The 144,179-nt window shown below is 37.0% G+C and overlaps 1 protein-coding gene across 8 annotated transcripts; it reads left to right on the top strand.

Moving 5' to 3' along the window:
* Positions 1 to 49,348: 49,348 nt before the first annotated feature.
* On the top strand, positions 49,349 to 143,883 carry TANK (TRAF family member associated NFKB activator). 8 transcript variants are annotated; one of them, XM_077883309.1, is made up of 9 exons: positions 67,214 to 67,361; positions 67,718 to 67,838; positions 86,319 to 86,466; positions 108,541 to 108,652; positions 109,934 to 110,052; positions 132,684 to 132,760; positions 133,402 to 133,517; positions 138,664 to 139,244; positions 143,063 to 143,883. In XM_077883309.1, the coding sequence occupies exons 3-9, from the start codon at positions 86,368 to 86,370 to the stop codon at positions 143,240 to 143,242; spliced, it is 1,284 nt and encodes a 427-aa protein (XP_077739435.1). In that variant the 5' UTR covers positions 67,214 to 67,361; positions 67,718 to 67,838; positions 86,319 to 86,367; the 3' UTR covers positions 143,243 to 143,883. The 8 variants fall into 8 exon arrangements, 7 of the variants coding, with proteins under 7 accessions (XP_077739433.1, XP_077739434.1, XP_077739432.1 ...); XR_013371726.1 differs by lacking the exons at positions 67,214 to 67,361; positions 67,718 to 67,838 and adding exons at positions 68,009 to 68,302; positions 140,437 to 140,605 and having other exon boundaries at positions 143,063 to 143,200; XM_077883307.1 differs by lacking the exons at positions 67,214 to 67,361; positions 67,718 to 67,838 and adding an exon at positions 49,349 to 49,504.
* The last annotated feature ends 296 nt before the right edge of the window (positions 143,884 to 144,179 follow it).

Here is a 144,179-nt window from a genome sequence, read left to right as displayed (position 1 = left end):
CTAGTTTCAAAGTTCTTAAATTCCTATAACCCTATCATACATTTTTTGGTGAGCTCTTCTCCACTCCAGGCTCTACACGCCCCCACCCCACTCCCATTATTACTCTTGTTTTACAATTTTCCTGGTTCCTTCTATACCCCTACCTACTCCAAGACAATCTTTAATATCATTTTGCATGATGTCTGACCTCAGGAATGCAGTGAGAAATGGAAAATGAAGAGCTAGTGCCTGCTAGTGAGGCCATACAGACTATAGACCTTGACTATAGACTATAGACTCTAGTTTTCTTTATTTTTATAGTTTCTGTAGAACAGCAAGGCTGGCACTCAAAACTGAACCTGGCCAATTATTCACTGGCCTGTCCAAGCATGTGATATAATTGTTCCTCCAATTACTAGCAAGCAAGGAGGCTATATTGAGATCAGCTGTTAGCCAACTCACAGGCAGTGGGGAAATCTGGGTATATTGCTCCTGCCACTGCAATATTGATGGATAGTACAATTGGATGAGAGAGGGAACAGGTAATGATGACTATATTCACCATTCAAAAACATAAGGCTAATTACATTCCAGAAACTACATTCCTGTTCTTACATCCAGTGCAAGAAACCAAGGTCATTGCCTTGGTCATTGCCTTGCTTTCTACAGCAAAATGCAAATAGATGGGCTAGCCTATGGATTCAGAATGGTGTAAACCAAGCTGGAGTGGAGGATGTGGAGAATTTGACTTTCACACTATCTAGATCTGGTGTACATTTCACAGGGCTTGCAACCCTGCTAAGAAGTTACCTCCTTTCTTGCAATGGATAGCATTTACAGTAATTGGAATAATACAGTCTTACTAACAAGAACTTCTGTTAGAGAAAAATAAGAATGTAAAAATTCAGAGCAAGTGGCACATCTGTAATGGAAGCAGTTATGCCTTCCCTGGGCTTAGGTTTCATCTGTAAAATTGAAGCCTCCAAACAGTCACTAATGTTGTATGAGCTACCAGAACTAGGGTTGATTCCCCCACTGACCCAAGTTTTATTAGGCTTTCTCATCAGTGAAATAATTTTAAGCCAAGTCCTTCTATTCTTCCTTTATTCCCTAACACAATACTAAGCAGCATTCAAATAATATCACACAACTTCTAAGCCTCTATTGAAGGTGGGATACTTGGAGTCTAAGACCTCCCTCTGGACCTCTACTCTTGGTCTCAGAAATGGCTACCAGGAAATCATTTGATATCAGACCACAGTCAAGCGCCAAGATAGTAAATGGACAATTGCTTCAAATGGGGGAAAGATTCTTTCCAAAAGCCATGGTGATATCAATCTCAAATTCCTTCACTTATTTATTCAATGCGTTGAAAGGCAAGTCCCACTCTATTCTCTAATAGAAACATTAGAGAGTAAACAAGCATAATTTCTTAATAATGAGGGACTTTTTATGATCTTTGTACACACATTACATGATTTCTTCCCTTGATGCCATATGTATAATTTATTTTTTAGGAAGAGACTCACAGGTCCATCCCAGTACCCCACAGTTGTGGTCACAGTTTATTAACCCCCAAAAATGTCAAGAGTCCTTAAAGTGTATATGCCTTTAGACCTAGTAATTCTACTTCTAGCATTTTATACAAAGTATGAAATTAGTAAGTGAAAGTAAAAAGGTTATATATCAAAAATTATCTCTAGTAATAAACAATTAAAACAATTAAAATGTCCAATAACTGTTTATCCTTATGATAAATTATCATATTAATGTTAAAGAGCATATTTTCAAAGAATAATGAAATAGAGATATATAGCAATACCAATGTGAAGAATTTATGAAGATATTTAGAGTATTTATAAATGTATAGAATACTTATAAAAATATTTATAAATCCAAATTTCCCCTAGGTCCCATCAACTTGTTTCTAAGGAAGGCCAGTAAATCCAAGTGATCATTAGCTCTAAACTTCAAAGTTACAAACTCCCAGTCTTCCTTCTGCTAAGTACCCCTTCAGAAGTCCCCAAAGGGCACATGGGTACTCTAAGATGAAGGGCACGAGCAGGACTCAAGCTGGGGGGAGTGCACGTGTCATTTCCTGCTCAGCTGGGAACTCCTGATTTCTCTTAACAATCAGGCCCTGTGAGTGGGAAGGAAACAGGAGCAGATTCCCTGCAATTATCTTAGAAAAAATTACCAGAAATTGCACATATAACTTCTGTTTGTGTGTTATTGGTGAGAAACCTGTCATTTGGCCACACTCAGCCTCAAAGGAACCTGGGAAGTGTGGATTTTAGTTGAATGGCAATGTATCCAGGAAGCAGAGCAAAATAAAGTTTGAGGTCAACCAATAGCATACCATTTAATATTATATACTGTTTCAAAGTTTTTTTTAGATCCAGGATTGAAATATACCCAAAAGCTCATAGTGGCCATTTCTAACTAGTAGCGTTTATGGTGATTTTTCTCTTTACACCTTCTCAATTGTCTAAAGTTTCTGCAATGACTATTTCCTTCATAAGATAATAAGAAGCATTATTAATTTAAAAGGAAAAGGCTAGAAATATATATTCTAAAATATATCAGTTGTATTTGGAAGATGAAACTATATGTATTTTTTTCTTTATATTTACTGAATTTTTATAATTTATTTTATGTTTTAGAGAGTAGTTCACCAAATGTCTTAGCTCCTGCAGGGCAGGTAGAAATGTTGTTTTGGCCTATATTTGGGTTTCACACATGGTCACAATCACAGTGTGCTTCTGTCACAACCCTCTGTTGTCTTTATTTTAAAATAGAAAGTAAGCCTGTTTGTATATGACTCTCAGTAAGACAATGAACAACATGAAATTTTTCAACCTGCCCCCCCAAAGCAGTCATTTTAAGCAGTTTGTCCAATTCTAGAATGGAAGCTATATTGAACTGCTAACTAGTTCTTTAGACAGCAAGTTACAACTCTCCCTGTCTACGTAACTTCTCACCTTCCTAATCAATGATCCTCTTGGAACACTGTTGTCCCTTCCATCCTCACACTTAGGCTATATGACATTTAGATAGGTTTTATCTCACTGAAGTAGTCCACCCCCACCCACCCTGGTTTCCATTGTTAGAAGCTCAAGATGTTATCTTCCCCAGTATATTTACATTTCAATGGGACATTTTTGATGACCTGAAGAAATCAATTCTGAATAGTTTAACCATAGACACTGATAGAATAAGAAACTAAAATATTTTGGAAGAGATAGGACTTTCCCAGTAATACTTACACCCTACTATAAGGTAAAACCTCATTCATAGGGATTAACTCTGTTTAGGAACATATACAACAGAAAAACCAATTAGACCAAACTTAAAAAAAAAAACACACTGTAGGTCAGTTGCATTTTTTTTTTGTCAGTTGCATTTTTATATAGTAATAACAAGATATCAGAAAGAGAAATTAAGAAAACAATCCCATTTACAGCTGCATCAAAAAAGAAAACCTAGGAATACATTTAATCAAGGAGATAAGACTTGAACTCTGAAAATTATAAGACATTGATGAAAGAAATTGAAGATGACATAAATAAATGGAAAAACATAACATGCTCAAGGATTAAAAGAATTCACATTGTTAAAATGTCCAAACCACCCAAAGTAATCTACAGATTCTACACAATTCCCATCAAAATACAATGATTTTTTTTTTCATAGAACTAGAACAGATAGTCCTAAAGTATGTGGGGAACCACAAAAGATCTCAAATAGTCAAAGCAATCTTGAGAAAGAACAAAAAACCTGGAGGTATCACCCTCCCTGATTTCAAACTATACTACAAAGTTAAAGGAGTCAAAGCTGTATGGTACTGGCACAAAAACAGACATAGATCAATAGACTAGACTAGACTAGACTAGACAGCCCAGAAATACACTCACATATTTGTGGGCAACTAATCTATGACAAAGGAGGCAAGAAAATACAATAGGAAAGGCAGTCTTTTCAATATATGGTGTTGGGCAAACTAGACAGCTACATGCAAAAGAATGAAACTCCTTAAAGAAAACTCTTCAAAGAAAACATAGGCAGTAACCTCTTTGACATCAGTCTTAGCAATATTTTTTTGGCCCAGTCTCCATAGGCAAGAGCAACAAAAGCTGAGATAAACAAATGGAATTATGTCAAACTAAAAAGCCTCTGCACAGCCAAAGAAGCCATTAGTTAAATGAAACAGCAACCCAATCTGCTGAATGGGAGAAGATATTTTCAAATCATATATCCAATATGGGGTGAGTATCCAAAATATATGAAGAATTTACACAACTTAATAACAAAAAAGCAAACATGCTGATTTTTTTAAATGGACACTTTTCAAAGAAGAAAATACAAATAACCAATAATCGCATGAAAAGATGCTCAAGTTCAGGGAAATGTAAACCAAAACCCCAATGGGATACCACCTCACAGCTATTAGATTGTTAACAGAAAGAAAAAATAATAAGTAGTGTTGACAAGGGTGTGGAGAAAAGGGAACCCTTATGGACTTATGGACTGTTAGTGGTAATAGAAATTGGTGTAGCCACTGTGAAAAATGGTGGATCCACCAAAAATAAAAATTACAACTACCATATAATCTAGCAATTCCACTCCTGGGTATTTATCCAAACAAAACAAAACAAAAGACCAGTTTGAAGAAATAAATGAACTCTTATGTTCAATGCAGCACTATTCACAATAGCCAAAATATGGGAGCACCCTAACTATCCATTGACAGATGAATGGATAAAGAAGTTTCTATATATACAGTAGAATACTGCTCAGCCATTAAAAAAAAATGAAATCTTGCCCTTTGCAACAACATGGATGCAACAACAACTAGAGGATGTTAGGCTACCTGAAATGAGTCAGAAAAAGACCAATAGTATATTATTTCACTTATATGTGGACTCTTAAGAAACAAAACAAGAAATTGAACAAACTAAATGAAACAGAAGCAAACTCAGATACAGGAAACAAACTCTCAATTACCAGAGAAGGGAGAGCTTAGGGGAGGCAAAAGAGGGGAAGGGAATTAGGAAGTACAAATTTCCAGGGGTGCCTGAGTGGCTCAGTGGTTGAGCATCTGCCTTCAGCTCAGGGTGTGATCCCTGAGTTCCAGGATCAAGTCCCATATTGGGCTCCCCACAGGGAACCTGCTTCTCCCTCTTCCTATGTCTCTGCCTCTCTCTCTCTGTGTCTCTCATGAATAAATAAATAAATTTTTTTAAAGGTACAGACTTCCACTTATAAAAGAAATAAGTTATGGAATGACTTACATGCAGCATAACGTGCAACATAAGGAATATAGTTAATAACATTGTAATAGCTTTGCATGGCCACAGATAGTAATTAAACTTACAGGTTTTTTGTTTATGTGTTTCCAGTGGGGTTTTTTGTTTTTGTTTTTGAGAGTGAGAGAGAGAGTGTGAGTGGAGAGAGCAGCAGAAGATGAGGGAGAGAGAATCTCAAGCAGGCTCCATGCGCTTGAGTCCAACATAGAGCTCGATCTCATGACCCAGAGATTATGACCTGAGCTGAAATCAAGAGTTGACCGCTTAGCCAGCTGAGCTACCCAAGCACCCCAGTGGGGATTATTTCATAATATATAAAACTATCAAACTACTGTGAAGTATACCTGAAAATAATAGTTTATATTTGTTCATTATACTTCAATAAAAAATAAACAGAAGACACAATAAATATAAATATAAACATATTCTAGATTATCTAGGTAACCAAGCATCATGTGTTCCATGCTGAGTTTGTGTTTTCCATCTTGGGGCTGTCAAAGCACAATCTTCTAATCATCAAAGATGAAAAGTGTAGGGGTGGAAGCAGAGTGAATGTGCCCTGGGGCTGAGAGAAAGTGAAATACAAGTGTAGAATTCTGTTCATGGAAGTGTAAGCCCTGAGTTGCCCCAGCCTCAGAGTAGGGAGAGGGGGCATGTACCCTAAAAAACTGATTTGGGACCCATCAGAAGGATGTAGAGAAAAGCACGTAGTATGTCTATCTTTTCTCCATTGAATCACTTGCAGTCCAAAGTCCACCAGATAGACTCCCGGGATCTTGGCCATCTAGTCTTCTCTCTTTTCTCTTAACAGCTTTTGGACTCTTTCTAGCACTTCTGTCTGGATCTATGCCCCACACCAGAGGAGCAGGGTTAGATCTTTCAGATCCTGCATTACTTTGAGGTTTTAGATAGGTCACGTTCTTCAGACTGTATCAGTGACCTTTTCTTACTACTATTAATAGGATTTAGAGCATAAATTTCATGTGTTGTTATACTAGTAAATTATCTTCTCATTATTGGTTCTTCAGCAAGGAATGAGATAAATAAGGGGCCAATAAAAGACAATATCCATGTGCTGTTACCAGTGATGATTCAAATAGAAGAAAAGTAGTGGAAATTTTAAGTTAACAAAGCCCCCAGACTACCCCCCCACCCCCGCCAAGATATGTAATCTTACCCATCTGGAAAGAACCTGGGTCATAATTGTCAGTTCCAGATTCATGTTGTAAGCTGTGATTTAGTGTCAGCAAAACAACATCCTTTCCATTAAACAAATGTTACTATTTAAATTTAAAAAAAAGAAGAAGTAGGCACAAGTTCTCTGGAAAAGTTACCAAATTATGTTCTTCTCTTATGTTTCCCTCTTCTTGCCTGCCTTCTCATCTATCTTTCTACCTCTGGAATACTGGTACCTGAACATCACACAGAATGTAAATATCATTGTAAAACACAAAAACAAAAAACCCCAAAAACAGAAATACCATTTATCAGTATATATAAGTACACAAAAATTCTACTATCACTTTTTCAGGGGAGAAGTGATATGGTTCATAATGTAGTTCTCACCAAATGATTTAGTTGAAATGGGAATATTTATTTCTTTAAGCACATTTATCGAAATCACTCTGAATGAGGGATATTGACATTCTGGATGACTAGTGTACACCTTCATGAGAAACCAACCCAAAGTGATTGGTTTCATTGGCCTTCAACATGGGTGATTTGGTGGAAAGGAAAGAAGCAAAAAGAGAATGACAGAAAGGAATATTTCTATTTCACTTTGCATCTTGCATTAAGGTCCCCAAATGTCTTCTTTTTTTGTCATCTCCCCACTTCCAAAACCTACCACATGCTTTACTCTCAATAATTTATTCTCTTATTCAATTGTCCTCATAGACTACAGTTCTAAACACAATGTTGTACTTTCTTAATCGTGTGTCCTGGCTTAGTCCGTAATTTCCTTTCGTTTTTCTTCTTTCTCCTCTGAGAATCATAGGGTGCACTGATTCCTGGCAGCTGTTCTGCATCTCTTCTTGTAAAGACTAGGACGAAGAATTAGCTAGGTCTAATACATTTGTCAATCAAATTATCCTAGGATTGTGTACTTAATAAATACTATTTTATTAATGATATAAAAAGAGCAAGCTGGGATCCCTGGGTGGCGCAGCGGTTTGGCGCCTGCCTTTGGCCCAGGGCGCGATCCTGGAGACCCGGGATCGAATCCCACGTCGGGCTTCCGGTGCATGGAGCCTGCTTCTCCCTCTGCCTGTATCTCTGCCTCTCTCTCTCTCTCTGTGACTATCATAAGTAAATAAAAATTTAAAAAAAATTTAAAAAAAGAGCAAGCTTTATTTCCCTACTTCCAGCTTCCATTTTCCTGACCTAGATTCTTGTTTATGAAAATTCTTGTTTATGAAATACAATAGACAACTAAGAAATAGGTAAATAATGCACTTATTTTTTAAAAAGAAAGAGGAGGAAGAAGAAGAGGAGGAGGAATTTACTTGAAATCTCCAATGACTCAGGACTTTGTAGAATAATCCAAAGATCGTGCATGTCTTTGTAGACATAGCTCTGCATAAGCCCCAACCAATTAGGTCTTAGAACTTTTTTGATTTTTCTGAATTAGGTATTACTACAATGTTTGCATCCACATCACTAAATTCCCTTTAAAACATTAGTCTAGGTAGCTATAGTAAAGTTATCATTGTCTAGAAAATGTTTTTTAAAAAGCATTCATTACAGTCTATTTTTATTGTTAGCTACCATAGTAGGTCACTGTCAGTTTTCGACTGAACTAAGAACCCTTTCTAGCAAATGGGTCTTCCAGAAGAGAATGGCACATCCAGAGTAAAGTGTTGGCTACTAATGAAACATATTTCTTTGTTTCAATAGAGCCCACTTCATTGTCTCCCCAAAAGGAGAGCAGTGCCCACAGGTTCCAGAAGAACACAATGACAGAATGAAGATGGAGAATAAAGCTAAGTCATTTAAGTGGAAGTCTCCTTTCTAAAATACAAACCATCATTGTTTTTTGTTTTGTAATAAGGATGAAAAGCATTATTATTGTAAAGTTTGCAAATCTGTGAATTGATAATAAATTGTTGATCGGGGCTAAGGGATTTTTTTGTTTGTTTGTTTGTTTTTGAAGGATAAGCTCTATGAAATCATGAATACAGAACATGTAGAGAAAATTTAGTTGCTGTTGCCATCTGGAAGGCAAACACATCTAAGGGAGGTCAAAGACATCTAAGGCCTGGAGAAATGTAGATAAGCTGATAGGATGAATAGCTGCTCCTTTTGCAATAGCTGCTGATTTTCTTAACAACTAGCAACTCTAGACTTGTTATTGGATGCTTTATTGATTATTGTTTATAGCAGCATACGATGAAAGAATATAAATATGCAGACGGGTTCTAAACAGTGAATTGCAGGAGGAAAATGTCAAATTTTTAAAATAAATCTGAACAGGGAACATAAATGGGATAACTCACTTTGACATTCAAAGCTAATTCCATATTTTAAAATAAAACAAAATTCACGCTTGCCTCCACGTAATAAGTGCGGCCCAGATTTTCATGGCCCTAATAATAAGATTAAGAATATTCTATCATTGTTTATCCTTTGTGATCAGTTGTTTATCCTGTGTTAAACAAATATTGTGGGAAGAATAGATGGGAACAGGCTCCAAAACTATTCCTTGGATTCTCATCAACAGAAACACAGAGAGACAGCAGAACTCAGAACTTGGACAGATAAAATCCAACAGGAAAACCAAAAGAAAACTGACTAGAATTTTAAATCTTTAACAATGAATAGAGTCATGGGTATAAATGCAAACCTGATGCTGCAGAAAATAACTTTGGATTTTTTATTCCAAAAAATAAATATATCAACTTGCCTTTCCAAGGAGATCCTTAATGATACATGTGCCAGGGTAATGTATGCATGTATATATATAATGTGTGTATTTTATATATAGTCTTTTTTGAAAAAAGCAAGAGGAAAAAAAAAGCATGAAGAACATATAACATATGGCATTCCCTATCGCCTCAGCTGGTGTTTGCCATTTCCTGCTTGTAACTTTCTTAATTTTACATCTTCTCCTCAATTTCAGTATACTAGACATTTTAATCAGATTTAAAGTTGGTCTTCCCAGTTTTTTTCATTTGCTGCCCGTGCTCATATTAATCTTTTCAGTTCTATGACTAGGCCTATTTGATTTGAAGAAAAGCTAATAATTACCATGTCTAGGGTATCTTCATAAATAATCAATAATGGGCTTGTTGTGATGCAGCTGTCTGGATAAGCTCTGATCAAAAGCAAGAGGAAGTAAAATAAATACATATTCTAATATTTTCATCAAATTTATGGACTTCATATATATGATGTCAGTGAGAGTACAAATCAGTGAGTGGTGGGGAGGCAGCCTATGAGACAAAAAAAGTAACTTACTTCAAGCAGCTCTGGCTTGGACCTCAGTTTCATTAACTGGTCCTAGTCAAAGCCAAGTTACCTAATAAAGCAGTTCTCTTTAAGAAAGATAGGAAAACAAAAGTGGTCATTTGGCCTGAGGCAAACAGATTGAAGATCTGCCTGCCCTAGAGCAGCTAAGAAAGTTTCTGGGGTTGGGATCTTCTCCAGGGCTGTATCACCTTCCACATCAATTCCAGAGTCAAAAGTGAAAGCAAACCAAACCAAACAGAAGACAAAAGCCATTCCACAGATTCTAAAACAAATGCTCAGTTGTTCTCAACTGGAAATTAGATCTGTTGGGAAAAGCTAACACCTGAGGGTGATCCCCCATTCCAAGCCTCTCACTGCAGCCAGGAGAACATGGTAGTCCTCAAGAATTCTTGCAGTTTGCTCCAGCAATTAACTCTGCCTCTATACACCCCCAGGGGGATTGCTGGCAAATGCAAGGCGTAAGTCACACAAAGCACATTCTGGCAGCAATGACTAAGATCAGGCAATATCAGTAAAGGAATTAATATGACCAACTAAGGCTCAATGTTGACATATCAGATATTAAGGTATTTCGGAGGGATCCTGAGCTTATTTCCTAAAAGTGTATATACATATGCAGGAATTCCATCACATTCTCAGCTTCATTAATCAAGGTGGTTCTTAGAGAGCTGGGACTTCACATTACCCTAAATTTCTCACCACATGTAATTGCAAACTCACTCTTCCCTGTGTACCTCCCCACAAGGTTATCTAATGGAGAGGATTATTGGTTACCTCTTCACAAGTCCCATGTACCAAATAACATAGGCATACTTTCTCAGCTATAGAAATTAAAACTCTTTTTTTAAAAATCATAAATACCTAGTTTAGAATTTTTTAAGTTGGGGGAGCCTGGGTGGCTCAGGTCGTGTTTTTAGGGTCCTGGGATCGAGTTCCACATCAGGCTCCCGGCAGGGAATCTTCTTCTCCCTTGCCTGTGTCTCTGCCTTTCTCTCTCTCTCTCTCTTTGTGTGTGTGTGTGTGTGTCTCATGAATAAATAAATAATTTTTTTAAAAAGAATTTTTAAAATTTATTCGTAAAAATATCCTTCATTATCTTATGTCGATGTAAAATTAATTTTTCTACAAAACAAAATCACCAGACAATTTCAAAATTAAAGCATCTCAGGCTCTCACATGGATTGGAGTTCCAAAATCAGTAGCTATAATTATGACTAGGTGTCAGAATGGAATTTTAAGGCAAGGGAATCTTCAAATCTGCAAGAATCATGACTGAATAATGCGAGATATAAAAATTTACATTATATTATATAGGCACGAGGATAAAAATTACACAGCCAAAGAAGGCCAAAACTTAGCCAGTCCTCACATCAATTTTGACCTTTCTATTCCTTGCCTTCGTGCCTTATTGTAACCCAAAATTCATAGGAAACCAAGAGCTAAGGCAGTTAGGTACAACTGTCTGTAAATCACCCAGAAAATGACTGAAAGTGTAGTATCAGAAGACTGACAAGAAGGAAATTCTTATGATGAGGATTTACAGCATTCAAGAAAAAAAAAAAAGCAGTGAAGCCAGATGTCAAAATATGTATTTAGTGACTCATAAAATTTCATTGCCCCAAAGTGAAAAAACGGATACCACAGTAAGGCAACATTTTCAGCAGATGCCCCTAAAATACTCCTAACTTCAAAATCGTTTTTTAAATCTTCTCAAAGTACTTCCTATTCATTTATATTTCTCTTATTTTATTGACGCTTCCTTACCACTGTCCTACAAGACCAGGAATGAACCCAGGAGCAGAAGAAATCAAGATAACCTGGATGTCAAGTTCCCATATTCTGCTTCTCTATATTTGATCAAACTTGCTCTGATATGTAGTCAGATGGGATAGACTGGGCCGTGAAATGAGGGAAGGACATGGATCCATTTTGGTCATATTCCTCTCCTCCATCTTTGTAAAAGGCAATCTGTGAGATATGCCTCTTACATTTCATGTCTTAACATTGTTGCTAAAACCTCAAAAAGGAAACAGTACTGAGTTACTCTGCACTGGAGAAGCTGAAGAAAACTCCAGGCATGAGAAGAATCTCCCCAACTCCCTCAACCCCTAGAAGATTTATACTCAGTTAAAATGGCAGACTCCAGGTCTACATCTGCCCACAGATATGTTTAGTCACCCAGAGTACCTTTCAGGCGAGTTTCACTCTCCATTTAGACACAGTCCCCACCACTGCCTATTTTATTTCACAGAGCCACTTCCCACAGTCACCTTACCTATTGGTCCCTGTATACAATTCTGATTTTGACCCCTGCAAAGGAAGATTTGCATACACTCAGATAAACTCAGCTTTGGCAGGAGATTTAGTCTAGAGCAATCATCCATTTAGAAAATTGGATTCTCTAATACATTTCTGCCTAGCTTTTTGCACGTCAGAGTTACCAGAACATCTTTCATATATAGATGCCTGAGCCCGCTCCCTGATCTACTGAATTAAAGTATCCAAGGGTGGTGCTGGAGGGAGAGGAGGAGGCTCCTGACCATCAATGCGGGCGAATCTGGTGAGCAGCTAGGGTTACAAACCATTTCTTTATCATATCCAGTAATAAAGAACCCACTGCCTCCCAACAGCATTGTGGATAAGAACAGAAGAAAGTTCTTTCCTCAGGCAAATCTTAGTGTTCAGACTAGAAACAGAGAAGTTACCTGCCTCTCAGCCCTGGGATGGTTTGACAGTGTATCAGAGAGCCTTGTCAAAACTTGCAGGGGTTTGTTGTAGAAGCTAGTCTTTACTTCTTCCACTTCCTGCCATATGTTTCATTCCCTGCTGGCTCCTTTCTGAGAAAATTTTCCATCTCTGTGTCCATGTGAAAGCTAAAGCTACCTATTCAGGTGTCGCAGCTGTCACCAACGATATCCTGGTGATGGGATGAAATAGATTTTGCTTCAGAAACTATGAAAAGAAAGTCAGTGCGCAGAAATGACACATTATGAAATGATGAAGTACAACATCTGGCTGAGGAGTGAGTCATACAGGTGCCATTAACAAGACAAACAGGAAGCTTCTTTATTAAATCGCAAAGTTAAATTTCCAGGCTATTTTGGACTTTCTCTACACAGGCCTATTCATCAATTCAGTCAAAACAACATTACAATGGATTTGACCAGATGTTTGGATGAATTAACTGAGACGGCTGATTATTATAATATAACAAAGATTCATCCACGTAACTGCTAACAGAAATTTGATAACTAAAGGTCCAAAAATACATCATTATATCACCAAGTAAAAAATACACTGTACAATGCTTCATACCTTTCAAAGCATTTGCTCACAAAGAATCTCTTTGAGACTTTAAAAAAAAATCCTTTTGTCAAGTGTTAATAAACCCATGTGATAGATAAAGGAACAGAGTCTTTGGTCAAATGACTTACCCAAATTTACCCAATGAAGGTCAGAAACTGCGCAGTTCACAGATTCCCCAAATCTAAGGCCATGTTCAAGTTCTGGGGATTTTCAGATTTTACATTATAAAAGGAAGCTTTTAAAAATATATATATTAACTAACATAAACCTAACCATGATTCTGGAAAACATGTGACCTAACAAAAAGAAAGGCAGTTAAAAAAAAAAAAAAAAAAGATAGGTTGTAAAAAAACCTCTATCCCCGACTGCCAAGGAGACATGTCAGTTTTCCAACTGAGCCCTAAGGAACTGCTGGTGACATAAACATCTGCAGCTAATTCCCAGGCCCATCAGGAGCCAGCTGCCAAAGGCAGAGACTTTGGGCAGAGAACAGAAGAATGACACCCCCTTTATGGTTGTGTAGCACTTTCTACAGTTACACAGAAGAGATGAGACACATCTCCCTGCCAGGTAAATACTGGCTGAGGAACACTGAGGCACAGGGGCATTTGGGGAAAGAAGACATAAGGTGCTGCTGGAAGGGCTTTTTGAAACTCAGGCACGACAATGCTTCCTGATGGTCAACACGATGGGGCATGGAGCTGAGGTCCCAGACACACAGTTGGAAAGCACGGTACGTGGTGCATTCTTTGGTTCCCTCATATCTGGTTCAGCAAGCAAGTGAAGTCGTGGTAAAATGAGGAAGAATGTCTCTTAAATATCAAGATCTTAATGCCCTAAATGATTAAACCCCTGGATCATTAATCTGAAACAAGAGGAAAATGGCAGTGAAAACAGCAGCGCCTTCCATTAAAATGTATGAGAAATAAAATTAGATGTGGAATGAGTCCCTCTTCCTACGTAATTCCTTGCTATTTAGGATATTTTATTAGAACTCTGCTATGAAATTTTTAACAGATTAGAAATTTCTTGTGGTATGCTGTCATTCCTCTTTACTCTTCAAATTTTATTAATTTTCAGTGTTGATTTTTAGGATGGCAGAACTAACTCAAAATGTTATGTATCCCTGTATTAATATTTCATATTTATGTATATATATATATACATAAATTCTAGCTCCAGCTTAAGGAAAAGCCAATGTAATAAAATTCAAAATAATAAAATGGATAATTATGATTATTTGCCTTCATTAATTAAATATATGTTTATCAAGTACCTATCCAGTATCAGACACTATGTAAGACATAAGGATTCAAAGATGAGTAATACCGTACGTACCCTGCCCTTGAGAGATTTATTACAGGAGCAGAAGCAATTCCATGCTAGGAGAAAAAAGGCGTTCAGGGTATGGTAGAGACACAAATTCCAATAACCAAAATTCAGATGATAAATAACCTTATTATATTCTGAACTAAGGAATCTAGACATTTCACTGCAGGCAAGGAGGGCTATTGAAAAGTTTTAAACAGTAAGTAGTTGTCAAAAGAATGTTTTGTAAATAGCAGCACTCCAGTAACGAGGAACAGGTTACACTGAAAGGATCAAGACCAGAGATAAGGAAACCAAATAGAAGGCTATTGCAGAGCTCACATAAAATATGATTGGGACTTGAACCAGAATCATAGCAGGGAAGATGGAAGTTAATTAGGGGTAGAGTGGAGAGCAGGAAATGTGTGCCATTAAGGCACCCTATTCAACATTTTTTTTACAACAACCGTATTTTAGAGAAGACTATTAGCTATGGGAATTTCCTTACCCATAAAAGATGGAAGGAGATGTCAGGAAAAAGAAGAGAAGAAAAATGGGCAAAGCACTTGAGTAGACACTTCTCCAAAGAAGATAAATGAATGGCCAACATGCACATGAAAAGATGTGCAGCATCACGAATCATCAGAGAAATGCAAACCAAGACCACAATGAGGTATCACCTCACACCCATTAGGATGGCCACTACCAAAAACAAAAACAGAAAATACAAGTGTTGGCAAGAATATGGAGAAATTGGAACCCTCACACACTGTTAGTGGGATTGACGGCAACTGCTATGGAAGACAGTATAGAGGTTTCTCAAAAAACTAAAAATAGAACTACCGTATAATTCAGCAATCTCACTCCTGGGTATGTATCCAAAAGAGTTGAAAGCAGGACCTCAAAGACGTTTGTACTCCCATGTTCATAGCAACACTATTCACAAGAGCCGAAAAGTGAAAGCAACCCAAATGTCCAACAATGGGTGAACGGATAAACAAAACATGATCTATGCATATAATGGAGTATTATTCAACTTTTTTTTTTTTTTAATTCAACTTTAAAGCAGAAAGAGATCCTGTCATGGCAGCCTGGGTGGCTCGGCGGTTTGTCACCTGCCTTCGGCACAGGGCGTGATCCTGGGGTCCTGGGATCAAGTCCCCTGCATGGAGCCTGCTTAGCCCTCTGCCTGTGTCTCTGCCTCTCTTTGTCTCTCATGAATAAATAAATAAAATCTTTAAAAAAAAAAAAGAAGAAAGAAAGAAGAAAGAAAGAAAGAAAGAAAGAAAGAAAGAAAGAAAGAAAGAAAGAGAAAGAAAGAAAGAAAGAGAAAGAAAGGGAGGGAGGGAGGGAGGAAGGAAGGAAGGAAGGAAGAAGGAAGGAAGGAAGGAAGGAAGGAAGGAAGGAAGGAAGGAAGGAAGGAAGGAAAGAAGGGATCCTGTCACATGCTACAACATGGATGAACCTTGAGAACATTACACTAAAATAAGTCCATCAAGGAAGGATGCAGGCTGTGTCTGGTAGCTAGGATGGTCAGGTTTATAGACAGAATATAGAATGGTGTTTGTGAAGGATCTGGGAGGGTGAGAAAGGGAAGTTGTTTGTGGGTAGAGAGTTTCAGATTTGTGACTGTTTACACTACTGAACCATACATTTAAAAATGATTAAGATGATAACAAAGCGGAAGGAGAAGGAGGGGGAAGGGGAGATGAAGAAAGAACAAGGGATCATGGCAAACGCTCTCATTTCCCCTCACCTCCTCAGGGGCAAACTTTGGATGGGCTGAGTGACAGACACACTCAGGTTGGTCGAGGAGAGCCGGCTCCCGGAGCAGGAGCATTGCTCCTGGGCAGGCCCAAAGTCTCTCAGAGAAGCCCCACAGTCCCGTGGAGCCCTGACTGACATGACACCTGAGCAAGAGAGAAGTTACTAAGCCAGGTGCCTGCCCAGATGAGCCCAGGAGAGCACCTCTGCAAGAGCACAAGGGGAGACGGCCCTCTCCCTCCCTCTGCATAAAAGGATGATTAGCATCCCCCTCACAGGTGCCTTCTTGAGAAGATGGAAAGGGAAGGAAAGAAACTTGAGAAGGGGAAAGGAAGAGCAAATCCAGGTTTTGCAGGGCCTGAGGCTTATACAATGTAATAAGGACTTATCTTTGGGAAAAAGAATACAAAATCATAAATGAAGAATTGCTAGGGCCCCTCCTAGGGACTTGTGAGACAGGTGAGGAGCCCTGAAGCATAAGCTTCCCCTTAAATACACTTCGGGGGGATCCCTGGGTGGCGCAGCGGTTTGGCGCCTGCCTTTGGCCCAAGGCGCGATCCTGGAGACCCGGGATCGAATCCCACGTCGGGCTCCCGGTGCATGGAGCCTGCTTCTCCCTCTGCGTATGTCTCTGCCTCTCTCTCTCTCTCTGTGTGTGTGACTATCATAAATAAATAAAAATTTAAAAAAAATACACCTCGGGGAAGAAACCCTAAAAAGACTGAGTAATTGCCTACAAGAGACTGTTTTGAACCTGCAACGATGAAGGTTTATGCTGCAGGCATAGCCAATGCGCTCTGACATCAGTGGGAAGGAGGTCTCCAGAGTACGATAAAATCAGTTGTAGAAAATAAAGTGAAAATATGAGTCCTAGTGTATAAATTTCTACCACCTGCTACATTTTCTACGTTCGGAGATTTAAAAGTCACTTTGTAAATTGCTCTAAAAGGAATAAGCTGCTGGAAGTCGGATTTGAGTTTTATTACTATCTGAGTTTAACCCGATGCATGCCCATAACGACGAGAGATGTAAACCATTTGAAAGTAATAAATGTGAGGATGATTAAGATCACCAGCTATCTACTTCCCATGAATATTTTTCACTTTTCCTGGAATTGCAGTGTAGATATCCTGAGCTATACTGAGATATACTCTATGGCAGCAGGTTCTCAGAGGGTACATGAGGTCCTCTCTTTCCAACTACAAAGCTGTCTAAGACTGTTTTTTTTTTTTTTTTTTAATATACGCTTCAACCAAAACAGCATTTCACAACAGATTGAATGCAGGAGCAGACATGCGAATCCAGCTGTCTTCTATTAAGCCAAAAAAAGATGGAGATTTGCAAAACTGTAAAACAAAGCTACTCTCCTCGCTGATCTTTTTTTGTTTTTAAAAATAATTTACATATGAATTATAATATATAATACAAACTATGTTACTTATGTGAACAGCAATAAACCTATCATGTTACTTTAAAATAAATGAATAAATATGTTTAAATTTCTGATTACCAATACTGAAAATATTAATATAACCCACATTAATCACAGTTCTTTGGGATCCTCAGCAACTGTTAAGAGTGTAAAGGGATCCTGAGAATCACTGGTCTATGAGAACCAAGGTGTATGTTAGGTAACAAGCTTTATTCCAAAGGAATCGATAATGAAATGTTCTACTTTTATAGAACGGAGAATCCAGGTGAGATTAAGGAACGCATAAATAGCACAGATGCTACGTCAACCGTGGCTTTAGGCCTCAACTTCAATGTCACCCTCTTAGGAAATTCTTCCTTGACCACCCTGCCTATAGAGACCTCTCCCAGTTTCTTTCTCTCTCTCTCTCTCTCTCACTCTCTCTCTCAATCTATCTCTCTCCATGTCCTTACCCTATGTCCTTCAGAGCACTTTTTAAAAATCTCTAATTATCTTATTCCCTTGTTTGGTTTTCTATGTTTATTTTCTGTCATTCCCACTTTTTTCTTTCTTATCTATCTCTCCCTTCAAATATCAGCCCCATGCACACCCTGGATGTTTTGTTCCTCTGTCCCAGCACCTACATAAAGATCTGACACATAGTAGGAGACTATGTGATGAGGAGCTAAAAAAATATTTGTTGATTGACTCAATGAACTGAAGAAATCTATGAAGTACTTGCTTCCAGAGCTATAAAATGAGAAAAACAGAAATCTAGAGAATATTTTTTCATGGGATATTTGCCCTCCTTTTCTGAAATAGTAAATGCTTCTTAAATATTAAATGAGCTACCGTTCTCCTTCTATTTTTCTTGTGAAGAAGCAATGTGGTCTTGCCCACAGCCAAGTCTACTTGGACTTCCAACTACGAATATTTTCTGATAGTGGAAGATGGCACCCAACTGCCTACCCCTAGGGAACCTGCCAGTGTCTCTGAGACTGACAGAACTTTCGTTATATATTTATCTCTGACCAGATTTACTGCTACTTTTTGCCTAATTTGTTCTAAGAACAGTAGCTCAGATTTGACCAGCATATCAAAAAGCTCCACACCTAAACACACACACACACACAGAGAGAGAGAGAGAGAGAGAGAGAAAGAAAAAAGAGGGAGGGAGGGGAGAACTGTGATAAACATGTATTTCTATCAAAAGAACAGATTGGTGCTAAAGGACTTTAAGTGTTTTCACTCCGGCTATAAGGACATTTGTTACGCATTAGAAAGAACGTATAGCACCATTATGCAACCAGCTTTCCCTTAGGCAGAGAATCTGATCTTTGCCCACAATGAGTTAACAAACAATACTGTTCCTGTCGTTATATTACATCTGGGCCAGGCTCTACCAACATCTGGACAGTGTAGCTGCTGCAAAGGTGCACCATTGTTAAGCACTTGGTACACATCCTGTATCTGCACCGCCCCCCCCAACAGTGTGACCTTGCTTGAATCACTAGACCCTGGGCTGTGGTGTTTCCTATTTGTAAAACATTGAAAATAATACCTGTTCCAGGCACTCACTCCATAAGGATATTGTAAAGACGGGTGAGATTAGTGATGGCAAAGCTCTTTGTTGGGAAGGTGCTATTTCAATCACATGTACTATTATTAGGGCTCCCTGCAATTTCTCAGCCTAATGGACTACGCAACAGATGGGGCCTAGAAGACGTTTGATATTATTGATATTTCCCTTGAATTTTTTTCCTTTTCCCACCTCTTTTATTCATTATTTATTAAAATTCTAGCTCTGATCTACATAACCAGAAAAAAAAAAAAAAACAGAAGGCTTCTGTGTTTGGACTGAATGTGTGAAGATCACCCTATCCGGACACTCTCAGATATATCAATCCCATGCATCTGTAAATGCACCGGGGTCTCACCAGCAGGACAACTGACACAGCTGGATGAAGCAGTTACAGAGGTGCTAGGATTTAGTGCAGTTGAGTGGATGGATTGTGAGTTACTTTTCCTTCTTTTAAAACATTTTGTTTTGGTGCTTGATGTTTGTGAAATAAAAACTGAAGGAAAACAATTTAAAGCCCTACCTAAACTAAAAATGCTTACCTGGAAAGTCTAACAAGAACCCTTTCAACCAAACTAATAAAGTAGCATGGGGATCCCTGGGTGGCTCAGCGGTTAAGCCTCTGCCTTTGGCCCAGGGTGTGATCCTGGAGTCCCGGGATGGAGTCCCATGTCAGGCTCCCTGCATGGAGCCTGCTTCTCCCTCTGCCTGTGTCTCTGCCTCTCTCTCTCTGTGTCTCCCATGAATAAATAAATAAAATCAGAAAAAGGAAAATCACACTTAAGCTTTGGGAGGGAGATGCCCAACAAGACACTTTACTTGGCCTCAGTTTGGTTTAACCCAGCCACGTAAAGGATGCTCCTGCTGGTACAGAAAGTCTCCAGTGAAGAGGCTGCTGCTGGGCAAAATTGAGAAAAAGGAACAGGCTGTGCCTGTTTATTGCTGCTTGGTGTTGTTCCCAAATAAATAGATGCTAATTGAGAGGGAGTGTGGCTTCATAATGCATGACACCCTGGGTATATATGCTAGGTAGTCTCAGGAGGGCTGCTTTAAATTAAAGCTAATGTTAAACTCTGCTCAATTAGCATTGCTGTAACGGATTTCACTTTTCCCTGTTAGGAGAAGAATGTGCTATGTTACAGTTTTCCTACCGCAAAATACGAAGCTATATGATGGAGGTGAAGAAGTGATTTGAGAACTGAATGGCTTGCTGGCAAGGCACAGCAGACGGGATGGCATTTCACTAATTGAGATGAGTGGTATACTAACCAGATGGGAGGAATACAGAATGGAACAATGGAAAGAAATCCTCAGAATGACACCACTATTGTGGAAATTATTTTAAATCAGACGGGGCTGGGGACCTAAAAGCAATTCCTGATAAAAAATGACTCGGTCACTCTTGAACAGCCTGTGGTAAGGTTGCTGAACACGGAAACTCCCGAATCCCACGTAATTCATCCGTACCTGATGGGAGTATAATAGGAATAGCAGAGGTGCCAATAGCCCCTACTTTTGCCAGGTATCCCTACCAATCAGCACACCATCGGCTCTAACTTTGACCTCCTTCATTTCATCTCTGATACTGGCTGTTGCTTTGCTCTCATTTACACATAAGCTGTGCAGCCTTTATGCATTAAAGTTCTTTCCCCAAACGCCGGAGTAAGAGGTGTCACACTGGCTGCCCATTCCCAACCTGTTGGTGACTTCGGCTGCAGCAGACGTGGAAGTACAAGATTGATTGTTTCCAGACTGGCCACCGGACACTGAGCTCTGGCCATTGCATGAGTACCACCAAGCCAGAGGGGCTTCCACCGATTGATAGAGCAACAAGTTGCTCAGAGAGAGAGATGTCCATGCTTATGGCTATACCTACACTGGCTTACTAAGTGAACTGCCCAGCTCACAGTCTCAGGAGAAAATCTCTGAGAATGACCACTACTCAGCTGCCTACCTCTGCCAAAGAGGCCTGTTGTTATCCCAGAATAAAGAGATGATTATTCAGTTCTCTGATGCAAGTCAAAACACTCACATCTCCTGCTCACAAGGAGCCAGCACAAAATGGGTACTGTGCTGGGAGAACAGGTGTGTTTGCGCTTGGAGGAAGCAGCTAGGGATATGAAAATGACTTAGCAGCTGGTGAAAAAGAAGATTGAAATTGTGCCAGGCAAAGGGTGTTTTTTCCTAATTATGCAAAAGCCTTAATTCCATTGATCATGTTGTTCTCTTCTTTCTCCATCTAAATAATATAAAATCTATGTAACAACCCTTTTGGGAAGTCAAAAACATTGCCAGGGATGCCTATTAAGGGAATGAGGGTCAAGAAACACTCTTTAGTGGATAACCTTGCTATTTTCTCAGGGTTTGTGAACCATGGTAAGCTTAATTAGAAAAAAATCAAAGATGTAATAAAATGAGATGTAGTCATTAGAGCTTAAAAAAATGGCATAGAAAGAGTAACCTCAGGAAACAAGACCCAGGAAACCTCAAAGGCTCTTTTTTCATTTGCGCTGTTACTTAATTGTTGGCATTCATTCCTTCGCTCACTTGACAGAAATTTATCAAATATGTATTTTGTGCCAGTCACTGAGCTACACTTTTAGAACACAAGGATGAAAAATGTATTTTCTGCCTTCCGGACTGGCTTGCAATCCAAGGGTGGAAAAGTACTTCACCCCTCATTCAGGTGAGGTGGTGGTGGGGGTAGCTACTTAGAACTTTGTTCTAACTGTGAAGGTTAGTCTGATCTTTCTTTTCAGGTGCAAATTCCGTTTTTAAAAGTGGAACCTTAATTGAATTCTTCTGATGACTTGTGAGAAACTTAGCAAATATTTGAATTGAGGGCAAGGACCTTGCTCACTTCTGACTGTGAGACCCAGAAGGCCCACATCTCCCCTTGGCCTGCTTTGTGAGTCTGTAGGTGACCCCACGTGAGCATGGAACCCAGCCATGCTCATCACTTCCAAACCCAAATAAAGTAAGAGGCCAAAAGTAACAACGTAAGAAACCACCCCCCTCCCCAAACCAGTTTTCACACAAAAGAGAACAACCACTTGAAAGTGTGTTAGTGGCATCACTGCTTCTTGTCTCGGCTCTCTCCCACCCAAGAAGGCAGCATGTGCCAAGCCACCAAGGAGCGGAGGCTACCTTTTGACTCTACAGCTTGTGGGTGTGAACCAGCATTACACATCTCTCCACACTGTCAGAAACTGTATCAGCAGACCTCAGAGCTGGAAACAGCAGTCGCAGTATGAGGCTCCATGTCTCTCTGTTTGACTTATAAAGTGTCAATCATTGTGTGGTCTCAGATACATTGACTTGCTCACTGTTTGGTAACATTGCAATGACAATGTGTTTTAAATATATGCTGGAAGGACAATTTAAACACTTGACAGCAGTGAGAGTCAAGACAGACCATATTTTCCTTTCTGAATCTTGTATGCAAGAGAATCTGCACATCCTGCCAGTGTTTTATTGTCATTTACATAGTCTTCAAATGTAAAAGTGTTGCTTAAGCAGGCATTTTGCTGGTGGGTTTCACCTTGGGAGCCTGAGAGAGGGAGAAAAAGCTACTAGCTGAAGAGAACCAAGAGAGCAGGAGCCAAAGGCACCAATCTGCAGGTTTCCATTGTTTTTGCTTGCTCTCTGTATGTGCCATCGATTTTCTTAAATCCCACTTCTACCACTAGACTACCATCCTGGAGCTTACAGTCTCAAATGGTCCACGCCATACAGTATAAATGGTCATCTAATTTTATTAGGGAAAAGGATCCCAGGAGAATGTAAAGAAAGAAAAGATAAAAATACTTAGTGGCAGGAGAATTCATTAAGATATTAAAACATGCTTTTTTCTAAAATTATTTTTCCCAGGACACCTGGGTGGCTCAGCGGTTGAACATCAGCCTTTGGCTCAGGCAGGGCCTGATAGAGTCAGGGGATCAAGTACCACATTGGGCTCCCTGCATGGAGTCTGCTTCTCTCTCTGCCTGTGTCTCTGCCTCTCTCTGTGTCTCTCATGAATAAATTATTTTTAAAAAATAAAAAATTAAAATTACTTTTCCCTCATCATCCCTTTTGAAAAAAAATGTCATGCCCTTTGGACTCCTTTGCTCCATAAATCCAAATGTTTCCTTCCATACTCATTTTTCAAAAATTGTGAATTCTTTGAAGGTATTATGTTATGAGAATGATAGGGGGAAAGTTGGCCTGACAGAAAAGCTTTCCCCACATCCAGAAAGAAAGTGAGGAGCATAAAGCCTGAACCTTCCTCCCTAGATAGAGCTTTAGCAGAAATGTCTATGCCAAGTGTAGCAGAAGAAACAGAGTAGGCTACTTCAAGGGGACCTCACTGGCTTTAACAGAGAACATATCACTAGAGACCATAATGGGCCATACTGGCTTTGCCCATTTTCCGGACCAAAACATTTTTTTCAGATCTTATTTATTTGTTTGTTTGAAAGAACAAGTGAGAGTGAGGGTGGAAGAAGAGGAAGAGGAAGAGAGAGAATCTCAAGCAGACTCCAAGCTGAGTGCAGAGCCAGGTGGGGCTCAATCCCAACACCCTAAGATCATGACCTGAGCTGAAATCAAGAGCAGGCCGCTCAACCAACTGAACCGCACAGGTACCCCTTTTCTGAGTAAAAATTTAAACCTCTGGGAAGAAGAAAAAGGAGCACAATGATGACAGAGATTTTGGTTTCCTAACTTCTCAGTAACTTACAGAGAATAAAGTAATATGCCATTTGTTGGGTCACAAGTTTGTGATTCCAAACTCCACAGTTTCAAATACAAGCAAAATAAACTAACCACATTTGTTAGCAGTTCATTCTACTTAGGTGTCTTTTTCTCCCAGGGAATGCATGGTTGCTGGTATTTCCTCCTCAACTACAGTATGTAGGGCAATGCTGACTCTCCAAGTGCCATGAATTTGTGGTCAGAAGACCTAGAGGCTATTATTTGGGTCTTCATTCCCTTCCACAAACATTAACTGAACACTGTTTTGTGGTTATCAAGAACTGTGAAAGTTGTGAGATTTTACTCTATTGATTAAATAACAAGTTAGCCTGTCACAGTTTCCTGATTGTTGGCTGATGACGTGAGACTCTTGGATCAGGGACAAAGGACTTTATTGCTCATGACACAGCAAGCAAGCCCAAGTAGCATATTTTTATCATTCTTCCTTGTCTTTAAGTCCCACAGAAGCTACACTGATGGGCCTAGATTGGTGGTTGTGCATGGAGTGGGTTGCATTTCATTGAAGGAAACTTGAGCTTAGGGAACTTGGAGTTTTCATCCTGGACAGCAAGCATGCCTGCCTTTCACTTTAGAGGAAGCGCTATCTCTATCTATCTTCAAAGGCTGTCTGCTAGACAAACCTCCCTGAAAAGACATTCCAGAGCAAAGGGCAGTCCATGTCTCTGGTCCCAAGACATGCAGAAATGTGACAGACACATGGCAAATTGTCTCTCAGTGGTGCTAAGCCTGCTGTAGCACTTATGAAGGCTGAAGAAACGTGACCTCAACTGTCAAAGAATCTGGGAAAAGAGATCACATTAGCTGGTATGGGACTATAAGCAAAGAACTTCACTTTTCAGTGTTTCTCTTTCTGTGATTATAAAATAGGAGTGATATCTGCCCACTCACTGCTTATTTTGAGAAATAAAGGAAAAAAGAACAGTCTGACAAATGCTTTGAGTTTCATGATGGACACTCTAAAATAGAAAAACATCATATAAAAAACATACTGGTTTCTAATCACATTTTATTCCCTGATGCCTTCAGAGGAAGTGTGATAAACATATAGATATTTCATTCTGATAAGATAGAGTAAAAATAAAATAAAATTTAAAAAATAAATAAAATAAAAAAGATAGAGTTACTGTCTTTTTTTTAATGCTGGACCTGCATAAAAGCCATTAGTGTCATCAAACTACAAAGCTGACCAGATATGTTTAAATGCTCTGTTCCATATGAAATCACTGTTCAGATTTCTTGAAAAACATTACATACCTTTGCTATCTCTTTATCACATCACTTTACAGCTGGAAAAGACTACTGATCTATGACCCCCGAGCCCTTCTCATGTCTTCTCACACCCTTCATCATCTACACACGCAGTTGGCAGGGCTGCCTCCCTGTCAGTCTTCTGCTTGGGAGGTAGCCGATCTCTTCCTCATTCCCCCAGTCTTGACTTCCTCTCTGCCGCCTACCTAGTTTTCACATTAAGTCAAAACTAGATTTTCTGCTGATACATACAAGAATAATCAGACTGCACAGACTATCTTTAGAAGTTTACCTAAATTCAGACAGAGTCTCCAGCATTCTATGGTCAATTCTAATACCACACGTGTTAAAAGATGCCCTGAAGTCAGTGTTCACACATGTGCTCTAGAACTCCTGCACGAGAACGCCTAGGCCCACACCCCAGATCTAGTTAATCAGAACATCTGAAGATAGAGCCAGAAATATGCATTTTAACACGCACCCCAGGGTTCTGACAGCCACTAAGTTTGAGAATTGCTCCTTTAAAATAATCACCATAACTTCAATAGTTATATTTAGTTTAAGTTATAGAATACAAGACAGAAGCATAAGCCATTCACTGAAAGGGAAAAAGCAAAGACAAGAGGCAGGGACGCCTGGGTGGCTCAGTGGTTGAGCATCTGCCTTTGGCTCAGGTCATGATCCTGGGGTTCTGGGATCAAGTCCCATGTTGGGCTCCCCGCAGGGAGCCTGCTTCTGCCTCTGCCTGTGTCTCTGCCTCTCTCTGTGTGTCTCTCATGAATAAATAAATAAAATCTTTATTAAGAAAAGGCAAGAGGCAAAAATTTTTTAATTAAGTAGAATGATTTCTAAAGACCAAATGTATCTTAATAATATATATACATAAATAGCCTGATTACCTTTACCAAAAGGCAGGGTCTGCAAAGATTAAATATCCAACCACAGGAAAATATTAACTAAAATTTAGTACACTCAATGGAATATTTTGCTCTTGTTACAAATGATCATTATGAAAACTACTAAATAATATGAAAATATCTATGAGAAAATAAACAAAAAATGTAGAGCACGAATTGCATGCACATTATACCACAACTAAACATAGTATGTATTAGAAAAAAGAAACTAAGAAAAGGTCAGAGTTATAAAAATTGTAAGTGAATTGCCCCTTCCATCTGTTTTTGTAAATATAGTAATATTATAGTTTTCCTAGAATTTAAGCTAAAGAAAGAGATTGTGATAGAATTTGGGAATCCAAATTGCAATTTAAATCTTCTGACAAGTCTACCAAATAGATTAACAGCACTATTTTGCAGGTATTATGAAACAAGACAGTAGGTGACTATGACTAACTCCACTTACCTTGATTTCTGATGGAGCCAGATTTCAGTCTAACGTATCACAATCATTTAATTTCTCATTATCTTCTCACTGTAATATCCAACCACATACCATCAAGACTTCTCAAACTAGAAATCAAAATTCTCTCCCTCTTCTCCCTCCCCTAATGACCTCAAGTACCTTTATCTATTCACTATATCTCAAGGAAGAGCATAAAGATGCACTCTCCAGAACGCACCTACATTTCTCCTCTCTAGAAACCTACAGGTCATCTAGCCAAACTTACAATTCACCATGAATTTTGCCCTGCAGTGCAAAAGCCACTGATTGGCCTATCAAGATTGGGCATATTTGGTTTTTGTAGTTGTTCTTAGAGTTTCAACTTAAGAAGAGAGAATTTTGTCCTCTACTTTTAAGTTGAAAACATACAATATTGAAAATCTCAAGATGAAATACTCTTCTTAAACCATCCCTTTATTTTATAAGCAGTAAAATAATACAAATAAAATTAAATCCTATGTCAGGCTGCCGTGAAAGTTTGTTCCGAAGTTGCGATATGCAAGAGCTCAGGCAAGAGGTTGAATGGCAGCCAACATCCAGCCAGAACTCTGCTCACCAGATCTGTTCTTTTGTTGAGGTAACACCTGGAAGGGAGTGTACATTCTCTGTTGGGAGAAGAAATCTGCTATATGTTTGTCTATTTTTAAAGCTCTTTGATTGCATGATTTTCACTCCATCAAAAATGCCTGCCCAGGAAGAGCTTTAATATAACAGACAACCTGTGAATACAGAATTGTTCCCTTTCCTAGCACTCCCCCCACTCCCCCGCTCCCGCTCTTCTAACTGTACTGGGAAATAAAAGTGTTGGATCAGATCCTGCCAAAACTACTCTTAGTGCTCAACTTCTTCAGGCCACACAGACTCTGGAATGGAGTAAGACTTGGATTCCCCTGACTAAAGGGAAATAATCCTCAATTTTAGTGTCTGTCCCATCCAAACACAATTCCAGGGAAACTCAGTAATAATGATGCTGGTGTCTCTAAAAATGGCATTGCACCTTCAGGATATAGAGTGTAAGATGTAAGCTGGCACTATGTACCTATGATAAGTCTATTTATGAACTTTTAATTTCATAAGCTGTAGATTTCAGGGCTACAGTATACATGTGCCTAACACACTGCCAAGACAGTCATCTACATAAAGAATCATAAATATTATCATGATCATTATTGTACCTCTCATCTAAACTCTCAATAAAGAGGAAACCAGTCAAACATTAAACTGGAGGTGGGGTTATCCCAAAGTAATGCACTTTGCTAAGCTTCAGATGAGTTTCAATACTGTATTTTCTGCTTAGCTAACCCTTACCAAGATTAATGAATGTTCACACCCATGCCTAGTATTGAAACCATAACTTGTGACAATCATGCGCCCATACAGCTGTCCCAAACCACCACAAGACTGCTTCTACAGCCAAACCCACCCTGCAGGTATTTTTAAGTTTTTAATGACTGATTTTTTTTTATAAAATTGCTCATTTTTAGCACTTCCTCTAGTTCAAATCCAGCAAAAACTATAGCTTTCAAGCAAGTAGTCTTAAATAGATTATAGTGAAGAGACAGCCCCAGAATTAACCTTTGAGAAGAGTCAGTCCCAGGAATTTTCAGAAATATACAGGGTCTCACAAACTCATAACACATTGAGAATTAAATCTGAACTAATTTCTGGATTAGAGTGTTTGAGGCTACAACTCTATTCTAATTCCCCCTGGATCTAACTCAAATCAAGGTTCAAACACCATGTAGTTCACTGAATTCTCTTGGGTGTCTTCACGTAAGAGATCTGGTGGAGATCTGCCCTCCACTTAAATTTGCAAAGACTGCCAGGCCAGAATCGGTGGCTACAGAATTTAGAGACTCTGAGTCAAGCCAACACTTGACTCTTTAGCTCCACAGGCAGAGAAGGAGCATATCATAGGATGGGAAAAGTCAAAGATTTACCAGAAAGAGGATGATGGGAGTGTTGTGAAGTGAGGGAAATTGGATCACAGCTGTACACATCTACCGTGTTTCACGTGCAATTCAGTTGCAGATTCTTAAAGAAACAATTGTCAGCCATGTATCATATGTAGGAAATATCGTGACAGACATAAAAACATATGATCTCACAGTAGGGGTCACAGCATGTGTGCCACAGAAAAACCATAGGCCCTGGAGACATACCTGACTTCAAATCCCAATCTGCCATTTACTATCTGTGTCCAAGTTACTTAGTCTCTTTGAGCCTCCTTGGAAAAATACTTAATTCACGAAATAGTTGTGAAAACAAAATGATTAAGTTTAGCTCAGCACAGAACGGGTACCCAATACAAGTGAGTTTTTTGCTTCTTTCCTTCCTAGGAATTTGCCAACTAGGTGTTAATGAAAAGAATTTCCTCATTTCCAAGATTAGCCTTTTGTGGAGCTGCTCCTTTTCAAGGCGGTCTAATTAACACCCATTCCCCACCTTCACCCATGCATTCATCAAGTTAATCACTAGCATGAGGTCGCAGAGCACATCCAGGCCTCCCAATTCTTAATCCCAATTTGTACTTTGAGTATCTGTTTGTGACAGTAAATTTAAATAAAATGAAAACACAATAGCTTATTTGTAGCTTAAAAAAATAGGTAGATCTTCAAACTTGCTCCCTTCCCCACCTCATCATTCTAGGTTCTAACACAATAAGAAGAAATTTCTAATCAAATGTTTACTCTAGTTTTCATATTAATTTATATAGTATACATTTATGCTGAGGTACAGTTGCTTTTTTATGGAATGTAAATACTTATTATTTTTCCCCTGCAGGTCTTTATTTTAAAAGTCTTTAAAGAAATAAAATATTACAGACTTTGCAATGCTCTTTGCACATAACAATAAACTAGGGAAATTTTTAAAATACTGACATTTGGGACAGACCTCAAACCAATTAAATCAGAATCTCTGGAGATGGTACCCTGGCACAGGAGAGTTTCTGAGGCTCCCCAGATGATTTTAATGAGCAGCCTGAGGGAAGTGGGATGGAGGGACATGACTACTTCTCTCCCCTTTTGTTTATTGTACCTCAGAGCCCTGCTCCCTACTGATTAGTCTTTGAGTCCCAACTCCAGCCAAAACACTGGCTGGGAACTTAGAAGAGTTACATCATCTCTTCCCAGATAGAAGCCCTATGAGTTTGCAGTGACTTTCCAGGCTCAGCCTGGCAACGTTTCCAATGATGCAGCTGTTCCTTTCAACCCTCCTGATGACTTGGCCTGCCCCGTGTCCCAGCTGTACCTGGCTCCACTCCTCACCTTGTACTCAGAATGCCCCCATCTCGTGGTCATTATAGACTTTCTTCTGTCTGTGAGTCCTCCGGATCCTGGTTTCTTCAAAAGCGTAAGAATCACAGAGGATATTGTCCAAATGCAGATTCTCGTTGAGAAATACAGAGGCAGGGCCCTGAAATTCTGCATTTTGAATAGTCTAACGCTGTTGCTGCTGCTGCTCAGCCAGGCACACTAAGGTAGCAAAGACATAGACGGTATTTTTCACCTCGAAATTCTAGAGCAGAACACAATTCTCTTGTTTCAAGACTATTTTTCTTTTGCGGGACATTCTTTGTTTGCCATTCTGGTATATTTGATGTGGAGTCTTTGGGTGGAATGCATCCCACAATTAAAGCATTGCTCCTATGGAAAAGTACAATCCATTTTATGAAAACCTACTTTTATATTCGGTTCACAGGAAGCACCACAATGGAAAACAGTTTTCTGTATGAATAAGCTGGTGAATACAATCTGGAGCAGTATATGGTAAATATCAAATGAGAGTGTTGACCTGAAATGGTAAATACACGGCCACCACAAATAAGTCCCACTTCTCTTCTGGAGCCCTTGGCAGATATCAATGACCATTCATACCATTGTTTGTCTTTGAGCCCATATTTCACCTTAGAATGCTTCCCAGCACAGGGCCCCACCCAATACCCAATATTGGCTTCCCTGAGAAGGATATAATGGGAGTTCAGAGGAGGAAACCATTAGCTCCAAGTAGGGGCATTTCCCAAAGGGGGGTGATTTGGTTCAGCCTGGAGAGACAATTCAATAGCATCTCTTTCTTTGTGACACCAACCTGCCAGTGATAATAACTAGTGTATTTAAGTATTGACACACTTAGGATAACATTAAATATTCCTTTTATTTTGTAACTATATAATCCTGATTTGTGCTTTGTCAATATTTCTCATAGAATTTTCGATTGTTGTCTGCCTGGTTTACTATGAATAATAAGAAAACAACAATTTCAAATGGTACTCAGAAGTAGCTTTGATAGAAAACTCCCGAGTGACGTTTATAATGGGCTCAGCTCCTGCTGTTGACTTAGGGAACTGGATCTGGAATTTGATGTATTTTTGTCCACACTCTGCCACCATTCAAAAAACAACAGGGTCTCTTCATGATTAGGTTTCTTGTTTCTTTGTCAATGGTATTGCACTGGATAGTGTTGTGGCTTATTAGCTCAAAACTTCCAAAATGTTTAGATTTTTATAAACTAATAATATTTTCAAAAACATTTTGGGGACCAATAATAAGGTTGCTAATCTTTAATTTGCTAAGCAAAGATATAAAAACAGATAACAACTATCCACTAACACGCTGTTTAATTTTTTTAAACCATGTATTGATACCAAAAAATAATGTAGGAGGGAACAAATCTCAGAATGAAAAGCAGTTCCTTAAAATGAATAAATCTGGCTAAAAAAGGAAAAATCACCACATTATCCTTCTCATTTCACATGGTCTGATCAAAGTTTTATGATAGACAACTGTCCTTTAGCTACTACAGGCTTACGTAACTGGAGCTTTGGACATCAGGTAATGTTTTTCTTGCCAATGACAAAGACTGGGGTCTTTGCTCAAAGAATAAACTGGCTCTTTTTGAGCCAGGCTTGAAAACCAATACCTGCCTAAACCAATCCTGTGCATATCATGCTTTTGTGCTCTGTTAGGTAGACATCCAGCTGGTCCTGGAGGGCCGGTTTCTATATCTGTTTGTCCCATCTCAACTTTCTTCTCCTACCTGCTTGTCCATGTAGATGGGTTTTATCAGGTCCAAGTTATGGCAATCTCCTATCTATTGATAGAAGAAACAGAGCTTTTTCCTTTTTTTTCAGTTTTTCCAGAAGTAGAATCTCTGATTTCCATCAAGTTGCCACAGACTGTTTTACACTGTGTGGGCTGCATTTATGAGCCATTTATGAGCAGCCCACACAGTACAAGTACCTAGAAGAGGAACAACATTCTGAGTCTCTGTCGGGATCTAATTCTGCCATCATTTTTAAGAATTTGTGTTGGCTTTGAAGAGAAGGCAAATCTATTTTCTTCCATTTTTTTTTAAAGATTTATTTATTTATTTTAGAGGAAGAGAGTATGGGGGGTGGGGGTGGGGCAGAGACTCTCAAGCAAAGCCTGTGCCAAGCCTGGGGCCAGAATGGGGACTTGACCCCACAACCCTGAGATCAGGATTCGCCAAAACCAAGAGTCAACAATCAACTACACCACCCAGGCTCCCCTTCCATTTTTAAAATGACTTCAATAATAGCAAAGATGAAATCAAAGCAAAGACTTTTAGAATTAGATATATTAACTTTTGAAATCTTTGTTAGCAAATTGTGAAAGCAGTGGCAGGATCCTTCCTTCTGAGTCATGACAATGGGATGAATCACAGTGAAGCAAACTCAAGGCCACAGATACCAGAACCCAAGCAAAGAAGGAGCAGGAATCAGGCCCAGATTGTAATTAAGAGTAAAGCAGAAATAGCACAGGAATGCAGGCTGTTCAAGTCTGGTGATTATGACAAAATTAAGAATACACTAGATCAGAATTAGGTCATGATTTGAGGATAAAGAATACAAAAGACCAGGCATAGATGGATGCTGAGTGGAGCCTCTTCATTCTGGCTTTCTGGGAAAGAAGGCCTAAGAAACCTCAAATAGAGCTTTTGGAAATGTTTTCCTCTATGGGCTGTAACCTACAAAATGACTCCCACTTGCTCTGTCTTTCTCTTTGCCTGTCTATAGGCAACCATCCTGAAAGAATGATGAAAGTCTCTGAGGCTAATTCTACACACCAAACTGGTCCAACTCTATTGGCTGAAGCAATACTTTGAGAAAAAAAAGTCTGTAAATTAAGCCATCTCAGTCTGTTTTTAGATATATTCTGCATCTAAACTTTGAGTCTAAATTATCTCAATAGTAAAATTACTGATGTATGCAACAGTATAAGTCGACTTGTTCCTGTTGTCTCCAATTCTCACCTGAAGCTCCAGAGCAGAGAACAGTTAAGAATCATATTACCTGTAAGTTTGCTCCAGAGTCACCCAAAAAGGTCATCTAGAAACTCAACCCTGAAAATAAAAGGAGGCAAGATAATGAGTAGTGGGGGAGTTGTTCAGAGAGATGTCATAGTCAGCGTGTAGTCGTTTCCTCTATGCATCTCTGATAGAATTCAGAAAGGTATTTACAAACACACAACCCTTAAAACCAGATAAAGGAGAGCTTCCAAAGAATCTCTCAGGGAGCCTGGCTTGTGTCCACCAAAGTTAATGGGGTACAAAGACTCTTACTTGGAAAAGTTTAGAGGCAAGGAGCCAACCTGGACCTGGCCTTGAAAACGGAGCTAGGAGAGGGGGTGCCTTGAAAACGGAGCTAGGAGAGGGGGTCATTGTGGAAGTGGCCCATACTTCTAGAGTTGAGCAATGACTCAGGTGTTCTGGTGGCCCAAGTGGATACTGTGGGAGGTAACCAGGTTTAAGTCAAGGTTCCAAAACAAAGGGACTGAGAAGCAATAGTAAGAAGCCAGATAGAGATTGTATAGTTCACACCAGGGACATGACAAATGTCTCAAAACAACTGGGATCTGCCTTGCAAGAGGTCTCCAAAGTGAGGTTATCACTCCAGCCAACCAGTAGTACATCTTCTGTCCCATACCCTCCCCCCTCCTCACAACCCCACACCATGTCTGGAAGACGTAGAGGCAACACAGTGAGACAGGAGTCTGGGAAACGAAAGAGCAAGACAGGAAAAGACTGAGGAGGTTTACCAGGCCCTCTTTTGCCTCTGTTCTTACTACAGGTTCCTGAATCAAAACTGGAAAAAAAGTATTTTTTATTTATATAGAACAAGACCTTTTAAAACCTGAAAGAAGATGGCACATTAAAACAGCAAGGTGGGTGGGACAACTGGGTGGCTCAGTCGGTGAAGTGTCAGACTCTTGGTTTCAGCTCAGGTCATGATCTCAGAGTCTTGATATCAAGCCCAGTATTGGGTTCCATGCACAGTGGGAAGTCTGCTTCTCTCTCTCTCTCTCTCTCTTCTCTCTCTCCCTTTTCCTCACACATGCGTGCAGATGTTTGCGCGCACGCTTGCTCTCTCTCAAATAAATAAATAAATAAATAAATAAATAAATAAATAAATAAGTCTTTTAAAAAATAATAAAAAATAAATGAAAACAGCAAAGGGACTAGAGACGTTTTGGAATTTACCCAGACTTTATCAAGTGTCAGGGAAAAACGCAAATAGTACAGATGAAAGGTAGTGGTGAAAAAAGAAATTAAGTTCCATTCATATGTCATGGACTACACTATGTCCCATCAAATTCATATGTTGAAGCCCTAACACCCCCCCTCTGTCCCACACTTGTACCTCAGAATTTAATTGTGTTGGGAACAAGGCCTTAAAAGAAGTAAGTCAAAATGAGGCTATTAAGTAAGCCCTAATCCAACTTGATTGATGTCCTTATAAAAAGAGGATATTTGGACACACAAAGAGACCCCAGGGGCATGCCTGCACAGAGAGACCGCCACGGGAAGAGGCAACAAGAGGGCAGACATCTGCAAGCCAAGGAGAGACATCTAGAACAGTTTCCTCCTTTATGGCCCTCTTTTCCTGTCTTACTCTTTCATTCCACAAACCTCTATCTCACTATGTTGCCTCTGCATCTTTCAGATATGGTTTGGGATTGTGAGGAGGTAGGAGAGGTTTGGGACAGAAGTTGTACTATGGTTGGCTGGAGTGATAACCTGACTTTGGGAGTCTCTCACAGGGCAGGTGCCCAATTGTCTCCATTCCCCAGGATTTCTCCAGAACCATGAGAAAATAATTTGCCATTTAAGCCACCTAGTCTCTGGTATTTTGTTTTGGCAGACTTAACAAACTAAAATATATCTTTTAAAAAAAAGCCAGCTATTGGAGGGAAAAATTATTTTGTTTATTTATTTATTTATTATTTATTAATTTATTAATTTATTTATGTTTAACGTAAGCTCTACACCCAATGTGGGGCTTGAGCTCATAATCCCAAGATCAACAGTTGTTGGCTCTACCAACTGAGCCAGCCAGGCACCCCAAAATTCGTCTGCATATTAACTTAAATGCTATGTGTCTTATAGCTACACAAAACTTCTGAACCACACCTCTGTCCAATTTAAAATTAAACATTCACGTCAGTACTTTTTTTTCTCAGTTCAATATCTTTTCAGAAATTTTACCACCACACGAGAAAAAGGAAATAAAACTGCATCTTCAAATCTTGACATTCCATAATGTCTGAAATACTGCAGCCTCATATTACTTCTTATCATTTGTCAGAAAAATAAACAATTTCCCCCCACATAAAATAAGTGACCTCGATGCCTAGGTGGCTCAGCAGTTGAACGTCTGCCTTTGGCTCAGGGCATGATCCCGGGGTCCTGGGTTCAAGTCCTGCGTGGAGCTCACCACAGGGAGTCTGCTTCTCCCTCTGCTGGTGTCTCTGCCTCTCTGTGTGTCTCATGAATAAATAAAATCCTTAAAAAAGAAAGAAAGACAGGAAAAAAGAAAGAAAAACAAGAAAGAAAAAAAGTGACCTTTCTCATTAACATAAATGTATGTTTAGACAGGAATGCTACCTTTGTGGCTTTGGTCATATTTCAGTAGCTAGAGAATAAGTGAGAATATTGAGAGCTCAGTTTCATATCATTTGTAGAAGAGTTGCAAAAAGGAATGGCGACTAAAGATACAAAGCCTCAGATGAAGTCTCCTCCTCAGCCTCTTGGTAGGACTTCCTGCCTCAATAGTCTATGGGTAAATGGAAATCCTGATAGACCTCATGCCCAGCTACTTACTGGGTATCTCCACATTAATGCTTTACTCGCTGCTAAATAGAAATGTCTATATAAAGCTGAACATCTCTTCTCTGCCATCATGATCCTGTTCTTCTCTCTACTTCCTTTTATCTAGGTTCTAGTGTGCTTGAGAAGATTCTATGAAATAACCTATTTGTGCGTAGCTGCTAGAATGGTGTCTGGCATGGAGCCGCTACCCTCACAGTCACCTCGTTAGAAATCCAGTAGCCTCATCAACAACTCCCTTTCCCCAGCTTCTCACATTTAGTCAGGCCCCATACCCTGCCAACTTTACAATCAAACAGTTATTCCTCACTGATCTTGCCTCCAATCTTTTTTCTCTCCACTAGATTATATTATAATATATCATTCTTCTCTGTGTCCCACACAGTAGCACAAAATGATTTATTCTATTCAATTGGAGCTTTTAGCTATTAAATAATCATTTCCTCCAAAGCCTCAGAAAGAGCGTTGTATACCAAAGATTTCTCCTCAGTTGACAAAAGTCAAATATAAAAATGTAATGAGAAATTCTAAGAAATATTTGTTACTTTTATCTTCAAAAACGTACAAGTCTTCAAAGCTAGACCAGTTGTGCACCACCCCCCATTTCCAGACCATACCCCTCCCTCTAGCAAGGAGTACCCCACTGAGAAAGTCTTTACCTGTTCACCCCCTCCACTGGGTCAGCAACTGGACTAAAACTGTAGTTCTTATCCAGGCAGCTTCCTTGACAAGCCCCTATTCCACTCCAGCCAATCCCCATGGAAATGTTCCCTACTTTTAGAGAATATCCATGTCATGGGCCTAAACTAAATAAGTGAATTTTCTACTGATTCTGATTATTATAGATTCTCTTCTTAAGAGAGACTGTGTCATGTGGTAGTAACAGCATAGGCTCCAGAGTTGGACTGGCCTTGCTTCAAATCCCACTTCCATATGAGTAGCTATGTGACTCTTCTACCTCTTTTTTCTCATTTGTAGAATAGAATAAAATTTACTTCATAGTGTGTTTGAGATGATTCAGTAAGATAATGTATTTGTATATAGCCATTAATGTGATACCTGGCACAGTGAAGTTAATAAATATAGTTTATTTATCTTCTTTATTAATTTATTTTTGGCTCTCTCATCTTGCACTTTAAATTACTTTGAAGATCTTGGAAGAAAGCCTGGAGTCCTGCTAGCAATGACTTCAGCTTGTACTAAGTATGTTATAAATTTGTTTAATATCTTGTATACTATAATTCTTACAAGTGTATTGGGCCTAAGTATTCAACTGGGTAGTTTCCTCAAGTTTCTGGGTGAAAATCAATTCAAAAGAAGAGCGAATGAAATCCTTTAACTTCTTATTTCTTTGAATAAGAATCCTGCTACCATAAAAAGTTTTTCTTAATGTATAATGCCAAAGAGGACATTCTTCCTTCAGTCATATAAACTCATCTTGTGTGACTACCTATTGAGCAGTAATAGAAAATGTCAGGTGTCAAACCCAATCCTATATTTCTTTATGTACCAGATATATCGCGAACTATTAAGTGCCTAGCAGAGCCATAGTACTTCTTGTTTGTGAGGGTACAAATTACATGCAAGTCATGGCCTCTGCCCTCAAAATACAATTACAGAACAATGAAAGAATGTGTAAGGTAAACTAAACTATATGTCTCCGAGTCTCAGTGCTAGAAATGTTCAGAAGAGACAGGAAAGTCTTCTGACAAATGATAGGGGAAAGTTTCAGCTTGGGGCAAAAGGAACATCTAATCCAAGAATAGGATGTCCAGGAATGTCTGGGTGGCTCAATGGTTAAGTGTCTGACTCTTGATCACAGGGTTATGAGTTTAAGCCCTGCATTGGGCTCCTGGCTGGGTGTAGCGCCTACTTGGAAAAAAAAAAAAAAAAAAAGACAAGAAAATCCAAAACAAATAGAACACTAAACATACTGCATTTGTCCCTGTTTGGATAGCTTCATTTCTCTTCCTAAAGACCCCAATCTCACCCTTCCTTGCACACTGGGCCAGAGCCTTCTCTGTGTAGCTGACCTAAATGCACCCATCCTTTTTCACATTTTTCCTTCTCCTGCCTTAACCTTCCCTCCACCTGCTTTTCTTCTCAATTTTCTCCTGTGTCTTCTCCCCTTACAAACAAGCTCTGTGTGAGAAATTCAAACATGCCTGGGAACAGAATCAGAAAGTATTGGTATGTTAGAGCTGGGGGACATTTGAGACACCATAGAGTTACTCTTCCCTTCATTTGCTGTGTGCAGTCGAGGACTTTCCACCTTCTGATATCATTCAGTCATTTATTACTTCCCCTGAAAGGATGTGAGCCATCCTATTATATACAAAGTTCCCAGTAACTGTATTTCTGCCCAATTTCCCAGACTCTTTAAGAATTTCATTCCCTGCCTCTTTCCATGTAATCAGTTTATTTTTTTAAGATTTTAAAAAATTTATTCACGAGAGACACAGAGAGAGAGGCAAAGACATAGGCAGAGGGAGAAGCAGTCTCCGTTCAGGGAGCCCGATGCGGGACTCAATCCCAGAACCCCGGGATCACATCCTGGGCTGAAGGTAGACACTCAACCACTGAGCCACCTAGGCATCCCTCCATGTAATCAGTTTGGACAAAATTGAGAAATAGGCAAAACTGCCTTTTGTCCTTGTAGTCTTTTCATTCTTCACCCATGTTCCTCTTCAGAGACCACCTCCATCCTAGTGTCTCAAAAACTCCTCATTCCCCTTGTCAATAGTTAGCATTAGAGTCTCAGCCACCTTGAGGTTTAATGGCCTACAACAGTATAATGGTTGTCCTTAATGAGATAGATTTGATTGGATTCAAGGTCTTCTGTTACAAATAAAATTCAAACCTATTTCAGACCTCAGTCAAGGAGGATTTGGGAAGCCCCAAGATTTTGATGGGGATCATGCCTGAAAAGACATTTTATAGTTAACACTGGTTTACCTCCCTTTGAGTAATATAGATAATATGCTTACATAAAAGCTACTGTTAAATACTGACATACCAGAATATATGAAAAAGAATCCCCTACATCCAGAAGTGCACCAGCTAAAATATATATTGCCTCCCAGTTCCAAAGCTACCCTTTATTGTCTACCCTGAAAAACTGGAGCTAGAATGTTGAAATAGTTCTCCTTTTCAGTGAGAATAACCTTTGTCAGTATGGGGACTTGGAGAAACACTATGAAAGAAATTGGGGTTCTCTTACTGAGTCTGGTGTTTTCCTTTTGCTTCTTCTGTTTCCTGTCTCATTGTTGCCAACTTCATGTGTAGGGTTCATCCAGTGACACACATATGGATGACTTCCCATCAAATTTCAGTGGCATCCCTATTTACAGTTTCCCAATGAGTCACAGGGGTGTCCCAGAAGTCGGCCTCTCAGCCTTGACCCACCTGCATTTAGAAGTGTTTCCTGCTTGCCCCAGCATCTAGGGATCAGTTCTGGCCTGGCAATCCAGCAAAATTCTTCCAATCCAATGATCTGAAGCCACACTTTTTCCAACGTGGCCTGAATTCCAGCCTTGGAGAGGAGGGTTCTTTTCCACATTGCTCCTTCCTTGGGTACCTCTCTGAGTCCTAGGTTATTTTTTGTTGTTGTTATCTTTACTCCTTTTTGGTCACCAGCTGTTATAGTTAATAACTTTTTATATTAAACCTTCCCTATTCAAACTACTAAATGGGGTCTGTTTTCTGATTGGACCATGACTGATATTAAGAGGAGGGATCTTCATCCCTAAAGAATAAATCTTCAAAGCATTTGTTTAAAAACCCAGGAAAGGGATCCCTGGGTGGCACAGCGGTTTGGCGCCTGCCTTTGACCCAGGGTGCGATCCTGGAGACCTGGGATCGAGTCCCACATCGGGCTCCCGGTGCATGGAGCCTGCTTCTCCCTCTGCCAATGTCTCTGCCTCTCTCTCTCTCTCTCTCTCTGTGTGACTATCATAAATTTAAAAAAATAAATAAATAAAAATAAAAACCCAGGAAATGCAAACAACCAGAGAGATAGTTTGGCTTTCCGCCAGAGTAATCTATTGCAAATGAGCCTTATATCTTGGTTATAATAAACAAGACGGGCGGGGGAGGGAAGGCAGTAAGCATTTAAATCCTAGAACAATAGATTCTCATATTAAACCTACAACAAAAACTAAAATAAAATAAAAATTCAAACCTAGATATACAAGAACCTTAATCAGCTGTCAAGTTTCAGTATTATTGTGCTCAAATGAATATCTTCTGTATTTAGTTTTAAAAATTACCTAGGGGAAAAATTGTCTAGGGGAAAAAATTGTCTAGAGGAACAGGGACGAGGGACTTGCCTAATTAGGCTTTCTAAATTGAGATATAATTGGCATATAACATCATATTAGATTCAGGTGTACAACATAATGATTTAATATTTGTATATATTGCAAAATGATCACCATAATAAGTCTAGTTAATACCCATCACCATACATAGTTACAATTTTTTTCTTATATTGAGAACTTGCAGGATCTACTCTTTCAACTTTCAAATATACAATACAGTATTATTAACTATAGTTACCATATTCTACATTAACTCTCAATGACTTATTTATTTTATAACTAGAAGTTTGTATTTTTTTACCTCATTCACTCACTTCACACACCCTTGAACCTCACTTCTGGCAACCACTAATCTGTTCTCTATATCAATAAGCTCAATTTTTTTTTGTTTGTTGTTTCTTTGGGTTTGGTTTTTGTTTTTGTTTTTAGGTTCCACATACAAGTGAGATCATACAGAATTTGCCTCTGTCTGACTTATTTCACTTAGCATAATGTCCTGGTGGTCCATCCATGTCACTGCAAATGGCAAGATGTCATTCATTTTTATGGCTCAACAATATTCTATTGTATATATACACTACATCTTCTTTATCTATTTATCTATTGATGAAAGTTAGGTTGTTTCCATATCTTGGCTATTGTAAATAATGCTGCAATGAATATGGAGATGCAGATATCTTTTTGAGTTAGTGCTTTTTGTAAAAAAATAAATAGGGCAGCCCCGGTGGCCCAGCGGTTTAGCGCCAACTTCAGCCCAGGGCGTGATCCTGGAGACCTGGGATCGAGTCCCATGTCAGGCTCCCTGCATGGAGCCTGCTTCTCCCTCTGCCAGTGTCTCTGCCTCCCTCTCTCTCTGTGTCTCTCATGAATAAATAAATAAAATCTTTAAAAAATAAAAAATAAATACCCAGAAGTGGATTTGTTGATCACATGGTAGTTTTATTTTTAACTTTTGGGGGAAATTCTCCATAGTGGCTCCACCAATTTAAATCCCCACTAACTATGTGCAAGGGTTCCCTTGTCTCCACATCCTCACCAACACTTATTATTTCTTGTCTTTTGATAACAGCCATTCTAAGCCTTTCTACGGTATGAAGTGGTTCTCATGGTGGCTTTGATTTGCATTTCCCTAATGATTAGTAGTGCTGAGCTTTTTTTTTTTTTTCATGTGTCTATTGGCTATCTGTATGTCTTCTTTGGAAGAATGACTATTCAAATGGTCTGCTCTTTTTTTTATCAGACTGTTTTTGGTTTTTTGTTTTGTTTTTGTCATTGAATTTTATATATGTTGGATATTAACCCCTTCTCAGATATTGGATGTGCAAACACTTTCTCCCATTCAGTAAATTGTCTTTTCATTTTGTTGATGGTTTCCTTTGTTGTGCAGAAACTTTTTGGTTTAATGTAGTTCCCCTTGTTTATTTTTGCGTTTGTTTCTTTTGCTTTTGGTATCAAATCCAAAAAATCATCAAGACCTATATCAAGGAACTTACCACCTATGTTTTCTTCTGGGAGTTTTGTTATTTAATTAGATTTTATGTGTTACTTTCTGCAAACATAATAGCACAAAACAGGCCATGTTGGAAATACAGGATCTGTAGTCGTGTTATTTTGCATACGGCATTCAGAGTTCCAAACTTTGAGTAACAGAGAAAGAGAATCATAATATCTATCTCAAGAAGTTGTTGTAAAGATCAGTACCTAGGACAGTGTTCACAAAGTAGCAACTTCTCCAAAAGGCTATTTTTCTGTGGTCATTACTGTTATTCGTGACTCCTTTTTTACTGTATTGAGTAGTATGGCAAGAAAATTTCACTTGCTAATAACAGAAAATCCAACTCAAACTAGCTTAAACAATGAAAGAGGACTTTGGGAATTACACAATTGCAAAGTCAGGAAGTAAAGGGAGCTTCAAAATTGATTGTTTCAGTGACTCCGCAGTATTATTAAAGACTCCTTTTTGTCTATCACTCTTTCTGGCTACCCCCTTTCTGCTTTTCCTAAGGCTGAAGCTTTTGGTAGAGTTAGGCTGGCCTCCAGACATAGTAAGGGTAGTGTGTCCTTGTTTACTCTCAGTGAAAAACAGAACTCTGTATTCTAAACAAGAGTACTGGGGTTCACTCAGATCTTAGCTTACTCACATTATCAGGAATGGAGTTAACTTCACAAACAGCGTATAAGTTGTAAGAGGGAATATGGGAAAAAGGCAATATGGATGTTGCATAGATGAACCAAAATATCTTGCTTAAATAATTTAATTTCCTTCTGTCAAATTTTCCTGCAATCCTTGTACATATTCACATTATGATTTTATAGAGACAGTGAGTAAAAATATAGCAAGGAATAATAAAGACTATAACAGAAAACCTCTTATACAGTCTTGCCATGTGCTCAGTGCTTTAAATGCTTTACATATACTCACCCATTTGATTCTCAAAACTACCATAAGATTTCGACAAGGAGCTATTCAAGAATGGAATCAGGATTTGGAACTTAGACAATATAGCTTGGATACCTATGCGCTTAACCCTTCTGCCATGTTGCCTCTCAACAAAGAGATAATTCTCCCTTCCTCTGATGTGCTAAACAAAGAGCTTGGTTCTGTGGTGCCCTCTCCCAAAGGTGATCAGCGTAAAGCAATGGATGAATGAAGGACTAATGAATAAATGAAAGATATGGAAAAGAGGTGTTCCTAGAAGGTTTTTTTTCCTTATTCAAATAATATTTTAAAACCCAAAACCCAATGACAAGAGACAATGCACACACCAATAGAGTGATTCGAAGAAGTTCTCTAATTACACCCCACTTGGTTTTCAGGCCTTTATAGCATCCTCGAATTATAGTCAGAGGTGATCAAGTACTTTGGAGCTAGGTTCTCTAATGCCAGTGGGAATCTGTCAACACCATCAATCAGCTGTTTGATATTGAGAAAACCTCTTTCAGTCTCAGTTTCTTCCTCTTTGAAGTGAAGGGGTTCAACCAGATTATCTAAAGAATAGCATGTACACACACAAACACACACAGGCGATTATTTCTATACTTCTAGCTCTACTTCAATCTTTCCTCCTCAAACAGTAGTTTATGATTTTACTTAGAACCATGTTTATTGACTCTTTCATCATGGCTCTGGCATCCCTCCAAATACGGTCAAATTAAAAGGTAATTGGTAAACCAAAGAATAAATAACACACAAGGAACTTTGAAATCTCTCTGTGAGCTTCAACTAGTTAAGACTCCAGTGTGTCCCCCTGGAGTCAAGCCAAACAGTTTCCAAAGGGCAGCTATCTTTGAAAGTCTGACTTACAAAAGCCACAAAAAAAAAATGCGGAGTTTATGCATTATCCTTTTTGTCTCTCCCTCTCTTCTCTTCTCTCTAATTTCTATCCTCTTGTCATTGTGTCTTAGAGTTTATAGATGGGCTAACATGGTTTTTTTAATCTTCTCATTTGTAGAGAATTACAAGTATGAACTATTAATCTTGCTAATATTAGAAACAGTATCAGGACAAAATTACTGTACTGTGTGTGTTTGCACAGAAAATTATTGATGACCTTAAGCATCTCACAGCAATTTCAATTTCATAAATTCATAAATCCAAAAGAAATATGTTTCTGGTAATGCAAATTTATTTTCTACCATTTACAAATTCTGGATCTCTGTGAAGGAGCCAAGTTATTTTTATTTTCTTTATTCTTATATCTAAACCATTTTTCTGAGTTTCTCAGGTAAGAGAAAAAAAAAAGCCTGTGAGACTCTTTCTTTTGGTCGGTGGTTCTCATTAACCTTGGAGGAGGAATCCCAGGACATAGATCAAAATAAAAAGGCCATTTGGCAATAAACTGAATGTATTGTTACCTTGGCCACTAAAAGAGAAAGTAGAATACATAATGCCTGAAACAGACCTTTCTATGGTGAGGTGCCTTTACTCCCTGATGAAATTTTGTCAACTTACAGAGATTTTTAGTGGAGAATTAGAGACTTCACCCTGTACCCTGTAGAAAGTACCGTGGAGTTTGTTTGTGTGTGCAACTCACTACACTCTACATAACAGATTAGAAAGGAAAGAAATTGAAGGATAAGTAAATCACAAACAAAATGTGCACTGTCATCTTCTTTAACTAATGACATTGAATCTGCTCCAAGTCTGCCCTATTTTCCTAAATTGGCACTTATGAAATTATCACGTCTAATTTACGCCTCCACCTCTCAGCAAGAACCCCCTCCCACATTGTTTTCCTTTTCTTTTCACATCATCTTGTTGTCTCTGATTATACTGTTCTTAGAAGCCCACCCTAAAGCCAAACTAGTGCATGTTGAACAGGGAGTAGAGGTGGTATATTCTCAGTTCATTAATTTCTCATCAACTGGAAGCTTGCAAAACTGGGCATAAGAAGAAATAAAAATTGGGAGGGAAAACATCTGAACTTCTTATCACCTCCTCTAAAATTCCATGTTTTCAGTGAATGAGAGGATCTGTATTACGTAAAGTTATAATGGGCATGCTTACTGCACTACAGTAAAGTTGTTAAAAGCATGGACTTTGAAGACAGATGCCTGCATTTCCATTTACTAAGCTACATGCACTTGGTTAAACTAGCTAACTGCCTTATGCTTCTTTGTGTCTATAAAAGAGCATTCTCTTCATAGCATACTTATAAGAATTTAATGAAATAATACATGTAAAGTACTTAGAATGGAGACAAGCCCACAGTAAATGCTACAAAGGTATTAGCCATTACTATCTCATCTGAGATTTCAATGCCCTTACAAGATTCCCAAGCAGTGATCATTCATCTTATCCTTGATTTTTCCCAGAAATTGGGAACTCATTACCTCCCAAGGTTATCTATCTCATCTTCTTACTAGTGGAATGTTGATCTTTCTATAATGAGCCAAAATTTGTCCCTTGTAGTTCCTACCTAACTAGTCTGAGGCCTACCTTTGAGCTACATAGGAGAATTTAATTGACATTTGAACACTGTAATTTCCTTCTCATTTCCTGTAAGCTAAACATTCTCCATTCCTGCAGTCATACACATGTAATATGGATGAGTATTTTACAACTAGCTCATCTATGGTCATCTTAAAGAGTGGTACCCAGAAATTTAGATCTGAAAGCAAGACTAGCATTTCCCTTATTCCAGAGGACATCTTAAGGTCCTATTCATTTTGGAGCTTTTTAGCATCCCCAGATTACTACCTTAAATAAAACTCTTAAGTTGTGTTTGTATGACTTCTACAAAAGTGCATGTCATTATCCCCTTTCTGGGCTTAGGCCATTTTCCCCTGTTTGTTTGTTTGTTTGTTTGTTTGTTTGTTTGTTTGTTTCTAGGATGAAACAAACAAAGGATGGTGGTAGGAATGGCATTAGTAATTAGACAACTTTATAATTACTGTTAAGGTTCATGTGGGAAGCACCTGGGTGGCTCAGTGGTTGAGCATCTGCCTTTGGCTCAGGTCATGATCTCAAGGGTCCCAGGATTGAGTCCTACATCAGATTCACGGGGAGCCTGCTTCTCCCTCTCTGTGTGTCTTTCATGAATAAATAAATAAAATATTTTTTTTAAATCTCTGTGTCTTTAAAAAAATATTTTATTTTTATTTATTCATGAGAGACACAGAGAGAGAGAGAGAGAGGCAGAGACATAGGCAGGGGGAGAAGCAGGCTCCATACAGGGAGCCCGATGTGGGACTCGATCCTGGGACTCCAGGATCATACCCTGGGCTGAAGGTGGCACTAAACCGGTGAGCCACCCAGGAGCCCCTAAAAATAAAATCTTTTTTTTTTTTAAGATTTTATTTATTTCTTCATGAGAGACACACACAGAGACAGAGAGAGGCAGAGACACAGGCAGAGGGAGAAGCAGGCTCCACGCAGGGAGCCAGATGTGGGACTCAATCCCAGGACCCCAGGATCACGCCCTAAGCTGAAGGCAGACGCTCAACCACTGAGCCACCCAGGTGCCCCAATAAAATATTTTTTTTAAAAAGTTCACATTGGCTTTGGCCTATAATTTGAGTTTGTCAAGTTTGGATTTTTGGATTTTAGTTCTATCAAATTTTTTTATCATACATCACTAAGTATCCTCTTTTGTTTTGATAATCAAAAATGTGTAGCCATCATAAGATGAAGAAGACAGAGTACTAGGAAACCATGGCCCTACTTTTATTCCTATTCTCAAAAATAACAGGTCTGAGGTACTTCTTAACCGCTCAGTCTATCTGTGTTCCTCACACATTTATTTTTTAAGGAAAAATACCAAGAACATTAAAACAGTGTCTATCATCAAGACTATAAATAATCCTCTACAATGTTAAAAAGCAAATTAAGATTTTTTTTTTGAGAAATTTTACTTATAAAGCTTTGGAAACAAGCAAAAAGTCACAAGTTTAGCCCCAAAGAAATCAAAATGGAAAGGCATAAAATACATTTTTAACACTTGGTCCTTTTGCTTGTTTAGTCCCTGGATATTTAAAGCAACTCTCTTCATGAGTTGCTCAAGCTCTGGGGACTGCCTCTCGGTCCACATAGGACCTTGCATCTCTGCTCTTGCCCTTGGCAGTGGGCACAGGAAAATATCGTTTGCCTATCTGTTCCTTCCTGAAGATCATGAACCCCTCATGGGCAAGAAAAAGCCTTTTAATAATCCCTCGACCAAACACAGAAACACTAACACGTAGTAAATAATAGATGTTTATCGAATAAATAATTGAGCAAGCCTGCTACACATTCCTACTAAGACCAGTCATTAGCTTAGGTTACAGCTTAATATAAGAACTGTAAAGAGTAAGGCTACATCCCCTTCCCCATCTCTTCCTACTTCGACCACATCTCCTTTCCCCATTCATTATGGCTAGAAATTCCATTAAATGGGACACCTTTAACTAACTCTACAACTCTCCAAGATATAAAATGCAAATATCCCCACCAGAGAAGCAGTACTTTGACATAAATTTATATTAAGTTGCAAATTAGTGATACAAACTACTCCCTCCAGTGCAGTTTATAGAGATTGGAGTGTTAGCAGAAAAAGAGTATCTATTATCCCTGCAGGTTCCAGCCCTGCTTTGGCCCTGCGTCAATAAAATCCTAGAGCATCAGTCCGCCAGCCAGTAGAGGCCAGAAAATTCTGCTGCTTCCACAAATACCATGCCTGGAACAAGGATCTACCCTGAAGTTTCCCATGTGATCATCTGAACCAAGTTCCTCAAGAGGACACCTATCACATGCAGCCCAGCTGCTGAACTAGCTTCTAGGCCAGAGTTGCAGGTGCCTGAGTCCCCTCATGGAGCAGAGAGCCTATCCCTGAATCCCAGTCAGCACTGAAGAGCCCTGGCCTTCTTGCCTTCCACTTTCCCCAGGGAAGATGCTGCTTTCCCAGAATTCTTAGCTAACCTTTCACCCAAATCTGCCCCAAGATGGTGATATCTCTGTTATTTGATTAAAAACTCCTTGGCCATTCACCTCTGCCTAAATGAGAACTTGACTTTGGCCTCTCATTCTCTAATAAGGGCTTGGAGCACTTTCCCATCTCCTCCTACCTTGGTCATTGTACTCTAACCTTTGCCATCCTGGCTTGGTGCCAGCATGCTCCTTCCTCCCCCAAAGTAAGCTCCATATTTCTGTCTGCCTGGTCACATGGTTTATGACTCTGGGAGGAAAAAAGGAGGGGGAGGGAATAGGAAAAGAAACTGCTAGAGAATACAAAGATAAAAACTTCCATCTGTCTCACATGTTTTGCCTAGAGCCAGAACTGCTTGGTGGCACAGGTTTTAAATTCCATGCTCTCGGGCAGAATTTCCTTAAAAAGGATCTCTAACTACAGCTTCTCTGTCTTGCCTTAAGACCCTCTCATGAACAGCGCCCCACCAGCTTGAGACCAAATTACCCAGGACTAGCCAGTTTTGCTGTAGCTTGGGCATCAGCCAAACTCACATGCCAAAGCAAATAAGCAAATAGAAGAGGGAAAGGAGAGACCAAAGGGGCATTTCCCAGTGAAGACATCAGCACTGCTTTAAAAAAAAAAAAAAAAAAAAAAAAGAAAGAAAAAAAAAAGCTGTGTTTTTAAAATTCTGCTCATGCAAAAAAAAAAAAAAAAAAAAAAAAAAAAAGATAAATTCTTTGAGAAGAAAATTGTCCTTCCACTTTTTTGTCTTATTTTGCTATATTTACAGTATGAGATAGGTTTTATTTTTCCATTGCATACAAGCAGTAAGATAGTTGTGAAACACAAGGTGCCGAAAGAACTTCATACTTCATTATATGTTAGATAAGTAGATGGAATGCTTTTCATTACAAGCTTATTATGCCTTGAAAGTATTTCCTTTTCATAGAATAATTTCATCGTGAGCAGAAATAGCTCAGGTTTACTTAACATCTACTTTAAGGAGGGCAGTGGGTTAAAGTAGAAAAGAAAACAGACTGAGAGTTAGAAGTTGTAAATTCTAGTCCCTCTAACAGTGGAACTATGAGTAAAGTCCCAAACTCCTCATTTGCAAAATGCAGGAATTGAACAGAGACTCTCTGTCTTTTGTCGTTGTTGTTACAGTCATTTTCCTGTTCGGTAACCTGGTATGCCAAGAGTTTAATACAGTAAAAAGAAATGCACTTGGATTCAAAAGACTCAGCTGCCTCTTTCTTTATGACTTTGAGCATTTCCCCTCTTCTGTTTCCTCATCTGTAATAAAAAGGAAACAGAACATATGGTGTCTCAGGACATTTCCAGCTCTAAAATTCTATAACAAAGAAAAATGTCTGTGGTGCATATGCTGCCTTCCATTTGTATATAAAACTTGATGTTTTGCTCCAAGTAACCTGGGAAGAATAGATGCATTGGTGAAGCATTTCATGGAACATATATGCACTGCTTCGTGTGAACAGGACACCTTAGATCCCAAGGAGAAAGCTTTTCTTAAGAGACTTTTTCCCTTCATCTTTCTTCTCAGTCTCTGAGACGATGCTCTAGAATCCACCACAAACTTCGTTATTATTAGGCATCATCTTCGTGATCTCTGTACGACTGGAAGCAAAGGCAACCACACTGAAATCTAGCCTTTGCCTGCTGTTTATAAATATACTGCTGACGTTAAGAAAAAAAAAAAAAAGTACCTTCTTCAAAGCTATTAAAAAAGCCATTTATCAAACAGACTTTAACATTTTCTTATAGGAAAATGTGGTTAATCCAAAAATATTTTTGGTGTTTATAATTTTTGGACTTTTGTTAAAATACTTAACTCTTTAAGCTTTGATTCTAAAGGAAGTCAGAGCTATAGTCACGGGTGGTTTACAGAACATTTTCTGGTAGTCTTTACTTCATTTCAATATCTCGCCACGATTGGCTGTTGAGAGCTACAAATAAGGAAGTCTTCAATTTAGGGGATTTCTCAGTGGAAGTTCCCAGTTCAACACAAGGGAGACCTCAGGACAGCTTGAGCAGTGTGGCTAGAGCCTGCAGATTAAGCTTCAAGGCTCTGTAACGGACTATTATCTTTGAAGAGCACTAGTCTGAAGAAAGACCTAGAACCTGGAGAAGAGGTAACCAAAATTTTAGTTGTTCCTACCAATTCTCAACCTAGCATGTTGGCCTGGATGTCTTAGACTGAAGTGTTGAAAATTTGTTCTACTCTTGCTTCTGCAAAGTGAGTAATTTATGACATGATTCAATAATATCTTTATATTTATTGTTATAATTGGAAATTTTGGCCTTTAAAAGATGGAGTCCCTAACCAAGGCTAAAGAATATTTTTAAATACTGTGATCTCTTTATATTCTTCTCAACTTTTAAGGTCAAATTTGTGTCTCTACTTGAAATGATTTCTTTAAGATTGTATCTGGAATATATAAGCCTTCTCCAATAAGCGTTTTTTATAACATAATGGTATATAGCTTACTAGATTGAAAAGTAAACTAATACTTTATATAATTGTACTTTGGGGGGGGGTTACATTTTTAAAGATCAGTTCTGGCCTGATCCAGTGTGTAATTCAAAAATTCAAAAATTAATTCAAAGTATTTTTTCAACTCCTAAGAAACACACATTTATGAATATTTGTTTACAGTGGAATATTAACCTTATAGACAGCTTTGCATTTCCAATCCTAGAATGTTTAAACTTTCACCATTGTAGTAATCCAGCCTTATTAGAACCAATTGGCCTTTATTTTCACAATCGAAAGTGAATATTAAAGATTATGTAGTATTTTCTTAAGAATAATCCTAAGAAAAGTTGATAGTTTGAAAAGATTAAACATCAAAAATCATTATCAACATCAATAGCTGTCATTTATTGAATATCTGCTGGAGAAAAACCAATCACAGGATCTTCCAGCTAGTAAGTGGCAGAGCCAGGGCTCAAACCTGAATTTATAGTGCTTCTTTTTTTTATGACTCTCTGTTACCAGCTCTGACCTCTTACAATTTAAATCATATTTTGAGATGTCTTTTCCAAAGTGCAAGATGATGGGGGGAAAAGGCAATGACTTGGCCAAGGTCACAGAGCAGCCGAGTCATTCATAGGAGCTTAGAAGCCATTCCTAGATCTCTTGCTCACTCCCCCACCCTTCTCCTGACTCCTTCCATGATGCCCAGGTGCACACATTAGTCTACTTCCATGCAGCAGTGGACATGGGGCTGTATGCTAGGTCCAATCTGACAGGTTCCTGCAAGCAGTTAGTTAGGGCCCCAAAGCAACATCCAGTTAATTTCTCTTAAACACTTGTGACGATGAAGGAGATAGCCAACTGAAAAATTTTAAATCAATGTGTTAAATTCTGCCAAAAAAGTTCTAGTTGGGATTTCATGGAACTTATGTACTAATTAGAGGAAAATGATCATCCTTTCAGTAGAGAACCTTCCTGTCTGCACATATTTTTATTCTCTCCATGTATTAAGGCCTTGGGAAACACCTAGGTTCTTTATTTATTATAAAATATATTCTCATATATTTTATCTTCTTTGTGTATAGGGTTAGGGATGCTATTTGAATACTTTTTCCACTGTATTTTCTAACTCATTACTGCTAGCATTTAGAAAAGTTCTTGATTTCATATTTTTATCTTGTATGCAGCTATTGTATTGATCCTCTGCTTGGTCTAAATCATTTTGGGTAATTCACATGTGATGCCTAGATAAGAAAAATATGATTTTTTCACCTTTCTTTTCTTCTCATCAAAACTTCTAGAACAGTGTTTAATAACAGAGGAGATAGCAGCTAACCTTGTCTTGTTCTGATCTCAGTGGGAATTTCCCTAGCGGTTAACATTAAGAATGATGATAGCTGTTGGTTTGAGATAAATATATTTATCATAAAAACCATATAACTACCAAATCTACTTCTCACTCTATTTTACTAAAGGTGTATCACGACTTCATGTTAACCTATATTCAATGTCTTTTTTGGTATTATTAGAGACAGTTGTATAGTTTTTCTACTTTAAGGTATGTAGTGCTCTGTTCTTACATAATACAGTAATTGTATTATTTAAAAATTCCATTATCAAAAATCATGCCTCCATAATAAAGGTAGGTTTAGAATTATAAAGTCTACTTAGTTATTGCCCTAGTTAAAATAATAAATTATTTGATCAAAATGAACCAAGCCAGTCTTACACATTTCCTCATTCTCTCTTTAATCTGCATGCTTAAATGTCTCTTCTGTATTATTTTGGTTTCACAATTCAGTTCACAACTCAAATTAACAGAAAAGAATGAAAACAATGTGGCATAGCCAAGGAACCCTATCCAGGCGGAGCAACCAGATACTCAAACAAAGCAGCTGTTCCTACGCTTTGTGCAAAAAAGCTTTCTCCCTGTGATGACTGTGCTAGTTGCAAGCCACAACTGTATTATAACCAACAGCAAAATGTGTGTCCAAATTAATTAATCTTATACCCAATTATAGTAAGAAAATGTATGCTGAAAAAGTCTGTAATTTGTTGAGAACTTTTGCTTTCATTTTCACAAGTAAATTAATCTGTATTTTTATTTTTTTTTATAAAAACTCCAGTTTTCCATGTTCTAAAAAAAGTTTAATGAGAGTTTTCTGCTCTTTGAAATGTTTAAAGAGCAAAATCTTCACATGGGCACCCACTTTTAGAAGTAATTCTTTAAAAGCTTTCCAATATATTCTATTGTTATTGATCTAGTTGGGTTTTATGCCATTTTTTTCACGCAGTTTAGGTGGTTCATAAATGATCCTTTTCATCAAATTTTTGTTAGGTGTTAGTATACATAGTATTCCCTTGTACTTTTTTACCATCTCCATAACAATGTAGATAACCCTTTTTCATTACTGATTTTACTCATTGTTTTCTCCCTCTTTTTTTTTCCTAATTGAACATGTCAAAATTTATCTTTTGGATATATCATTTTTATGATTAGCTCTTTTTAAAGTAGTCTTTGCTTTTACCTCTATTAGTATTTTCTCTTTTTTAAAAGATTTATTTATTTAAGAGGGAGGAGGGGGAGAGAGAGAAAGAGAATCTTAAGGAGACTCCCCAGTGAGCAGGGAGCCTGATGTGGAGCTTGATCTCAGGACCCTGAGATCATGACTTGAGCAAAAATCAAGAGTTGGAAGCTAAACTGAGTGAGCCTCTATCTTTATTAGTATTTTCTCTTTTTTTATATAAATTCATTTTTTAACTTTTTTTTTCTTTTTTTAGATTTTATTTATTTATTCATGAGAGACACAGAGAGAGAGAGGCAGAGAAATAGGCAGAGAGAGAAGCAGGCTTCATGCAGGGAGCCTGATGTGGGACCGGATCCTAGGACTCCAGGATCATGCCCTGGGCCAAAGGCAGATGCTCAACTGCTGAGCCACCCAGGCGTCCCCAATTAGTATTTTCTTAAAGTCTTGTATTAGATTCCAGTATTTTACTTTTCTGTTTTTCAGTTTTTGAGTTAAATGCTTAGTTCATTTATTTTTATTCTTTCCCATTTTATAATGAACGTATTTAAAGCTAAGAATGGAGCACCAGGGTGGCTCAGTGGTTGAACACCTGCCTTTGGCTCAGGGCGTGATCCCAGGTTCCTGGGATCCAGTCTCACATCAGGCTCATGGTGGGGAGCCTGCTTCTCCCTTTGCTTATATCTCTGTCTCTCTCTGTGTGTCTCTCATAAATAAATAAATAAATAAAATCTTTTTTATTTTAGATCAGAATTTTTTTAAAAGCTAAGAATTTTCTGAGCGCCATTTTAGCTACATCTTAAAACTTTTGATAGGTCACTTTCACATCATCATTATTTTATGTTTTTAATTGCAGTTTTATTTCCTCTTTGATCCAAAAGTTATTTAGGACAGCAAAGTTTTTTTTTTCAGTTAATAGACTTTGTTTAGAACAGTTTTAGATTTGGAGAAAAACTGAGCAAACACAACAGAGAGTTTCCATATACCTCTCTGCCTCACCTCATCACATAATTTCCCCTATTAGTAACATCTTATATTAGTATGGTACATTTGTTACAATTAAGGAACCAGTATCAGTACATTTTTATTACCTCAGTCCATAGTTTATTCAAATTTTCTTATTTCTTTGCCTTTTTAAAAAATTAAGGTAAAATTCACATGACAAAATTAAAACACTCTAAAATGAACAATTTAGTGGCATTTATTACATTCACAGTTTTGTGCAATCACTACCTCTGTCCAATGTCAAAACACTCTTATCACCCCAAGAGGAAACCCTGTTCCCATTAAGCTGGTGCTCTCCACTTCTTGTTCCCCTCAACCCTTGCCAACAGGCAATCCGTCTTTTGTCTCTATGGGTGTACCTGTTCTGGATATTTCATATAAGGGAAATCATATAATACGTGACTTTTTCTGATTAACTTCTTCCACTTAACATAATGTTTGGAAGGTTCATCCATGTTGTAGTATATATCAGGTTTTAATTCCTTTTATAACCAAGCAATATTCTATTGTATGTATAAAACAACAATTTATTTATCCATTCATCTATTGTTGAGTAGGATAGTTGGGCTATTTTCACTTCAAGGTTATTGTAAATAGTTTTGCTATGACTATACATTTACATGTATTTTTTTGAATACCTGTTTTCAATTCTTCTTGGGAATATACCAAGCAGTGGAATAGTGGATCATATGGTAATTCCATTTGACATTTTAAGGAACAACCAAATAGTTTTCCACAATTGTCAAACCATTTTACATGCCCACCAGAAATGTATAAGAGCTCTAATTTCTCCACATTCTTGCCAATTCTTGTTATTTTCTGTTATTGTTGTTGTTGTTGTTGTTGTTGTTGTTACTATCTTAGTGTATGTGAAGTGGTACCTCATTGTGGTTTTGATTTGCATTTCCCTAATGACTAATGATGTCAAGCATCTTTTTAAGTGCCTGTTGGCTATGTGTATATTCTCCTTGGAGAAATATCTTTAAGTCTTTTACCCATTTTTTAATTGAATGGTTTGTCTTTTTGCTGTTGAGCTTTAAGAGTTCCTTACGTATCCTGGATTCTAAGTCTTATCAAATATATGATTTGCAAATATTTTCTCCTATTCTATAGACTGTCTTTTGATAATTTCTTTGATAATGTCTTTCCATGCCCAGTTTCTTGATAATTTTTATGAAGTCAAGCTTATTTTTTCTTTTCTTTTTTTTTTTTTAATTTGTATTTATTTATGATAGTCACACACAGAGAGAGAGAGAGAGAGAGAGAGGCGCAGAGACACAGGCAGAGGGAGAAGCAGGCTCCATGCACCGAGAGCCCGACATGGGATTCGATCCCAGGTCTCCAGGATCGCGCCCTGGGCCAAAGGCAGGCGCTAAACCACTGCGCCACCCAGGGATCCCTTATTTTTTCTTTTCTTGTTCATGATTTTGGTATCATATCCAAGAATCTATCACCAATTTCAAGGTCATAATGATTTGCCTCATGTTTTTATCTAAGAGTTCTAGAGTTTAGGTCTTATATTTAGATCCATTTTGAGTTAATTTTTGTATATAATGTTAGGGAAAGGGTCCAAATCGTTCTTTTGACTATGGCTGTAAGTTGTCCCAACATCATTTGTTAAAGAGACTATTCTTTCTCCATTGAATAGTCTTGGTGACCATGTCAAAAATCAATTTACCAAATATGTATGGGTTTATTCTTCACTCTCAATTCTAGTGCATTGATCACATTTTCTATCCTTATGTTAATACAGCATTGTTTTGATTACCGGAGTTTTGTAGTAAGTTTTGAAATTGGAAAGTATGAGTCCTCCAACTTTATTTTTCTTTTTCAGTATTCCTTTGGTTACAACCTACAAGGCCCCCTTGTAGTTCCATCTGAATTTAAGGATCAGCTTTTACATTTCTGACCCCCCCCCAAAAAAATTGGAATTTTGATATAGATCACATTAAATCTGTAGATCATATTGAGAAGTACCATCATCTTAACAATATTAGTTCTTTCAAACCAAGAACACAATATCTTTCCATTTATTTAGGTCTTTCCTCATTTCTTTCAGCAATGTCTTATAGTTTTCAATGAACAAGTGTTTTCCCTCTTTGGTTAAACTTATTCCTAGATCTCTTATTTTGGAGGTGGTATAATACATGGAATTATTTTCTTAATTTCCTTTTTTAATTGTTCATTGATGATGAATAGAAACACAACTGATTTTTGAACATTGCTCTTGCATCCTGCCATTTTGCTAAACTCATTTATTAGCTCTACTAACTTTCTTGTGGATTCTTTGGGATTTTCTATATATAAGATAATGTCATATGCAAATAGAAATATTTTTACTCTAGCACATCTGGCTGGCTCAGTCAGTGGAGCATGCAACTCTTGATCTTGGGGTTGTGAGTTTGAGCCCCATATTGGGTGTAGAGATTACTTAAAAATAAAATCTTTAAAAAAAAAAAAAAGAAATAGGGGAACCCAGGTGGCTCAGCTGTTTAGCACTGCCTTCAGCCCAGGGCCTGATCCTGGGGACCCGAGATCGAGTCCCACGTCAGGCTCCCTGCATGGAGCCTGCTTCTCCCTCTGTCTGTGTCTCTGCCTCTCTCTCTCTTTCTCTGTGTCTCTCATGAATAAATAAATAAAATCTTTAAAAAAATTTAAAAAATTAAAAATAAATATTTTTACCTCTCTCCTTAAAAAAAATTATTTATTTATTTGAGAGAGAGAGAGCACTGGGGGAAGGGGATAGGGAGAGGGAGAGAGAATTCAAGCAGACTCTGTGCTGAACATGGAGCCTGATACAGAGCTCGATCTTACAGTCCTGAGATCATGACCTGAGCCAAAATCAGGAGTCTGACACTCAACCAACTGTGCCACCCAGGCACCCTTATTTTAATTTCTTTCATATTTACATGCCTTTTGTTTCTTTTTCTTGTTTAATCACTCTGGCTAAAACTTTCAGGACAATGTTAAATAGTAATGGTGAAAGGATGCATCCTTTTCTGTTCCTGATCTTAGGGGGGAAATCTGAGTATGACGTTAGCTGTAGGTTTTTCAGAAATACTCTTTTTCATGTTGAGGAAGTTCCCTTTTATTCCAGTTTTCTAAGTCTTTTTTTTTTTTTTAATCATGAAAAGGTGTTGGGTTTTGTCAAATGCCTTTTTTCATCAATGGAGATAATCATGTGAGTTGTTTTTCCTTTATTCCATAAAGTGGTGTATTGCACTGAATAATTTTTTTTCTTTAACTATCCTTGCAGTCCAGGGATAAATCACACTTGGTCATGATGCATAATCTCTTTAATGTGCTGTTGGATTATGTTTGCTAGCATTTTGTGGAATTTTAAATCTTTATTCATAAAGAATTTTTGTTTTTAGGTTTTTTTTTTTTCTGTTGTCTTTGTCTGGCTTTGATATCACAGTAATGCTGGCTTTATAAAATGAGTTAGGAAGTATTTCTTCCTTCTCTATTTTTCCTATGAGTTTGAGAAGGATTGGTTCTAATTCTTTTTCAGTGTCTGATAGAATTCTCCAGTGAAGTCATCTGGCTCTGCATTCTTCTTTTTTGAGAGGTTTCTGATTACTGATTCAATCTCTTTATTTGTTATGGATCTGTTCAGATTTTCTCTTTCTTAGCTAGATTATTTTATTTGTTGGTCTATTATTGTTCATAGTGGTTTCTTATAATCCATGTTATTTCTATTTGATTGGTGTCAATGTCCCCACTTTCATTTCTGATTTTAGTTATTTATTATTATTCTTTTCTTTGTTTTTTATAAATCTAGAAAAGTTTTGTCAATTTTGCAGAACTTAGACTTCATTGATTCTATTTTTTTGTTGTCGTTCTCTATTTCATTTATCTCTGCTCTAATCTTTATTAGTTCCTTCATTCTGCTAGCTTTGGGTTTAGTTTACTCTTGTTTTTCTGATTCCTTGAAGTAGAAGTTAGGTTATCGACTTCATACCTTTCTTCTTTTCTAATGTAGATGTTAACTACTATTAATTTCTTTCTGAGCACTGCTTTCACTCATCCGATAAGGTTTGGTATAGTACAGTTTTGTTTTCATTAATCTCTAAGTAAATCTAATTTCCCTTGTGATTTCCTCTTTTAATCAGTTAAGAATGTGTTGCTTAATTTGCATATATTTGAATTTTCTAGTTTTCCTTCTGTTACTCATGTCTAGCTTCATTTTATTTTGTTTTTTTGGTTTCAGTTTTTAAAATATTTTATTTATTGGGTATCTCTGGGTGGCTCAGTGGTTTAGCGCCTGCCTTTGGCCCAGGATGTGATCCTGGAGTCCCAGGATCAAGTCCCACATCGGGCTTCTGCATGGAGCCTACTTATCCCTCTGCCCATGTCTCCGCCTCTCTCTCTCTCTGTGTCTCTAATGAATAAATAAATGAAATCTTTAAACAAATATTTTTTTTTTATTTACTCAACACAGAAAGAGAACACAAACAGGGGGAGTGGTAAAAGGAAAAGCAGACTCCCATGGAGCAGGGATGGGGGCTCAATCCCAGGACCCTGAGACCATGGCCTGAGCTGAAGGCAGACTCTTAAGTGACTGAGCCACCCAGGCACCCCTAGCTTCATTTCATTTTGGTTGGAAAAGATACTTTGTATGACTTCAGTCTTTTTAAATATATTGAGACTTTTTGTAGCCTAACATTTGATCTATCCTGAAGAAGGTTCCATACATACTTGAAAAGAATGTATATTCTACTGTTGTTGGGTGGGATGGTCTGTATATGTGTTAGGTCTAGTTGATTTCAGTATCATTCAAGTTCTGTATCTTTTTTAATCTTCTATTTTTTTTAAAGATTTTATTTATTTATTCATGAGAGATAGAGAGGCAGAGATACAGGCAGAGGGAGAAGCAGGCTCCAGGCAGGAAGCCCCGTGGGACTCAATCCTGGGACTCCAGGATCACACCCTGGGCCAAAGGCAGACGCTCAACCACTGAGCCACCCAGGCGTCCCAATCTTGTTTTTCTATTCATGATTAAAAGTGGTATAGTAAATTCTCCAACTGTTCTTGTAGTACTATTTCACAATTCTATCAATATTTGCTTCATGTATTTGAGGGATCTATTGTTTGGTGTGTAAATATGTATAATTATTATATCTTTTTGATTACTGACTCTTTTGTCAATATCTAATGTCCTTCTTTGTCTCTTGTAACAGTTTTTTAAAAAGATTTTGTTTATTTGGGCGAGAGAGAGCATGAGCATGGGGGGAGGGGCAGAGAGAGAGGGAGAAACAGACTCTCCACTGAGCAGGGAGCCTCATGAGGGGCCAATTCCAGAATCCTGAGATCATGACTTGAGCAAGGCAGATGCTTAACTGACTGAGCCACCTAGGCACCCTCTTGTAACGGGTTTTGATTTGTAAGGTTTTTGGTAGGCCCCTGGGTAGCTCAGTTGATTAAGCATCTGCCTTCGGCTCCCATCATGATCCCAGAGTTATGGGATTGAGCCCCATGTTAGGCTCCCTGATCAGCAGCAAGTGTACTTCTTCCTCTCTCTCTGTCCCACTGCCCCCCACTCATGCTCTCTCTTTTGCTCTCATTCTCTCTCTCTCAAATAAATAAATACAATCTTTGGGGAAGACTCTGTCTGATGTTAATATAACCACCCCATGTTTCTTTGGGTTACTGTCTGCATGGAACCCATTATTTTTCCGTTATTTTACTTTCAACTTAGTTGTGTCTTTGGTTCTAAAGTAGGTCTGTTGTAGTAAGCATATAGTTTGATCATGTTATATTACCCATTCTACCAAGCTTTGCCTTTTGATTAGAAAGGGTAATTCATTTATATTTATTTATATTTAAAGAAATTACTGATGAAGAAAGACTTACTTCTGCCATTTTGTTCTTGGATTTCTGTATGCCTTATAGCATTTTTCTGTTCCTCACTTCTCACATTAATGCCTTCTTTTGTGTTTAATTGATTCTTTGCTTTGTACCATTATATTCCCTTGTCATTTTATTTTATGTATTTTTTAGATACAGTCTTAGAGCTTATCATGAGGATTATAATTAGCAATTTAAATTTATAACCATCCAATTTAGCTTTAAATTTATAACTATCCAACTTAGCTTCAATAATATGCAAAAGCTTTACTATACAGCTTAGTTCCTCCCTTATGTTGTTGTAATCACAGATTTTATCTTTATAGATTATGTACCCATTAATATAGGTTTATAATTTTTTAAAGCTTTTAAATCATGTAGGAAACAAAAAGAGAAGTTACAAACAAATGCAATCATGCTTGCTTTCATGTTCACCAATGTAATTGTCTTTAGCAATTTTTTTCTTTGTAATGCTTTGAATTACTGTCTAGTAGCCTTTTATCTGACCCTAAAGGACTTCCCTTATAATTTCTCATAGGGTAAGTAAATCTACTAGCACTGAAATCCTTCTGATTACCTCAGAGCATCTTAATGTTTTCTTCATTTTTGAAGAATAGTTTTGCCAGATAGAGAATTCTTGATTGAAATCTTTTTTTTTTTAAGCACTTTACATATGTCATTCTGCTGCCTTCTAGACTCTATGATTTCAAAGTGGAATTGGTTGTTAATCCTACTGGGGATCTCTTGTACATAATGAGTCATCTTTATTTTATTACTTTCAAGATTCTTTCAACTGTTTCAATAATTTGATTATAATGTGCTTTGGATAGATCTGAGTCTATCTTACTATTGCATTGAGTATAACATTTAGAATTTGACAAGAGGGATCCCTGGGTGGCGCAGTGGTTTGGCGCCTGCCTTTGGCCCAGTGCGCGATCCTGGAGACCCGGGATCGAATCCCACGTCGGGCTCCCGGTGCATGGAGCCTGCTTCTCCCTCTGGCTGTGTCTCTGCCTCTCTCTCTCTCTCTCTGTGACTATCATAAATAAATAAAAAATAAAAAACTTTAAAAAAAGAATTTGACAAGAGAAAAAGTGAGGAGAACAGTTAGGAGGCTAGTATGGTACATAAGAATCGATGATGGCTTGAATAATGGCTGGCAAGAAGGACAGAGAATGGCAATGAAGACACCGTGTAACAATGAGGACAGAAAGTATATGCATGCAAGAAATGTTGCAAAAGAGTACTCACATGAGTTACCTTATTGGGTGACTGAATGTCAGGAAGTAAGAGTTTTATATCTTTATTATATGGGGCAATGTTTTCTTATCTTCTATTAATGTGAAAAAATAAACATACAATTTTGAATTCTACTTGTAGTTATTTACCTTCACATTTAAAAAACCCTAAAATAATAGGTATCCAATTATCATAATTAAAATGACATCTTATCTATCATATCCTTATTTTTATAAATAGAAGATAAGAAAATTAGTTAATTAGACCTTTTCACTTCCTGCCACCTCTCTTCTACCCACTTGATTTTTGGTTGCTATAAACAGGAATTTTAGACTATATTATTAACAAATTATTTACTTACACTTGTACCTTATATCTTCAAAATTACTTTTAACGCCTCATTATATTTGCTACAAATTTTTACTTAATCCCACAGTTATTTCCAATATTTACAAATATTTCTTTTATCTTAAAATTTTACCCTTCCTTTTTTGAAAAATTTGAGTCCCTTCTGACTAACTGAAGTATACCTTCAACTGTTTCAGGAAATGGTATATTTCTGAACCTTGAGGTATCAAAGAATATCTTTGTTTTCATTTCCTATATGAATGATAACTTGGATGGGTATAGACTTTGTAAGTTAAAACTTTTCCATGCAATTGTAGATGTTATTCTAATCAGCTCCTGAAGTTTATTGTTGAAGATAGTCTATTTTTCATTCTTTGCAAGTAATTTATTCTTTTCTTCCTGTATTCTTATTAATTTTCCCCCAACCTTAGATATAGGAAAACTTCCCGTACCCTCTGAAGCCTGGACTCAGGCTTCTCCAGGGTATTTTCAAAGCACCCTATAATATCAGATTGTGTAGCAATTGCCTGCTTCTTCTCTATATGTGATCCACAAGACACTGAGTTCTTTTAATGTAGTACTATGTCTTGGTCATCTTAGTATCCCTAACTGTTAAGACATAGCAAGCACTCAAAAAATATTTGCTGAATAAATAAATACATTGAAAAAGCATTTAATACCAAAATCTTTATCAGGATATGTCAAAGTGTTTGATCTCTTTTCATTAATACATTTCAACTTATTGAGTCCTTTCCATCTTCACTTACTTTGGATATATCTTCTGATGTATCTTTTGTTGCTATTTCTGTTCTATTTACTCTGATGTCTTCTTCAGGAAGAAGCTGGAGCACTTTCTTCCCACTATCCCATTTCATGGTTTTCTTCTATTTGTCCTTTCCATTATCATTTGAGAAAGTTTTTCAAGCTTTTGTTCTAATCATTGATTGAAAATTCTGATGTATTGTTGCCATCCTTGATTACATTCAAATAATATTTTAATTTTGCCATTGCATGTTTTATGCCCTTACAACCTTAATTTATCCAACTTTATTTTTATTTCTCCCTGCCTCTTAACTAGATCCTTCTTTTTCTTAGCCTAATATCTTATCTAATATGATACCTCTTTTTTCATAGAAAATGCAAAGTAGATTTTCCCCATTTACTTATGCTTCTGATAAACCATTTTCCAAAGTGTTCATTTTCTCTGTATTTTGAGAACTCTGTTTTCTTTTTTTATGCAATATAACCTATTCAAAGGGATGCTTTGTCTTGTATTTTCTCATTCCAAGCATCCTGTAGCCTTACTAACCAGATGTATGGATTTTCCTTGGTTCTTTACATTATCTACTTGATTTTAACTAGTTCTTCAGCACAGATATGGAGCTGAGAGACAAGTAGACATGCATAGGTCGCAGGGACATTTTTGGCCTGAAGCTTACATTTATTAATTTTGTCACCATAGGTATTTTTTTAAGATTTTATTTATTTATTCATGAGAGACACAGAGAGAGTAAGAGGCAAAGAGAGAAGCAGGCTCCATGCAAGGAGCCCGATGTGGGACTCCATCCCGGGACTCCAGGATCCCACCCTGGGCCTTGATAGGATCTATATATGAAAAATCAAAGTCTCAGAGATAGTCGAACACACAGCTTTGTCTGCTTATCCCCTTTCATTATTGGCCTCACATATCCTCAAATATAGAATGTCACATTTATCCACTTCCATTGGGACTATATTGGCATACTCCAAACCACAGCTCCAAAAACGATAATAGAAATACTAATGGGGGACATTGGGCAAGGAGGTGTCAAATACTATGTGCAGGTCACGCATAGTAGTGGGGTTACTGCCCAATTTACTAGCAGGTGCCCTGAGGCAGATAGTTTTATTACTATTCTTCAGGCAAGCAGATTTCCTCATTCTCAAGCAACAAGGGTTACGCCCATTTCTGCCCCACCATTCTTGGAAATAATTGGAAATTCTGTTAAATTTTGTCACATGGATGCTTGTCAGCAGGGTTATAGCTACTCTTCTGATGCTTTTCCTCTGACTTAGAAAAAGGCACTCCTTTGTGGAAGACTCAAGCCCACGAGGGCAAAGCTTGGCAAGCCCACGAGGGCAAAGCTTGGTGACCAACCCTGTCAGCTGGGTGCTCTGTATAGGGCACAGCCTGCTCAGCCATACATGCTGGAGCTGGCCATCAATTCTTCCTTTCGATGCTATTATGAGTTCTCATATTTTTCTGATTTTTTATTAGACATTTAATTTAGAGTCTGAAACACAAACAGCTAGTCCAGATGTCATCCTAAATCGGAAGTCAACCAGATTCTATTAATAGTGATACTTCACATCAAAGATTTGACTGAGATCATTGATGCATACCTGACATTCCAAGTTGTAGTAAGTGTTTATACTGGCAGCTTTCTGCGTCTTGAGAGTTATATTCAGAACTCTCAATAAAATATTAAGCAGTTTTGAAAATAGAACCTAAAATATTTTTAATGAGCCTGTAGTTCTCATTTACATCCCCTTCTAACTCATAGTACTGCTTGCTAACCTAAGGTATATAAATATGAGTAAAGGAAAATTGAAGTGAAATTACGTCATTCTTTTAAAGGACTAATAAATAAATGTTTCAACTTAATTCCTAACCTTAGTAAAACATACTGTATGTCAATTCTAAAAAAAATGTATCATCATTATAGAGAAAGGAAAATGTTTGACATTATCTTAGCCTAAACTTCATGTATTTACACCAGTATTCATCCATGTTTCACACACTGGATAAATGTGAAGCCATTTCTCTTTATGAGTACAACATCATGAAATTGAAATGAGAGAAAAGTATATACTTAAGAAATGTGTATGCTTAATTTTTTATTCCTTATTCAAAGCTTTTAACATCCACATTCAAAATGTTTATGCATTTAGTTTTTGATTCTGAGTGTATTATTAAATTCCACTATTTCAATCAGAAATCATCAAAGCACCTCTCTCAATTTGCTTAAAACTTGGGTGAGTTGGACTTAGACTTCATTAAAAAAAAAAATTCTGCTCTGCAAAAGACACTGTCAAGAATGAAAAGATTACCCACAAACTGGGAGAAAATATTTGCAAAAGATACATCTGATAAAGGACTGTTAGCCAAAATACTCAAAGAACTCTTAAATCTCAGTAACAAGAAATCAAAGAATCCAAATTTAAGTGGACTAAAGATCTTAACAGATATCTCACCAGAGAATATATATAGATGGCAAATAATCACATGAAAAGATGCTCCACAGTATATGTCATCAGGGAAGTGAAAATTAAAACAATGAAACATGCCTGTTAGAATGGCCAAAATCTACAACATTGACAACACCAAATGCTGGCAAGAATGTGGAGCCACAGGAACTCTCATTCATTGCTAATGGGCATACAAAATGGTACAGTCACTTAAGAAGATAACAGCTTCTGTCAAACCTAAACATACTATATATATATATTTTTTTTAACCCAAAGGAGTTGCAAACTTATGACCATGCAAAAACCTGCACATTAATGTTATAGCAGCTTTATTTATAATTGCTAAAAAACTGGAATCAACCAAGATGTCCTTCAGGAGATGAATGGATAAACTGTGGTCCATCCAGACAATATAATAATATTCAGTGCTAAAAAGAAATAACCGACCAAGCCATAAAAAGACCTGGAGGAAACTGAAATGTATAATACTAAGTGAAAAAAGTCACTCTGAAAAGTCTACATACTACATGAGTCCAACTGTATGACTTTCTGGAAAAGGCAAAACTATGGAGACAGTAAAAAGATCAGTGGTTACCAGGTATTGAGAATGGGAGGGATGAATAGGTAAAGCACAGAAGATTTTGGAGGAGTAGTGAAACTAGTCTAGTATAGTATGATACTACAATGATGGATACATGTCATTATATACCTGTCCAAACTCATAGAATGTACACACCAAAGATGAACCCTAAAGTAAACTATGGACTTTGGAGACAATGTTATGTTCATGTAGATTTAGTAGTTGTGACAAAGGTACCACTCTGGTGGGAGATGTTGATAATGGAAGAGGTTTCTGCCTATGTTGGGACAGGGAATATATGGGAAGTCTCTGTACTTCCCACTCAATTTTGCTGTAAACCTAAAACTGCTATAAAAAAATAAATTCTTAAAGAAAACAGTACTTTAATGTCATACTTAACTCATTACAAGAAACTGTTCAACTGATTACAACATTATATACGAGAAGTTTCTATTTATTTAAACAGTTATTGCAATATGCTTTGGCTTTGACTTTTAAAAGTAAGCCCAATATTTAAAAATGTACTATAACTTGGTAGATTTTCAAATCCTTGGATTTTTTAAAAAGATTTTATTTATTTACCTATTCATGAGAGACACAGAGAGAGGCAAAGACACAGGCAGAGGGAGAAGCAGGCTCCATGCAAGGAGCTCGATGTGGGACTTGAACCCGGGAATCCGGAATCACGCCCTGAGCCGAAGGCAGACACTCAACCACTGAGCCACCCAAGTGTCCCTTGAGTTTTCTTTCTTTCTTTCTTTCTTTCTTTCTTTCTTTCTTTCTTTCTTTCTTCTTTCTTTTTTAAAGGTTTTATTTTTTTATTTATTCATGAGAGACATACAGAGAGAGAGAGAGAGAGAGGCAGAGACACAGGCAGAGGAAGAAGCAGGCTCCACGTAGGGAGCCCGACATGGGACTCGATCCCGGGTCTCCAAGATCATGGTCTGGGCTGAAGGGGGCGCTAAAGCGCTGAACCACCTGGGCTGCCCTAAATCCTTGGATTTACAGGCCTAAGGGAAGAAGTACAAACACCCATGGTTCAGAAGTGTAAGGAAAAAGTGTGGCAACCAGAACCTGATCCTCCTGCTCTAACAGAGAAAAAAATACAATTCCAGAAAGAGCAAAATGCTGGGCTCCCCTGAGAAGATAGCAGCTTCTAAATTATATGGGACTATATGACTCTAGATAGAAAAAAGGGAGCCTAAGAATTCCAGAGCTAGGCTTGAATCTTTCAGGATGAAGAAAGAATCATTGGCTGAAGACTTATTCAGACATGGCTTGGCCAAGATCACCAGGAAAAGAAAGTCCTCAACTTTAGAAATTTTGTCAAGTCTGTGGATATGAAGCTATGATATAAAGCTGTGGATATAAAGTCTGTGGATATAAAGCTATCTAGCAGGCTGTGCCTGATAACAACACACAGCATTCAAGGTCATTTTAATCTGGGCTATCAAACTATTACTTCAATGTCCTTAGTACTCTTGTGCTTGGTGATGAGGTCTTTTTCAAACACCATCATCCCATGTCAGATATGTGCAAAAGCGGTGAGATCTCTAAAATATTTTTAAGTTAAATAAGTAAAATAGCTCATTCCTAAAGCTTCTGAGAGTGCTACATGCATTCAGCCAGATGTAATCATGCTCCAGTCAACGTTGAAAGTTCTAGACTTCAGAGCTCTCAGGAAGCTTCCACATGTGCAGTGGATTTGACTGTTCTGTGTTAGTCCAAGGAATCCAAGGGCAGATCTTGATGTGCCAAAGAGCCAGCCTGACATTAGCGACTCTGGACAATACCTTTCATTTGAAGAGCATTCTAAAATTTGCCATGTGCTTTTGTTTACATTATTGGATTGATCCTCACAATCATTCATCCTGTGAAGTAGGTTATCACTGTCTCCAATTGTCAGATAAAAAGTTAAGGTTCATTAGGTTAAGGAACCTGGCTGAGCCAGTAGGTAACAGAGCTAAACCTGAGAGTTCAAACACTTCTAAAGGTATCTAAAATTTCTATCTTGGAGAATACTGAAGCTTGGCTAGGAAATGGAATGATGGGGAAGTCTTTAGTTCATGAGAATTTTCTGTAAAGGTCTACTTGTCTTTAGCAACCATCCAACTTTAGGAAGTACATTTAGTGAAAGGTGTTACAGCTGGGGAAAACCAAATGAGTGTGTGTGTGTGTGTGTGTGTGTGTGTTTGGGGCCGGTTGTGTAGTGCGTCTCCGTGTGGGCTTTCATCACCTTAATCACAGTCACGTGAGGATCCGACAAAAAGGCAGGTTCCAGGCTTCACCCCAGTGGCTCTGAACTCGAAGATCTGTAGTAGGGGTGGACTGGTAAATCTACATCTCTAACAAGGGTCTCAGATGATTCTTCTTCGCGCTAACCCCCAGGGTCATGTTAGACCCGGCTATTTTCTATTTAGGAAAAATCTAGCCACGGCCCTCAGGTGACCTTTAACCTTGACATTGAGGACTGTCTGAGGCTGTCCTTTGCCCCCAGAGGCGGGGCGGGGCCTGGGCGGGGCCGGGCGCGGTGGGCGGGGCGAGGCGGGGTGGGCGGGGCGAGGTGGGGTGGGGTGGGCCGGGAGGGGTCCGGCCTGGCCTGGCGGGTGGAGGGCGAAGGGTTAAAAGCTCCGCGCGCAGGCGCTGCCCTCTGAACTGGAACGGAAAGCAACTTCCGGTCGCCTCCCTCGGCCGGCGCCGCGGCTCCGGGGCGTGAGGGACGGGCGCGGGCTCCCTGAACTGTGAGTAGGAAAGTCCGCGGACGAGCTGGTCTGTGTGGGAAGCCGTGGAGCGCGGCGGCGGGGAGGCTGCGCGGGGGAGCGAGGGCGGCGCGGGGCCGCAGGGTGGGCAGCCGAGGAGCTGCGGGGACGACGGGTCCGGGGCGCGGAGGGACGCTGTGCAGGGGCAGCGCCCGGGTGACCCGGGAGGGGCTTTCCGGGCCCGCCGCCCGCCGCCCAGAGGGGACGCGGGGCTTGCGACGTGCGGCACGGAGAGCCCCCGGCCCTGGCCCCGGGGTCCAGGCTCCCCGCGGGCAAGGTTGTCTTCCGGGAAGCTGTTCTTTCGAAAACTTTGAAGTGGGTCTTTCTGTCCTTCCCAGGGCGGTTGCCCAATTCTCTGCTTTCCTGTGCGCTGTCGTCACGGCCGTGTCGGGGACGAGTGGGGTAACTTCCCCGGGGCTCGCGGAGAGGGCCGGCCTGACCCGGGGCCCCCGGCGGCAGGTAGGGTCTCGGCCGCAGCCGAGGAGCCGCGTCGGGCGGGGAGGAAGGTCGCGCGAAGCAACCCGGCCCTCGGGGGGGGCGTGTCCGCGTCACGCCGTGCGTGAGCAGCCGGAGCGCCCCGGCCCGCCCCGGCCCGCCCAGGTGCCCCGCGTCTCTGTCCGCGAGGCTTCTGACGGGCGGCCCCGAGGGGCGGCGGGAGCTACGCAAGTGAGGTGCCCTGAAGGTGGACCAGAAAGCCGCGATCTGGCTCCTTCCCGACGTGGAATTCACACGTGTCAAACGAGGGTAGCAGAGGAGCAAGCGCCGTATTCGACTGAAAAAGTACTGCTTCACCGTCTGGGAGGCGAGGAAGACCCCGAAATGACAGCGCCGTGTGTAAAGCCAACAATTTGTGAAGAAAAAGAAACTTTTCTTCTCAGTTCTCCACCCAGTTGCGGCGCTCCAAGACCTTGCACCCCTCGCATGTGCGTGCACGTGTTACTTCGTTTCCCTGGGAAAGCGAGAGTATACATGCCTACTACTCTGTTCTCTGCGTTTGCAGACAAAAAATATATGCATATGTGGTAGAAGTCTTGCCATACGTAGCTCTGCTCAGCCTTCGTGTCCGCGTGGGATTGTCTACAGGATGCGCTGTAACGTAATGGCCATCTCTTATTTTGTCCATGATTCTTCAAAATTACATTTTATTAGCGTACAGATATAGTAATTCTTTGTGAAATATGTAGCCGATATTTTCAAGAACTGTCAGTCTTTTTTTTTTTTTTTAGGATTTTATTTTTATTTACTCATGAGAGAGACACAGAGGCAGAGACACAGGCAGAGGGAGAAGCAGGCGCCATGCAGGGAGTCCGATGTGGGACTCGATCCCGGATCTCCAGGATCACGCCCTGGGCCGAAGGCCGCGCTAAACCGCTGAGCCACCTGGGCTGCCCCAAGCCTGGGCATTTTAAACCCAAAGACTGACAGTTCTTGGGCAGCCCAGGTGGCTCAGCGGTTTAGCGCCGCCTTCAGCCCAGGGCGTGATCCTGGAGACCTGGGATCGAGTCCCACGTTAGGCTCCCTGCATGGAGCCTGCTTCTCTCTCTCTCTTTCTCTCTCTTTCTCTCTCGTGAATAAATAAGTAAAATCTTTAAAAAAATAAATAAAATGCCCAGGCTTTTATCACTTATGAAGGCAGTTCCCACTCAAAAATTACTAAAATACTTTCCTATATTGTCTATTAATTCTTTCATAGTTTTGTTACGCTTTATGCATTAAAATATCTGACAATTATTTTTGTACATTATATAGGTAGGGATTTAGCCGTTTTTCCTGAAATCATTTGTTGAAATCAATTCTTCCTGACGAGAATACTACTTAGTATAATAAATTTCCATTTACACACGGGTCTTTTTTATTATTATTCTGCTGCTTTGTACAATTCATCTCTTCACATACAAATACCAATCTCCTGATTATGGCACTTTTTAGTAATTCGTAAAGCAAATCCTTCATTTATCTTTTTCAAAATTTTCTTGAATGTTCTTGCATTCTTTTTGAGGAAAAATTTGAACTGTTCATGTTTCATTAAAATAATCCTTTTTTGAGGTTTTAGCTATTAACTAATATTTTGTGGCTAGTATGTAGATGAGTGATTGATTCTATATCTGACCAGCTTTCCCTTGAATTTTCTAGGAAAAGTTATCTAAATGTAATCTTTTCTCTACTTATACTTTTCTTTGGATTAATGAATTGCTGGCTTGTCCAGCACAGTGATATGTAACAACAATGATTCTGGCTATCCATGTATTTTTTCTTAGTTTGTTTTTAGTATGTCATCATTAAATATGGGGTTTACTATTAATTTCCAGTAAATTCTATTTATCAAGGAAGTATCTTTAATATTTCTAGCTTAGTAGGATTTTTACAGAGAACAGACTTTATTTTTTTTTAGAGAGAAGCAAGGTGGGAGGGGGCAAAGGGGGAGAAAGAGAGAGAGAGAGAGAGAGAAACTCTTAAGAAGGTTCCATGCTCAGCTCAGAGCCTGAAGTGGGGCTTGATTTCATGACTCTGGGATCATGACCTGAGCCGAAATCAAGAGTCAGATGGTTAACCATGTGCCCCACAGAGAATGGATTTTAGACTGCAGTTGTATGTATGTGTCTGTTTACATTGGTTGGCATATTGAGAACAATTTTGAATAATAGAGATTGAGTGTCCATTTGGTCTATATATTTCTTAAGATGGTGTCTTTTCATTACTACTTAACTAAACATTTTTATTAGGAATGGAAGTTGAATTTTATCATATGGCTTTTGGCATCTGTCATGACCTATTGTGTGTGTGCTTTTCTTTGACCTGTTAGGTTGATGGGTTATTTTAGTTGAATTCCAGTTTGTGAACCAACCTTACATTTGGTCATGGTGTAATATTTAAGCATGTAGGTTTCTTTTTGGTAACATTTTTACTTAAAATCAGTAATTGGATATCATCTGTAGTCATCTTTTTCTATGTTATCTTTGCCAAAGTTTGATGTTAGAGGTATGATGATTGACTAAAAGGAACTGAGAATTCTTTTATTCTCTGCACTGAAGTAGTTAAACAGCATAAGCGCTCCCTATTCTTTGAAGGTTTGAAAGAATTCACTCATGAAACCCTGTTCGCCTGAAAATAGCAACAATATTCAACAAAAAGCCTCAGAACTTACAAAAAGCAAGCAAACAAAAACTCCTCTGAGTAAATCCAAATAAATGAAAGAGTTTAAATTTATGTTGAAAACAAAGAACTTCTGTGTTGATCCTGGTCATTTCTTTCTTCCTTTCTCCTCCTCCCACTATTTTTCCGTGGTCAGAGAAGATACTATAGGTAGGCTGAAGCCGATAGTAAAATGTATTGCTGTTCTTTCTTTTCCTCTACTCCAGTTATACTGTAAAGTAAAGGGTGTTACATCAGCGTGGACAAGTTCTCTGCCATGAAGGAAACCAGGAATGACACTCAACTGAGAAAGCATTAATTTCACTTTGTTGTCATTAACTTCCCAATTTTGTTGGGAAAGTTTTTTCTTTAGAGGTAATAACCAAGCTAACATTCAACTGTAGCCAAATCCCATTTGGAGGGTTTCAAAATGAGTAGGTGAAAAAAATACATAAGCCTAGCCAGCCTGTACTTATTTAACATGAAGTGAAAATTATTAGCACAGTAGATATGTGTGTGACATGTGCACACACATAGAACAGGGCTAGCTTTTAATAAATACAAGCCACTTAACCAAAGACCACCTTTTTACTAACCTATAATTTGCTAATAGTTAATATTGGATAATGTGTACTCTTTGGTAGAGTTATTACCTTTTATAAATGATTATTTCAGATACTTTTGATCACTTTCAAGAATATGACCATAAGCAGGTAATATAACTTAGCAGTATACACCTGTGAACTTTCGAGGACTTCAAAACATTATGTGAATGCCTGCATATTTGAGTATTTTAATCAAGTATCAATCTAAAAAAAATAATTATTGGCATACAGTAGGAGTGTGCTCTATAACAACAAAAGACGTTGCATGTTTTTAAAAGCCATGCTCACTATCCAAAAGTAAATGGTAAATAAAAATAGCTTTTGATGTAAAACTTCACTATTCTAACTATTCTGACATGATGTGTTAACTGATAAGCTGTTACTACTGTTTGGTTTTTTATTTCCTTACACTTTTTAAGCATGTGTATTACTGTTTAATTTCACCTACTTTGTGTTTCATTAGGTCAGGCCAAGTTTTGGTGTCTAATTCCTGTAGGATTTATGTTGTGGCTGCCATTCACCTTCCCCCCATCTCCTTGCTACTGTGGTTTTCAGTCATGGGCAAAGTTAATAGTTAGAATAGGTAACAAAAATCTCTTTATAGTCTGGGACCAAGATTCTAAGTCATCTTCAAAAAAGGATAGCAGAGAATATTAAATGAACTGCCTTGTGGCTGGCTGGCTAATTAGAGTCTTTTGAACTAGATGCAATATTTGACACTCTTTAGAATAGTTGAGGAAGAACAGAAAAGGCAGTGGTACCAGGTCCTTTGTAACTGAAAACAAGCCTTTGGACATATGTAGTACATATATTATAGTTTTTCAATCCCTAGTCTATAAAAACATCTTAAAATTATGGTAAAACATAAAGTGCGAAATACCATCATAACCATTTTGAAGTGTACAGTTTTGTGGTGTTGAATGTATTTACATTGTTGTGTAACCAAGAAAAACGTTTCCTAAGGGATTCTTTTCTTCCTTCCTTTCCTTCCTTTCCTTCCCTTCCTTCCCTCCCTCCCTCCCTCCCTCCCTCCCTCCCTCCCTTCCTTCCTTCCTTCCTTCCTTCCTTCCTCTCTCTCGCTCTCTTTCTTTCTCTCTTTCTTTTCTTTGTTTTCAGGATAAGAGTCTAGGAAGTAAATAACGATAACCATTTATCTCATAGGGGAAATGTCCTGTATGGTAACTTGGATTTTCTTCCTTTTACCCAGAGATATACTCCCTGTGATAGTAATTATCAATACTAAATTATGAGAGTAAACTGAGCACCAATGATCTGCATTAGCTTTCACTTACTACCAGTACTTTTGCTTTGGAAAAAAAAAAAAAAAGCATCTATTAAAAATAGGTTGTGAAAAAACAGGGTCTTTCAAGTCATTTCAGTAAGGAAGTATTGGGAATTGAGCGAAGAAAAATAACATGAGTTCCCTTTTTTTTTTAAGATTTATTTATTTATTTATTTATTTATTTATTTATTTATTTATTTATGATAGACACAGAGAGAGAGACAGGCAGAGACACAGGCAGAGGGAGAAGCAGGCTCTATGCCGGGAGCCCAATGCAGGACTCGATCCCGGGACCCCAGGATCGCACCCTGGGCCAAAGGCAGGCACCAAACCGCTGAGCCACCCAGGGATCCCCCATGAGTTCCATTTTGATGGTTACTTAAGTTTTAAAAATCTTTGAAATATTTTCAGAGTGAGGTTTAGAGAATTGTTCTTGGGAGCAGCAGAATAAACACAACCAGGTAATTTTGCTAGAGTGACTTGCCAGGACAGAAATCAGGGACTTAGGTTTCTTCAAGAATATGTTGTTATTTCAAGTTGCTTGAGTAAAATCAGCTGTTCTTATGGCATATTTAAATGCTTATAGTATTCATAGCCATTTGTTATGTGGCATTTACTATAATTTCATGATTTCACGTATTCTCTTTAAACTAGAAATGCCTTTGCTTTGGTTCGTTTTTGGCTTTTTAAAATCCTTATGTGGGGCACCTAGTGGCTCAGTTGGCTAAGCATCTGCCTTTGGCTCAAGTCATGATCCCAGAGTCCTGGGATCAGGCTCCCTGCTCAATGGGGGAGCCTGGTTCTCCCTCTGCCCCTCACTGCTCCGTGCTCTGTCTCTCAAATAAATAAATAAATCTTTAAAAAAAATAAAGATCCTTATCTCCTTTTTCATAAATGTTAAAATCTCACACATCCTAGGAGATTTAATATTTGTTCCTCCTTCCCATAGTCTTCTTACACCTCCTCATACTGAATATAAATGTTCTCTTGTAGTTCCCCCATCCAAGAATATTCTGTAGAGCACTACTTTATATGATTTATGAAAACAGATTTTTAATGTTAAAGTACCATTTTAAACTGCATAAATCCAGCCGCACCCCCATCTCCAGTTTTTTGGTTTTTTTTTTTAAGATTTTATTTATTATTCATGAGAGACCAAGAGGGAGAAGCAGGCTCCTTCTGGGGAGCCAGATGTGGGATGCCCCAAGCCCGAAGGCAGAGGCTCAACCGTTGAGCCACCCAGGCGTCCCCCCCATTTCCAGATTTTAACATGACCCTTACTCAGGATACTGGTTAGGAAGATGAGCAAGCTAACTGAGCAGTGCCATATTTCTGTTTACCTTGGAGTAGAACATCATGTGCTTTGCCCAGTTTCTCTTTTGGTGCTATACTGTTTGGTTGTGTACTTCAACTCATAGAATTTGACAGTCTGAGAGAAAGAAGTACTGGACAAAAAAAAAAAAAAAAAAGGAAGTAAGGCAAAGCTGAGACCACATGGGTGTGGTCTTTGTGAAATCTTTTAACTCTTAGGAGATAGCACAAAAAGTTTCACCAAGTTCTGACATCCAGCAAAATGGAGAATCTGGTCTGGAGCTTTTGGGTTGATCATCGGAAGGTTGTCTTGCCTTGTTTATCCTGATACATTTAGCCAACCACCAGCTTTTGGAAAAAAAATTAAAAATCTAAATTCTGACACTGCTGGATCAGTGGTATTTAAGTTTCTATTATTTCAGCTTCCTGACTGCAACACAGTAACAGTTGTAGGGCAGCATGCTGTGGGTATATGGGAAAGTGAGACCAGAAATGCAAACTGTCATTTTGGGGATTGGTTGCTTGCATTATGGAACTCTCTTAAAAGTGGGGAATGATTAGAACTAAATTATAGGAGTGACAGTTCTTTTCCATTTTCTTTCTTCAAGTAGGAAAAACACACATACTTTTGAGTTCTTTAAAAATTTACCCTGAGACAGAGGATGTCCATTTATTTAAGTGTATTTACTATGTTATTGGCTTGTTCTCTTTGCTTCTGATGATTTTCGTAGGTGAAGAGTTGAACGCCGAACTAAAATACAAAAAAGGGAGTATCTTCCACTAACTTATTTGCCACTACTTTTGCTAAGGCAGCAACTTTTCTGCAATAGAATGTGAATGCCTATTAGTATTCATACCCCAATGGTTTGGGAAAACTGGTGACTTTCTTTTCTAGGAAGGAGTGGAAGAGGTAGTTCCAGGTGATCCTCCTCCCCCCCATCCTGAGACTTCTTTAGATTTGAAGTGGCCTCTTACCACAAGTGTAAGCAGGCAGAACTCTTAGCTGGACACGGAATAGTCTCAGCAGTGGGGGAAACCCAACAGAGGGGCCTTTCCCACCTCTCAAGTCACCCATCCTGTCTCTACTACCCCACAAAAAATAGACCTTACGAAAGCATTATAAATCATTGTGGGTGGAGGTGGCAGGAATCTGATATCTTTAAATCTGTGATTCTCTTCAAACTTGAAATCCCAAAGTATATAACTAATCAAAGTTGGTTTGTTCTGTTTGAGCTGGTCAGTTGCTAGTGGAACACCCCCAGGCTCCATAGAGCTCTGGAAGCACCACTACTTAATTGATGATCATTTTATTTATTTGGGATTGGTTGACTATCACTTGACAGAATAATAATGATCACCAGACAGCAGGCTTAAGATATTTTTTCTATGAAATCAGAAAAAAATTCATTTAAGAAGAAGGTGGGTGGGAGGAATTAGAGTACCACTTCAGAAGATTCAACATCCAGGGCAGCCCCAGTGGCTCAGTGGTTTAGTGCTGCTTTCGGCCTGGGGTGTGATCCTGGGTCCCATGTCGGGCTCCCTGCATGGAGCCTGCTTCTCCCTCTGCCTCTCTCTCTCTGTGCCTCTCATGAATAAATAAATAAAATCTTTAAAAGAAAAAAAAAAAGAAGAAGAAGATTCAACATCCAGATAGAGGAGTCTCACAAAGAATACAGAAGTAATGGAACTGCCCAAAAAAGTAATTGAAGAATATTTCCAAGAAGTGAATAATGAACTTCCAGGTGAGTTCAAGATCAGGAATCAAAACGGCCCTGGACTTCAACAAAAACAAATGGAAGCTAGAAGAGAACATAGCAAAGCTGTGAGCTGAATCCTTACTTTGCATAGTGGAAAGACCAGTAAAACTGAAAAATCAATAATGGCAATATTAGCATGTTATTGAGAAATACCGAGGTAAATACCAGAAAGAACCAAAAGAGCTGAAAATTTTTGCCAAGGTGAAGCAGGAAATGAGGGGAAAGAGGAGAGCAAGGGATTTACAGTTTTTCCTAAGCCTTGTGAAACTCCTTGACCCCTTAAGATATAGAGATGTATAGCTTTGGTTAAAAATAAAAACTAAGAGTGAAAAGAGCCAGAGATTGGACTTTTATATCAGAAAGACCTGGATTTATCTAGGTCTTCCATTGTCTACTTCTTTCAGTTTAGTCCACTTATATATATCTTTTGAAGCTTGTTTTCTTTATGTAGAAAGGAAAGGTAATCTATGCTCCTGCAGAAGAAAAATTAAAATGTGGTAATTTATATAAACACCCGACAAGTAATATTACCTCAGTAGGTATCGGTCCCTCCCCATCCCTGATGTTTCCCGTGAGGAAATACCTCCCTGGATTGAGTTCTGTGCCCTTTCTCAACTATCTATCAACATTTCTTTGCCTTGGCACTTATTTGCATAGTGTTACACAGAGAACAGTGTTTTCCCAGATGTGACTTGACCCCCTGTGGCAGTGACTAAATTTGTCTCACATCTGCTCTTCCCTCTTTTTACCCTTTACCCTCCCCCCAAAATTATCCAAGAAGTCTTAGACAGAGTTTACCAGTCTGTTTTTTAAAACCACCCTGGGTGATTCTATAGTATCATGTTGTACGGTATATTCTACATATTAAACATCCTAAACTGAGGCAGATGAGGAAATTGAGGTCCACAGAAAGGTTAAAATGACTTGTTCACTCTCCCCTATCAACAAGGATGTATTCTGTACTCCCAAATCTGATTTTATCTTTGGTTGACTAAGCCTTTTTATTTTGATTTGTGATGTTCACATTGTCTTAATAAGTTAATATATTTTACACAAGATGTGGTCTTGGTTAAAAATTAAGTTTGGAAAAAAAAAATTAAGTTTGGGATCTTTATTTTACAGCATCTTTTTCTTTATTCCAGATACAAAAAGAAGTAAAAGAGAAAAAAAAGTAAAAAGTTTTAATAAGCTCTTGCTTCCCCACAGGAGGATAGCACAGCAAATGTTAAGATTTACTAGGTCTGAATATTCACATTTGAGAAAAACTGGCTTTGAAAAGAGTGGAAACTGGGCAATTTGGGCATAGATGGAGGTTTGAGAGGTTGGTTTGTCAGCATACCCAGGGATTTGGGGGTCCTGTCTTCAGGGGTATTCAACAGCTAGAATAAGTGTGTTGTAGGGTATTATACACTGGCTTTATACTTTTATCATACTAAACATTTAAAGTCACACCCTAAACATCTTGGGAATGACTGGAAATAGAGATCTGGAAATCTCTGAAACCTTATTTATTTTCTCATTGGAGTTCTCACAATTACTTCTAATAAAACAAGTTGTGACTTGCAAACATTTGCCCAACAGCCTCGAAGTGTCCTCAGGGAAATTAAAAGCAGGGGTATGAAGAGCTGGGGAGTCCTGTGTCAGTGGTTAAAAGCACAGAGTGCAGCTTTATAATTATGTAAGCCTTTGCCTGTTCCCATTTATCATTGGTAATATTCTTGAGACTAAATGACCGTTCAGCAATTTAAAATATGATTTAAGAGAAAATTGGCCATTTGGTGAAAGGTCCCCTCTCTGTTTCCTGAAGTTTTATATCTTCATAGAAGAGCTCTTTCCCTTCATAGTAGGTTTTTTTGTTCTGATACAGTATATGACTCAAGAATTGCTGGAGGGGTCCCTAATCTGTTAATTCACGAGATTTTATTTATTTTTTTGAAGATTATTTATTTGAGAGAGACCCAGAACACAAGAGACCCCGTGCATGCACGTGCACACACAAGCAGGGTGGAGGGGCAGAGCAAAAGGAGAAGCAGGCTCCCTACTGAGCAGGGAGCCTGATGCAGGGCTCAATTCTAGGACCCCAGGATCATGACCTGAACCAAAGACAGACATTTAGCTAATTGAGCCACCCAGGTGCCCCAATTCATGAAATTTTAACTACTTAAAAAACAACTTTGCCTTTTATGAATGTTGTGCAGACTGTGACATCTGGTATATTATTGTGTTCTGATTGGGAGGGACTTTTTTAAGATTACTGAAAATATTTTTTTTCAAGCTTTTCTGTTTAAGACCGGAAGACAGGTATAAACTATCCTACTCTTGTGAAAGATCATTAGTAATGCTACTTTCTTGTCATAAATTTGGCAGAGTAGAAGGAAGGAGATTTCAAAAAGATCACACATTCAGACACTCTACCAGAGAGTTATTTTTCCTGTTATTTAACAGCATATAAGGATTAACAGAACAGAGCATTAGATAACATTCCTGCCTTTTGCCTAATAATCTCTTTGCCTAAGGTAACAGACTTCTGCTAAAATGCCTTCTTGCTGTTTTATGCATTCCCTAGTTTATTATTTACCTTCTGACATTGTCCATATAATAAGTGGCCCTATCCTCTTTTTTGCCTTATATTTGGGAGGAAAAGAGGGTACATCTTGTGACAGAAGTGATGCAGTAATGAGTATTGCTTCTTTCTCCACTATTTTCTTTGCAAAAATGTGTGGTTTGTTTGTTTGTTTTTAGTAAAAAAAAAAATTTGGGCTTGGTTGACCATCCGGGGACTTACCAGTATCAGAGGATATTCAAAACAGGACTTTAAGAATATAACCAGGAGAGAAGCCATACTTAATAATCATTTGATCCTGTAGATTTCATTATTGATCAATTAGTACATTTTTCCTGCCTGTTGTTAATTATGTGTCTTTTGTAGTTCTATCCAGAATTGTATTCAATATCATTCTTCCCCATTTTTCTTCCTGTTTTTCTATCTGGCTACCCTCACTGCCGAGTATTTTGAAAAATATGGCTGGTGAACCATCTTAAACAAAGTCATCTGGGTTATTTTGCTTATTAAAATACAGATTCCACAGACGCCTGGGTGGCTCAGCAGTTGAGCGTCTGCCTTTGGCTCAGGGAGTGATCCTGGGATCCAGGATCCAATCCCGTATCGGGCATCTTGCACAGAGCCTGTTCTCCCTCTGCCTGTGTCTCTTTGCCTCTCTCTGTGTCTCTCATGAATAAATAAATAAAATCTTTAAAAAATAAAATAAAATAATTTAAAAAATAAATAAAGTACAGGTTCCAGGACCCCATCCCAGGCCAGCTGATTCAGAATTGCTGGTACCTAAATGCTGCCTTCCTGTCTAGATCCACTCGGCCAACAAATCCTGTTGATTCTGACTTTGAAATATCTCTTGAATCTATTCATCTTTCACTTTCTCTGCCCTTGTTCAAGCTCATCTTTTACCCAGAATACAATAGTTTCCTTTTTTTTTTTTTAAGATTTTATTTATTTATTCATGAGAGACACAGAGTGGCAGAGATATAGGCGAAGGTTAGAAGCAGGACCCCCGGGATCATGACCTGAGCCAAAGGCAGACGCTCAACCACTGAGCCACCCAGGAGTCCCAGCAATAGTTTCCAGTAGATACCCTCACTTTGTCTCCCTCATTAGTTTGTATTCCAAAATGGGTATCCAGTTTGCCTTTCTAAAATAGGTTTATCTCCTGCTTGAAAAGCCTTCAATACTACTTTTTTCTAAAAGATTTATTTATTTGTTTTAGAGACAAAAAGTATGTGTGCATGAGAGAAGAGAGGGGCAAATGGAGAGGGAGAATCCTGAAGCAGACTCTCTGCTGAGTACAGAGCCCTATGTAGGGCTCAATCCCAGAACCCTGAGATCATGACCTGAGCCAAAGTCAAGAGTCAGATGTTTAACCAGCTGAGCCACCCAGGCACCCCAGAAATCCTCCATTACTTCTTAATGTCTAGTTAAAGTCTAAATTTATTAGAGTAGCATTCAGGGTCTGCTGCATATAGTTTATGCACTTGGTACACTCTGAGTCTGGGGTGGGGGGGATCGATTTCAATTACGGTCTGCATGAATGGTACCCTTCTAGGCTTTTCGTAGTGTAGCATAATCATACATGGTGGCTCTGACTGTTCTGTCTTAACACCCTCATCTATCTGTCCTCTCTGTACACATCTTAGACTTCCATAAATAAAAAATACTTCCAGTCCATAAATGCACAATACTAGGTGACTTCTCAATGCCTCTGCTCTTTCAGAGGGAATAAATATTCTTTTCTCCCTCTCATTCTCTATTGAAATCCTCATATTTTTATATGCCTAGTTTAAGTGTCAGACCTTCTGTGAAACCTTTCACAATCCCTCTCATCTAATTCTTCTTCCTTTTGAGCTGTTACCCTGTTTATACCTTTTACTTAACAGTTCTTTTTTCTTTTGAGGTAAAACTTATATGCAGTAAATCTTCAGTTTGGGCAGATTCCTACAAATGCTTCCCCCTGTGCTTCCCAGACCCTTACCAAAATATGATTATACTTTTATACATTTATAATTGGCCTGCTAGTATAATTAATCATTTTCATGCTTGTCTGCCTTACTAAATTATAGGCTCTAATTAGAGAAAAGGCAAAGACTTTGTCTCTTTCCCATGGAAAAAAGGAGCACATACCATGCATTCAGCACTGAAACAGTGTTAACTTTTGTACAAGTTAGTAAACAACTCAGCCTGTCTCTTAAGAGAGTGACTTAAATAAGACAGAAATTTATTTCTTTCACATATTACAATTTAAAGTATAAATGTCCAGGGCTGACCTGGCACCCCCCAGTGTCAAGGAGCTAGACGCCTTCATTCTTGTTCTTGCATCCCTGAAGTGTTGTCCTCACCATAGTGTTCTAGGTGACTCACCACAACATCACATCCAGCTGGGGAAGGGAAAAAAATGAAGAGCTCCTCTTCAAAGTTTTACTTACTTGCTAGAGAGAGAGAAAGAGAAAGAAAAGAAGGAACAGAACATAGTCATGTGACCATACCAGTTAAAAGTCAGGAATAATAGAGAAGAGAATAGATATTGAGGAACAGATAGCATATAAACTTCATACATGGTTTCATTTAATCTTCATAACACTGCAAACTATATATCATAAGAAAACTAATATTCAGAGAAGCTAAGCAAATGGCTAGAAAATTGCAGATCTGATATCTAAATCCAAAGCCTTTTTTCTATCTAGTGAAGTGTTAGGAGGACATGCAGAAATATTATTAAATTGTCATCCTCACAGTGGTATTTCACGTATTTTTATGTCACATATTTCCATACCCTCTCTTTAATTCCAGGACCCTTAACTCTGTGCTTCGCACCATCTTGAAATTAAGTGCCATATCAGCTGGTTTGTAACCAAGGCCTAGTACAATAGAAAACAAAATGACTACTTGTTTTAAATCTATGATATCATATGAGGAAAAGTATATCACCATATTTGCCAAACAATAGTTTCTATACTCTCTATTTCTTTACAAATGCTATATAATCATAAAGTTGAAGGAGATTATATCATTTAGCCACTTTATTTTAAAATAAAGGAAAGTTGAGGTCCATCCATCTTTTAAAAAAGGATAAATTCAGACTTCTCCTTTATTTCATTCCCATTGCTACTTTTTTCAAGCATTATGGGAAGAGCACTAGCCTAATCATTCATTTCTGTTAGTAACCATCATTGTTATACTGGAGAATTGTCTCAGATTTGCAGATTGTATGATCCGAGAAATCAAGGGACACCTAGGTGGTTCAGTTGCTTAAGTGTCAGACTCTTGATTACCGTTCAGGTCATGATCTCAGGATCCTGAGATCAGGCCCCATGTGGGGCTTCTCACTCTTCAGGGAGTCTGCTTGAGATTCTCTCTCTCTCTCTGCCCCCCCTTTTCCCCTGCATGTGCATGTTCTCTCTCTCAAATCTTAAAAAGAAGAAAAATCAAGCTGAACAATGCATAAAGAAATGCTTATTAAACTCACTTTTTAAAAATGAATAATGGATATTATCTAACATGAAAAACATCTTTATAGTCCTTGAGAACCCATTCTAGAAAGGATGACTGCTATTTGATAATTAAATAAAAGGAATAGGTGAAGTCACTCCTATCCTTAATTCGAAGCCCAGTGCAAGTGTTACGTACCTCTCAAAGCCTTTCCTAAGCCGCAAAAAAAGATGGGACCACTTTCCTCTCCCGTTTCTAGAGCCTTTGGATACCTCAGGGTTACATGTATATATATACACTTTAAGTTACAGCTAACAGAGCCTTTATGAGGATAGGTTTCTTGTCTGTTTTGTTCTCACTATGTCACTGGTGCTCAATACAGGCTTTGTTCCTACTTGGCAGTGTTTGGCCCTAGCAGTTGGCAAACCTTTGTTGGAGCTGGGAAACTTTACCAAGGGAAGATAAAATTATCTCCTTTGTGTAGGCTGCCTCTCCTACCCTAGAACAGTTTCATTAGTGAACGAAGGGATTAATGAAAGAGGAAGCAGCCTGCTGCCCAGGGAGTTTCTTGGTGCTTCCTACTGGGTGGGCATGCACTGGACCTGGGAGGCAGAACAGGAACTTGCTGTCCTTCATTTTCCTTCTCAAAGGAACCACCCAGGGGGAAAAAGGGAACTACCGTCACAGGGACAGATGTGGGTGGGTAGGGACTATCCTGACTTTAGGGGAATTGCCCTGGCTGGGTGGGGGTGCTTTGCATTCTGCTTGCCTAGGTACCTTCTGGGGCATCAGTGGCTTAATCTTTTCCTCATGAAGTGGAAGGAAATCAGCAAATCAGACCCAGAAATAAAGAAATTACCATGGAAAGCTTTCCTAAAAATACACTTAAATTGTGAAACCATAACGAGAAGAGTGCTTCCAAGGCAAAGGTTGCTTTAGTTTGGATCTCCTGGGTTTGGGCAATGAGATTTGGGTTTGAGCATGTTTACTATAAATAAAACCATTTCCCTGGAGCCTGGCAGGTTTTACAGCAGGCATACTAAAATGTAATTGAAATGTGACTGCGTCTTAAATTGTGAAATTAATTTTACACTTAACAAATGCTTTAAAAAAAAAAGGAGAGGAACAAGTGGCTTTAAAGTTCAGGGTGTTAATATTTGAAATCTGTCCAATTTAATTAGTTGAATCCCAGCGACTGTTTCCTTTTTCTCTGGTCAGTGTCACTGATCTAACACCCAATTCTCTTTTTGGTTGTGAGATAGAAATTAAATGTATCATTTATTTAGTTGTATTGACCTCAGTCGTATTTCTCCAGCGTACATTCTTATTTCAGGAAATAGGATGCATCCATGTGGAATTTACTCAGTAACTCTTCTTAGTGACATTTGTGTGATCTAATTCAAGGACCCGAAGTGAAGCCTCCGCATGATTTACTTGCATATGATGCAGCTATTTTTAGTACTACATTTACATTTTAAAAAACAAGAATGCACCTTCTTGATGGAACAGGCATCCATTTTTAGATTCACTGACTCAAGAACTGTAGAACAAAGAAGTTTCTTCGAAATCAAGTCCAAACATCTTTTTTGTATTAGAGAGAAAGAAATGGGTTCAGAAAGATTTACCGACCCTGAACCAAGGTCAGGATCATCCAGTGATAGAACAAAATAAGAAACTGGATGAGTTTCCAATTCAAGGTTCTTGTTTGTCTCAGATTTTAAAATATTAACAGTTTGTCATGATATACAGCTTTTTAAGACATGATAGGTAACTGAACCACATAGTTACGTAAACCTCTAATTTCTGCATTAGCATTTTACACTATATTATAGCCCCAACAGCTGCTTTTTTTTTACTTATTTTTAATCTTAACGTTTATTTTTATGTGCTGCCTTAAATCCTTTGAATGATGTAGTGTCCAAATGAATCACTGGACAGTGATACTTTGAGTTAATGCTATTTATTTTTCCGTAGTGTCTATGGCACATCAGAGATCCGGCAATGTTAGGTATCCTAACAGTATTTCATCTTTTTTTTTTTTTTTTAATCTATCAGAGGTAGCAGTAGAAACAAACTTCTAAGTGGAATGCCTAAAAAAATTACCATTCTTTGATTTCTTCAGAAAGCTGTAACACTCTAACCCCATAATAAAAATCTTGAAATTGTTTTTAGAAGCCTGAAAAGGACTTAGGAATGTATTTAGTACTTAAAATGAAAGACTGGCTGATAGGATTGAAATATTACCTAGATATTTAAAGAGCATTGTAATTTATGGTCAACTGATTTAGATAAGAGTGCTAAGGCTATTCGGTGGAAAAAGAATAGCCTTTACTGCTAGGGCAGCAGGATAGCTGCATGGCACAGAAAGAGTTTGGACCCCTCCCTTATACTGTATGTAGATTAACTGAGTCTGGATCAAAGATCCAAATGTAAAAGCTAAAAGCATAAAATTCTTTAAAGGAAACCTAGATGAATGTCTGCATGACCTTGTATTAGGCAGCAAGTTTTTAGATAGGACATTGAAAAAAGCAACAAAAGAAAAAATAGATAAATCAGACATCAAAATTAAAAACTTTGTCAAAAGACACTATCAAGGAAACACAAAGACAATCTATAGAATGAGAGAAAAGTTTGCAAATTACATATATCTGATAAAGCTCTAGTTTCCAGAATATATAAAGAACTCTTACAACTCAACAATATGAAGACAACCCAGTTGAAAAGTGGACAAAGGATTTGACTAGATAGACATTTCTCTAAGAAAGATATACAAATGACCAATAGCACTGGAAAAATGCTCAACATAATTAGGGAAATACAGATTAAAACTGTGATGAGGTACTGCTTCACACCCACTAGGATGCATATAATTTAATGACAAATGTTAGTGAAGATGTAGAGAAATTGGGACTCTTACACATTACTAGTGGAAATATAAAATAGTACACATTCTTTGGAAGCAGCTTTGACAATTCCTTAACAAGTTAAACAAGGGGCAGCCCGGCCGCCTTCAGTCCAGGGCCTGATTCTGGAGACCCTGGATCAAGTCCCACATCAGGCTCCCTGCATGGAGCCTGCTTCTCCCTCTGCCTGTGTCTCTGTCTCTGTCTCTCTGTCTCTCATGAATAAATAAATCTTTAAAAAAAAAATTCAAATGTCCATTAACTGAGGAATAGATAAGCAAAATGTGGCATATCCATACAATGGAATATTACTTAGACTTAAAAAGCAGTGAAGTGGGATCCTTGGGTGGCGCAGCGGTTTGGCGCCTGCCTTTGGCCCAGGGCGCGATCCTGGAGACCCGGGATCGAATCCCACATCGGGCTTCCGGTGCATGGAGCCTGCTTCTCCCTCTGCCTATGTCTCTGCCTCTCTCTCTCTCTCTCTGTGACTATCATAAATAAATAAAAATTAAAAAAGAAAATTAAAAAAAAGCAGTGAAGTACTGTTACATGCTACAACGTGGATAAACCTCAGAAATTTTATGCTATGTGAAAAAAGTCAGACACAAAGGCCATATATTGTATGGTTCCATTAATATGAAATGTCCAAAATAGGCAAATCTATAGTTAGATTAGTGATTGATGGGAGAGGGAAATTGGGCCTAACTGCTAAAAAGTAGTTATATTCGAACTAGGGGTGGTGGAAGGGGAGGAGGGTAGGGGGTGGGGGTGAGTGGGTGACGGGCACTGAGGGGGACACTTGACGGGATGAGCACTGGGTGTTATTCTGTATGTTGGTAAATTGAACACCAATAAAAATTATTTTATTAAAAAAAAGTTTCATTATGTAGTGATAAAAATGTTCTGGAATTAGATCATGGTGATGATTGGACGAAAAGCCACAGAAATGTACACTTTAATATGGTGAATTTTACATGAATTATATTTTAATATAAAATACTTAAATTTTTAAAAAATCATAGTATGCCCAAAATGACAGATGAAAGATTAGAGACTGAGATTATGAAGGGTTTCCAGTCATAAAGAAGTGAAATAATTTGACACCCCTAAGCCCCTTATGACTGATAGAGAATTTTATTCTGTGGCTTTCTGGAGATTAAGAGAAAAGTCCTGTGGTTTGGCTTTTACAGCTGGATCAGAAAAATCAGAGTCATTACATGACCCTCTGCCCAGAGGCAAGGAATGTGGTTAGAAATGTTATGCAAATTGAGATGATAAAACCAAATTACATCCACTCAGTAAATCACCTGTAGTTCAGAAACAGCAGGGAGGTTGGAAAACTAATAGGGATTGTGGGTAGGACTGAAGGGATGTGTTTTTTCTTTTTTAATGTAGAATCCAACAGCAACTCTCCCTAGATTTTGTGCTAAAATAAGAGCATTTTCACACATTTTAATTGCTCTGAGATAACAACAGTGTGAACTCCATCCACAAACATTTATTATCTATTTAATTTTGCTCTAATTTCAGTATAGCAAGAATTCACCTTGTAAGTGGGAATAACTGTCCGTTTAGTAAAAAGAAATCCCTTCCCACGTTGCTAATCTTGTTGTGCATTTCTATAATAAAGTGTTAATAACAAGTGGCCTTTTATATTTCTCCATTTTAAGGTTGCATTTTTAGATTACTGTTTTCAAAGTAGCATCTTTATGAACCAGAACCCCACTTGCTCCTTGAACATTAGTAAAGAATATTTAAAAATGAAAAAGTTAAGTTTTCTTAAGATTTCTAATCAGGATTTTAAATGAGACTTGTATGCCTTTCTAAACCTTTACAGTACTTGGTGCTATAATGTTCATGATAAACTGTATGGAACTGTCTTTAAGAAGCATTTTAGAAATGAGATTTATATCATTTAATAGCTACCTAAATTGTTCTGATTATTTTCCAGACCTGTCATTTACTCCATCCTTTATAGTGATGCTACAGAACAGAGAGGAATGGATAAAAATATTGGCGAGCAACTCAATAAAGCTTATGAAGCATTTCGACAGGCATGTATGGATAGAGATTCTGCAGTGAGAGAACTACAGCAAAAGGTATATGGTTTTGGTTTTGAAAGTTATTATTTATCTTGGTAAATGGAAATTTGAGAATCTTTTGCAACTGAAAAATATTTTATTATTAGAAGCTTTCTTGAAGAAGTATAACTGAAACACAAGAAATCTATATTAATAGATGGAATTTAAGATTATTATTTTTTTTTAAACAAAACAAAACAAAACAGAAAAACATTGTGACCTGAGGTGACGAGTTCATAAAGAGCATTATCTTCCATAAGTAATTTTTAATTTTTGGTTTCTAAAAAGGGTATATTAGAAGAAAGGTATATTTCCTAGGCATAAATTTAGTAGTTCCCAGGCAAATGTCTGTTGGTCCATGATTAGGTCTTCACTGGTCTGCAGCAAAATGAGAAAAATAAGAATGTAATGAACTTTTTATGATGCTAAATTTATCCAATTCAAAATTCTGTCCTTTATTCTCACACTATGTTTTAATACTGTCGGATTATAGAGCAGAGTTTTACTAACACATACTTTTGTGAAATGATAATGATAGACTATTTGTATGCTTGTTTCTTATCTCTATTTAGTAGTGATAGTCTGTGTTCTGTATGTTATCTAGAGGGACTCACAGGACTTAGCATACAGTAATGCTCACAGCTAAGATTTATTACAGTGACATGATAAAGATACACAGCCAAATCATTTAATGTAAAACATTAGGCAGACTCTAAAGGGATCCACATGCAGGCCTCCTATACTCTTTCCCTCCTGCGGGGGCGGTATGCAGAGTACACCCTGCCTTCAGCTTCAAAAACTCAATCAATGCATGTGCAGTCCTTCTACATATAGGGAACTTCATTGGACACTCAAGAATTTAGGGTTTTTATTAACAGCTGGTCACATAGATAACCTATGTCAACCAAAATTTCAGACTCTTAGAAAGTAGGTCTTCACCATAAATTTCAAGATACAGTCTAATTAATTTGGCACAACAGTCAACTTTATCACTTAGGAAATGTTTTCACAAGTTAAGTTCCCAGATGCCAGCCAACCTAGCAGTAGTTTGAACAGGCAGTTGAAAGTGGGAGATCTTACACTGGTTACCTAATTTAAGAAAAATGATTTTATTAGCTTTAAAATTCTGAAGTCTAAGAAATATGCTAGCCATGTAGTTCTTAGTTTCTTCCATAAATATAGGAACTGCACAGTTCTCTTCATTCTCCTTGACATATCTATAGAACTGGATGTTATACGTACATCACTGCATTTCTCAAAAATCATTACAAAAGAATATTTCCAATTATATAGGTAGACTTATGAACTAGGTCTTCCTTAGGGATGCATAGGAGAAATAGGAGCATAACGATGACAGTGAGTTTTCTAAAATTATTGAAGTTTAGAATTTGGATTTATTTGCCTTTCCAGTTCAGGTATAAGACATAATCACTTTTTAAAAAACAAAAACAAAAAAATTCGGAAACAGAATTAGGGAAGAGGAGTATTGAGATATTCTTAGGTTGAGACAGAAGTTGAAATTTCTCTGCTTCATCTACCTGCACTGGCCAGTGGTAAGCAACCAAAAACTTGAGATTTAACCTTTTAACTGCCATGCAAGAAGCCCTTGCTCACATCAGCAATTATGCAAAGGAGGGTAAAGGGAATTTTTTTTTTAATATTTATCAAGTACTCAAGAATAAAAGAGAACATGTATATTATATATTCTTTTATATAAAACTCAAAATATCTTGAATTATTTAAGAAAAATCAATGTATGTCTACTGTATACAGGGTTCTTGATGAGGTTCTGAAAATACTGAAACAAAACATAGTTAATGCCCTTACGGAACTTTTCGATAAGAAGATAAAAAGTAAGATCAATAGTTACTACCACAGTGTACTAAGCACTACAGGGAGATCTGTGGAGGATAACAAATAAGCACAAAAAAAGAAGCACCTAAATCAGTCTTGGAGGATCAGGTCGTTAGCCCACTCTCAAGCCCAATGCTTAAATTTAGAAGAATCCTGCTAGCAGGGGGAACAGTATATATAATAAAACACAAGAGTGAGTGAATATATGGTACATTCCATATACAATAAGATGACTCTATGGTTCCAGCAAGAACAGTAATCAGAGCAATACAGGAAAAGAAGCTGTGAAGGTAGATTAGGGCCCTGTCATGAGAAATATGACTATGTAGTTCATACTGTATTCTTATTCAATCAGAATTTACTGAAGGATGATATATATATACTTTAAAAAAGTCTTCCTGAGGTTGGGATATAGAATAGAGGGCAATGTGGAATTCAGCTCAACACATATGGTTATGATAAACAATGTTCTAAGAGGCCAGGAACATAAAAATAAGTGGCAATCATCAAGTGTACTTTATGAACTTTAATATATCTATATTAAGGTATAATTATAAATAAATATTATACTTATATATATGTGTATATGTATATATATGTATGTATGTATATACACACACACAGTTGACCCTTGAACAGTGCAGGGGCTAATAACCTGGTGCTGACCCTTCACGTAGTGAGAGATTTGCATGTAACTTTTCATTTTCCAAAAATATAACTACTAATAGCCTACTGTTGACTGGAAGCTTTACAAATAACATAAGCAAGTAATACATATTTTGTATGTCATATGTATTATATATTGTATTCTTATAAAGTAAGCTAGAGAAGAAATTTTATTAAAATTATAAGAAAAATTATGTATAGTAATGTACTGTATTTATTGGAAAAAATCTGCATATAAGTGGACCCATGTTCAGTATAATATAAATTATACTTCAGTATAAAAAAATGACAATCATTTCAAGCAGTCAACATGAGAACTTATGCATTTAGGGATGAATTAGGGAAGATACTTATTTAGGAAATTTATTTAGGAAATAGAATGGAAGGCAAGTGGAACCTGGATACAAGGCACTCTGAGTGTGATAACATAGACTCTGGGATGATACCAAGGTATCTAGAATAGAAGACTGGATTGATGGTGGTGCTGATGACTTAAAGGAACAGTAGAGAAGAAGATGCAGATTTATAGATGGGGGAAAATAAGACATGTAATTAGGTTTTAGTTACCAGGTTTAGTTACCTGTGGGACATGCAGGTGAAATTGTCCAATGGACGGTTGCCTGTATGGATCTCGAAGCCTTTAATTATAGTCTTGAATAAAATATCATTTCCAAGTTCAAGTGTATTTGAACAAGAATATTTGAACGATAAGAGGAAGGAAGTAAGGCCAATCAGTTGGTCATTGGAGATTCAAAAAACTAGGCTAAAGAATTGACTATGAAACGAGGAGAAACACCTGTTCCCCTGAGAACTGGAAGGAACAAGAAAAAAAAAAAAACAGATATACACAAAGATAAGTTTGCAGATAGGAAATGGTGGTGGCAGGAAGATAGAGTTCTCATGTATCTTTTATATGTGGAATCTAAAGTCAAACCTATTAAAAACAGTAAAATGGTGGTTACCAGGGGTTAGGAGTTGGGGATAAGAATTATTGCTGTTTAAGGATGTAAACTCATTGAGAGTAGTGAATAAGCCATAGAGATCTAATGCACAGTATAATGAATATGGACAATAATGATGAATTAGAATTATATAATGTGATAAATATTGCTACAAGGGCAATCATATTACAATATATAAATGTTGAACTTACACAATGTTACATGTCCAATTTATTCAATAAAAAATAGAAAGTTATAATGTAAAAGGCTTTTTTTTTTTTTTTCATTGAAATACAAGGTGAGGTCATCTGATTGAAGTGATTTTAGGATATTCTGAAAGTGGTAGTAAAGAATTGAAATAGCTTCAGTTAAGAAATAAGAAAAATACTGCATCAGCATTTACCATGAATTTTTGGTAGTATCAATCCATGTTTGTTGTTCTTTTTTTTCCCAGCAGATTTCTTGGTACAGAAGTGAAATGAGCAAATAGCCAAATCCAGGATTAGGAGATTGCAGAGTTAAAAATAGAAGAATGGTTAGGTGGTTAGAAAGTGGGTACAAAAGCAATTGAAGTTATGTGCTTTGAGATACAAACTAACATCAGAAAAAAGTTAATCTGGGAGTCTAATAGACTAAGAACAAAAAGAGGGTTTATGTCTGAAGTCTCCATAAAGTGAGAGAACAGATACAGGAGTAAAAGAATGTGAGAGGTTTATTAGTAGTAAACTATTACTAATGAGTTTTTGAATTGATGTTTAAGATCTCTGTCTTCATAATGTGTCAATGGGTAGCCAGAATGGGATTGAGAAATTAAACTCAGATTAGGTGTCACCACCTAAAGTGACAAGATTAGGAGCATCTGGAGACTGTGTGAAAGGAAGAGCCAAAATTCTTGAATATGAGAGAATAACTAGTGTGTTGTAAGATTAAACAGTTTCCAGGAGAGACTGGTATAATTGAATGCCTTGTGGATGGCCTCTTGCTTAAATTTAAAGAGCTAATGGTTCAGAAGTAGCAATGATGTGGTGAGATAGTACTTATCTTCTTGTTCTCCCACTTCTTATTCAGTCCATTGCCCAACCCCTGTGGTTTGATGTAGACAGCTTCATATGAGGGGACTAGAGACATCTGTATCCTCAGAAGACAACATAATAATTCCCATTTTATTTTTTTTTAAGATTTTATTTATTTATTCATGAGAGACACAGAAAAAGGCAGAGACACAGGCAGAGGGAGAAGCAGGCTCTGTACAGGGAGCCCGACGCGGGACTCAATCCTGGGACTCCAGGATCATGCCCCAGGCCAAAGGCAGGTGCCAAACCACTGAGCCCCACCAGGGATCCCAATAATTCCCATTTTAAAGCAAGATACCAGCCTTTCTGAAATTCAAGTTTATTGGCCTTTACAAATTCTCTGTAGCATGATGAAATAGGAGTTCTGACATAGTTTTATACTTTGCTCTCATTCATTATGTGTTTTTATATTAACCTTTTTCTTAAATATTATAGGGAGAAGACTTGTATCTTTTGGGATTTTATTTTATGGAACATTTTTTTTTGAATTATAGAATCAGATATGCCAAGTCTAAATCACTGGTTTGTTCCAATCTAACTACTCTCAGAAATGAAATTGAACTTTGAAGTAAAACAAGCTAAATATTCTTCATTGAGAATCTTTAGTAATAGGATAGATATTAAGTTCTCAAACTTACAGTATGAAAATTAGAGCAAAGGCTCTGAATGGTAATTTTGGTAAAGGAAATTATTATTTGGTTGATTTGGATATTTTGACTTCACATGTAAGATTAATCAGGGGATGATGATCGGGCAATTGAAATGGAATCTTTAAGGTATGGTACCAGTTGGAAATACCAATTTGAGAATCCTCTTCATAGAGATATTTGGAGTGATAGGAGAAGAAAGTACCAACAAGAAAGAGAATAGAGCAAGAGAAGAAGAGAAGCAAGAAGACAACTTTGGAGAAGTTGCCTGTCATTCTGATGGCAAAAAGGCCCTAAGAGCTGTGCTGTCAGTTGAGCCTACCTGTCCTTCCTAACACCCTTAAAGAATTGGTCTAGTGAGTGACATCAGTGAGGTGGCAAACTAGGAAGTGGCAGACCCTTGTTCAGATTGATTGAAATAATTTTATAGGAGCTCTGGAAATCAGTGATAATTCAGCAACCAGGCAGACACCTAGTCGAGAAAAAGTCATATTCAAAACTATAGGAAATTACATGGCATTTCTCCTTGCCCTTGACCCACTCCCTGCCCAATGTGCTGTGGTGCAGTTGGGATGAACTAGCCCAAATTCCTGGTTCTCTCCCTCCGGAAGAAAGTAGCAGGGTGGAACTTGTTTGAAATATCCTGACCTTTCTGTGGTCTATCCAAGGGACTGTTTGCTGTCTCACTTGACTTGGAGCTCAGAGTTGGGAATGGCAGCATTCTCAATGGTAGTGAAACAAATTCTGGAGTTCAAAAATACAATAAATGAATTGAAAATTTTATTAGAGGAGTTCTGGGGCAGGCAGACTTGAACAGGCAGGAGAAAAAAAATCTATAATTCAAAGACAAGTCGTTTGAAATAATAGATTCTGAGGAGCAAAAAGAAAAGGAAGTAAGAAAAGTGAGCAGAGTCTAAAAGATTTATGGGATACTATCAAGTGGAGCAATATACACATTATAGGAGAAGATGAAGAGAAATTAAAGAAATAAGAAAAAAAGATTATTTGAAGAAATAATTTCCCCAAATCTGGGGAACAACATGGTGGATATAAAAAAAAAAAAAAAAAAGTCTAAGAAGCTCAACAAATTCTATGTAGGATAAATCCAAAGAGCCTTCCATTAAAGGGAATTATCATGTACAAGGGAGCCCCCTGTAAGACTGTGAGTGGATTTCTCAGCAGAGACCTTGCAGGCTAGAAGGCAATGGGATGATTTTTTTTTCGTTTCGTTTTTGTTTTTACTGAAGTTCGATTTGCCAACATACAGTATAACATCCAGTGCTCATGGGATGATATTTTTAAGGGCTCTAAGAAAAAAACCTGTTAACCAGAAATTCTATATGTCTGGTAAAACTGTCCTTAAATGAGGAAGAAATTAAGATTTTCCCAAACAAAAGTGGAAGGAGTTCATTACCACTAGACCTGGATAGTAACTTGGAGCCATATGAAAATATAAAGTTTTTTGTAAAGGTAAATATATAGATAAATGTAAAAATTGGTATTATTGTAATTTTGGTTTGTAACTCCACTTTATTTTCTACAGGATTTAAAAGACAAATGTATAGGAAAATTACTTTAAATCTATAATGGGGGCACCTGGGTGGCTTGGTCAGTTAAGAGTTAGCCTTTGGCTCAGGTCATGATCCCAGAGTCCCTGGATTGAGCCCCTCATGGAGGGGGACGTGTCCCTGCTCAGCAGGGAGTCTGTTTCTCCTTCTATCCCTCGCCCCATTTGTGTGCGTTTGCTTGTGCTCTCTGTTTCTCAAATAAATAAATCTTTATAATAATGAGTACACAATATATAAAGGTACAATTTGTGACATCAGTAACAAAGTAGAGAGGCAGAGCTACAAAATTGGAGAGTTTTATATACAATTGAAGTTAGGTTGGTATCCATTTAAGGTATTGTCATAACTTCAGGATGTTGTATGTAGTCTCAGTGGTAACCTCAAAGAAAATATCTACAAAGTATGCACAAAAGGAAAGGAGAAGAGAATCAAAATGGATCACTACAAAAAATCAACTAAACACAGAGGGAAGGCAGCAATGGAAGAAATGAAGAATAAAAAACTATTAAGATATACAGAAAACAAATAACAAAATGGCAAAAGTAAGTACTTCTATTGGTAATTACTTTAAGTGTAAATGAATCAAACTCTAATCAAAAGACATAGGTTAGCAGAATGGATAAAAAACAGAATTACACTACGTGTTGTCTACAAGCCTCACTTTAGATTTAAGCACATGCATAAGTTGAAAATAAAAGAGTGGGAAAAGATTCCATGAAATAGTAACCAAAAGAGAGCAAGGGTGTCTGTTGATAGCCAACAAAACAGACTTTGTATCAAAGATTTTTACAGAGATAAAGGACATTATATAATGAAAAAATTACTAGTTTGCCAAGCAGATATAATAATTATAACATCAAAACTTCAAAATATATGATGCAAACATTGACAATATTAAAAGAAGAAAGACTTCAGTACCCTGGGGCACCTGGGTGGCTCAGTCAGTTGAGCATCCAACTCTTAGTCCCAGCTCAGGTCTTGATCTCATGGATATAAGTTCAAGCCCTGCACTGAGCTCCACGCTGGGAATAGAGCCTACTTTAAAAAAAAAAAAAGACTCCATACTTTCAACATTTTCAGTAAGAGATAGAACAACCAGATTAGATGATCAGTAAGGAAAACGAGGTCTTGAACAACATCGTAGGATCAGTTGGAACTAACATCCCACCCAACAACAGCAGTTCACATTTTTCTCAAGTTCATATGGAACAGTTTCCAGGCTAGCCCATATGTTAGGCCATTAAAAATGACTTAATAATTGTTAAAAGATTGGAATCATACAAAATACCTTTTCTAATTACAATAAAATGAAACTAGAAATCAACAACAAGGAAAACTAGGAAATTAAAAATATGTAGAAATTAAATAGCACAGTCTTAAACAGCTAGTGGGTCAAAGAAGAAATCACAAGGATAATTGGAAAATGTCTTGAGACAAATGAAAATGAAAACAGCATACCAAAACTTATGGGATGCAGTGAAAACAATGCCAAGAGGGAGATCTTTAACTGTAAATACTTAACCTAAAAAGAAGAAAGATCTCAAATCAGTAACCTAACTTTACACCTTAGGAAACTAGATAAGAGAGCACAAACTAAACCTAAAGCTAGCAGAAAGAAGGAAATGGTAGAGATTAACAAGAGTTTAAAAAGTTCCCAACGAAGAATGCCTAGTACCTAGTGGCTTCATGGTGAATTCTGCCAAATATTCAAAGGGGAATTAACACCAGTTCTTCTTATACTCTTCCAAAAATTGAACAGTGTGGAACATTTCTTAATGTACTCTTATGAGGCCAGCATTACCCTCATACCAAAGCCATACAAAGACATTGCGAGAAAACTGCAGACTAATACTTGTATCGATGCAAAAATCCTCAACAAAATACTAGGAAACCAAATCAACAGCATATTAAAAGGATTATTGAGTGAGGTTTGTTCCTGCAATGCAAAAATGATTCAACGTACAAAATCAGTCAACGTAGTACACCACTTGAACAGAATGAAGATGGGGAAAACCACGCAATCATTTCAATTGATGCAGAAGAAGCAGCTGACAAAATTCAACACCCTTTTAAAACTTTTAAAAACACTCAACAGGGCAGCCCAGGTGGCTCAGCGGTTTAGCGCCACCGTCAGCCCAGATTGTGATCCTGGAGACCTGGGATCGAGTCCCACGTCTGGCTCCCTGCATGGAGCCTGCTTCTCCCTCTGCCTGTGTCTCTCATGAATAAATAAATAAAATCTAAAAAATAAAACACTCAACAAACCAGGAATAGAAGGAAGTATTTCAACATAATAAAGGCCATTTATGAAAACCCCACAACTAACATCATACTTTATAGTGAAAGACTGAAGGTTTTTAAGATCAGGAATAAGACAGGATGCCCACTTTTACCACTTTTAACATACTACTGGAAATCCTACCCAGAGCAATTAGGTAAAAAAAAAACAAAACAAAAAAACAACCAAAACAGTATCCAAATTGGAAAAGAAGTAAAATGATCCCTGTTTGCAGATAACTTAATTTTATATATAGAAAACCCTAAGGATTCCTCCAAGAAACACTGTTAGAACTAATAAATTCGGCAAAATTGTAGGATACAAAATCAACATAAAAATTAGTAGCATTTCTGTACATTAACATTAAACAATCTGAAAAGGAAATTAAAATTCCATTTGCAATACCATCAAAATAAATAATGTACTAAGAAATGAACTTACCCAAGTAGGTGACAGATGTATATACTGAAAATTACAAAACATGGCTGAAAAAAATAAGACATCAACATATGGTAGAAAATTCCATGTTCATGGATTGAATTTACATTTCACCATATACAAAAACTAACTTAAACCAGAACCTAAATGCAAGAGCTAATACTATAAAACACTTAGAAGAAATCATAGGGAGAAAGTTGACATTGGATTTGGCAGTGATTTCTTGAATAAGACACCAAAAGATCAGACAACAAAAAAATTAGGCAATATGGACTTCAACAAAATTAAAACTTGTTTATCAAAGGATAGTACTAGCAATAAAAAGGCAACCCAAGGAATGTGAGAAAGTATTTGCAAAGTATACATTTGATAAGGGATTGACATCTAGAATATATAAAGAAACTCTGCAGCTCAACAACAGCAAAAAAAAAAAAAAAAAAAAAAAAACTAAATAAAAAATGGGCAAAGGGTGCAAATAGACATTCTCCAAAAAGTTACACAAATGACCTGTAAGCACATAAAGTGATCCTCAGCATTATTAGCCATTAGGGAAATGCAAATCAAAACCACATGAGATGCAAGTTCATACCCATTGCATTGGCAAAGATATGGAGAAGTTAGAATTCTTGTACATTGCTGATGGGAATGTAAAATGGTATAGCCACTGTGGGAAACGTATGGTATTTCCTCAAAAAAATAAACAGTATTATCATATGACTCAGCACTTCCACTTCTATGTATATACCCCAATAATTGAAAGCACGGACTTGAAGAAATCTTTGTATATCCATGTTTATAGCAGCCTTATTTATAATAGAAGACAAAAGCAACCAGATGTCCATGGATGGATAAATAGTTAAACAAAATGCAGTATATACATACAGTGGAATTTAAATTCTGACACATAAAAAATAAATAAATTCTGACACAGTACAGCACAGATGAGCCTTGAAGATATTGTACTAAGTGAAATAAGCCAGTCACAAAAAGACACGTATGATTCTACTTATATGAGGTACTTAAGAGTAGTCAGATCATAGAGACAAGTAGTAGGGTGGTTCCTAGAGGCTGAGGAAAGGGAATGGAGAGTTAGTGTTGCAAAAAGAAAAGAATCAGTATAACCTGGATTCTCTTACTAGCTGTGTTTTATTGCTGTTCATCTGTTTATACAAACTCACCAGCCTTTTACCACTTAGTTGTCCATACTCCAAGCCAGTTCTTATTTTTTTTTTTTTTTAAGATTTTATCTATTTATTCATGAGAGACGCACAAAGAGAGGCAGAGACATAGGCAGAGGGAGAAGCAGGTTCCTCACCGGGAGCCTAATGCAGGGCTTGATCCCGGGACCACAGGATCACAACCTGAGCTAAAGGCAGGCTCTCAACCACTGAGCCACCCAGGTACCCAAAGCCAGTTCTTCTCTTAGTCTTTATGTAAAAAAGTACAATTTAAGACTCCTCTTTAGGGCACCTGGTAACTCAATCAGTTAAGCATCTGCCTTTGGGTGAGGTCATGATCCTCGGGTCCTGGGATCGAGTACCACGTCGGGCTCCCTGCTTAGTGGGAAGTCCACTTCTTCTTCTCCCTCTACCCCTATCCCCTGCTTGTGCTCGTGGAGGCGCACACGTGCGCTCTCTCTCTCGCTCTCAAATAAATAACATCTTTAAAAAAAAAGACTCCTCTCTAGGAAGTCATTGAGCTACATCCATTTAAGAGCACCCTGTCAAGCAAAGGTATCTAAGTGTATTAGAAATTAATGAGGGGAAAAAGTCAAATAAGGGTAGGTAAGTGATTTTCTTTTTAAGTATTACGGCTGAAATTACAAAAGCAGCGCATGCTTATTGAAAAAATGCAGTAATTCAAGATATACAGAATATAAAGTGATTGTCTTCTCCCTTACTCCACAGGGGTAAGCATTGTTAGTACTTTGAAACATATTCTTCCAGAATATGTGAATCATGCTTTTTGAAAAATAGAATGGTGCTAATCTGAAAAAGGTTAAGATTTTCAAAAATGTCTAACTTTGGGGTGTGGGTGCTGCTGTCAATTAAGCATTGGTCTCTTGGTTTTGGCTTCGGTCATGATCTCAGGGTCATGAGATCACGCCCCACTTCTGGCTCCACACTCAGCCAGGGAATCTGCTTCAGACTTTTCCTCCCCCTCGGTCCGTCCCCTGCTGCATGTGCACATGCATGCACACATTTTCTCTCTCTCTAATAAATATATTCTTTTAAATGTCTTTATCTTCACCATCATCATCACTAAGATTTATCAAAGTTTATGTTTACCAAGTGCTTTATACAGTCATTTGATTTAATCATTATACAAATCTTGTGAGGAAGTATTTTCTTTTTTCAGATGAGGAAAAGGAAGTATAGAGAGGTGAAATAACTTGCCCACAACCACGTATCTAATAAATACTAAAGCTAATGGAACTGTTAATTTGACACAAAATCTACCTGACAGTAAATATTATGTCTATAACTTTTTAAATCTAAAATCATCAGTAGTCTTTCAGATTCATACATAATAGAGCTACCGCATTCCATTTAATGGCTGACTATAGCTCTTGCACTGCCTCTTCCTTAAAACTTTTTTTTTAACATTCCAGATAGCATCCGATTTTTCTCATTTCTTGTTGAGTCCCTCTTCCTTAATCTGTTTGTGGGTTTATTCTCTACTACCAGGACAGTATTATTAGTTTTTCAAGATTTTCTTCACTTCTTATTTTCTCCTATAATTTCAGATAACTATGACAATGACTACTAAACTTATCCCCCTACTCCATATCTGCCCTCTGAGCTCTATACCCAAATGTATCTCATTGCTACTTGGAAGGTATATTAAACTAGATGCCCAGACCACTGATTTTTTTCTCTGTATCATTTCAAAAGAGTGAGATTTAGAAACTGCTGTGTAGAATTATAATACCTTTATTTATCCTAAATTGCCTTACTTAAATTTCAAAGAGTGATTCCTCATTCTATTAACTAGTGTCCTACTGTTGACCGTCAAGTATATTTATTTAACTCTGGCCCTAAAATAGTTTTAGCATTGTTATACCGAGGTACTCTTGCCACCATGCCATTAAATTGTATTAGAATCTCTCATTTTTAGAACACAACTATATTTACCTTTTCCTTCCAGTATAGCCTTTATTCTAGACTATACTAAAATGTCACATAACCCCAAATAATGCCGAACCAGTTGCATCCTCTTCCTCATTCAGTCCTTAAATTTATTACATCATAAAAAAGAAAGAAAAATTAATATTCATTGAATGAATGTATTTTACAAGTATCACATAGTTTATATGTAAATCCTCCTAGCCTGGCAAAGTAGACATAGGTAGCCCATTTTCAAATGAGAAAACTGAGACTCAGAAATAAGTTTTTTTAGCCTAAGTGGCAGAATGTATACTGAAACTAGGGTTACCTGAATCCAGACTTGTTTTACTAACCTGGCTAAATCACAGCCCATTGTAGGTATTCAAACTGTTCTTCCCATTACTATGAATAACCTAATTTGAGCTCCTCTTTTCTTGGATGAATCCTTACTTTTGTGATTTATACATGTCTTATGAAAAGAGGCCGGAGTATAATGCTAGTTACTAATATTTCTTTCATTCATACTACAATTTATGATATGCCAGTTAATAAATGCTAGGGATTCAAAGATAAATAAAACATAGAGCATGCACTTTAAAGGGCTCACAATCTGATGATCGCTTGTTCTGTTTGTTGCCTTGTGTAAGCATGCATATGTACCCATACTAAGAGGCCTTCTGGTTTTTCCAAAGTAGAGGGATGTTTTAAACACAGTAGCCCCTGACATGGACAGCTTTTGGATACACTTACAGAATAAAAGAAGAAACTCTTATATAGAACAGTGGTAGAGTTGGCTTGGTCCTTGAATTAGTCACTGTACAGGATAAACTATTGTTAACAAGAGACCAAGAAGTACTGTGCTTAAATAAGACGTTTATAAATAAATAGAAGTTTATCCTCTCATGCAGCAGTCCAGAGATGCGTAGCCAGGGATAGTAAGGCAGTTCTACCATCCTTAAAATATGGTTTCCCTGTCTGGAATCACAGTGGCTGTTCTACTTGTTAACATTTCCCTGCCAGTGAGAACAGAGAAGCATTGAAGAGCAGACAGCTTTCTTTTAATAAGGCAGTCCAAAATTTGTATAGGTCACTTCTGTTGACCTGCTGTGAACAGAACTTAGACATATGGCTGGTAAATATATCCTCTACTGGATGACCATGTGCCCAGGTAAAAGCCTATATTACTAAAAGAAAAAAACAAAAATGTATGTGGGGGAATAATTAGCAGTCTTTGCCACATCTCTTGACTGACTAGGCTCATGTTGCTGGAGAGTTCCAAATGTCACACAAGCCCATTATGTAGACTTAAATATTTAATCAGTTTTATTGCTTATACCAAGTTGCTTCTTACCCATTTCTGCTACTGTTCTGTAGAAAAAAGCAAATATATTTCATAAAGACTTAGGTATCCTCTATTGTTTCTTTGATCATCTTGCCAAGAGAAGAATCAGTAGTAAAACAGTTGAAACATTTGAAAATTTTAAAGTTGATTGTGATTTAAAATCAGATTACCATATTTATAAATAAGTTTCAGAAAACATCCTACAGCTAATCTGCTTTTCCCAAGATCTTTGCATTATGTAAAAAGAAAATATAAATCTCCTTTGTTGAGACATACATGGAGGGATACCTGGGTGGCTTATTCGGTTAAGCAGCCAGCTGTTGGTTTAGGCTCATCAGGTCATGATCTCAGTGTTCTGAGATCAAGCCCCGTGTCGGGCTCCACACTCAGCATGTAGTATGCTAGAGATTCTCTATCAACCTCTCCCTCTGATCATGCTCTGTCTCTCAAAATAAATAAACTTAAAAAAAAAAAAAAGATGCGGAATAAAACATATTTGTCTCTTCTTGCCAGTTTTTGGTTAAAGTGGAAAATCAACAATGTCTTGTATAAAAAGGTAGAAATCTCTTAATTGTAAGATAGTTCAGGTGCTTACAAAGAAAATTTCCTTTCTTTGTACTGCTAAGAAAAGTGAAGGATACAGAATATTTAAAGCCAGCTCATTTGCTAAGTAAAGAGCCTTACTGACTAACAAATGAGTCTAAGATGAACTCCTCAAATAAGACTAAATTTGGCCATGCACTTTTTGTCATAAATTACATTTTACATTTTCCTGACAAATGTTAAGCCATTAAAGATTGTATTGTCAGACTGCTTTATCCTAGAGTTAGTCTTGACCCATCTGAAATGTTAAAATGTCAGGTTTATGTTACCTCTAAAAGCTTTAGAATATGTTTTCTAGGTGTGTATGAAGGCATAAAATACCTTTATTATAGGTATTACTATATTTTAAAATGCCTTTATTTTGACTTAAAATGGGAAGGGCTTTGTTTTTTTAATATTCTTTTTTTCCTTTGTTCCCCAAAATCTCTGTGTAGGTGTCCATGGAAATGGAGCAGTTGATGCTTGTATTTTTATACAGAAGCTACTAGTATTAGAATAAAGGTGGTTCTGGCCATTTCTGATGGAAGTTTTATTTTTTCTATTGTACATTGTCAGTACATTGCCATAGACTTATTTTCTACCTATCAAAATTTAAAATATTTGCATCCTTTGTTCCAGGTTTTTATTTCCAGAAATATGTCCTATCAAAATTTTTAGACAGGTATGCTAAGATACAAGTTCAAGAAGATCTGTTAATAATTGGGAATGTTTAAATTATGTTCATTCAAAGATATTGTGAGCACCTACTCAGTACATTGTATCAAGTGCTGAGTCCACAATTATAAGCATGTATGTCCTTGCTTCATGGAATGGTGGCACATCTAGTAAAGCAGAGACTAAACAAGTAATCTCATAAATGTAAATTTTCAAACTCTGATAAGTATTAGGAAGAAAAGTAAACTGCTGTTAGAACATCTGTTAGGGACTTGACCTAAGCTAGGAGATAAAGAAGATAGTCTTTATGAAGTGATTTTTGAAAGGGCAGGATTGGTGCTTTCCAGGTATAAGGACTTTTGTTATAAAGACTTACTGATATCAGAGAATTGAAAGTTTAAGGAAAATACGACAATGAGAAGAATCAGGGGCAAGACTGTGTAGGATCTTTAGAGGCTATATGGAGGATTTTGGGTTCTGTATTTTGAAAACAGTAGGAAACCCTATAAGGTATTTATGGGGGAAGAGTGGGAGGACCGAATGGGTATTGTGATTACATATGCATTCTGCAAAACATAATGGCTTCAGTTTAAATGATGGATTGGCTGATACATTTAGGGAGAGCAATGAAGCTACTGCAGTAGTTTATTAAGGCTGTGATGGCTTGAATGGTGGTGGCTTACACTGGGGATAAGAAAGTGAATAGATTTGAAAGAAATTCAAGATTAAAATTGACACTTGGTAACAGATTGACTGTAGAACAAGTAGATGTCAATGGTTGTTAATAGCCTTCTAGATAATAGGTAGTGGATATCTGTATAGATAGATAGTGGTACCATGTACAGAGAAGGAGTGCAAAGGACCTGATTGTGCAGGGAACTGGGGTGGGAAGGAGTAGGGAGAAAGGGAAATTGGAGGGAAGAGATCATCAATTTTGAATATGTAATTTGAGAGTCTGGTATATAACCTCCACTTCGGATGAGATTGTTCAAGGGGAGAATATATGGAAAAAAGAGGATCGAAAAAAGAAAAAAAAAAAAAAGAGGATCTTGGTAGAATTGGATATACTTAGGTGATGTGCCATAGTGGTTAGAGACCTGGGCTTCAGTGGTTAGTCAAACTTGGATTCGAATCCCAGCCTCACTGCTTCCTGAAAAACTTTGGGCGGGTTAGTTTGTACGGCTTTGTGCCTCAGTTTTCTCGCCTGTAAAATGTGGGAAATAATCTATGTAGAAGACTAAAGAACTAAAATGAAATAAAATAGAGCTCTCTGATTTTGGTGCATAGTAAGTATTCAGTGAAATGATCATATGATGATTGTATTGTTTTTTTTAGTTGCAGAACAGTTCACGGTTTTTAAAAAAGTAAGATACGTATATACATGTGCAGAAGTTCTGCAAGAGTGCATACCAAAGTGTCAGTAGTTAACTCTGAGGAGGAATGGAAGTCACAGTAAAAGGAAAAGACTTTTTACCTTGTACATATGTGGGGTTTTGTTGTGGTAGTGATTTTGTTGTTTTTTTGCATTTTCTCAACAATGTGCTGCTTTTGTAATTTTTAACAGCCATTAATTGTTCCTTAATTATTTTTTACTATTTTTTCTCTTTATAAACCTTGAACAACCAGAGTTTTTAGTTTTTTTGCTTGACAGAATGCTTTTGATTCAATGGAGGTACCACAGTGCTTTCTCAAAAAGAAACTTCTGAGTCCTGGGTTACAATGAACTAGAAGAAAGACTGAGAAAACTGATTTAGAGCATTGGGAATTTGTGTGGTAAGTCTGGTGACATATCGTCCATGTTCAGCGGTAATTAGGGCTTTAGTTAATGGATGCATACACTACATGTTATCGTAACAGATATTATATATCTTGCTCATTATTAAAGGAAAGGAACTAACGTTTGCAAAGAGCTTATTATGTACTAGATAATTTATACATGCCATTTCCTTCAGCCCTTCAGGCAAATATCATTTTCATTTCAGAAAGAAAAAAAAACAAAGCTCAGAGGCTAAGTAAGTTAATCAGAACAAAAACACAAGATCATAAAATAAAAATGTCATCCCTTACCATTTAGTATGCTGAGAAATTGGTACCATTTGGCATGCTGACAAATTGGTGGTAGCACTGTAACTAAATAGTAGATAATTAAATTGATAATCTGATCTGTCACATTGCAGGTCTAGGTAAATCTTGATGGGGCCAGGACAAGAGGGGGGCAGGGTTTGTAACCTAGTTACAAGAAAACATAGCAGAGAATTGTTGAAGAATAAGCTATATAAACCAGGCTCTCTGAGTTGCTAATCCTATACAATCTCTTTTTTTAACTTAAAATTGAAGTTGATATTTAGTTTACCCAGAGTTTCAAAATCAGACAGTTTGTGATCAAAGTGTTGTGTATTGGGACAGTTATTTAATTGTCTTACTTCATGAAATGCTTCCTTATTGAGAGCATTTGTAGTAGCCTTCTATAAAGCTTTTGTTCTCTTTGTTAATCTTAGAACAGTCTGAAAGGTTTTTAAATTGAGATTCTTTTTTTAACCCATTCAATTTATTAAATTCCTATTGTCTTTATACCTGGAGGAAAAAAATGGTATCTTTCAGAATATTGGATTAGTTCTTGAGGATGAAAAGGGATAATGTTTGAACCTTTTCCAAGTACCATCCATGACAAAGGGCACTTGAACTTTTGTTCACCCATCTAGGAAATAAGTACTTTGGAAAATATGAAAAATGACAGTTTTCAGTGTCAGCAGTAGGAAAAAAATTTCAATTTATAGAACTCTTTTAATATTTATGAAACCCATGAAAACTTGAGCAGCTGTATATCCAAAATTATAGAGAATATGCTGCCTTAGTTTTGAAGATGAATTGAAATTTTCCCTGGGTAAAGGGACAGTTCTAAAGATAAGCTTTCTGCTTTGTTTATGATCAGAGAAGGGCATGTATGGACAACCATTTTCAATAAATTTAAAATGTGTACTATATTGATCAGCATTGTTTTAAGTTTTGCTTTTGAACACTAAGAAAGAGTACAGAGTACATTATGGCACATGGGCACATGTACCTAAGTACCTGCTTACCTCTTTAGATGCTGATAGACCACTTGTTTTGCTAGTCTTTGGAATTGGAAGGAGTGTCAAATACACAGAAGCCAGAGTCATCTTGGCCAGATGGTGTTTGATACAGATGGATGGTTAGTTGTCATGCAGATCTCCTAGTTGGTAACTTGTTGCTGCCATCTGACTCAAAGAATCATTCACACACACTGGCTGTCAAAAGCATCTTCTCTTCTGTCTGTTTTAGCTGTCATGTCTGTGCTCTGTACAGAAGTGTTGACAAGACATTGCTGTTGTACATTTTCAATGTGGTTGTTAGTGATTTTTCTGTTTTGTGGGGTCTTTGATAGGGCTGGAATGCACTTGGTTTGTAATTGTATTGTTTTTTAAAAAATGCTGTGACAGTACAACAATTATCTGACCTTTTAAAAGGATTTTTCAGATTATAAGTTTATTCATATCTGTTCAGTGAACAAAAGCATTTAATAAAAAGAAAAAAACTTCTTGTTTCAGTTTCCAAATACAGCAAATAAATTGAAATTTACTGGCTATTTCCCAGTTGGATGCGGTATCTTCTTCTGGACTTGCCCTCTCATAGCCTTGTGGTCAAAATCTTTATACTGTTTTCTGATTATGTATTTTCTTTTCTTGAATTAGTACCTTTTTTCTGATGGTATAAGCTTCTCTTTTTAAAAAAAAAAAAAAAAGACAAAAAAATATTCAGATATTGCCTATCTTTTGCACCCATTTTCTCAAACTTAATTTCTTTTTATCTATTCACCTGTTGACCTCTCTCCATTTTTCCTGTTTCCCTTTTAAAATAAAAGCAAAGTCTTTTTTCCATTCTTTCAGGTAACTTCTGAAGTCATGCCTGTTTCTGTGATACTTAGCAACTTAAAGTCTTTTTATTCAGCTAATATAGTGAGCATCTTAAAATGTACCAGCCACTCTATACTTTAGAGATGTCAGAAGAAAATAGCCTCTAGCCTCTGACTATGAAGAGGTCATAGTCTAAAGCAAAATCAGAAATATAGGTAATTAGACTAAAATATTATAATCGCTTTAATGGGTAATTAGACTAAAATATTATAATTGCTATAATGTAAGTATATGGAAAAAGCAGTAAGAGAACAAGGACTATTACTATTCTTTTTCCCCTGCTATACTTTCAGAATATCAGTTTTTAAGTTATTATAGAGTTTACTGGAGTTTACTGAGTACTTTATTAAGTAGTTTAATAGTTCAAAACTTCAACTTGAAACTTTCCCACCCAATAAATAACATTTTCAGCCTTACTCGTTTTCTATAATATTTTATCTGTAGGTGTTCTAAAGTATGTTTTTAAGCCAGAGACTAAAAGGTGAATATTACCTGGCAAAGACTTCTGAGTTGGTTCCAAAAGAAAATACAAGTCCTTTTTTTTTTTTTTCCATGAAGGCAGGAAAAAAATATATATAATAGACATGGGCTAAGGTTTGAATAACTTGCACACTTATTCTGGGTCTGTCTCTAATTTGCTAGGTTTTTTGTCCTGGTTACTTAATGTCTGGATAGTAGAATATTTTTACCTATCAAAATATAGTAAAAGAATAAGCATTTACTGGTTAGTGTTCATGAAGAGCTTTGAATTCTTTGGAGAAAGTTTAAATAAACAGAAGTAGATAGCAAAAAGAAGTAACATCAGCAAGTTTGCTGATTCCTCAGCCTGGTAGCTCTGTGTAGCTCAGGGAAATTTAAGATGCTACAGAATTTGCTGTAGATATTTAAATCCTACTCACTCTAGGGGTTCAGATATAGATTTTTGTGAGAATAAAATGTCTTGTCCTGAAAGGCATGGCCCTGTTATTTAAGATTTAGTTTGGAGACTCATAATTATAGATCATATGGTCCAGATAGATTCACAACATACATTCTTCTATTTGTATTAATAGAATTTAGATTCCTTTTTTTTTTTTAACCTGGATTCTTTATTTCCTTTTTTTTTTTTTTTTCCTAACAAGCATGTACTAAATATCTCCTATGTCTAAATTACTTCACAGAGTTCTATGGAGTATAAGGTTATATAACACTACTCTCAGACAATAATGCAAAGATATAACAAACCACTTGAGTTACTTATCACTCTGTTAATTATTGTTTGAAGTGTATTACATATAAAATTTCCCCCTTTATTTGGGAAAATGTTGTATTTTGCTTTAATGTCCTAAACTAGGGGCACCTGGTGGCTCAGTCAGTTAAGCATCTGCCTTCAGCTCAGATCATGATCCTGTAGTCCCAGGATCAAGCCCCATGTTGGGCTCTCCACTCACAGGGAGTCTGCTTCTCCCTCTCCCTCTGCTCCTCCTCCCACCCCTCCATTATGTTCATTCTCTCTCTCTCTCTCTCTCTCTCTTTCTCAAATAAATTAAATATATACTTTTTAATTTCCTAAGCTAATTTATTTTGGGAATCTAGGAAGAGCTGTGTAACTTACAAAGTACTTTAAGCTTATTGGTCTCTGAAAATAATAATTTCACTAATTTTGAACATTGATAAAAATATAACAAAATAAAAAAATACAACAAAATCAAAAAAATTTTTTTTTTTTTTTTTTTTATTTAAGTCACAGACAGAGAGAGAGAGAGGCAAAGACACAGGCAGAGAGAGAAGCAGGCTCCATGCACCGGGAGCCCGATGTGGGATTCGATCCCGGGTCTCCAGGATCGCGCCCTGGGCCAAAGGCAGGCGCCAAACCGCAGCGCCACCCAGGGATCCCAAAATCAAAAATTTTTAAAGATGTTATTTATTTATTAAAGAGAGTACAAGCAGGGGGAATGGCAGAGGGAGAGGGAAAAGCAGGCTCTCTGCTAAGCAGGGAGCTCGATGTGGGGCTCCATTCTGGCCCTGGGATCATGAGCTGAAGGCGACGCTTAACTGATTGAGCCACCCAGGCACCCCTCAAAATCAAATTCTTTAGTATCTACTGAAGACATTCCAAGATTATTAGGATCTTATTTTACATTCAGAGAGTTTACAGTTTAGTCATTTATTGTTGCACCAGTGATAAAAATTGATAAAGAATTCTCTATTATTGGTAATATATATTTAAACTTTAGTAATTGTAATGCAACATTTTCAAATTTGCTTGAAGGTTTGTTAGCATCTCTTATTTTCTAATGCAAACTGCTATCTTCTTTCATTGCTTAATTCTCACAGCCATTGCAATAAAATAGCAAGATGAATGGATTAAAAATATAAGGGAAATTATGATATTAAAGATATCCAGTAAGGATAAACCACATATTCTCCTGACTTCTTAAAACTTAATCTGAAAAAGGAAGTTTCTGATAAATATAATTTTATAATTTGTACTTGCTCATTTGATTTTCTCATAGGGAAAATGCTACTTAGGTTGTGCTACTTCCTTTGTGGTTTTATATGCTAAATACCAATTCAAACTGTTTATTTAAAAGATATGAAATCTTAACATTTTATAAGTTAGGTATTTAAAAAAATAAGTTAGTATATACTTTTATAGAACAATATAACATGCATTTTGTCATTGATGCTTTTTTGTTGTTTTCATTAGGGACTGAATTCTAAATTACAATTTTTATACTAGCTTGAAGGACCAAGAACTATGAACTGAAATTTCACTAATTAAGATGATTTTTTAAATTTTGCAGTGTTTTAAGTGTTTTAAATCAGTGATGTTTATAATGACTATTAATACACTGTTGAAGCCAGTTTTTAGTTCACAAACAGCGTGCTCAATACCTGAGAAATGGCAATAGAGCAACTCACCTCTATATATAATTAATTAATGGACAGTAAATGTATATGCACGTCTGCTAGTAAATACCAGGCTAACTGGTTTTTATGTCAGCAGACTGAAAACTATGAGCAGAGAATACGTGAGCAACAGGAACAGCTGTCACTTCAACAAACTATTATTGACAAGCTAAAATCACAGTTGCTTCTTGTGAATTCCAGTCAAGGTATGTTCATATTAATTTTTTATGTATTACTTGAACCTCTTGGAGAAAAAAAGGTAGAAGTTAAGTTTTTCTTTTTTATTTCTCCATCATTTCTCAATAGTTCTGATTTTTAAATAACTAGTGCAGTTACATATTTTTATTTAAGAAATGAATACTTGCACAGAGTTATGGGGAAATGAACATGCACATATACTATATTGTAGAATTCTAAGTTGATGAAACTTCCTGGAAGACAATTTACCAGTAAATAGCAAAAGCTTTCTTAAATGTCTGTACCTTTTAAATGAAAAATTCAAACCCTAAAAATATGTCATAAGAAAATATTTATTATAGAACTCAAAGTTATATATGCAAGGAAGCTTATCACAGTAAAAGTTCTTTTTTTTTTTTTTTTTTTTTAAAGATTTTATTTATTCATGAGAGACACAGAGAGAGGCAGAGACACAGGCAGAGGGAGAAGCAGGCTCCACGCAGGAAGCCCGACACGGGACTCCATTCTGGGTCTCCAGGATCACGCCCTGGGCCCAAGGCGGCACTAAACCACTGAGCCATCAGGGCTGCCCCCACAATAAAAGTTGTAATGATGAAAAGTTAGAAGTAAATGTTCAGAGTTAAATTAGTCATTCATATAACAAACAGCTATGTAGCCAAGGAAAAATGATGATTATAGATGTTAACTTACTATCTTGAGACCTATAATACATAGAAAAATGAACAAAGCAGGATAAAAAATGTATATAATTTTATGTGTAAAAAAAAAGATTTTTGTTTGAATTTGTAAGTATAGGAAAAGAAAAACTGTGATAAAAATATAAACCAAAATGTTAACAGTAATAATTCACAGGTCATAAAAGTTGTGGCAGTTTTTATTTATTTGTTTATTTATTTATTTTTGGCATGTCTGCGTTTTCTAATTTTCCTAGAATAAGTATGGAGTAATTATGCAAATAATTATCTTAAACAAGAAATACATACCTGGAAATATGGCTTATTAAAAGTTTAATTGCTATTATTAAGTTATAAAGAACTTCTAGTTTTCTAAGTTCTATATATTTTTTACACCACTGATTTTGGGGAGTGGGGGTTTTGTGTATTTAGTGGGAATGAAAAAAATCTAAAATAGCAAATTTAAATTGTCAAAGTAATTATTATCTAAAGAATTTTCGAAGCTCGCAATTTAAAATATCTTTATAATTGGGGTTTCTGGTTTATTTTTATTTTACCAGGTGGTCCTAAAAACAGGGGCTTTCTACTTATATCCAAGAGGTTTTTGTCTTGCAGATAACAGTTTTGGCTATGTTCCCCTGCTTGAAGACAGTGAAGCAAGGAAGAATAATTTGATTCTTGATCAGCCACATGATAATGTAAAATCAGGAATACCAAGAGAAAAGGAATTAAAGGTAGACTGCACTGCTGGTTTATTCCATAAAGGAAATAAGAAATGAGAAATCAGGTTCCACAGACTTCCTGAATTAGTCAGTATTTTATCAAATTTGGGTGGGCAGGAACAGGGGTGAAGATTCTTTTCAGTCCTACCAATGCTTCTGCAAAAAGCAACATTCAAATGCTGACATATAACACATCTTCCTTGTTTTATTTTCCTGAGGTAGATCCACCATTAGAATTTAAACAAATTGTATTTATACACAAACAAATGACTTAGATTTTTCTAAATAGAAGCATTATTTCCAAGTAAAATAAATGCTTAGATTTGTTTCATGTTTCCTGATACTCTCTTTTCTATATCACAGGCATTTAACAAACAAATAAAACATTTAACTAGTAGATAGTAAGGCACAGATGATTCTGGATTAGAAAATGACACTCTAGTTTTTTCTTCAATTGCCAGAGCTTAAATTTTTTAAAAATCCACCTAACCAGCTTATGCGAAAGTCTTCATTGAAACAATATAAAAAGGAACATTCTGTATTTGCAAGATGTGTATGAGGATGTTCAAGCTACATTGTTTAGAAACAACTTACACATCCATCAGTAGCAGAATGGCACACCTTTACCATGAGACACTTTAGAAAAATTAAATTAATTTTTAAATTAATTAATTAATTAATTTAATTAATTTTTAAATTAAATTAAAATTAACTAAATATTTATATATTAGTATGTCTAGATTTCAGAAACAATGTTGAATAAAAAGTAGAAATTACAAAATGATAAAATGGGAATGATTTATTTAAATTTTTTTAAATATAAAATATTATGACATTGTTTATAAAAACACAAGTATATAGTAAAAGTATAAAAACAGGAATGTTAACAACTTTAGAAAAATGATCACTTCTACAGTTGGGGGAAAAGAGTCTGACTCTGGGTAGTAAAGTACAGTTGTAGCTATAGCTTTTTTTTTTTTTTTAAAGAAAAGAGCTGGGGGATCCCTGTTTGTAGCTATAGCTTTTTTTTTTTTTTTAAAGAAAAGAGCTGGGGGATCCCTGGGTGGCTCAGCGGTTTGGTGCCTGCCTTTGGCCCGGGGTGCGATCCTGGAGTCCTGGGATCGAGTCCTGCATCGGGCTTCCTGCATGGAGCCTGCTTCTCCCTCTGCCTGTGTCTCTGCCTTTCTCTATGTCTATCATGAATAAATAAATAAAATCTTAAGAAAAAGAAAAAGAAAAGAGCTGAAGCAAAATGTTAACACTTGTTAAATCAAGGTAGTGTATATATAGGTGCATATAATTCTCCATGTTTTTATGAATCATTGAAATGTTATGCTTAGAAAGGAATTTTTTTAATGACTTAGGTTTTAGGAGGATGACACAGTTTTGAATAATATAAGATCTCCCAATAAATGAGGACTCTTAACATCCACAAGATATCATTAAATCAAGAACGCTATCTTTATTTCTTTCCTTCTAGACAACGTAGGAAATAGAAGCTTTGTGTGCCAAGGTTATTCAGTTACCAATAAGCCTCATAACTAAGACTATCTTGTTTTTTTAATATCATATAATAATTTTAGAATGGGAAGTTCTTTAAAGTATCTCCCATTTCATTTTTTAAAAATCAATTTTGTCTTTTTATTTGGATCATTCAGCTCTCTTCACCCGACTACAATTTCCATTTATCTAAAAATGCTGATAAACACAAGAAACCCTTGCACTGGAATATGTTTAGATTTATTTTGCAAAAGACAGGATTCAGAAACAGTGATTCTGACTTCTGAAATACAATTTTATGATTGGGTCTATTATAGTATAAAATAATTGAATTGCTGTAAATGGTGACTTATAAATTTAGTGCTTAAGTAAACAATATTTACATTTCACTTTACTGTTTCAGAGACTTCTAAATATTATTTACCATTTACCATTAATTTTTATTCAAAAATTCCTATATTCCATTATAATATTTCTTTGAAGGTACTATCGCTAGTTCAAAATACAGAGATTAGTCTTGGTTAGAACAAATGGGATGGTGTAAAAGGCTCCTAGATATGTTAATAATTTATCTTATATTTGGGAATTTGTCATTGTTTATGAACACTTTAGAGTTTATTTTTCAGTCAGTAAGTACTCAACAGGAACCTTCAACAGACTTCTTTTTTAAATTCCATTTGTTTTGTTTTTATAAGATGTCTTTGTCTGTAAAATATGTGTCTGGATACCTGGGCTAACATAAATGTAAGTAACAGAAATTATGTTAGAGATGGCTTATTTCCAAAGAATTAGTAATGCTGCATCCATTATAACTTTATTTGTAGGCAGACAATAGAGGGGAAAAATATTGAATATTTGAGAGCCAGCTATATATTGTAAAAAGTTAGGCCACATTTAGAAAAGTGTTGGCCAATTAAGTAATTGAAATTAAAATCTTTTCAATTGGCATATATTTTATTCTATACCTGTTGAGTTATAATTAAATTCAATTTTAGTTAATACAAGGAAAATCTTTTCCTAAAGAACTTTGATTTTGGGTATATCAGGATTTTTCCAAAATGAAAAAATATATTGGTTATTATTTGCAATTTTCTAAAAGTATGCACCTACACATAAAAACTACAAGGCAGTATGCAGAAATGGCTAAGGCTACAGTGTTTTTTTTTTTCCATTTTCAATATACTTTTATTAGTCTTCTTAAAAACTAAATAATTTCTAGAAATCACATTCCCACATTCATAATCAGTTGCCCTAGCCTCTGTAATGAATAACTAAGTTAATAGATGCTTTGAACCAATAACACAAGGAAGCTACTAACCACCCACAGTCCTTTCCTTCTGTTTGGTGAATGGTTTGAGAATTTGTTTTCTTTAGACTATTTATTTTGTTTAGGATTTGTTTAGGATATATGACAGGGGAAAGACCCATTGACATTATGGCAAATGACAACTTTGAGTGTCTTGATGAATGAGACAAACAGTGGAGGAAAAGGGTATGTTGAGAAAGAAGCTCTTTTAGAAAATTTGAGAAACATGAATTTGTAGTTCATTCTGTGTTCATAGTATTCCTACATAGAGCATGCCAGAGTCCTTTGATTTCTAAAAGGGCATAACGAAGTCAAGGAGCACCTAGGTGGCTCAGTTGGCTAAGCGTCAGGCTCTTGATTTCGGCTCAGGTCATGATCTCAAGGTCTTGAGATCAAACACTGTATGGGTCTCTACGCTCAGTGGGGAATCTGCTTGAGATTCTCTCTCCCTTCCCCTCTGCCCCTCGCCATCCCCCCACTATACATGTGCGTGCATGCTCGTTCTCTCTAAAAATAAATCTTAAAGTCAAGACAGCAGAGCTTATATAAATGGATGACCCTTAGTATTCTGCATATAGTTTAGAGGCATTAGGGGGAAAGTACTTAGTTTAATGGGAAACCTGAATTTCACTTCTTTTTTTATTATTATTAGAGGGAAGCGAAGGAGCAGAGGGGGAGAGAGAGAGAATCCCAAGCAGTGGGGAGCCTGACATAGGGCTCAGTCTCATGAACCTGAGATCACAGCCTGAGCCAAAATCAAGAGTTGAACTCTTAACCAGCTGAGCCACCAGGTGCCCCTGAGTTTCACTTCTTGTACACCAAGTTTGCAGTCTTTCTTGATGAGATATTTTTGGCAAAGGGGTCATTCCATTATCCATCATACAATAAAGTACCCCAGATCTTCCTCCTAAACTTAACTGCTTAAAACAACAAATATTTATTATCTCAGTGTCCGCGGGTCAGAAATTTAGGAGTCACTTAGCTAGATGGTTCTGGTTCAAGATCTCTTGTGATTAGTCAGGACGTGGGCAAAGGCTTCAGTCATCTAAAGGGTTTGTGTGGTTGGAGGATCCACGCCCAGGATGGCTCACTCACATGACTGTTGGTAGGAGACTTCTCCATGTGGGCCTTACCTCACAACCTGGCCAATAACTTCCTCAAAGTAAAAAGTAAGAGATTCAAGAGAGAGAGTGAAGGAAGCCACAGTGCTTTATAGGACCTAGTCTCTCAAAATCACATACCTTCACTTCTGCTTTGTTCTGCTCATTAGAATTAAGTTATGAGGTGCTCCAGAGGCAAAGAAATAAGCTCCTCAGATGTGTTTTTAAAGCATTGTGGGATTGTAGATTGTGGTGTACAGAAGAGGGTACCAGAGATCAGGGGCATGGGGCATAATGTTTAATTAATATGATAAGTACTAGTGAAAAGTAGAGGACCTTGGCAGAATTTAATAGTAAATTTAATCTCCTGACTCCTATCACTGTTAATCTCAGAAGAAAGAAATGTCATAGCTTCTCAACCTAAGAACAGTTTCAAAAATTCTAACATGAGTGTAGACTTGCCAAAGAATAGCTGAGCGGTGTTTTAGAGAATCAAGAAACTGTTGCCTATTGTTACCTTTCTTTTTTTCAAAATATGTAGAAAATCAAATAACACAAAAATGCACATACTTACTCTTCACAAAACTATCTCTTGTTTGTAGAACACCATTGTCAGACATAGTAACATATGTCATGGAGGCAGTTATTTAAATAACAAATTGTGTTTTTTAATGTAAATATAAATTGGTATTGTTTGGTTTACCTTTTTAAAAACCAGGATTGTGATATACTGTGTCATTTTTAAGATCTTGGAAATAATTTAAAAAATTAAAATAATAAAAAAAGATCTTGGAAATAAGAGATTTTTATAATACTGCTTATGAGAAGCACTTCAATTGCCAAACTAAATACTATTCTAGATGTCTAGGGTTTGACAAAAATTGTTTGCCCTCCTCTTTCTAAGATTCTATTTTTTGTTTTTGTAGATGTTACATGAAAGTCTAGATAGAGAGGATACAAGAAAACATATAGAGAGTGATGATAATATAGAATACGTAGAATTTGGTGATGTTGATACATTTTCTTCACTCATTCATTAAATAACTGAACTATCTACCTCACGTTTTGAGCTACTGGAAGAACAAAGAGATATTGTCCCTGCCCTCTGGCTTAAAGTCTTGATTTAATAGATAAAACCAACATTACTAATTGTTGTGAAGTCATTTCAGGTTCTAGTATCCAGGATACAAAGTATAGTCTGAGTTTATTTTAACTTCTATTTATTTAAATAGTACTCATGTGTTTATGTGTCCAAAGAGCTGATTTTATGCTTTATTTCTGATTTTTTTTTTAAAGATGCACTTATTTTTTTTTTAATTTTTATTTATTTATGATAGTCACAGAGAGAAAGAGAGAGAGAGAGAGGCAGAGACATAGGCAGAGGGAGAAGCAGGCTCCATGCACTGAGAGCCCGACGTGGGATTTGATCCCGGATCTCCAAGATCGCGCCCTGGGCCAAAGGCAGGCACCAAACCGCTGCGCCACCCAGGGATCCCTATTTCTGATTTTCTGTATATATTTCTAGTTTATATGTGTCTTTTTTCATCTAACTTACATGCTTCCAGCAAAAGTGTAAAAATACAAAGAATGTAGTTATTACTGAAAGATTCCAGTTAGTTGGCACATTTCTAATGTAGCTGTCATTACGATTATTAGATAACCAGATAGATGGTAGCTTTGAGGAGCAGCGAAGATTTTGTGGGTTTAGAAGAGTAAAACAGTGATGTGGCTGTGGAGCTGCCATCAGTGCTAACATTAAGGAAATAAGATGTGCGATACCTGGCAATTCTAGTCTATACAGAGGCTCCGATATGTTTGAAGAAAGTTGATGTCTAAAAATTCACTTGTCAGTCACTTAGATGAGAAGTATTTGAATTCCTATTTCCCCAGTCTTGCTAGTCAGTGACAGGAATACAAAAAAAGAGGAGGACAAGATCCATCTCCTTTAAGGAGCTATATATAATCTAGTTGGAGAAACAAGGATTTGGAGACCCAAAGCAATTAGCAAACATTATAAGATGAGGCAAGGTCTTGATTATATGATAAAATGAAACACTAATTATAATTTAATGCTACAGATAAAACATGTAGGACCTTAATTTAAAAATAAAAATTCCTGGTGAGCTGAAGTTAGGCTTGAGTAGGGGCTCGACATTTAGTTCAAATAGAGAAAAGAAAATGCATTCTAATACGTTTATATTTTGGTAATGTGGGCACAGATATGTAAATTTTCTGCAAGATTTTAATGGAAAAAGAATAACTTAACATTATATAAACTGAAAGTTGGGGTGCCTGGCTGGCTCAGTCAGACTCTTGATTTTGGGGTCATGAGTTCGAGCCCTATGAAATTACATACATAGATATATCCATAAATATGTACATACATACATAAATTAACTGAGGGCTAAAACTGAGGATTTTAAAAGAGCATTTCATTTACTGTAATCTTTTTTAAATGACATAATCATGGCTTCAGAAGACAGAATGCTCTCTACCATTTTGTTACTTTATTCTGTAGATGGTACTTTATTCTGTGGGTGGTCCTTCAGTGAAAGGCATCAGTGTATTCCTCTAGTTGTTGATTATGACAGTTTTAGCAGGCAGGATATGAACTTTAACCCTGCTTTACTTTCTGGAATTCTGTAACTTTTAAAATCCTAGCTTCATGAGTCTAGGTTTTGGATGGCATCCCCATTCTTGAACAGTTCATTTGTCATATACATTGGATTTCAGATGCAGTTCCCACTTGTGGCTTTCTCTCCGAGTTTAGGCCCTCTATAGCTCCTCACTTTTTCTATTGCAGGTCTCTTAAACTATATATTCAAGTTGTCGTATATTGTTCAAGTACCTTGTTTTATATGCATTATAAAAGCTTTATAGTAGACTGTTGTATTATGAATACTTTGGCATATTAATGTCAATACATATAGCAATTTTGTGAAAATGTAGCTGATAAAGTCTCCCATCTGTAATTTAAAATACTGCCCTAACAGCAAAACCATAGTATGAAACCAGTTATGTTTTGCAAGAAGAGCTCTTGGAATAGTACTCAACAGCCTTTCCCCCTCTTCCTTTAGCAGTTTAGGATCTGGAGTCATTAATAATTTGGTTGGGAGTTTTTTTTTTTAAATTTATGATAGTCACACAGAGAGAGAGAGAGAGGCAGAGACACAGGCAGAGGGAGAAGCAGGCTCCATGCACCGGGAGCCTGACGTGGGATTCGATCCCGGGTCTCCAGGATCGCGCCCTGGGCCAAAGGCAGGCGCTAAACCGCTGCACCACCCAGGGATCCCCTTGGTTGGGTTTTTTTTTTTAGCTAGAAGGTATAGAGAAACCTTTCTAGATTTCTCTTCTAGATTCTAGATTTGTTTACTTATGTGGATGTAGTTCTATCAAAATACCTTATTTTGAGTCATTAATAATTTGGTTGGGGGTTTTTTTAGCAAGAAAGTATAGAGAAACCTTTCTAGATTTCTCTTCTAGATTTGTTTCTAGATTTCTCTTCTAGATTCTAGATTTGTTTACTTATGTGGATGTAGTTCTATCAAAATACCTTATTTTGAGGTGTCTGGGTGCTTCAGCTGGTTAAGCATCTGACTCTTGATATCAGCTCATTCTTGATCTCAGAGTCATGAGTTCACGCCCCATTGGGCTCCAACTGGAGTCTACTTAAAAACAGCAACAACAACAACCAAAAAAACTCACCTGTTTTACCTTAAAGATATATATTACAGAGGCAGACAGACACTGCTTTATTTAGAAATTTCTGTTTTAGTCCATTAAAAACTATAAAACCAATCTATATGATGTACTGAACTGATTTAAAATAATCTACATGCTTATTTAAAAAATAATTGTCATATGCAGATATATGATAAATATATTTTTCATCATTTGAGTGAAAGCTAGAAATCAGACCATTAATCAAGATACAGAACTATCAAATGATTTCTGTGGGAAAGTCAAATTTGGCTTACATCATCTAAATGCATAGTATTTGAAACAAAGTCACTTATATAACTCAATTTCATTTAAAAAAAAAAGAGTTACTATATTCTTCAAATGATGAATTCTTTCTTTTCATCATCTTTTATTAGATAAAAGTAGTGATTGTACTATCTATATAATGGCACATGCCAGCCTAAGCTGGGATTTATGTAGGATTAGAGAAAAATGTATGTAAGCACTCTACCCTGTCTTCTCAGTCAGAGCAAATGTCCTATTCCTCCAATTTTTGTTTCTAGAGACTGGATTGAATATACCTTCTTTTAACATTTAACATTTCTATATCACTCCTCTTTGGAGACTGGTCTTTGTTTATAGACTCTCTGGTAGAATAATAATTCGAAGGAAGAAAACCAGTTCATTAAGGCTCAGAGTTTTTTCCAGTGTTACAGTAAATATATCACAAACTTAAGAAACAAATATGTATTGATATCCAAATCACTTAATATTTACATTGAAATTTATATTGCAGACATTTTGACTACTTCCAAATCTGAATTATTTTTTAAGACTTATTCATTTATTATTTTAGAGTGAGCACACAGTGGGGAGGGGCAGAGGGAGAGGGTGAGGGTAAGAGAATCTCAGGCAGACTCCCAGCTGAGCGTGGAGCTTGATCTTAAAACCCTGAGATCATGACCTAAGCCAAAATCAAGAGTTGGACATTAACCTACTGAGCCACCCAGGCACCCCTCCAAATCTGATTTTTTTTTTTTTTTAAGATTTATTTATTTGAGAGAGGGAGAGAGAGAGAGAGAGTGCATAAGCAGGAGAGGCAGAGGGAGAGAAAATCTCAAGGAGACTCTGCTGAACATGGAGCCCTGTGCAGGGCTCAATCCCACAACCCTGAGATCATGACCCACTCCAAAATCAAGAGACAAGAGACACTTAACCAACTGTACCACCCAACTGCCCCCCAAATCTGAATTATTAATCCAGCCAAACCTCTTACTGTTCTTAGTCTGTTTTTTAATTCAATACATCATTTTAGGGTTTTTGTTTTTATAATACCGGAAATAATTTTTGAGGGGAAAAAAATGAGAAGTGGCATATCATTTTTTAAATTTTCTTCCCTGGCTTTTTTTTTTTTTTTTTAATTTTATTTATTTATTCATGGGAGACAGAGAGTGAGAGAGGCAGAGACACAGGCAGAGGGAGAAGCAGGCTCCGTGCAGGGAGCCCGATGTGGGACTCAATCCTGGGACTCCAGGATCAGGCCCTGGGCCGAAGGTGGTGCCAAACCGCTGAGCCACCCGGGCTGCCCTCTTCCCTGGCTTCTAAACAAATTTGATTCTTTCTAATGATGGCTTTCATTACCTTCCCCCTTTTTAACTCCTTCCTCACATTTCCCATTTTTCCCTTTTCTACTTTTTTGCAGAGACCACAAAACCGTATATTCGGTTCAGCCCTGGTTTCTCTTGACCCAAGCATAAAAGTCTGTTCTCTCAACCTCAGTAGGTAGGACTAGCCCCGCAAAAGAATCTAGTTTCTCTTATAATCTTCACCCTTAAAAATCTCAAAATCTGTTTTGAAGACATTTGTTTTTCAGTGTTATGAAATGCTTCTGCCTTTGATGTGTTGTGATCTGTTGTTTTTTGATTATTTTGGTTTTTGGTTGAATTATATGGAATCTGGTTTCTGATAGTAGTTGGGAAAGGGGAGAATATTTTAATAACCTTTTTAGAAATTGTGGCTATTCTCCTTTGGTACTATACCAAAATTCAGTAAGTAGTAGTAGTCTCTTAAGTGTTAACTGCATTATAAACACTGAAACCAGTGAACTTTTCTACTGCATTAAAAGCCAGTGGTCTATCTTAACCTATGATTTTGTAGCTTCATGAATTGGTCATTTGGAAAATATTGGTTCAACTGAACTATGCAGATCTTTCAAATATTGACTTATGATGTAGTATTTAAAGTCACATCTAACATCATATGGATCTCACCATAAAAGTCTTTTAAAGATTGAACATTTGTCAGACTTGCTATAACAGGTGTACATTCCCCGGGATTTTAATTTTTGCTTGAAAACTTAAATTTTTTCATGGACCACAAATCTTGTCAGCTGTTTTCCTTAAAGTTAGAAGCTAACTTCATTTGCTTTTAAGAATGGATAACCATAGCTTGCATGTCAGTCATTCTTTCAAGTGAAAATAGTGTTCCATTTAAAAAGTGACTAGTTCATCTTGCAACTTAAATGGTTGAACCAGTGCTTTCCCCCAAACAACCCTTATACTTTGGTATGAAACAGAAGTCCTTTCTGTGTATTTCCTATTTTGTCTCACACAATATTTAAAAGCTATCAACTTGGGATCAAAATTTATTAAAATTAATAATTTTTACAGTCTCATCAAGGAGATATCTTAAGACTCCCCCAGGGATTTTTTTTAACCAAATATGTGGCTTTTTTTTTTTTTTTAAGATTTTATTTATTTATTCATGAGAGACACAGAGAGAGAGAGAGGCAGAGACACAGGCAGAGGGAGAAGCAGGCTCCATGCAGGGAGTCTGACGTGGGACTCGATCCCAGGTCTCCAGGATCAGGCCCTGGACTGAAGTCAGTGCTAAACCGCTGAGCCATCTGGGCTGCCCCAAATGTGTGGCATTAAAGAGTATGGTGACTCCAGTTTGGTACCATGGCCTTGATCATACTCAGGTGCCAGCAGTTTCACTCACCATTGTTTTTGCATCATCAGTATAAATGCCAAGGGAGTGAAAAAGGCAAATAATAACATCTAATAATGTTATAATAGTTGACTCCATGGATTTCAGCGTCAGGGATTTGATTTTTACCCTACTTATAAGCTAGTAAGTAAGCCACTTAGTGCTTCAGGGATGCTATAAGAAGACTCCAGAATCAGGGGAAAAAAAAAAAAAAGATCTCATTATACACATCACAGCAAGCAAAAGCATTATTTGCTTTGGTCCCTCCTGTAGAGGGGGAAGGGTAATGCAGTAAGACCCAGATGGATGCTTGTATATGCGGTGGGTTGCCTTAAAGGTGAGGAACACTGAGCTTAGGAGATCTATCATTTTATAGCAAGGAGTTAGCAGCCTGCTCCTTGTCCAAGGGAGACATTATCTTTCAGGTTTGTCCCCTGCAAACACAGTCCTGAGAAATATCCCAGGTAAAGAGCAATCAGAGCCTTGTATTCTTGGCATACACAGCAAAAATGTACAGGAACACTCAGGACCCAAGGAGATTTCTCTCCCAACAGTGAATCCCTTGAAAGGATTTCAGGACCTCAGGGATACTGAGCCATATTTTGAAGACTAGTTTTTACCAGATTATAATTTTCTTTCAGAAAAATACTGCCTTTTTCACTTTTCCTTCTGTTGAAATCATATCATGCACTAAGAATACTCTAACATCTCGTCAGGATCCCTTATTTATGCATAGAAGTCATATAGTTTGTTCAGTCCTTTCTTAAATAATTATTCTACAGCTTTATCCTTTATTCTGTTACATAAATTAACCCATTTATTATAAGCTAACAGTGTTTTAAATGGTGGAGCTTCTACTGGTCTTTTAACTCCTTCAGTCAACAGACTTTACTGTGATGGCAGATGTGGTGTTGTAGGTCGAGGCACTACTGTTTTCATGCAGAAACCACAATGCCAGATACCCACAGCTCATGTTTTCATGTTGGTTTTGCCATAGAAGGAGCAAGTATAATTTGATACGCTGGCCTGTTTCAATCTTCACCATTTTCTTTTTCTTCTTCTTTTTTTAAAGATTTTATTTATTTATTCATGAGAGACACATGATCATGACCACAAGATCATGACCTGAGCCGAAGGCAGACACTCAACCACTGAGCCACCCAGCCGTCCTTCAGTCTTCATCATTTTCTCAAGGAGGGCACCATGACAGGTCCTATATTTACCAGTGATTGCGACCTTCTTGATATATTTAGCCATGTTGCCACCAACTAAATCCAAGCCCAAAGAGTTAGATCTTTATACTTTAAATCATAATACCTAGGGCAGCCCGGTGGCTCAGCGGTTTAGTGCTGCCTCTGGCCTAGTGTGTGATCCTGGAGACCAGGGATCGAGTCCCACGTCAGGCTCCCTGCATGGAGCCTGCTTCTCCCTCTGCCTGTGTCTCTGCCTCTCTCTCTCTCTCTCTCTCTCTCTCTCTCTCTCTCTGTCTTTCATGAATACATAAGTAAAATCTAAATAAATAAATAAATAAATAAATAAACAAACAAACAAACCTATAAATTGCTTCCAGTTACTTCTCTATACCCAGTATATTAAATCTACAACAAACTGAATTTTGATTCTAATCCTTTAAAAGCTAGTGTGGTGCCTGATACATTTCCTGGGATATTCCACAGAACCCCGACCTGTAAAATGCTGCATACTATGTACTCTTTCTAATAATTTTTAAAGGCATAAAAATGTATTATGGGATCTGAAATCAACAGACTACACTTAGCTTCATTTAACCACAGAATCTCCAGCTAGCTTTTTTTTCAATTTTGTATTTTAACAACCTCTAGATGGATTTGTAGTCCCCTTAAAGATATCTCTAGAATTTGGTGGGGGAGAGACAGGGAAGGCTCAGCTCACTTAATTTTTCATTTGCAGCTAATATGTTACACTCTGTGAACTCTGTTGCTTACTTAGGTGGTCTTGCCATGTTATGTAACCTCAAGTTTTTCCCTGAAAGATTTTTGTCTACCCAAAATGGATAGCTTTTGTTTTCTCTCTCCCATTTTGTTTATCAGCAATGCTATTGTGATTTTTGTATTCCAACTTAGTTTTCAGCTAAGTAATTCCATATTGGATGGGTTTACACACATTATTTCTACCTCTAATTGTTCTTCACTATTTAATATTAAGAACAGTATGTCTCCCTCTACATTGCATCCACATAATGTTGCAGCAGCTCACTGACTTGTCCATATTCCCTGAACCTGTCATCTGGAATTTACTTCTGCTGGATGACCAAATAACTACAGTAACTCTTGCTTTTCCTTCTTGCTGCAGCAGATTAAACATTCTCTTCTCCTCTTGTCCTGAGGACAAAGTGGTAACTTTTTTCTAAAGCTGAATCTAAAACTCTCTCCTCCCTACTTTTTAAATTTCTCTTCCTTTTTGATATGAAGAAAATAATAGATCTTGGCACTTTATTGCCTGTTGTCAGACCTACAGTTTTTGTTTTGTATTTTACTATTCCAGGAAAGCCTAATCTCACTTTCTTTAAGGGTTTATCTTGCCCTAAGATTTTTTGATGCTAAGGAGAACACTCCATAGAAACATGAACCAGGGATGCCTGGGTGGCTCAGCGGTTGAGTGTCTGCCTTTGGCTCGAGGCCTGATCCCTGATTCCCAGGATCGAGTCCCACATCAGGTTCCTTGCATGGAGCCTGCTTCTCCGCTCTCTGCCTGTGTCTTGCGTCTCTTTCTGTGTCTCTCCTGAATAAATAAATCTTAAAAAAAAAATGTGAACTATATTTAAGGAAAGGGTAATTAGGTTATGTTTTTTCATTTTTTTAAAAGATTGTATTTATTTATTCATGAGAGACACAAAGAGGGAGACAAAGACAGGCAGAGGGAGAAGCAGGCTCCTTGTAAGGAGCCCAGTGTGGGACTCGATCCCAGACCCTAGCTAGGATCACATCCTGAGCCAAAGGCAGACACTCAACCGCTGAGCCACCCAGGTGTCCTAGGTTATGTTTTTTGTTTTTTGATTTTTAATCCTAGGTTATGTTTTTAAATTTGGTCTATAGTAGACAACAGAACAAGTATAAAGGTATTGATCAAGAGATGAAAGTGGTTATCAAGAGAGAGGGTAGGTCTGAAAACAGACTGTAGAAAATGAAAACTCAAAAAAAAAAAAGAAAATGAAAACTCCATAGATGTGATATGAGAATGAATGATAAAAGTATATGAGAGAAATACAGTGTACCCATGTCTGAACCTTAGAGAATGCCCACATGTATGGCCTTGAAAGAGGGGCCAATGAAAATATCAAACCTAGGAAGAAAACCTAAGTAAGTTATGCTGGAAGCCAAAAGAATGTTTCAAAGAAGGAGATTATGGTCAATAGCGTGAATACTGTCAAGTGAGCAGTGAACAGAAGGAGAGCTTTAGGAAAAGCCATAGGATTGTGAGCAAGACTTCTTTGGAAAATTATGGTGAAAGCTCAGAAGAATGAGGGATTAAAAAAAAAAAAAAAAAAAAAAAAACCCTGAGTTTGGGAGCTACAGCTTCTGTATAGAAGACTGAATACCTAACCAGTTCTCTACAATTAACAGTATTAACTCTGGTGAGATACACAAGAACAACTCCCTGAGGAACTGGACACTGAACTTTGCATATTTTAGAAACGAGTCAAATGTGGACCAAGTAATCAGCTCAGAGTAAATTCCCAGTTTTCTTTAGTTTTGTCCTGAGAGTGGCCATAGTTGCAGTGGCTAAAATTCCAATAGAAAGTCCACCATCATTCTGGCTGGAAGAAGCAGGAAGGAGAATGAGCTCAGGATAAGCTTGGTCACCAGAGGGAGGGAAAGAGCCCCAGACAGTAGAAAGCCAGAGAAGGAAAGAGAACCCTAAGTTCTGTGTTTAGACAGCCCAAGTCTGTGGCTGCACCCGAGGCTGTAGATGTGTGGGGCAAATAGGAAGCAGTTTGCAGCTAGGGTTACAAGATTGAACTGAAATCTGAACTGCCCTTCTTCAAAGAAGTGACAATTTGGAGTCTTGAGCCTCACCAAGTTACTTGGCTACAAAAACAAAAATAGTACCAGCCTTGGTACCATGTACCATAATGTCTCCACAACATACTCATAATGTTCAAGATACAGTCCAGAATTATTCAATACATGGAGAGTCAATAAAGTGTGATCCAGTTTCAAGAGTACACACCAACTCTAAGTAGATCTAGATAGTGAAATAGGTAGACAAGGGTTTTAAATTAGCTACTGTAATATAGGCCCAGTCCTCTGTTAGGAAATGGGATAGTGCAGGAAGAGAATTGAGGTTTTGAGAAGATAGAATTAACAGTAAGATACTTGATTGTCATGCTTTGTCAAATGATTAACTTCTATTAGTAAGTTTGAGAAATACTTAAACTATGGAATTTTGGTTAAGAAACTTGCCAGATTGCTTCTGTCAGCAAGTGAACTGGTTTGGCAGAACTTGAGTAAATCTATCTAGGTTATTTTCAAATGTAAATTTCTACTTGGACATTCTTGAGCACAAAAAAAGGCCATACCAAAGGTTTTTTCCCAGGCAAAATTTAAATATCAAAACTTGGCTTATCACTGCTTCTCAGTGAGAAATGTATTTGTTGTATGACAGGTTTTGGAATCTTAAAATTAGTTTGCATTGGTGTGATGTGTAAATGTTACCATTCTATATCTACCTCACCACGCTAGATAACTACTACTGAGTTTCACTGGCAGCCAAGCTCTATACTTGAGAAGTTAAGAGCCTAGACTGATAAGGCCAGGGTTCCAGTCACAGCTCCTCCACCTACTGGACTGTAGGCAAATTATTCGACCTCTTCAAAGCCTTCTTTACTATAGCAAATTTTAAGATCAAAGTACCTAATTCATAATATTATGTAGATTATGGTAATTAATATGTGCTGATTGCTTAAATAACATCATGAAGATATTTTCAGTTCACAATAGTAGTGGTATTACATAAAATCTGTGGTTAATAAAAAGGGTTTTCCCAAGTGCATTTTAAATGTAATGTTTGGAAAAGGGATGAGGGAGTTATGGGAAACTTTATTTTTTTTAATTGGTCATTTAAGGTATTCATTTTCTATTTTGCATAAAAAGACACCCCCACAATTTGATATTTCTTCTTGTTAAGAAAGTAAATTCAGAAAGGTGTGCAAAAGGAACACAGTGAAGACCATAGGAAAGTATCGATCTCACTCTGCTTCAAATTAATAGAATTGAAATTATTGTCATTACGACAGTACTGGTAAAGAATTTTAACTTTTTTTTAAAGAATGTTTTATTGTGGAATTGATAGTGATTTTGGGGGATTTACATTAAACCAGAATCCTGTGAAGAACTTGGAAGTTTATTTTTATATTGTTTATTTTCTTGCTGCTTCCTTCAGAAATCTGGAATGGATCCCATTTTGCCTTGAAATTGTTCCTGTACTGGCAGTGGGTTTGCCTGGCACACTGTGTCATGCCGAACAGACAAGAATCATAGGATTTGTATTCCACTTTTCAGTAATATTAATGATGTTTAGAGAAGTGTAGGTTTCACACAGCCATAAATACTTACAAATACAATTTTCTTGTATTTTTTATTTGCCTTTTGTCCTCAAACTTTTCTTTTACTATGCTTTTATATTCTCATCAAATCTCTTTTTTTGTAATTATTTTGTTGCTATTTCCACCTTAATCTCTTCTTTGTCTTAGCCCTATTCTCACTTTCTCCCTATTTCAACAGTATTCAGTGCTTGACTTTACTGTGACATCTTTGTCTCAATATATCTACAGCTCGTAAGAAAATATTCAAACTCAGTTTCTCTTTAACATTTCATTCTTAATTTCAATAATCTAAGTGATAAGTGAATTCTTGTTTTTACTTTTTTTCCACTGCTCATTTATTTCTTTTTCTATAGAAAACTTTATCAAACTAGTATTTATAACTATTCCACAGTTATATTTCCTTTACTATCTATCCTATCTCACCTTGGCTTATTTCTTGAATTACATTGTTCCAAGTAGTTCCATAGTCTCTTTTCTGTTTTAAAAGCATAATTAATTCTAAGGGCGCCTGAGTGGTTCAGTCAGTTAAGTGTAAGCGGAAGCTTGGGTCGTAATCTCAAGGTCCTGGGATCAAACTGCACATGGAACTCCCTGCTCAGCAGAGAGTCTGTGTCTTCCTCTCTGCCTCCCCCCTCCCTCCCGTGCTTGCTCTCACTCTCATAAATAAAATCTTTAAAAATAAACAAAACCATTTTTTTTAAAGAGGCATAATTCTACTAAGCCTCATCCAGAAGCATAATCAAATATTGGCTACACTCAGTTGCCTGAGCCACCTAAAAATAAATATTCCTTTTGCATCTTAACTACATTTTAGAGAGAATCTTTTATATGAATACTGGAATAGAATGGTAGTCATTGCTGCAGTTCAAAATGTGTCATTGCAAACTTAACCACCTTTATTAAGTGTTAGCCTTTTAAAGTTTAAGTTCCATATGAGAGAGTGTACATTGTATTAACGAATGTAGTATTATCTTTAAAAGTTTCGTAACACAATTTAATTTCCTAACTTTGGTTGCTTAAAATGTTTTAAGAAAAAACATGATTTTAAATTTAAATTTTACTGCATTTTTCTCCAACTTCATGGAGGTAAAATTAACAATTAGAAATTGTATATATTTTCAATGTACAACATGATGTGATTTTTTTTTTTTTAAGATTTATTATTTTAGAGAGAAAAAAGAGAGCAAGAAGGGCTAGGAGGAGCAGACTGGGAGAGAGAGAGAGAATCTCAAACAAACTCCCTACTGAAGCCAAGCTCCATCTCAGGACTCTGAGATCATGACCTGAGCCGAAGTCAAGAGTCAGACACTTAACCAACTAAGCTACCCAGGCACCCTCAACATGATGTTTTGATAATGTATACGTTAGTAAATGATTACCATAGTCAACCCAGTTAACATATCCATCACTTTACATAGTTTTCTTTCTTTTTCATTGTGATGAACACATTCTTAGCAAATTTCAAGTATACAGTGTAGCAGTATTAACTATAATCACCACAATACTGTGCATGAGATCTTTAGAATTTATTTATCCTGCATAACTGAAAATTTGTACTCTGACCAACATCCCACCCATTTCCCCACCCCCCCCAAATCCTGGCAACTACCATTCTACTCTCTACTTCTATGATTTTTGGCTTCTTTAGATTCTACATATAAGTGAGATCATGAAATATTTGTCTTTCAGTGCCTGCCTTATTTCACATAGGATTATGTCCTCCAGTTTCATCCATGTTGTCTCAAATGACATGATTTTCCTTCTTTTTTTTTAAGCTTGATATATTCATCACGTATGTCTGTGCATGTGTGTGTGTACACATATATATTGTCAGAGACACTGACTCCCCACATAGTTGAAAATCCACATGTAACTTTGGACCCCCCCCAAAACATAATTACTGGTAGCCTACTATTGACAAGAAGCCTTACTGATAACATGAACAGTCCAACTAACACATATTTTCTATGTTATATGTATTATGTGCTGTCTTCTTACAGTAAAATAAGCTACAGAAAATAAAATGTTAAGAATCATAGGAAAATACATTTATAGAACTGTACTCTATTTACTGAAAAAAAATCTGCATAGAAGTAGACCTGCACAGTTCAAACCGATATTCAAGGGTCAGTTGTATTCCATTGTGTTTGTGTGTATATGACATTTTCTATATGCAATCATTCATTTACAGACACTTAGATTGAATCCATATTTTGGTTATTGTGAGTCATTTCTTTATGTTTCAGATTGGTTTATAAAAGGAATAAAATGCTTTCACTTCAAGTGCTAAATATAAAAAATAGCAAGCATTGGGGAAAACCTACATTTCTTTCTTTAAGATGTAGATATCTAACAGATCCTGGACCCCCAACACACACACAACACACAGACACAGAAACATTTTCCATTATCTTTGCATTAAGAATAAATCTGGTTTGGGACTAACAAAAATATTAGCCACTTTTTCTTTTCCTTCCTTAAATATCATTGCATATTCAACTGGCCCTGGAACATATATTTTTTGTATGATACCCATCTATGAGAAACTTAAATTGATTTACACTAAAACAGAATTCTCCCAATTCACATAAGAGGCAATTTAAGGAATCATTTCACAACATCTTTCAACTGTTTTTAAATGGGTTTATCTTAATGATTTAGTTGAATGACTTATCCAGCGCCATAGTGGAAGTGTAAATGAAAAGTACGACGTGTAAAGCTCTTATTTCAGTATTCATTCCACAAGTTCGGCATTTCCAAACTAGTACTTGGAACAGTTTATAATGTTAAGTATTTTAAGTTTCAGTACCTCAAAATAAACTCATTTGTTGAATGATTTAACGTTTAAAATCTCCTAAAATATAACGTTCAAAGTTCCCTTGCTTTCTTATTTGAAGTTGCAGTAACTTCAGCTTCCTGCAGTGCAGGGTCCGCCTGGATAATATTTGAGAATTGAAGGAAAAATACAAGTTATGTCTTTTAATGTTTACTGACTCTCTGGGATGTTCAAAGAGCTGCATAGTTTTTATTAAGTAATTTAGCGTTGAAAAGTGAGTCTTGAGTTTCTGGGAAAAGTATTGGAGTTACTATTGACTATACTAATTCTATGTCCTTTGAAAAATAAATGATTGTTCTCAGAAAGTTGCATCAGATAGCTACAATGGAAAACAGAATTGACATGCCATACCCATTCTAGATAAACCCTGCTTCCCAATGTCAGAGAACTGCTTGCCATTTTTGTCATCTGTTGAACTGACATGTTAAAAGGTCCCTTTGAAATATTTTCTTAGGGTGCTGGAGACCTAAAATTTTCATTCAGCCTATATCAAGAGATGTATTTGATGTGAATGATAGAAGATGCAGTGTACTGCTGAGTACAACTGTAATGTTTTTCTTCAATAATAATAGTAAGCAAGGCTGTGTTACATACTTCATGGAAATTTCTCAGTAAGATAGTCTTCCCATTAGCCCTTACCTGAGGAATCTTTTCTGGATAAATTCACACATACTAGTTATCAAATCTAAATGTCAGGAGGCACCTGGGTGGCTCAGTTGGCTAAGCAGCTGCCTTTGGCTCAGGTCATGATCTAGGATTGAGCCCCTCATCGGGCTCCCTGCTCAGTGGAGAATCTGCTTCTCCCTCTCCCTTTCCTTCCCCACTCGTGCTCTCTCTCTTTCTCAAATAAATAAAATCTTTAAAAAAAAAAAAAATCTAAATGCTAGAGAAATGGGTTGACTCAGGTTATTTGCCAAATCACAAAAAGTCTGTCATTCTTTTCCTACCTTTTCCTTCACTTTCATCTCCTCATCTTCACCCCCAAGCCCTTTGTTTTTAAAGATTTTTTAACATCAGAAGCAATCATCCCAAGTAATGATTCCCAAATCAGTACTTTGGAAACTGGAGTAATCTTTACTACTTTTTGTAAATATCTTCATTTTTAAAAAAGATTTTATTTATTTATTCATGAGAGACACAGAGAGGAGAGAGAGAGAGAGGCAGGGACACAGGTAGAGGGAGAAGCAGGCTCCATGCAGGGAGTCTGATGTGGGACTCGATCCCGGGTCTCCAGGATCAGGCCCTGGGCTGAAGGCGGTGCTAAATCGCTGAGCCACCCGAGCTGCCCAATATCTTCATTTTTAGGTTAAAATTACAGAACACAGCTGACCCTTGAACAACATAGGTTTGAACTGAGTGAGTCTACTTCTATGTGGTGTGTGTGTGTGTGTGTGTGTGTGTGTGTGTGTATATCAGTTCATATATTTACAAAAAGTAAATATCAGTTTATATATATATATAGCACTCTAAACATATTCTCCTCATGATTTTTGTAATTTTTTTTCTCTAGCTTTATTATAAGAATACAGTATATAATATATAAAATATGTGTTAATAGAGTGTTTATGTTATCCATAAGGCTTCTGGTCAGTAGTAGGCTATTGGTAATTACGTTTTGGGGGAGCCAAAAGTTATACATGGATTTTATATACAGGGATTGGCACTTCTAACTCCACATAGTTCAGGGGTCAACAGAACTTTTTGGTTCTTTCTGGCTCCTAATAAAATAATTTTGCTTTGTACTGAGGATTTCTCATAGTAAATTTTTAAAGGAGATTAATGATTTCATTTAATCACATATTTTACTATGATTTGTTTAGCATTAAATTGTCAAATGCTTCTGTTCTCTTAATATTACCTCTTCTCTGATTTTGTTGATACAGATTTAATACCATTTTTTTAAGTAAACTTTTTACCCAACATGGGGCTTGAACTCATGACCCCTAAGATCAAGAGTCACAAGCTCTACTGATTGAGCCACCCAGACACCCCTTAATATAGTATCTTTTAACAGTTTATTTCCATACTTGGGGCATCCTGAATGGTTGGTTATCTTTAAGATGTTGCTTTTTTTCCTAGTCCACACTAAAATCCATTGAGTGTTTTAATTGCACGTAACACTAAAGAAAAATTTTGTCAACTGCTTTTAAAAACAAACTACGAGTGTGAAAATGTCTTTTGATGTGACTGCTTTACAAGCTCAGTAAAACACTTCTAATCCAAAAGAAGACACGGCCTAAATGTTTGCCAGACAAAAGTATGCAGCAGCAAATGATACTCATTTTACCTCAATCTGACAACATAATATATAAAATCACAAATTGTTTGGGTTGCTGAGATTTTATTTTACTAATTAAAGGAATACTCTATTTTAGAAATGTTACACACTCTTAGAAAAAGCTAGAAAAGTAGAGCAATAAACTGAAATAAATTGGAGAAGAGACTAATTTAGAAAAAAAACAAACCTGGAATCAAGCCTTTTTCTTAACAAATGAAACTCCTGAGAAACTGAAAGAACTTTTTGAAAAGCAAATTAAAAGGGGTTATACCATGGTAAGAAAGAGGTAAAATCATCCATTTTAATGATGGCTACAATGACTTTAAATCTTAAAAAGTTGCTAAGAACAAATGTTCACGGTTTCACTTTGAACTTAAATAAGACCTATGAACTTTGGGTAGAATTATAATTTATGATTGTATAATATTAGGACATCTTCACATCTTTCAGTTTATCATGCCTTTAGAAGATACACAAAGTTTTCTAGGTATGATTAAAGATTTTTTTTTAAATCTAAGCCATACAGTGGATTTATTACGTGTTCTTCAATGTGGACTTTGAAGTGTCAGAATAAATGTAATACCAGAATAAGCCACAGGGTGGGAGTGAAAGGCAAGAACTTAGCTTCAGAAAGTAGCCTAAATACATCATTGCATGGTCTTTAAAATTGCTTGTTAAATGCTAAGGTGCTGTAGCTTGGTTTTCTTTCTTCCTCTAAATATACTGCATTCCTCAGCCAAGAATCTATAACAGAATACAAAGACATTGATTTAAATGTCTTTAAATGTAGGCCAATAACAGGAAAGAAGTAAACACACATATACACAGGTTTTTTTTTTCCCCTCGTTGCTGGTGATACCAAGCCTTAATAATCAGAGCAACAGTTTCAATCAGTACTTGAATTATTTTTAAATATTTTATTTATTCATTCATTCATTCATAAGAGACACAGAGAGAGAGAGAGGCAGAGACACAGGCAGAGGGAGATGCAGGCTCCATGCAGGGAGCCCGACGTGGGACTCGATCTTGGGTCTCCAGGATCAGGCCATGGGCTGAAGGTGGTGCTAAACTGCTGAGCCACCCCAGGCTGCCCTCAGTACTTGAATTTGGGAAAGTTCTTGAATTGTCACTACTGGAAATAGTAATTACAGAAGTTACCAGAAACACTTCGTCTACATCCTATTTTTCTACCTTAATTTTCCTTTTCCTCTGATTGTTCCCATTTAAAGAAAAAAAATCTCTGTATATCTGTAAGCTACCTAAATTTGTTTTTCAATGAGGAAGATGAATTTTCCATTGTATTTTCTGTTAACCCGTTCTCATTTGAGTTTAGAAGCAATTTAAAGTGGTGATTATTTTGTATCTTTAAGGTAAGAAGACAAGAAGTTTCTTCTCCTAGAAAAGAAACTTCACCAAGGAGTCTTGGCATTCCTTTATTCCATGAAAGGTAGTTCTATATTCTTTTTTGCCAACTCTAAAAATTACAAATATTGAAATATATTTTTATTTACGTATTTTAAAATTTTGCAAGTGTAACAAAATAGCCTTTTAGAACTAAAAGAGACTGCCCCAAGGCTCCTCCATGTTAAAATGGTGTATGTAAGTCATACAATGAATAGCAGAGATGGATCTGAAAACTAACTTAAAGCTCTAATATTTAATAGACAAAGTATTATGGCCACATTATTTTATATGGACAGATTATAATGTAAACCTTATCAAAATGAGGGACATTTAATTTTTTCTTTTTAAGATGTTTACTGAGAACAAAAATCATTGAATTTCTAGCATAAGAATGAGACAGCCATCCAAAGAGCGGCTTATGAATAAGTAAATATCCTAGTCTGTGCCACCTGTATGTATTAGAACTTTTAATTTATCACTTACTTTGTGCCTTTGTGCTGGCTCTCCAAACATTAGAGTAGTTCTGTGGGACATTTTCTAGGATTTTGAAGTAATTTTTAAACTTTAACCTTTCAATAATTATTTTATGGTATATAATGGTATATAAAACGGTGCTATTTAAGTTTAATGATAATAAAAAATGTCTAACGATAAAGCCTTATATTTTGAAATATTTATTTTTAGGGCTTATATAGAGAAGACTTTCCAGGATCTAAAAGAAGAATTTCATAGAATATGCATGCTAGCAAAAGCACAAAAAGACCACTTAAGCAAACTTAATGTACCAGCCACTGCAACTGGTAAGGTTTGATTTAACACACAGTAATATTAATTTGATTGATTTAAATTTATTTCTTTTTGATTGGAAAAATATTTCTAAATGCTTATTAAGTGCTAAGGATCGCAGTTTGTGCCTCCTACCACTTATAATGGGTAAGTGCTATCTAAGTTCTGTACTGTATTACGTTATCTAATGATTGGCCTTCTCTCTTTATTGTGTGTGGGACTATATAGAGTGAAATGAGTGATGTAATTACTAATCTTCTTAATGAGAAGTCCCACCTTGGAAAAAGTACAAAATAAATATAGGAAATACCTCTCAAAGTCTTCAGTAGCTATTTGGGAGTTTAATTAAACATTAATTCATAAGTTAGTAAGCAACCTTGAAGCTGTACTACCAAATATGAGCTAAGTAAAATTATAACACCAGTTTTTTAACTTCTGCTTGAAAGTTGATTGAACGCTATGGATAGATTTTTATAATTTGGTTTAAGAAGTAAACATTTCACATTTCATGAGGCCAGTTCTGTTGGAGATGCAAAGTACAAATTTAGTATAAAATATAACTTAAAATGAACATCTGTTTTATAGATGTGTTAGAGTCTGTTTTTTAAAACCTTTACCCTTTCCTAAAACCCCAGACTGGGGTTTGCTTCAGTAGTTTCATATGAATAGCAAGGGTTTGAATCTAGCTACTAGGCACTTCTGTAAACAAAGGAAAGGTAAACTGATCATTTAAAATGATAAATTCTCCTTTACCCTTGTGATTTGAGATATTCTGCATACAATTCCCAAGAGATGTGATTTACAGTTTTCACTCTGAAAGATGTTGCAGCAGTGCTAATACCCCTTTAATTAAAGATCACTTTCCACTTCTAACAGCTCTTATATCTAGGCTACTTAGAAATCCTTTTACAGTGTAAATTCACTTTTTGCCTACTACTACCATTTTATTTTCAGAAAAGGTACACAATGTGGTAGAGAAACAATACAATCTGTATAGATAGACATCATTTATTTCTTTTCCTCCCTCCCTTCTACCTCCCCCAAAATAACTGATTCTTTCACCTGAATTTTTGTTATTTTCATGAGAAATTGTTCTTTTGTGTAGCCTAAAGGCACTAAGTACTTCTGAAGTAAAATAATTATTTTCATTTAAAATGTACTAGCTATAGAGATGTAGTGCATAGAATTCATCAACGTGATTTTTGTAACATCAGCATCTTATCAAAACATTGTAATGGTGATATATTCATTGTTATACAGAGAACCTACCCCATTATCAATGGCTTAATACTTTGACCATTTTTAAATTGCACAGGTCTAAATCTGAGTATGTATCTGTCAACTAGAACACTGAGTGTTTAACTTCAATTTCTTCCCCACCAAAACTGCTTCCTAACATTTTTTGTGTGTGTTTTATATTAAATGTGTCATAAATAATAATACAAGATTATTCTTGAAATATTTTAGATCTGTTGTCCCAGCAACTTCGGTGAAGTTGTCCTGGGTCCAGACAAAAACCAAAATATTAAGTATTATTCTGGTAGTAGTAGGTCAAAAAGAAAAAGAAAGGCATTTTGGAAAAAGATGCCTGTTCAGACTTTTTAAGGATGGATGTTATATTGAATAAAAATATCAAGAAGCTATTTCAAATGTGATTTGCATAATACAGCTGAAAACAGTATATTTAGCGTTATTGTCCCCATGTTATTTTTTGTGAAAATTCAACTTTTAGATAAATATATAATTCATGGAAAATTGCTGGGTTGGTAGAAGTGTACATTCCCTTTTTCTTTTTTCTTCTCATTCACTTACAGCAATAGCCTTGAGAAGGGATAACGATAAGTTGTATGGTTAAGCAAATGTGGCTTCATAAAAAGTATTATTTGATGCATAAAGGAGGATCTTTTTTCAGAGGAGATCAAGAGAGTAGAATATAGGATTGCAGATTACAAACAACCACATCAGATCTTTTTCTTTTGTCAGTATACAAGGTAATTAAGCTAGAAGTAGTCTAAATGGACAGCCTGTACTTAAAATTTGGAAATCTAAAAATGTTTCTCATTTTGCTTTTTTTCCTTGCAAAAATAAATGTTCTTGAAATAAACAAAATAGAAAAGCAATTTGCTCCACCTGATTATGTTTCTCAGTATAGTGTCAGAATGACAAGTGCTTTTAGGCACCTCGTTAAAATCTTTTTTTTTTTTTTTGATAGTAACTCATTGCTTAAACAGATTAATTCAGAAAATTATTTTAATGTGGCTGAGGTATGCCCACTAGCTATACAAAAACAAAATACCTGCCTTTTTTTAGCTGGTTTGAGTTTTGTAGATTTTGTTCACAAGGGGAATAGATCAACTACTGGGGAAAAAAAATTCAGAACACATTTCTATCATTTTGGGGACTCTTCTGTATATATAGAAACCAGCATGCTTGATTTAGCATAATGGTTCAGAGCACAGGCTCTAGAATTAAGTTGCCTGGGTTCCAGTGCCAGATCTACCACTCATTGATTAGCCTTGGAAGTAACCTCTTCATGTCTCTGTTTCTTCACAAGTACAGTGGGGATAATATAGTGCCTACCATGTGATTATTTTAAGTAGGAAATGAATTAAGGCACAAACAATGGTATTAACAGTGCATGGCACATAGAAGTGCTATTATAATAGTTGTCATTAGCAGCAGCAGAAGCTTCTTCATCATCTCCCTGTTGTGCTTGTGAGGATCATTTTGATAAGCATTTCCTCCTCACATGTTATAGAATTTGGTTACCTCAACAGTTGATTTTCCTGATTTGATTTTTGCAGTTAGCAAATGTCACCTACAAAGAAAGTAGTATTTCCTAGAATTTCTAGCTACTGTTAAGTCTACTATCAGGAAAAAATGACTACAGTTAATGGACTTTAAGATACCTTCAAGGACAAAGAAATCCTGCCAGATAATTGAGCTTGGTCTCAATTGAGACCACTCTTAGTCAGAGACAAATTATCTAGCAAATGTACATTACTAGGCTCTGTTGGGAACAGAATACAAATTCATTTAGAATATATTTATTGAGGGCATACTATCTGCCAGGCACTAGATAGGGGACTCGGATTAAGTGGGAAACAAAACACAGTTGAAGATCTTAAGAAACCTGCTTTAATGGGAGACTATTCTGTCTCCCACTTGCAAATACAATGCAAAGTGTTTAACCCTCAAGGCCCAAGAGTTATGCCTAAACCAGTCTTGGGGAGCCAGGAGTGCTATCCAGAGAAATTAATGTCTACGCCAAGAAATGAGGGACAAATAAAGTTAGGTAAAGATTAGCAGAGAGGACACTTCAGGCAGTCTGCACAGTGTGTGCAAAGGCCCAAAGACAGGAGAACATGGCTATTTTGGAGAACTGTACAAAGTTCACCACCATTATAGTTGTGGTGAAAGGTGAGACCGTGAAGAGGTGACCAGGGGCCAGACACAAACAGTTTTATATGACTTTTCTGAGGGGTGAAGCTTTGGAGAGCCATGAGAAGATTTTATTGGGAAGGTAACATGACCAGATTTGTATTTTAGAAAGAAAATAGGGAGCAATGTAGAGAATGGATTGGACATGATCTAAATTTAAAGGCAAAGAAGCAGTTCAGTACCATTAAGATAAGATGCTACGTACTAAAGAGAGGTAGTAGGTATATACGGAGGTAAACCAAAGAAGTTGGTTGCACTGTACTACCATCATGTCCAAGCAGAAAATACCTTCTGTCGGAATGTGCTGTGGCAAAAGATGGAAAGGTGTCATGAGACTGTAAAGACTAGAGAGAAAGGAACTGATATTTGTTAAGTGCCTACTAAGCCGGACAGACATTGTACAGGGTACTCTCTGTTTAAATTGGTGTCCTTGGGAAAGTCTCCTTTTGTGAAGGCACTTCTCTGAGGACCTTTTTAAAGTGCTGATTTTTAAAAATTTCTACCTTTTGTCTGTTTAATGAAAATCACATATTACCAATCTCCAACCTTATGGTCTTCTTAGGTAAGATTGCAGAAGCACAATTTAGCTTTTTCTAATGTCTCGGGATCATCAACATGGAGAGTGTTTTGATCATTGTTTCTATGCATTGAGAAATGTAGCCCTTATTGGCACTATCCCAGACTATACTGTTTTCTGAGTTCTTATATGTGCTTTTTTGTTTTTCTTGTCTCCTCTCATGCTTTTAGCTCTTGTTGATATCTATATCTGTCTTCAACAACTCCCATCCCTACCTTTTAATTTGCTGTTTCTAACCAGCTCCGAGCTAGGGAAATATCATCAAGCTTGTTAGAATAAATCTAAAAAGAGAGTAAGAGCAAAATGCATGTATCTGTGGGCCTTTTGGCTCTAATTCTGACTCAGAAGCTCTATTTACTTACTTTCTAGCTTTTGCCTGTGTCCTAGAGAGCTGAATTTGTTCTAGAGAGCTGAATTTGTTAGATAAGCAGCTTCCAGTTAAATGAGCTGCAGAGGCCATGGTATCTACCTGTATCTACCGACTAGTTTCAGAGGCTATATATAAAATGAGAGAATTATGTATTCACATACAGTTTTCTGAACACGCATCCCAAAATTTCCTCCTCCTTGCCTCTGCTGTCTTCTTTCTCCCCAACCCCCACCACTACTACTCCCTCACATGGATTACTGAGAGTACACAATGGCTAAATTGATTGGTGATATACTTTGTAACACAGTGGTATTAGGGGTAATAAATGGCCTGATTCATGTAGATTCTTAACCTGTATAATATTATATATGCCTAGTAAGGATTTTCCTTTTTAACAACTTATTTGTCTAAGCAAGCTCACAGTTGCAGCTTCCATTACTGACAAAATGTTTAAATGTATACACTACAAGCAAATGTTTTTTGAGCATAGAGCAGTATAACTGTGAACGAGATGCAAAGCTTACAGCAAAAGACCTAGGAAAAGACAAAGTAGTTTAACTGTGACTAATAAACTACATTCCAGTTCACCCACTAGAGACTGTTAATATTCCTGTGGAAGATGATAGCAAATGTAAAAAATCCTAGTTGTCTTCAGTTGCTATGAAAACTAATAGAAAAAATAATATTCATCTGTCCAAAGCTCATTGAACATTCAGATTTTTAAGAATGATTGGAATGCAACTGTTTTCCTTTTGTGCTCTTTTCCCTGCAGAAACACAGTGCTCTCTTCCTATACAGTGTACGGATAAAACAGATAAACAAGAAGCGCTATTTAAGCCTCAGGCTAAAGATGATATAAATAGAGGTGCACAGTGCGTCACATCTGTCACACCGAGAGGACTGGGCCGAGATGAGGAAGATACCTCTTTTGAATCACTTTCTAAATTCAATGTCAAGTTTCCACCTACGGACAATGACTCTACTTTCTTACATAGTACTCCAGAAAGACCCAACATCCTTGGTCCTGTCGTAACTGAGACATCATGTCATGATAAATTTAATAAGGAGTTCAGAGACAACCCGGGAAACTTTGTTAAAACAGAAGAAACTTTATTTCAAATTCAGGGAATTGACCCCATAGCATCAGCTATACAAAATCTTAAAATAACTGACAAAACAAAACCCTCCAATCTTGTAAACACGTGTATCAGGACATCTCTGGATAGAGTTCTGTGTTTGCCACCTGGAAACCATAATGCATTATATGTAAATACATTACTACTTCAGGACCCATCTGATGTACCTTTTGCTTCATTTGATTCTCCGGGAAAAGCTATCCGAGGACCACAGCAGGTAACCGTTTTGCATTAACAAATATATTATGTGTGAACACACATTTTGCCATACATGCACAGATATGCATCCTTTTTAGGTTATCAGACATCCTGTTTTAAACTAATGACTAGCTACAGTTAAGGACTTTAATTAAAAAGCTAAGCCCTATAATAAATGTCATGAAATTTTAGAAGCTCAATATGGTTAAGCTCTATCATAAAGTACCTTAAAATGTAGGGCACATTTTAAAATACATGGTAGCTTTATCCATACCTAGTGTATGTCATTTTCTTAGTGCCTTATTCAAAGCTTTTTACTCAGCATCAGTGTTACAGTAGGATCCTTTGTTAAATTTCATACTGTGAAACAAATGGCATTTTTTTATTGAAAAGTTTGTCATTTTCCTCTTTACAAGAATAGATGTTTTTCATAAGTAAATAATTGCATCATATACTCCTATTTATCAAAACAAGTAAACTGTCTTTCATCTAATACTTCCATTACATTCTCAGTTATACAGTACGTAGATCCGCAGGGTTTGGTTTTGGTTTCTAATCTGGCAATGAACATGCAGCCTAATATATTTTTCAAATAGTCTCTGCATATGTATGATTTTAATCAAACACTTCAATGTTTCTAAAGCTTGAAGACTACTTACAGCCCCCAGTCCATAGTTACTCTCTCATTTATCCAGGTTCTATCAGAGAATGATGCTTTTAGTTTAAAAAAAAAAAAAATGCCTGAAAGCAAGTGAAAAATATATAATTGTTACAGTAAGCAGAAGCTTGTGAAAATACACAATGGTGTAAATATCTATATAATTTGCACACATTTGTGTAATTTCTCTTTGCCTTGAGATACTTATTTTTAAAAATCCAACAACTTGATGAATAGCCTTTGCCTTTCTAAGTACTGGTATAGGTTACAGACTTCTAAATCAGCATACAAAGGAGGCAGTAGTCAAGCTGTGGTATATTTTGGTAGTGGGAAAAACTAGGCATCTCTGACAATAAGCTTTAATTATAAATTCACTTATGTTCTACATTGTGCCTTATTTCACATCATAGTCCCAGTATAGTTATTACTAAATGAAACAAATTAAACAATTTCTTTTATTGCAAGTAGAATTCCTGTGGAGCTGTAAAGTGCATCAGTTCTAATGCTTGTTACTTTTTTCCCCCATTATATCTCTTGCTTGTTCTTTTACTAGTTAGTCTGTGCATTCATGTTTCAGTAGATGGCACCCTGCATTGTGCATTTGCTTTCTATGCTACAGCAAGGGAAACAGCTGGTATGTGATTACAACTTGATGGAAAAGTATTCAGCTTAAAAAATGCAGAAGAATTGGTGTTGAGCTGTCACAAGACATGGGGCATAAGGTTAGATAATTGATATTTTGGCAGAAAAGGCAAAGAAATTAGTTTGTTTTGAAGGCCATGTTGCAGTTTAGGATTGAAAGAATATTTCTTAAAATTTTAAGAACATTTTGCCATTTTATTTGTATTAATAAAACTAGTATGATAAATACAAAATTCTTGAATTGTTGATAATGACAAAGAAGTGAAAAATTTGGGTTACATATTTCAGATTTTTATTTTATATCAATCACTACTTCTTAATACCTTTTTATACATTCAGCTATCATAACAAAGCCTAAAATATATCTGCTTATTTTTACTGTATGTGATTTTCTTTTCTTCCTACTTTTGCTGAGTCAGTGAGTGGGGTCCCAACTGAATTCTATGAAAAGATCAAATCTGAACCAGTAACTCCTAATAGAGAAGGATAAACATGGACTTTGAAGATAAATTGGCAGTAGAAGGTTGGCTTACCAAATTTAGAAGCTAAATTGCTTCTAAGCTTATTTCTTCCTATTTTATAGATCTTAATAAGAATTACCTTTAACGGAACAATCTTTTATTTATATCCATATCAGTTTCCCATGAAAGTGATCATCTTAATCACTTGTACTTCTTGTTTAAACTGAAAACAGTAAAATTTAAATCTGGTTAACTCTAACTTATTTTTGCTTATTTCTCACAGTTATCACTGCTTTTAATCCTATTTTCTAAAGAAAATTATCTTACCCCAAACTTTAAAATATTTTAAATATTACTGTTTTTGTGATAAAATTGTCACTTCTTAAAAAGGGAATTGAGTCAGTGTTATTAGAAGCCTCTGTTCTGCTATTTGAATATATCTCGGTGCCTAGCAGACTTTGTATATTTACACCAACTGTACACAGCTGTCCGGTAAAATGTTTTTAAGAAGACAGTGATGTTTTGAAACTCAATTGCTGGGGATCCCTGGGTGGCGCAGCGGTTTGGCGCCTGCCTTTGGCCCAGGGCGCGATCCTGGAGACCCGGGATCGAATCCCACGTCGGGCTCCCAGTGCATGGAGCCTGCTTCTCCCTCTGCCTGTGTCTCTGCGCCTCTCTCTCTCTCTCTGTGACTATCATAAATAAATTAAAAAATTAAAAAAAAAGATTTTTGAAACTCAATTGCTTCAATTAGTAATACGCTTGTTTATTGTAAATGATTGGTTAACTAGAATGGGAGATTGGTTAAGGGAATGAAAACTAACACTGTATCAGGTGTTGAACTAGGCTGTTACTTTAAAAACACATTAGTCATAGGAGGCCAAAGGGGTCTCTTTATTTAAATTGAGTTTTTGAGGTAATTCTCCTCAAAGTATCAGAAATTAGCTGTGTGAAGGTAATTTACTTTGTGTCAAGGTATACAAGAAAGTGAATTTTTTTTTAAAGATTTTATTTATTTATTTATGAGAGACACAGAGAGAGAGGCAGAGACACAGGCAGAGAGGCAGGCTCCTCACAGGGAGCCCGATGCGGGACTCGATCCCGGGACTCCAGGACCATGCCCTGGGCGGAAGGCAGGCACTAAACTGCTGTGAGCCATCCACGGATCCCCGTGAATTTTTTAAATAATTTGGTTTATAATATTCAGGAAAATAAGACCGTCAACAAGCATTTATTGAGCACCTACTATTGAACTAAATGCTTTTTCTTGCCCTACTAGATTTTTTAGAATAAATGCAGTATTTCCAGAGTATTTATGTGTTGCTTATAATGGAGATAGTCCCTTTGAATTTTTCATACTTCTTTAATTAGGCAGCTATTGACAAGTCTCACTGTATTCAGTCACAAGAAAGAGTAAAGAAGGCAAAACTATGCAGTATATATAGCAAGAGCAAAATAAGTCAAAAGAATGCATCTTATGTTAGATTTGTTGAATGATTAAAATTTTGAGGTTTCAAAAAACAACTGATCAGTGGAATTTTAGTACTTTAAAAATTCTTTCACCAAAACCACACTATTCCTATATGTTTTATTCATTGTGTATTTGCTTATAAGTAGCGAAATTTAAATGGCTCTTGATCAGAATGCATGTTTACACACATCATGTCTAGTGTACTGTGTATTAATAAGAGCCCTATAACTTAAGGTTTCTGTTGGAAAATAGTAAAGAGAAATTTTAATTTTTAAAAAGTCTTATTGACTGTTCCAAAAACTACTGCCATTATGATAACAGACATTAAAATTTGCTGATGGTAAAACTGGAAAATCTTTGACTAGAGGAAGATAAAGCGCATGTATGTGTTTTCAGTGACTCTTAATCAAAGTTCAGCTGTGCCCTTAATGAAACGAGACCAGAGTCCTGTCTTCATGCTAATGCTATGGAAAGGTACTTTGCTTTCCTGTGAGGGAATTTTGTGTTTATGCGCATACCCCGTGCAGAAAACCCCGCATTTGAAATTCACTGTAAGTTGATTGTAAGTACAAATAACAGAAGATGTTTTTGTTTGTTTCCTGCAGCCCATTTGGAAGCCCTTTCCTAATCAAGACAGTGACTTATCTTCGGTCCTGGGTGGCAGGGACTCAGAGCTGCCTATCCCTCGGGTCTGTGAATTCTGTCAAGCTGTTTTCCCACCATCCATTACATCCAGGGGGGATTTCCTGCGGCACCTGAACTCCCACTTTAATGGGGAGACTTAAGATGCACTTGAAGACAGTTCTGTGGGATGAGTCTATGTGATCATCCAGGTCTGGGTGATGGTCTTGGGTTTGTAATACTATAGATACTTGATTGCAAACTTAGTTCAAGATCATTTAGTGAAAAATAGCTATGAATTTTTTTTCTAACCTTACATTGTAACTTTCTTCTCTTTTAAAAGATCATTCTGTACGAAGCTGTAGTTCATTGTATTCATGTTTACAGTGTTTATTGCCTTAATTTATGTTTGTTTCAAACATCTAAGCTTATTGCTTGGATTTCTAGTTAGATCTGTTGAATTTGGTGATGTCAAATGTTTATGGGGTTTTTCACCTAAAATTAGATTATTTATGCTATAGGCGATTTTATTTTTTTTAAGTAAACCTGTAATACAGAACAGCAGACAACATAAATGCCTAGGTAAATGCCAAACCTAAGACATTTGTTGCCCAGGGATAAAATCACTGGTTAGAATTATTTAAATACTTTAGATTGTTTTGTTAAATAATATACATGGTTTTAAATTTTGCTATGTATATAGCTACATGATGAAAATTAGTTAAATATTTAAAAAGTTACTTATGTTGTGATCTTTACATGTGTTCTTTGTTCTTGAGTGAAAAAAATAAAGAAATAAATTACATTTGGGGGAAGTTTATAACATTCATGTTTTCTAATGGTAGAAGGGTGATATCAGATCTGGTGACATTTAATTACGAGTAGTAGATCACTTTGAATTTAGTAATTATTTTTCAAACTAAACTTGCTAAAGAAACACACTTGTATTTCCGGGGAGCAAATTTAAAAAGCCCTATAAGGAGTATCCACATTTATTGATTGATTTGTAAGTGTTTACATTGTTGTTCAGAAATGTGTGGTTCATTGTCAGCAGCCTGATGGCCACTGGAAGACGTTTGAGAGAGAGGATACCAAATCCGA

This window comes from Canis aureus, chromosome 34 (genome assembly GCF_053574225.1).
Source record: "Canis aureus isolate CA01 chromosome 34, VMU_Caureus_v.1.0, whole genome shotgun sequence".
NCBI lineage: Eukaryota > Metazoa > Chordata > Mammalia > Carnivora > Canidae > Canis > Canis aureus.
The sequence above is the reverse complement of the archived record's forward strand: the minus strand, read 5'-3'. Positions and strand labels throughout refer to the sequence as shown.

Coding starts and splice junctions, on each gene's coding strand:
- TANK (XM_077883304.1), top strand. CDS start 68,199: ATGACAGCGCCGTGTGTAAAGCCAACAATTTGTGAAGAAAAAGAAACT. Junction 68,303..86,318: donor AGACCTTGCACCCCTCGCAT/GTGCGTGCACGT, acceptor ATTATTTTCCAG/ACCTGTCATTTACTCCATCC. Junction 110,053..132,683: donor CAAGAGAAAAGGAATTAAAG/GTAGACTGCACT, acceptor TGTATCTTTAAG/GTAAGAAGACAAGAAGTTTC.